The following is a 142,373-nucleotide window of genomic DNA, read 5'->3' as shown; positions in this document are numbered from 1 at the left end:
CCAGGAATCTGCCAACTGCACTAGCTGAAGATATACATGCAGTATATGCATATAGCTAACAAGCATGTAGGAGTCCCTTGTTTGCTTTAACATACTCTATTTTCTGCAGATGGTGCCTTGTAAACCGTGCTACCTTTATCATAATTGTATTCATTCTCCTAGATCTTTGCTGTCTAGCAGGTTTTGACATTATGCAGTAAATTATGTACTCTTGCTTATACTTTTTTTCCAATTACTTCATTGCCTTTTCTAGACATCGAAGAGAATTTACAATAATAATTACAATTACTATTATTACAGCAATAATTATTGCAATTATTTCAGTAATAAAACTCCAAGAATGGTTTTTTTCTCATTTGTTTAAGAGAGGAGAAGGTACTGTATGAAAAAATGTTTGTGGCATAGAAAAATTACTACTACATGCTATGATAAAAAAGCATTTTGTAATGGAATAGGAAAGACTTGGGTTGTATTGATTCCCTTTGAACATTCCAACAAATAATTGTGTTGGATGGGATACATACTGTCTCAGAGTTTCCTGAGGTTCTTGAAGCTTGGTTATCTGTTCTCAGTGAATGTCAGTGATCCCTGTTACACTTTTCTGAGTTTGAAGCCATGTGGGGTTTGTTCAATAGGTTTTGTTGTTATTGTTCCTTCTACATATTTCAGTCCTGAAACCCCAGCAGCAATGTCATAGTAAGGGTAAATTATTTCCATACTACCACCTTTAGGGGAAAACTCTATACCCTAGCTTTACTCATGGCTGTAGTGGTGTCACTTCTTGTACTGAGTAAGGTTGTACAAGTGTATCAAAAACCTGTCCGGTGTATCAAACCTTGGGGTTGCCCTAGGATATATTAAAAGATATTTTAATTTGGGGGAAAAAGTAGAAAAGACCAGTCCTATATCTTAGTCATAACAGTCTGACCTTTAAAGGCTAATCTCTGTGAATTCTTCCCCTGGAATGGCACTAATGTAGCATGCATGGGAAGCTATGAGGATTGAATAAAGCCACATTTAAACAAATAGCAGCCAAACCAGACTAGGAATTACTTAGAAAAGCTAAACTGAATCCAGGTGTAATGTATAAGCTTCCTGTGTGTGTAGTACACAATGGTGTACACATGATCACATGTACCTCCAGAGGAGGAGAATGGAGGGAAAGGCAAAAGCCACAGTCTCCACTCCTCCCTAACAGTGAGAAAGCACTGAAGCCATGTCGCAGCTTCCTGCTAGTGCCTCTAAACCAAACATCTCCTTCAAACTGATACCTTGAGACTAAACCCTCCCCTGCCTGACTACCATCTGATCTCTCCTTTGAAAGGTTGAACCAGCACACAGTGGTTCCTTCAAAGAGCACAGAAATTGCTTTGTAGGGGCAGAGTGGTTATAAGAAGGTGCCCCTCAAGAGTAGCACAGTTTTTAGAATTCATCCTTGAGACTTCAGCTTTCTGGAAGAATGTCTAAGCCTCAGGGTAGAAACCAAGGGCAGGGAGATGGAGGTACGGGCTGTTGAATTACAATGAAGGCACTTTCTGCCATGATCCTGGCCTTAAGGGTTCCTTAGAGTTGGACTGGGCCCAACTCTAAATACCTGCACCCTTTATGGGACTGAAGGCATAATTTTGGTATTGGAATTCACAAGAGATGGAGATGAGCTCAGAGCTCAGGCACTGCCTGGTTTCCACAAAGCTAATAGGAAGACCAAGATTCTCTAAACAAGTACTACAGGGTGAGCTGGTGTAAATATTTCTACATGCTCTGGGTTAAGCCCTCAGCAGGGGTAAAAATAACTTCATAATGTTCACCAAAAGCATAAGAACTGAGTCACAGACCCTGTAATGAATTCCCTGTTGCCTTGAAGGACTCCCTTTTTTGAAGGGCCTCATTTTTTAATTACCCATTCATTACATAGACTAGAACTGCACTTCTAGGTGCAGAGGTGTTGTATTCTTACAGTAATTAAGAATTAAATTGCCTTTAACTTTTCAGACCATACATACTAAAGTTTAGATTTCCTGTTAGCAAAAGTGGGTTTTTTCAACCTAATTAATTGTATTACTTCTGATGAAGCATAATGCACATTAACATTTAGTTGCTGTAGCTTGAGGATGAATGTTAAATAATCTCTTTCCTGAATTGAATATTTTTTTGTTTGATAAATTTCCTAATTTAATATTCTGAGTTTGAATCTTACAAACTGCTCCTCTTTCTTCCCATGTGATGTTTCATCTGATAGTCTTCAATGTTGCTTTTTCTCATCTTTTAAAATGAGTTTTGTTTGTTTTAATATGCCACTCTATATACAGTATGTTATGTGGGTAGGTATCTGAGTTTTAACCTTACATACATATTAAAATTACTTTTCTTGCACTTCTTTCTACAATTGCTTTTCTCTTCAAGAGAATTCAGTGTTCTTTTCCTAAAACAACCTTCATGCACTATGCAGGAAAGTTTGCTAGAAATAGACATGATGATGTGAGACTCACCCAAGGCAGGAGGCAAATCTGTGAGTTCAGATGCTACATCTCAGCAAATATGAAACTGGTGGCTGGAGGGTTTCCTTCCAAAAGTCTGCCTTTGCAAAAGGGTTGCTGGACAAGCCTGCAGTTGCTTCAACAGCCTGTGTCTAATACACAGACTATTCCACAGGCAAACAGAAGGTTTCGTCCTCCTAATAATTGACTCAATTTATAATGGAAAAACAATCCCTCTGGATTTCTAGGCACTATTTAATTATCTCCAAGAATGTGGCAGAAGGGCAAGAAGCTGATCTGGCTGGGGTGGTCATTGTACCCTGTCCCCTAAGACCCTCTACTCTCCTAAGCACTTCTGGCATGATCCTGGTCAAATCATGCAGGCTACCTTTGAGCCTGAGGAACAGCAGCAGCATTCCACAGAGCAGTGGGACCACTGGACTTATAAACTGGCAGGATCTTCACCGTGGGAAAGGGATCATATCCATACCACTAGGAAGCCAATTATTGTGTGCCTCTCTACTGGAACAGATCTGTAATTAAAAGCCTTTGTTGGTGCAGTTCCTTCTCTTTCCATCAGTTGCTTCTTTTAAACCCATGGCTCAGTCCCTGTAGGTGTGCTGATGCAGCTCTTTGTGGTCTAGTGCTGCAAGCAGGGTCACAGACCCAAAGTACAATAAAAATACTCTTTTCTAGTTAGCTACTGACCTGATTGATGAGATGTCCTGAGAATGACTGTGTTGTCCTGAATTTGGGGACTTTGTTCGGTGGCATTGGCTCTTGTTTCCAAGGCTGGAAACTCCACAGTGTGGCACTATCAGCAAAGTCCCTAGGTCTTTGAGTAATGCATTCAGACTGGTGTAAAACCATGGGAAGAAAGAAGAGTTCTGATCTGTGTTATATATGCTCAAAGTCCATGTTTCACTTATTTAAATAGTAAAAGTGAGACAGTAGAATTTCCTCCAGGCTTTGCCTGTTACCTATTGAAAACATAAAGCTTTAAGATGGAGAGGTTTTGCACAGGCTGCTTATGTCCCTTTGATCTAATTGGTGATGTTTTATTTATTTATTTTTGCATAATAATGCAAATTAATCCTTGGGATAAATTAGGGAGTTGGAGATGTTTTCAGTAATGCAATATTCCAAAGATCAACATAAACTCTTCTACTGTATGAGTAAATAGCAAGAGAGAATCAGTATCAGATACAGAACTGTAAACTCACATTTTGCTGTCCTTTGATCCCAACATGATTATTTGCTCTCAACATAAAGAAATTACTGAGGTGTGACCATGCTGTACAGCTATTTTCTGGGGCAAGAAGAATTGCAGTACGTGTAGGACATGGAATGTGTGAGGAAAAGAGAGGAATTTCGATAGCAGGGAGAAGAGGTGGAAAAGCGCGTGTTAAGGCATGGGAAAGGAAGGCAAGGCAAACTGTGGCAGAAGAGATGTGAAAGTCTAGGAATGAGAAAGAAGCTAGCTGAAGGAAAGGAATAGGACATGATAGAGCAAATCATTCACCAGTAAGATTTTTAGCCAAGCAGGTGCATAACACAGACTCTAGTATTTTGAGAGCTTTGGGAATTAAAGTAGTTTATTTTCAGGAACAATCCCTCTCTATTCATTCCCTGTGTTAGCTGCTCCCAGATGCCAGTAAATGGCACTTCTATGCCAGACAATGAGCATTGCCAGCCCAGACAGGCACCCCACCTGGGACCAGGTACAGCCTTGAACAGGCCAAGCACAGGTGTCATCCAGCTCCCACCTGCTCCCAGCAAGGTTGGAAGATGATGTTCATGGCAGAGCTAAAATAAATCCAAGAGAAAAAAGGCTAAAAGTCTCTGTCCTATAGGCACAGAAATGTAAAATAAAATCAAGACAAATGAGCTGAACCTCTGTCAAAAGACAGGGGATGCCTGTCCCAAGGAGCTCTGTACCCCACTGCCTATGCCTACCTGTGTGCACAGAGCATGGCGCGCAGGTGTGGATCTGAGCTGGGAAGGCAGCTCAGCTCCCATGCCTGGTACAGCTGACTTTAGCAAATTCCAAATTAATTTTGGGGCCAAAAGCAGGAGGGTGAGCTCAGAGCCCTGAAAGAGTGGAGGGAGGGGAAACTTTTATCCTAAAGTCATTGTAAAGCCAAAGAGGGGTTTATCCTCCACAGCTAAATGAAAATGAAAAGGGGGGAAAAAAAAAGAAAGAAAAAATGCAGGATAGCAACATTGGAGAGACAAAGACTGTCATGGACCAGTGCGAGTTTGCAAAATTATATGCAAATGACCCCAGTTTTTACCATGGTGGCCCTCTGCTAATCCCACAGAGAAAATCTACTTAGCAAAGAAAAGTTCTGTTTAATTTGGCTAACAGGGACCAAAATGCTGAATATAAGTATATTTTCAGGAAAATGCCATATCTTTAATGCTTCAGGCACAAAGTGGGGTCACAAGAGCTTAAAGCACACAGAATATAAGTCTCATAGCATTTTGACCATTTTTATCTGCACCCAGTGCCGATAAAAATGAGTGTTGGACATGTGTAATGTTATGAAACATGCATAACATAAAACATGTTATGCATGTTTTCATAACAGGCACCAGCCATTCCTGCTGCTGAATGTGTTTGGCTGAGTCCATATTGTTCTGTGTACACTGACCAAAAGAGAAGTTCCTTCTGGATTTACCATCCTAAAGGTGTCCCGAGGAAATGGGGGTGTTTTTCTCCCCTCCCTAGCTGACTCCTCACCATCATCCCGCCGTGTGACCTTTTCCCCACTAATCTGGGATAGGAGCTTTTCCTGTATTTACAGGTTAAATGGAAGATACACATTCCACTTTTTACTCATTGTAATGAAGATCTTTTTGTCCGTCTCCGAATAAAGGATCGGGTTGGTTTACAAATTGCGGGTCAGCCCATTCCGCGACCTGGGCAAACAGCCCAGGTCAAATCTCCTCAAAGCCTCCCCACCCAACTGGAATAAGTTAATTTACCCCTCGACGGCTCCGGCCTCGCCGGGCATGGTCGGGTTGCCCTGCTTCCAGGGGCTGTGGAGACACCCGGGACGCTTGGTTCAGGCGGAGCTGGAGTCGCTCCGTTGGGAGGGAGCCGTGCGCGGTTCCGCGCCAGCGGCGAGGCTGCAAGGACTCGCTCCCGGAGCTTCCATTGGTTTTATTCTCAGCGCCCGGCACCTCCGCAGCGGCCGCCTGCCTTCCCCGCCCCGTCCTGTGCCTTCACCATTATTCATCCTCCTCTGAACAAGTTGCGCCGCAGAGAAATTCTGTGACAAAGCACACGGGAGATGACGTTCGGACATGTGCCCCTGGAGCACCCCTCCACGGGCGCGTGGGAGGGCAGCACCCGCAGGGTTTGCGGGCGAGTTTGGCATCCGCCACCTCCGGAGTACCCTGGGACTCCCTCCCAGCCTCCGGTGACAGCCTGGGAGCAGAAGCCGGGCGGCACCGACACCCGGCCCGTCACGTCCTGCCCCGCCTGCCCGAAGCGCCAGCCATGGCCGGTGCGTGCAGCAAGCTCCCACGCCCTCGCTGACCACGTCTCGCTCGTGGGTTTTTTCGCCCTGGGTGGCTGCGTGGGGAGACTCCCACCACCACCCGAGGAAGCTCCCTCATGGAAACAAAATGCAGCGGCCAGTATAAACTTTTATTCCAAGGCATCACTTGTACAGGCACTGAACCCGGAGGTGGGAAGACGAGCGGGTGGGGGCAGCTTCACGCCCTCGGAGAGGGTGGGCGGGGGCAGATCTGGGCCCCCGGGGGCTCCTCGCCATGCGGGACCCCTGCGCATCTCCCTGCCCCCGGCAGCCTCTCCGTGCGCCCGGGTGGAACCCGCAGTGTCCGCGGTCATAAATAGGTGTTTTTTCAGGCGGGACGAGTCTCTATAGCATGGAGGGGTGCTGGCCCGGGGGGAGCCCGAACGCGTTGGGGTGGGAGTGGCCGAGGAGGTTGAGGTAGTGGCGGTCCAGCCCCTGCACGGATGAGAGGAAACTGCTGCGCTGCTGGCCGGGGCTGGCGAGGGGTACGGCGGCGCTGGGCAAGTGGTAGGGCAGGGAGGGGTTGCGGGCGGCGCCGTGCCAGGGGAATGGTCCCCCCGAGGGCGGCTGGAGCACGCCCTCGGCGGGACTGTGGACGTGCCCGGGGCACTCGGGCCCAGGATGCAGCGGGTAGGAAAAGTCCGGCTCCGAGAGGGAGCCCAGGGACGTGAAGAGAGGCTCAGTAACGAAGCGTGCTTTGGACTGGAGAAAGGCCAGGATGCGAGCGTACTTGGTGTCTTTGGTCTCCATCCTCTCCACCGTTGTCAGGTAGTGGACCAGGTTCTTCATACACTCGTGGTAGCCGTAGTGGAAGTAATTGGCGAACTCGGAGAGCAGCTCTGCTGGAAAGGAAAGGGAAGGGAATCGAGCTTCTCAGGGTCTGGCCGGGAGAGGAGCGGGGAAAGCCGCCTCCACGCCGCGAGTGACCCGGCGGGGGCCGCGGGAGGTCGCTCCCGCCCACCTACCCTTCTCCCGGCCTCGGGGAAAGTCCGCCGAGTGCAGGGCCCGCAGGTACTGCACCGTCATCTCCAGGATCTCCGCTTTCTCCAGCTTCCCCGAGCTCTGCAACGGGCAGGGCAGGTGGGCATCACCTCTCCCCTGAGATTGCTCTGCGTTCCACTGGGCCGCCCCCTAGCCCCGCCTTATCGGGGGGGATATCGCGGCGCACCGGGGAGAGAAGGGCGTAGGGGCTGCTCCCCCCCGCCTACCTGCTTGGCCAGAGCCATGGGCACCGTCTTCCCCAGCTCGGTGAGGCAGCGGTTGATGCGGTCCCTCCTCCGCTTCTCAATCACTTTGTGGGAAACTGGCGTTCTCTGCAAAACATGGGGCGCGTTAGTGGGGGAAGAGAAAAGAGATGAATCCAGTTTCATTGTGACAGCCTCCCCCGGCCCCAGTCTCTACCCCTTCAGGGAAGCCAGTTCCCAACCCCGCTCCGAGCAGCAGTGCCGGGCGCGACGCGGCCTCGGGAAGGATAATGCTCCGGTGGCCGGTCCTCTCCGCGCGGCCCCGGTGGCTCCCCGACTGCGCGGACGGCCCTGGCAGGGCAGCCTTGTTTTAGTGAGGGAGGTGTGGTTGTTTTTTGTGGGGGGGGCTTTTCAAAGGGAAAGGCGGCGAAGGGTTAGGGGCTAGACCGGCTTGGCGGCCCCGCAGACCCGTGCGCGCAAGGCGGGCGACGACTCACCCTCCGCTCCTTGAGCTTGGAGGCCATGGTGGGCTCTGCATCCCCTCTCTCTCCGGCCCCCTTATAAAGCCATCACTTCTTGGGGGGGACCCCGGGGGGCCTCCACGGGCCCGCTGATCCCATAGGATTACGGGAGAGCGGCGCCGAGGGAGTGTATGCATTAAAGATCAGGGTGGAAGGGGGCGAGGGGATGAGGGGCTTTTTTTTCTTCTCTTCTTCCTTTCTCCCCCTCCTCGCCCCCATCCACGCAGCCGGGGGCGGCCCAGCTGTGTCGCCCCACGTGGACCTCGGGGACACACGTGACTGTCCCACAATAGCGGCGGGGACGGGGCCGGGGATGCGGCGAGCGGGGCGCAGGGCGCGGTATCGCGCCCTGCGCCCCGCTCGCCGCATCCCCGGCCCCGTCCCCGCCGCCAGCCTTCAAATCCCCGGCACCCCCTACCCCTCCCCTTAGCCCCGGAGCTGACTGCATTTTAAAGCCTGTCCAGAGTCATTAAAGTAATTAAGTAAGCCCTTAATAGGCTGTTCCGCCCAGTTCAAGGGAGAACCCTTGGAGACGGAGTGGCCCCGTTTGTTCTCAGGCTTTTCTCACACGACTTGGTGACACGTCCATCTTTATAAGAGATGGCAGCGAGGATTTTTTTGTTTACACCGCTTTATGCGCCGAGGACACCCCGGCAGGTGTGGGACCGGGGGGCTGGCACACGATATCCCCCCCCATCACCCCCCCTTTTTTTTTTCCGTCGGCCCGGGGAGGCTCTCGCCAGCCTTTGGCACACGACGCTCCTTTTTTGTGTGGTGTGCGCGTCTGTGCGTTGTTGTTTTACCCCCCCTGCTCTCCCCCTCTCCTTTGGAGAGGCTCAATTTGTAGCCTATTATCCTATAGGAAAATGTCCCATTGAAAAGTATGAATAGTTTCATTGGGCCTAAATTTTAATAATGCGGGTCAAAGAAAAGAGGGGCAAATAAAGAGGGGATCGCAGCTGGTCCGAGAGTGCATTATTCGGTGTCACCTGCGAGCGGGATCGCCGACAGACCCCCTATTCATTTGCCTAATTTTGGTCAATTTAACAAACTTCAGGAGAAATTATTGTGGCATTGTTAAGGAGGGTAAAGCTTTCTGATCGAATTAACAGCATGTTTTGATCCGGTAAATGTCATTAAAAAGAAAGAAACAATCGCGTTTAAAGGGGGGCTCCGAGTTAAACGCGCCAAGTGGAGACGCCGGAGCGCAAAGCTCACAAAGGAAGCAAGTAACTGCCACAGGGGAACTTTTGTACGCTCACATTGCTGAGGTTTTTTACACAAAAAGGCATTATTTCATACTTGAATACGTTTAATCCAACAATTGTCTATTTTCTGCAAACATATTTTCACAGCATTGTTAGCTTTCCTCTCCGCGGCCCTCCGCCCGGGCAGCCGCGCTCCTCGCCTGGCGAGCGCACCGAGCCCCCGACCCGCCCCGCACAGCCCCGCACCGCTCCGCACCGCCCCCGCCGGGGCCGCCCCGCCGCGCCGGGGGGGCCGCCCGCCCCAGCCGCCCGCCGCCCCCCCGACAGCGCGGCGGCGGGCACGGGCCCCCCCGGGCCTCTCCACGGCCGGCGGTGCGCCTCCGAACCCGGCACGGACCCCGGGGCCGCCCTCCCGTCTTCCCCCCCCCCCGGCACCGCCACCGCCCCCAGCCCCGGCTCTGCCGCGGGGCTCCACCACCCCTGAGGGGGAGGGAAAAGCCGAGAGCGACCGGGCCAGCAGCGGGGCCGCCCGGCGCCTGGCTCTGCCCTCCCGGGCGACGCCACCGAGCCCCGGGCAGGGCTGCGGTAAACGGCGATATCCCCGCCATGTGAGCTCGGGCAGTTGTTCTCTCGGAAACTCCCTCGTCCTCTCCCGTATTCCGCGTTTTTCCACCCTTTTCCCTTTGCGGTTTAAAATGGGAAAACCATCCCCGGCACGTGTCCCCGGGTGAGCACGGCGGGTGGCACCGCCTCTCTCGCCCGTTCGTTTCCCCAGAAGCGGCCGGAGGATAGGCGAGGTGCCGGCCCTCGCCCCACTTCCCTGGGCTGGTTCCCACCTCTCCGGGCCGGTCGGCAGCGCCGAACGACTCCGCGGGAGGAGGCGGTGGTGGCCCCGGGGCGCGTCTACCCCTGTCGGCTGGACGGAGTGGGCAAGGGCGGCTGCCACCCTGGGCACCCCTGCGTGCCGTGCCGCCAGTCGTATTATTCTTCCAGGAGCCTTGTAGGTTTCGGTATATTCATTCTCGTACAATGGGATTAAACACTAACCGTTATCATCCAAATTAACTAAATTCTGAATAGTAAATGAGGGGGCTTTTATTTTTTTCCTCCTCTTTTTGCTGCACTGGCGGAGATGGAGTTGATCCTCTTACTGTCTGTGTTAACCGCCAGCTGCAGGCACCTGCGAGGCAACTTCTTACACGAGAGAAGTTGTTTATTTGCTCGCTGGCTGTTCCCTCGTTGGTTCCCCCGCGGGCCGGGCTGCCCGGGTCAGCGGCGGGGGGCGCGGGGTGGCCGTAGCATCCCCGCGTGTACCGCAGCCTCGTCCCGGGAGGGCTTCGGCGGGGCTGAAGCCTGAGGGAGATCACCCGACACTGCGGCGGTCGGACTGTTACCCTTGTAGGGAAGCCAGGAGAAGGCAGGTTTGAGTATTTTTTATTTTTTAGTTTCCCTCGAGCGATTGTTGGCTTTCCTTGCGGGACACGCGTGCACGGCGCTTTGGCAACCCACGGCGGACACCCGCGTCCCCATCACCCTCCACCGGTTGTCGCCTCTCGCCCAGGAGCCCTGCGGGCCGCTGCCTTCTCCCCAAGCAAGGGGCTGGCCGGCGGCCGGGGCGCAAAGCCGTGTCCGGTACGCGCGGAGCGGGATGAGCCCGCCTTCGCCCAGGAGGCTGCAGGACGAGGGGCGGCCGGGGCAGTACCGCCTGCCCTCGCCCTACAGCCCTCTCCCTCTCCCCGCGGCCGGCCCAGGGATCCCCGCCTGGTGGGGCTGCGCCCCGAGGGAACGGCCCGGCTCGGCCCCCCGGTTCGCTGCTGGGGTGCGCAAGGGTGCCGCGTCTCAGCGGCGTGTGGCCCCTGTCCCGTGGTCACTGACGCTGCCGACATCTACCAGACATGGGCTCTGACAGGGAGGTGGAGATCCTCTGGGAGTCAATCTGCTTTGAATTGGCATCTTGGTTTGCCTTTTTGTGAAAACAGATCGTCTTCTCTCTGTTTCTTCATCCCCTCTTTTCTGTTTTGATTCCTATGTAAAGATGAGATTACATGCAATTACTTCATCAAGTAATCAAAACTGTGGGTATTGGGCATGAAAATAATTGTCACTGTGCAAGCAAGAAATCAGATAACCAGTCTCTGTGGAAAGAGTTGTTCATGCAACTGGTGAATCAAGTGCAGAGTGAAGCGTCCTTGTGTGGCTAGGGCTGGGGTTGGCCCTGCCGGCATGGTTCAGCCCCATACTGGATATCCTGCTGTGTAATGTGGAGAGGCGTTCACATGGAGAGGATGATCACGTGTCTGCTAGGGAATGGGAGAACCCACAAGGTGCAAAAGGTCCTACTTATAGAAGTGATAGCTTCATTACTTGGCAATCCTTCATCTGGAAAGAAGCAGTGAAATCCACTCAAGAGAAAGCATTTAGTTTAGGAGCTTAACCCTCAGCTGTATATGGTTCATCATATGGTGCCAGCTTTTGCTGTGAGTTGCTTTACTGTTGCACTCTCAGTAAGGCTAGGCAAGGTTAGCAAGTTTCCAGTCTTTTCATAGCTCCTAATATACTCTGCCTCTGTGCATGCTCAGTCCATGTCTTGCTCCTCAGGTGCAGAGGTATTCCTTACCTCAATGATCCTGTTTGTTCCAGCTATAGTCCACTTCCATGTCTTCCTTCCTAATGGAAGGACCATGCTCCTCTGTTTGGTCACCTGCCACGAATAGTGGCATCAGCAGGGGGGAGGGGATAACATGATGGGTCTTGGGACTCCATGCCAATATGGTCCTTCACAGAAGAAGCCATGCTTATAACTGTGAGTCTTTTGTATTGTTGGGTAAATTCAGAGGGCTCTCCTCAAAATCCTAGAGTGCTCAAAGAGGTGCTGTTTGTGCTTTAGAAGATGATGTTCTTCTTATTCTGTGAGATATGGTAATAAGTCCATAAGCCAAACTTTGGTCCTAAAATCTCTAAAACATTGATCTTTATCATAGGAAGCTGTCAAGTTGTATCTCTGTGGTGGAAGACAGGACTTAGAGGTCATTAGTGCTGCTGAGTGCTGCTATGTGCTTGTCAAATTCCATGTCTGAGGAGGCACAGTTCACTGTAAGTATATTTTGTGGTGTAATTTCAATATAACATACTCTGTTCTTCATGATTAAAAGCTTTTCAGGAATGTAAACTCCTGTATGGATTACTTTTAGATTACTCTTTGTATTAACTTTTTTGAGTTCATTTTTTTGAGTACGGATTGCTTGAAAGTCATTCTCATACGTCCCTGTAATTTGTAATATCTCCTTTGTTGGCTTTTTTCCCAGATACTAGATTTTAAGCTTATGTTTAGATTTTTATGTCATATGGCTAATGTATTCAGAATTACATTGGGTAAAATGTTTCACTGATTAAAATCAGGCATAGTTATATATATTATAGCCATTTACAGGGGCTGATTCACATTGGCAGAAGACCTGATACAGCTTTTGTCCATCAGATGCATATACATGGCAAAACTTAAGACTGTTCACTGCGTGTTTGTACAAGGTGAGTCCCCCCAAGACAGTGGATAGATGTTTGCAGTTTTCCCAATGACAGCTATCTTTTCAGCCACATCACTATTGAGACAGAATATGTTGCTCTTTAAATGACAGCCTGTCAGACTGAGAACAGAGTGCTAAAATTTATTTCAATGGGATTTAGGTAATCATGAATCAGTGGGGAGGTGTATATTAAATTGCTTGTGATTGAGGTGTTCTAAATAGCTAAATAGCTAGATTAGTGACTGGCACGAATAAAGGCAGAAAATACAAGGACGTTTTCTGCAATGACATGTCTAATGCTGAAAAATGTCTAGCCCCTCCTCTCCAGTCTTAGTAAAAACTAAAAACAAACAAAAGTAAAAACTTTTGCTCAGCATGGCTTCACAGAGGTGAAGTTATACTTAATCCATCCAATAATCTTCTATGATGAAGTGGCTGGCTTGGTGGATAAGGAAAGAGCAGTGGATGCTCTGAAGAAGACTTCAGGGTGACCTTATTATAGCTTTTCTGTACCTGAAAAGAGCCTACCTGGAAAATGGAGAAGGACTTTTTACAAGGGCATGTCGTGACAGTACGAGGGGTAGTGGCTTTAAACTGAAATAAAGTAGGTTTAGATGAGTTATTTGAAAGAAATTCTTTACTGTGACGGCGGAAGTGTGGAAGGCTGGATTGGATGAGGCTCTGAGCAACCTGGTCTAGTGGAAGGTGTCCCTGCCCACAGCAGGAGGGTTGGAATGAGATGATCTTTAAGATCCCCCTCCAACCCAAGCTATTCTATGATTCTGTGATCTGCTTGGCTTTTGATATTGTCTCCTGTAACATCCTTGTAGAGAAGCCAATGGCGTGCAGGCTGGATGAGCAGAACTTAAAACTGGCTGAATTGCCCAGTTCAGGGAGGGATGATCTGTGGCACAAAGTCTAGTGTCTAGTAATTCCTGGTGTACCCTGGGGTTCAGAATTTGATATAGTCATGTTTAAGATCCTCATTAATGAGCTGGAACATACCCTCAGCAAGTTCACAGATGACACAAAACTGTGAGGAGCAGCTGATACACCGCAAATCATTCTGTCATCCAGAAGGGTCTCCAGAGGCTAATGAAACAGGCTGTCAGGAATGACATGAAATTCAGCAAAGGGAAACCAAAGACCTGTACCTGGGAAGAACCAACCTCCTGCACCAGTACATGCTGGAGGGCTGACTGACTGGAGAGCTGCTCTGTGGAGAGAGGCCTGGGGGTCCTTGTGGACATCAAGTTGAACATAAGCCAGCAGTGTGCCCCGAGAAGGCCAATGGTATCCTGGGGTGCATTAGGAGGATTATTCCCAGCAAGCTGTGGGAGGTGACTCTGCCCCTCTACTCAGCACTGGGGGAGTCCACTTCTGGAGTTCTAGATCCAGTTCTGGACTCTTTAGTACAAAAGAGAGATGGCCACACTGAAGGGGCTCCAGCAAAGGGCCAAGAGGATGTTAGGGGATTGGAGCACCTCGTGTAGGAGGGGAGGCTGAAGGAGCTGACTCTGCTCAGAATAAAGAAGAAAAGGCTCAGGAAAAGCTTACCACTGTGTTCAGATACCTGAAGGAAGGGTGTAAAGAAGTTGGAGCCAGACTGTTTTCAGTGGTTCTCAGTCATGAGAACAGAGCAATGTACACAAACAGAAACACAGGAGTTTCTGTCTGTAATAGAAAACAGCTCTTCTGCTGTGAGGATGGTTAATCACTGACACAAGTTGCCCACAGAGGTTGTGGGATCTGGACGTGGTCCTGGGCAGCTTGAGCAGGAAGGTTGGACCAGATGACCTCCAGAGATGTCTGCCAACCTCAACCAAGTTCTGTGCACTTCCTGTGTGAACATTTAGTTTTGGTGTAATTCAGCCCCACTTTGGTTTGGCATAGAAGAAATGTATTTTTTCTTGCTCTACACAGCAGATTGAGCTCTTTTAATCTGTTCTCAACAGGACAATTAATTTAGATTCAGGCTTTCTACACCTGTGTCAAGCAGAATAAATGGGAGGGAAGCACAGTCTTTCTGTTAATTGTACTTCACCACGTGTTGTATTGCAACTTGGCCCATTAAAGACTCATTAACATCCATTATACTTATGACTGCTTTGTAAACAATTCTAATTCAGAGCTTAATTCCCTCTAGAGTCCTTTGTAACTCCTAGCCATGACTTTCTTTCTAGCTGAAGTGGAAAAGGGGACCCCTGTGAGAGGTTTATGGACTCTGCAAAGCCTATTAATTTAGTAATGCCATAGTTCAAGCATCTTATTATTATGAACGCTCAGTACTGAGCTTATTGAGTGGACTGCGGACTTATAGGACTTTTCAACAAAGCAATATTCTTTGGTTCAGCCCAGCTTTGCTCTGATTTCCCAGAGATTGAATGGACCAAACACTAGTCCCTGCTACATTGGCTTCTAGAGAATTATTTCTGAAATGTGCCCTTGTTGCTAAATCAGAGAATTAGGATGCTGCATTATGCACAGGCTGTGCCAAGCTTTTTAGTTTTAAGGATCCCCTATGTAACAGGGAGGTGATATCAATGGTCCTGCATGCTGCACTGGTGGCTGGCTTTTGTGAGGTTAATCCAGTGTTAGCTTATGGCAAGCAGCATAAGTCTAAAATCTCAGAGACTTTGTGACGGCAGATAATATAAAGTTTATACTGTGAAATAAAAAAGAGAGAGGGACTGATGCCTCAGGGTTCCTGCAGACTCTGCCTGTCTTCTCGACAAGGACTGCAGCCACAACCAGTTGCCTTTTGCAGCTTCATTATTGCTGTGCAGGTGGGGTGGCCAGCCCTCCTGCTGGCTCTCTATCATGGATACTGAGTGGTCTCCGTGGCTGAAGGCTGAGTCAGCACTTGTTTCTCTGTATCCCATAGCAGCTTTGAGTTATCTGGAGGTTTGCTTGTCTCCTTTATTCAAAGAGAGGAGAGATGGATACAGCCAGGAAGGGAGGAACATGCTGCTTGGAGGCACTGTTCTGTCTGCTACTGGGAAAAGGTATGTTTCAAGAGTTAAAGACTTTCCATTGTGATCTGACTTCTTGTTCTGTGAAAGTCTTACCCTTCTGACTGAACACTGAAAAGTGTTCTGCTCCTGGAAAGTTTATGTTGCTTTTCTTCAAGTCTAGTTCTTGGTCTTGCACACTGCCGATAACCCTCACCTATTTCTGAACTCATAGCCCAAAGGCAATCCAAAAGGTTATGATAACATGTGAAGATCCCACAAATTCCTCAAAAATAAGTATGAAATTCGCTTGCATGTCCTGGCTTTAAAATGATCACTTTTTGCATAAGTATACCTTTGGTGATAGCAGAGTGAGAGCTCTTCTGCTAGACAAACAAAACATGACTGTTAAATGCAAACACTTTGTTTAAAAGCTGTCAAAGTATTCTGGGTAAGCATCATCCCCTGCTCGCCCTGTTCTTTGACTCTTTCTTAATGCACGTCTATCTGATGTCAGAGAGAGAATAACAGAGCCCTGATCGTATCTTGTAGGGACATTTCTTCTGCCAAAACTGTTCATCTGACACAGGGATAGCAGATATCCCTGTGACCAAATATTCCTGCAACAACTCTCCCTTTCTGTAAAATTAGAAGCATATTGAAATCCCAGCATTCATAAGTCATGATCCCCTAAACTCTTAAGATAAATGAAAAGTCAGGAACTTAAAATTGTCAGCAATAACAACAAGCCGGTTAGTCAGAATATTGGTTATTTCTGCATTCTGCATAACCATTAGAATAGAAAAGTAATTATTATGAAATCCTTAGATCCTGAAGCAGAAGTGTAAAGCATAAATATAATTAGGTTTTCTTATTGAAAACATAACGGCTTTAGGAATACTACTAGAAAGTGTATTCAGTGCCAGATATGGTGCCACCCATTTTTCATTTAATCTGGCTCATTTTTAAATTATTTATAGCAGGCAGGGAAGAAGTACCCATGTCCCCTCTGGCTTTAAGGCCGTGTCCATTTTGATGGAAAGCTACTTTACATGTCATGAGTGTGTATAACCATCTTGTGCATGGTCTGAGGTCCCATTCTTCCTTCACATTCATATCCCACCCTCTTCATGGCATAGAAAGGAGTGTGTCTGGGCACCCAGCCTGTTGTGGTGCTTTGGACATTAGTTACTGCTTTTTCTAATAAATTTTGTTTGGTTATGGGGTAGGGAAAAATAGAACATGAAAGTTTCACTGCTAGAAAGGAGAACTGGGAAGAGTTTCTCAGTGACAAGCATTGGAATCACTTACTCCATTCTACTGATCTGGCATTGTTTTGTCCAATATATGTATGTACATGAAAATAATATATAAATGGCAGTGGTATAAAAAGCACTAACTTCTGCACTGTTATATGAATATGTGAACATCCATATAAAATGCTGATTGGAATGTCACTGTGCCCCATGGCACATGTGACTGACAAGCTAGGAGGGAGTGGAGAATAAGTCCCACAGTTTGGTCCCAGCATTTGCAAGGTGGGAACATCCAAATTCTTCTTCCATAGCCCATCTGTAGTGCTGAAGACGGCCACCATTAGATAAAGAAACGACATTGCCTGTATGACTTGTCACCACGAAATTTTTAAAAATAGCTTAATGTCGAACAGTGTTAACACTCGTGGCAAACAGGCAGGCTTTTCTTCCATCACATGAGCATCGTCACCGGGGAGGCTGCTCAGCTCTCTCCCTTGTGGAAGCCTGCAAAGCTTTGTGGAAAACTGTGGGAACATTCGGGGTTGGCTACTGCCCTCTAGTGATCGTCACCAGCGCCTGAGGTTTCTAACTCGCCTTTTCTTTTCTAATCAAATTGCTAAAAATACGCTTTGTGTGTGATCAGATGCATGAAATTCAGTATTACGAAACAGTGCCTGATTCATCAGATCTCAGAATTTACACCAGATGATGAAATGCTCCTAGCATGGACACCAGCTGATACAGCTCTAAAAATACACTTGATGCAATCCAAGCATGCTATTAGGCATTTATATTGTCACCAAAGTTAATATTTCCCAACTCTTAAGAAACTGATATACCTTGGCTTGATTAAGCTTATTAATAGAATTTTTGTCTAAATAAAAACATTGCTGCGCTTTAAATACAGCCTTTCAATAATAAGCTAGTCACCCTTCTTTCAAAAAAATCCTCAACATAACAAAACAATGACTATGGGAAGCTTTATAGAATATAAATTATTGAGAAACAGAGCATATGGTTCAAGTCACGGTTTAGCTGAATTTGTGAGTAGCACTAGACACCTCTCTCCCTTTTTTTTTTTTCTCCTCTGTGCTAAAATGATCAAATACCTGCTAGTTAAGAAGCAGGAGGTGTGGTTTTTTGCTCTGCTTATTGATGCAAAGTGCTCAGCTCCCCGGTTAAGTTCTCATCAAATGTTACCTGATGGAAGGGCTGCTCGAGCAGAATTCTGATGCTGGCATTAGAGGGCAGCCTTGAGGGTTTATTTGATTTTTTTTTTTTTTTTTTTAAATTTATCAGTCTGGCTAGGATCTAATTTAAAGCAGCTTGAGGCTATTTTTGCTCTAAAGGCAGTACAGTCATTTAAAATCCCCTGTGTCATTAAGTCCAGCACCCAGCTGTGCCGCTCACTGCTGAACATCAACATCGAGGTAGGAGCAGCCCGAGTGCTCTGCAGGTGCAACAGCTGCAATTATGAGATCCCCCGAGTGACAGGTGTGCTGATCTAATTGGCCTGTGTATGAAACACACCAGGCAAGGGAGTCGCCTTTACTTTTATCCTGCAAGAGTAATTGAGTGGTTCACAGCTCTGGCTTGGTTTCATCAACACAACTTACTTGGTGAAAGGAATGTGCTGAAGTTCTCTTCAGCATCACACAGACTGCTCCAGACATACATACAGTGCAGCTTGTTTGTTCTGCCATGCCTTTTGGCCTCTTGCTTCTAGGCCCATGAACACTGCTTACCATCATCTGTAGGTACCATGTCTTCTCGTTTCATTGCTTAAACTTCAGACTTATGTAGGCCAAAGGCTACAGAAGTTCTTGGCATCTGCCGTATCATGTAGGAGGAAAGCTGCATCAGCAGAGAGCGTCTTGTGTAACCCACTGATATTTTTGGAGATATGTTTGGGTAATAAAATGTTTGCTTTGTCTGCTGATCAGACTGCCTCCTATACAGTAAAAATTGTGTGTTGTAGGAAAATGTCCTTAAGGAAGCTTTATAAAATGAATCCTTACAAAGGCATGAGAATAATTCACAAATCTCACATTTATATTACTTATAAGGAAAGGTTCTGGAGCAAATAGAAAGCAAATAATCTTTAATTAACATTGAACTGTCAGAGGATAATGATTCATCCATCAGCTGAGGGCAGGGGAAGGTTAAAAAAAAGTGTGGAAAAAATTATGAGCTGGAGGAGAACATATTTCAGATCCTGAATCACCTCTGCATAAACCGTGTTGACAGCTACTGTGTTTCTTGATGATTGTTCCAAATTCAGCAGTCACTTGTCTTGAAATGATCTTCAATTGTCCTAAAAATAGCTTGATACTGGAGATGCCAATTTTTCCAGTAATTTCCCTAAAATGTCAGCAGAATTATTGGCTATGCAAAACAATGCTCTATCTTCATCTCTATGGGAAGATGATGTTTGTCTGCAGCAATACAGTACTTTCCAAAACAGCATCCTCTCAATTGCTATGGTTTTCAATGTGTCCTAGGTACCTTTGAAGATAACCCTCTTCATGGCTGACAACTGCAGAGGTAGGAAAGTCTCATGTCCCCTGAGCTGATAGTTGGGCCATTCAAAAAGGTGAACAGGGATCTCGCCAGGTGCTTTGCTAACAGAGCAGATTTTTCCAGGTAGTGAGGTGAACCAGAAAATGTTTAGGGTAGCTTCAGGTTCTCTAAAAACTGGCTAAACCTGAGTCAGGCTAGTTTTTGCCCCTGGGTCTCCTGAAAACCTCCTTCCCCTGCTGCTGCATACATCTGTGCAGAAGAAACCCGCTAGGAGTTTTTCCCACTCTTATCAGAGTCATACTGATTCCAGTAAAAGCCAGGAATCTGGAAAGACTGGATTTCCACTAAAATCAGCCCAGAGCAATGCTTTTGATACTAGATAGAGAGGAATCTCTTAAGTATCATTAGGAGTTCAGCATTTGAAATGTGAAAATCCTGACCATCTCCTATGGTTCATTGCTCCAGGTGCATCAATCAGCCCGCAGAAAGCGTGCTCTGAAAACAGCCAGAAAGTCCATAGGAGGATGGTTCCAAATCTTTGAAAACTTTATAAACAGCAGCTCAATGAAGCAATAGACTCTGCTGCTGCCTGAGGACATCCCACACTGCTGTTTCTGTGAAGGCACTTGCAGATGTTTGGCATACAAGTCAAACTTACATGACTAACATATTACAGCATAGAAGTGCAGAATATCCTGAGTTGGAAGGGACCCACAAGGATCATCAAGTCCAGCTTCTGATATTGCACAGGACACTGCAAGAGTCACATCAGGTGCCTCTTGAGAGGCACTGAGAGTGCTGGTCCAAACACTTCTTGGACTCTGTCAGGTTGGTGCTGTGACCACGTCCCTGGGAAGCTTGTTCCAGTGCCCAGCTACCCTTTGGGTGAAGACAGTTTTCCTCATATCCAACCTAAACCTTCCCTGACAGGGCTTCAGGCCATTCTCTCAGGTCCTGTCACTGGTCACCACAGAGAAGACATCAGTACCTGCCCCTCCTCTTCCCCTCATGAGGAAGCTGAGACCACAATGAGGTCTCCCCTCAGCCTCCTCTTCTCCAGGATGAACAGACCAAATGACCTCAGCCGTTTCTCATGCAGCTTCCCCTCAGGGCCCTTCTCTATCCTCGTGGCCCTCCCTTGGACACTCTCTAACAGCTTTATGTCATTCTTACATTGTGGCACCCAAAGCTGCCCCCAGCACTCGAGGTGAGGCCGCCCCAGTGCAGAGCAGAGCAGAGCAGGACAATGCCCTCCCTTGCCTGGCTGGCCATGCTGGGCCTGATGCACCCCAGGACATGGTTGGCCCTCCTGGCTGCCAGGGCACTGCTGGCTCATGTTCAACTTGCCATCAGCCAGCACCCCCAGGTCCCTTTCCATGGCACTGCTTTCCAGCATTCTCATTCCCCAGTCTGTGTTTTCAGGGTTTCCCTGTCCCAGGTGCAGAATCCAGCACTTTTCCTTGTTGAACTTCATGTACTTGGTGATTTCCCAGCTCTCTAACTGGTTGACGTCTCTCTGCAGGGCCTTTGAGGGAGTCAACAGCTCCCCAGTTTAGTATTATCAGCAAATTTAGACTACCTTTCAATCTTGTATTCAAATTGTTTATGAAGATAGTGAAGAGAACTGGCCCTAAAATGGAGCCCTGTGGAACCCCACTAGTGACTGGTCACCAGCCAAAATATGTGCTGTCACCTAAAACCACACAGTGGAAGAAGAAAAATAATTCATCCCAGGGAACAGCAGTTCAGTAGCTTTTTCCAGTGTTATAACTGGCCTCCTCCCTTTGGAGATGGTGGTCTGCAGAGCCCTATCTTTCTTCAGGCTGTCCTCAGATGGTCTTCCCTCTGACCCGCTCCTGGATGCCAACATGCAGCTCCTGGGAAGAGAGAAGCCTATACGTATTGGCAAGTGATAATAATTGACTTTAATCCCTGCACCTGAATTGTCACAAGTTATTCTATCTGTCTAGTTTGATAACTGGCAATCCCATGTGAAAGAACCCGTGTGGGGACAGAGTCCTGTCCCAGCAGATCTGACTTAGGGGCTGGGCTGGGTTGCACAAGGGAGGCCCAGGGAAGCTGCCAGCAGCCTACCCCACTGCTCTGCTCAGCTAACTGAATAACAAGGGAGGAGGATGATGAAAGATAAAAATTAAAGCTGGGGGAGTAACTGGTGTTTAAACATTGGAAGTTTTTCTCTGGTGTCTGTTGCACAGGCCTGCATAAAGCTGTTTGTATGCAAATGGTGTACTTGCCCATGCTAACTGCTGCTCAGGTTCTCTTAGCAGGAAGCCCCAATCTGAGGAAACTACCAAAACTCAGCAGGAAGGAAATACAGCCTTTGATTAATGAGGCATCCAGGAGAATTTTGACAACCATTTTATATTGATGGAATAAATAATGTTTAGCACCATTGACATATACACAGGATACTCAATGGCAGTTGGAAAAGGGTCGGAGTTGGACTGGGAGGAAAGATCATCAAGTTTCTCATAAAGATTATTTTCCCAAAACTTCTCCATCATCTTTCATTACTTTTTTTTTCTCTCTCTCTTTTGTGCTTTGGAATCCCTTCCTCCACTATCCATCTTCTTCTGCGTGGCCAGGACATACACAATCAGTCTTCTGCATATTGCTGTTTCCTCTTACCAGTGTTTTTGTGGAGGTGAAACCCACAACCTCCCCCATTTGTGTTGGACCTGTGATCAAAAACCTGCAGGAAACATGTAGTTCCTTGACAATTTGAGATGAAGATTGTCCAAAGATAATCACAGATTTAATTCAGCACCTGTGCAGGTTGTTTTTAGGTAGAGTATGTTATGCTGTATCTATCTGAAAGAATTTGGTTTGAAATAATTACAGGGGAAAAAAGTGGCTGTCTTGCTATGTGGTACTCAAGAGCAAATGTGGAGTGAAGAGCACTGGCAAGCAGCACAGACAGCACTGCAAGAGATGCATTTCAGTGCATTTGTTGTATTAAACACAAGCACCACTTGTGTTTTTAATCCTGTTCTTCATACTGCTAAACTAAACAGATTTACCTAAAGTCAGAAGGGGCATGTGAAGTGATGTTGCTATGGTCTACCTTTTTGAGATATATCTGTGGCATGCATCAGCAGATTGTTCTCATAAACCTTCAAACTGGCTTGAAAGCTGAAAACACAACTGAATCTGGAAGTGAAATTAGGAGAGTACAGGTTTTTTTGTGGGTTTTTTTTTTTTTTTTTGGGTACCTCCATATTTTAAAAAAGTATCTTTATTTAAAATGTCATATTAGCCAGATGAGATTGCTCTGCAGGATGGGAAAGAGACTGTCAAGAAATATGTTGATGAACTAATAGACTTATGAACTGAGGAGCTGTTTGAACTCTAAGGGGCTGTTTTAATATTAATTTTATATTTCCACCAAGGTCAGAAGTCTGAGCTGTCCTCTTGACCATCATGACAGGAATAGCCAGGAGAAGTTGGTCAAGAATGTGTGTGAGATGCTGGATGGACACAACTGTGCCTGATGGCACCTGGAACAGGATTGTTTAATTCTGAAGTACAGGGATGCTATTTTTATTAAGCAATTATTTTTATCCACAGTTTTGTAAGTGCAAGTTCTGTTACTTGGGTTCTCACCTAATCTTGGCTTATAGATATTTTCCTTTTTATATGGTAAACACAAATGACACCATATGTGTAGACTACTTACACTAACCAAGTCATTCTGCTACTGATGTCAGTACTGGAGCTTTTAGGCACAGTTTCTGGTCTTTATTTACTTATTTCTTCCTCTTTCCATGTGAGCTGGCCTTGCTACTGCTTGCATCTCAAACCATTCCCATTCTGTTGTGAAGGAGGTCTTGGAAATCACTCAAGTCATGGCAATGTAAGTGTTTGGGGTATTGTTATATTATTATTTTAGACCTTCTCCACTTGGCAGTGTTGCCTGGGTGCCTCTCAGCTCTCTGCAGAGGAGTGCTGAGGCTCAGCAGCTGGTACTGCAAGCACTGACTGCACAGTGCAGGGCAATGAGCAGAAGAAGGAAAGGGGCTATGGCTACTGCCACGCTTGGTCTTGGGTGCTCTCTTTTAGACTAAAAGTAATTTTATTTCACTGCTATTGGGCCTTTTAACTCCCAAACAGTCCATGTGAAACTATTGGAGTAATTCCGTTAACACCAGAGGGCATTAAATTATGTCTCTGATGGCATTGGGAACTTCTGTTTTCACTTGTTAACAGTTTCAGCCTACTTATTATTTTTCTTTAAACTTGTATGTTCATCATGGTCATTTTCTAAGCATGGAGTTAAAACACTGAAGTGTCAGTACATACTTTCTGTGGTAATGATACTACTGATTTTTGCACTGAATATTTATTTCCATGAAAAATACGACTTTATTTTTTAAGACAGGTAATATCTGAAGAAGTCTGTGGTTTTTCAGATACGTGTGGAATCAAAATATTTAATTCACCTCTGCTGTATTACTTCTGAGCACAGTGAAATTACATTAGTGTTAAATTTGAGCAAACCTTTCCAGGCAGCTGTCAATCTGCTCTAGTCTTAAACCTCACTGTTAAAAAACCCCCTCTTAAATAGGTTTTGGAAATGTGTTTGGTTAAGAGAGAGAGATATTTCTTCTTTATTCCCAAATACGGAATACATAAAAGAGCACTTGAGCTGCAAAAATGTCTTGTAATGCTGATGTTCAAATACAAGCAATTACCAGATGGGTGCTAGGAGAAGCAAGATCTGTAAGGAAATGAAAAGCCCCAGAATGTATCCCATGCAGCAGAACATGGTGCAGGGAGCCCACAACTAGCACAAGCAAAACTTATGGGAGTCCAGAAAAAGAAAAAGAAAAAAGAAAAAAGCAGCTCTCATTCATAGTTTTTATACAGACTCTTCTTACTGGAAGTTGGGGCACACCATTTTAATTCAAAGCACTTTTTAATGTGCCACTGTTGTGTTATCAAAGTGATAAATTGTGGTGTCAGGCAAAACAGTTAAAGAGAGAAGGAGGACGACATTAAAAGAAAATTTAGGAAGAAAACCAGACTAATTTTCTTGATTTGATCTATTATACTAAGGCATAAGCTTTCAAAGTTGCATTAGCAGTAATCTTTAAATGTCCTGGGCAGAAAGCTCAGGGGAGCACTGGGGGGAATTTTCCAACCCTTGTAAAAGGGAGAAATAAATTGCTTAATAAGCTATTCTCAATTTGTAATCCTTATTACATTTCACCCTAATCACTGAGCATTACCAGCAGCAGCTGTGATAGAAGTAGTACATTTCAGATCAGACAGTTTTCCCTCTTTTTCTGAGAACTTCATTTTCCAGTACTATTTTGGGATTTTGGGGGTTTTATTTAGCAGTGTAAATTTAGGTTTCCAGAAGCACAGAAGCAGATTTTGAAATAAACTTTCTGAAGGCAAATTGCTGGTATTCAGTATCAATGAGATGCATTGTCAAGAAGTTTAGGATTTTTAGAAATTTAAAGGGCCAGATAAGCTCAGGTACTTCACGTGTTTTGCTAAATAAGATTGTATTTAAGACCTCTTCTTTTCCAGTGGAATTTGTACTCTTCAATCAGTGTGAAAGGTTTGTCACTGGAGGGCTTAACCCACTAAGCAAACAGTCAATTACCCAAATCAGCTCTTGCTAAGGGGGTGTTGTTTTCCTGTGTTCTCGGAAAACAACATACATGAAAGGGGATACAATTTGACCTCTAAACATGCTGTGAAGATTGGTAAACAATCCAGAGCATCTCCTACAGACTGAGGAAAGCTCTTCCAACAGATAAAGATTTGTTGCAGCAATACTAGGTTTAGATTAAACAGCGGATTTGGTATTTTCTACTATTTGACCTAATTTTTGTCGTTTTGGTAGAAAGTAGTGTTTTCTCTATCTGACCTTTTTGGCATTTGTGAGCTGCATTTGGAAATGAGCCTTGAGCCTCACCCCAGGTATCCCATTGGAGAAATGGAGACCTGACCCTTCAGTTAATCACAGGGATGTCCTGTGCAATGCTTGAGATACCATACATCCCTCAAACCAGCACCCAGAGCTGAGGTGCTTCTGCACCATAGCCTGGTGGTTACTCTTGCCAGGTACATGGGAGACAGTGGTTACCCTCCTTCTGCCACCAATACACCCATGCCTGCTTTCCCTTGGGAGCTTTTTCCCACATTTTTCTTTTGTTTTCTCTGTTGGGTATGTTTGCTTCTGCAGCACCATTAATGTCATTTTCCAGATAAGACATTTAGTTGAGGTTTTGTAAGTTCTTCACAGTTGTCATTAATCTTTTTCTAATGCAAGGAATTATTTTCCTGATTCCTTCAACTGGAACCTGAGTTAAATCTGAGGGTTCTTCTTTAGATCTGTAATAAGGTCACAAAAATACTGGTCTGGCTATCCCATGCTAGGACATTTCACAGTTTTCTTCAGGATTTGGTCCATGACACAGCTGCAGTTCACAGTCCATGAGAGACCAAACAGTGTGTATTTGACTTGGACTGACGTGTCAGCTCAGCTCGGGATTTTGCCCTTCACCAGTCTTTCATTCTGCATATTTTACAGTTTTGCAGTCTAAATCACAAATCATCCATTTGGGGATTTAAAAAGTCAACGTTTTTCAAAGGAGCAGGGGAAGAGGGAGGCCCTTTCAGCAGCAGCTTGGCCTGATAAGAGCAGAGCAATGCTGACATATATCTCCTCCAGACACATTCAAAGTCTGCATGGAAGTGATCCTGTGCAGCCTACTCTGAGTGAACCTGCATTGACAAAGGGGTTAAGAGAGCCAGAGATCCCTCCTAACTGCAACCATTGTGTGATTCTGTGATGAAGTATAGAAAAAACTTCAGCACCGAATGTCTTTCCAGAGTATTCTTTGATTTCATGTGGACTTTGGCACTGCTGTGCTTCATGGCTCTGATTTGCATGTGCTTTCATCTGCTGCTTCAGATTCTCATCTGTGCTCACAGTATCAGAGCACTGCCATAGGTCAGTGTGATGGCTGTGCCTTTCTTTGGCCAGCAAATTCTCTTTGCTTTGTTCCAAGTTAATTCTGAATTTCCCTGTACTAGTTTGCTAAACATTTCTTGCCCCAAGTATGAATCATGTCTCTTGTTAGAAGTTCACCGAACTTCTTAGTCACAGATCTGCTTGCTATTTCCCCTTTCTTTTTGTACTTTAAATTATACTGCTTTCATGTCTCAACTTTATAGGGCACCTTACTCTTCATTCTTTTTACAGTGTTTAACAGTTGACTCAATTGTTTTTGGTCAGCTGGAAGCTCCTATAAAGTAGCTTTGAGCTGCCTGTTCCTAGAAATTAGACTTATTTCTGATTGTTTTCCTTTCTGCTGAGACTCAGGGCTTGTGGGTGAAACATAGGTTGTCTTCTCCAAGGTGATTCTCCTGGTTTCTTTTTCTGGGATCAGTATACACTAAGAGTTGTGACTCTGATGGAGATCTGTCTTTTGGTGTCTGAGCTCTACCTGTGCAACACTAGGACTAATTTCACAGCAGTTTTGTAAAGGTCTGTTTCCCTGCAAGCATGACTTGCTCTTACCCTTCCACTCTGCACATGGATATGATGGACAGCTCAGTGAGGACTGGAGAAAAGACAAGAGGTGTGATGGCTTAAGAGGAATTGAGCTATGGAGGAAGTGTGGCTGGACCGGTGTATTTTGTTTGGTAAAAAGGTGAGCTGACCAGCCCCTGGAAGAAGATGAAACCAGTTTTTAGTGGGACAGCATATTTTATTCAGGAGGACCCCAAGGAGCAAAGCTGGATTGTTTTGACAAGTCAGCATTGAAAAATAATATTGATCCGCCTAGTAATCATACCTCCTTATTCTGTTTCTCGTACGCTTCGGGTAGTTTTTTTCCTTTTGTGAGTGTTACAGGAAAGAGTACTAACCTTAAATGTAGTGTAAGTGTAACATCTCAGGAACTGCTTGAGGTGGGATGCCTAGAAGCATTACCACTGAATTTTCTGACAGGTGTTTCTTTTGCAGTATGCCTTTCAGCTGGAGACTCCTTGATAAGAAAGGTGTGGTGAACCTCAGACCAGTCTGTTTACTTGATTTGAAAGTAGCTGTTAAGCTAGATACTTAATCCTCTTCTGTTACTCAAGAAACTGTCACTGAGACCAGGAGTTTCAGCTGAATCATTGCCATGACTGAGTCTGTCTGCACTTTGTATTTTAGATAAAATAGAAACATCTTAAGATGAAATTTTTAATAAGTCTTTAAATGTAATAAATTATTTTAAGAACAAATGGGTATTTGTAAACCTTAAATGTGTATGTAAGGAAAAAGTTATTTTAAAATGCCATTGTGGTATGGTGCTAAAACAGCTTCGGGACACCTCTGCCTGCATACTGTCCTGCAAAAATGTGAATCTCTGTTTTATATGACATGGCAGCATTGTTTACAGAGTTTTTACTAATAATAAGTTTTTACAAATAAGACAAATAATCTTTACAAGCAGTAGACATGTATGATGTATTTCAAAAGGATAATTGATTTAAAATTCTCTGAAGTGATGCAACGTGCAGAGCATCCATCAGTAATACATTGAGAACTTTTTGTGACTTGGGAAAAAGGCTCTTAGAAGTATTTGAGTGGGACCAAAGAGTCCCTTTGGCTGCCCAACAGCTGTGCAGGGGCTCCTTCAGTCTTTGGCCAGGTTGTGCAAATCCAGTCTAATCTGGTTAGTCCTAAAATATACAGGTCCACCTATAAAATACAGCATATATAATCATGTTTATGTGGGCTCTAGGCTAACACTGAGAAGCATGGGTGAATTATTATGTTGAAATGCACAGATGTGAGTATTAATTTGCAAGATCATTAATGTTTTTGTTTGGGTTTATCTCATTAAAAACTGCTTACTGTATTTTGGGAGACTGAAGGGGTTTTGTTTGTTCTTTGGTTTTTTTAATGTAGAATGACTTGATGGGCATACTGCGCAGGTTGTACAATCATTGTGAAAATGAGAGTCGGCCTTTTGTAACCTCCTCCCTTCTTTATTAGGTTATCTCTTGCCTCAGTGATCCTCTCCCTAATGAATTCTAATTCTCTGTACCAGTGGGAGCAGTTTGATCCCATTTTGCCCCCTCAGGGCACCTCAGCATATGTGAATGGTTAACTCTGATCTCAGATAACCGGTTGCATTCTTTCAGGAAGCCCAAGCCAGTGACATTATTTTAACCTTTTACCTACTTAACTTTTCCCTAATAACTGTAGTTCCCTCTGCTCTGCCTACTTTGCACACCCAGCAAAAGGCTCAGGTATTCACAGAAAATACATAGCACATAATAGATAATGCATGCAAACACATATGCTCGTAACTTGCAAAATACTAACATTCTCCTCCATGTTATTGTCCATCTTTGCTGCTGAAGGAACTGCAGGGATGACCATTTTAAATAGTTTTGCAGTTGGAATTGTGCATGTTACTCCAACATGCAGTGTCACAACAGGGTTGGCAAAGCCAGCCTGAAAGCGAGCATGGGCCCAAATTGCTACAACGGGCTGATGAAATGCTGTGGAAAAAGCAGTGTTGCAAGTCAGGCAGAGGTAAGCAACAGGGATGGGGGCTGGCAGTGTGGAAAGTCCAGACTCCAGGAAACCCAGTCTGCTGAAGCCTCAGAAGGTGCAGAGGTCATGCAGTCAGCCTCCAGGGTGGAAGCTGCCTCTTGCCCAAGGGTCACCATGGTGCCGACGACCCTGGGGAAGGAGCCCAGCTCAGCCTAGCTGTGCAGATGTAATGGGATCTACAAGTCAGGATGCACCTGAGATTTCTTTTGCTCGTTGGTGTGTTTAAAATACAGCTTGCATCCATGCCAAGGTTCATGGACCTGACCTTGTTGGCTTGCAGAAACTCTACAGACGATGATGGATGGTCATGGGAAGGGCACCTGGAATATCTTGGCTGCAGCACACACAGATCATAGGGATGTGGTCATAGGGGATGTTCCCCAAGAAATCTTCCTGCACAGCTCTGTGCAGAAACAGTTCTTGGGCAAAAAGCCCAAGGCTGTGCTTTGATGGAGTACTCTGATACCAAGGTGTGCTGAAGAGGTAGAGGACCATTCAGTTATCTGCAGGGGCATTCTTGTGGCAATGGCATCAGGAATGTTTGTGGAAAATAACATTAAAATCTGACCTTTTTTTTCAACACTGGAAACTAGGAGAAGATAATGTACTATCCAGACTAAGGCAGTTGCTTGCAAATTATAGTTTTACTAATAACAATATTTGGGTTGGTAAAAACGGGGAAAAAAGTGGAGACACAGAAGTAATTTTCTTTTCCCCCTCTTTTTTTTTTTTCTTTTGTTTTTTTTGGGTTTTTTTCCCCCGAAACATCCTACAAATCTCCACTGGTTCAGAAGAAAACCCCAAACAAATGTTCCTTTTTGTTTTCTGTTTATTTTAAAATTAAATTTGGGTTGAAAGAGCAATTTGAAATGACAGGCTGAACTTTTGCACTGAAAATGTCAAAAAGAAAAAAATAAAACATAGTGGTGAGTAAATGGTGAGGTGGAAGCCTGAAACTGTTGATATTGATATAAATTTATGACTAGTTTTGAGCTGCAGGGAAAAACACAGTGACCTACAGATCATGGCTTTGAAATCTCTGTGTACTGGGGCAGGGATTAAAACAATAATTGTTGAGACACATTTATTTTCAGCATGAAGGCAGTTGTCTTCAAGCAACAGTGCCATTCTGCTTATTCATCTTGAGATTTCTGTGCAGCGTCCTCCTTTCCCCCACAATGCCTGAGGAGCAGTAAGACAGTTGAGTAAAACAGATACTTGAAAACAAAATAGAAGGGAAATATCTCCTTAAATAAAGTTGTCAAGCATGGAAATGTTCTGCCAGAGGTGTCTGAATTGTTATTAATTGCCAGAGCATAGAAGATTGCTTTTGGACTGAGTGCTAATAGATTCTGAGCAAACAAATATTCCTACCCCGAGGAGCTCGGTCTGTGTCAAAGGCCACCCTGAGGAGATTAGTCTGGGTCAAAGGCTAAAGGTGTTTTGTCAGGAGAGGAGGAAACTGAGAAGCTGCAGTACAGCCTGATAGACAATGATGCCAGCAGATCTCTTCTGATGGTCTTCCTGAAGGCCTTCTGAGTGAAGCAGGGCTTTAAAAAAGCATTAAGATGGAAGGAAAGCATGGAAGCACCTCGGGAAGGCAGTGACTGAGGGTGGATGTCAATAGCTAGGAGAAGCTTTCAGCTTTGCACTGGAGGGAAGAATGGCAGGTTAGGTCCAGGGAGAGGGGAGGGGGAGGGGATGGGCACAGGTGTGAGCTACATCCATCTGGATGGGATCACCAGTGCACTGAGAAGTTAAAGAGCAGTGTAATAGGGAGAAAATGCTTCTAAGGATGTAGGGGAGCAGCTGGCACTGTGCCAAACAGATGTTGGAAATAAGCCCAGGAATATGATCCTCAGTTGATATATTGGGCCCCAGTACAAGAGGAACAGGTAGGGTTTGAGGCTCTTCTTAGAACTGCTTGCTTGCCCAAGGAAGATCTCTGGAAAAGAATTGCATTTGTAGCTAATGGTTCACCTCACCACTGATGCTTGCTTGGAAAAGATGCTAAGGAATTTTGTTCAGGAACTGAATGCTCTTTATACTCTCTTGCTTATGAAATAAGCTCTGGCTGATAGATTTTGTCTGCTTGGTTTCTTTGGTTTTGCCTTTTTTTTTTTTTTTTTTTTTTTTTTTTTTTTTTTTTTTGGCAGGGGTGGGGGGGGTTGTGGTGGAAATGTGGGAGCTGGTTTGTTTGTTTTGTTCTGTTGTTGTCCCAGGCTGGAAGCAAGATCAGCCCCTGTGAACGTGAAAAATTCTAATCTGGTTCTAATCTGGTGATATGGAATGATAAAAGGAGTTGCTGGAAAACAAATATGGTCCATTTTTCAATAGATTAAATCAGCAACAACTTGTGCAAAGAGAACTGGTGGGAGGGCATTATGTTAGAGGCAGGAGCCAAACTGTAATGAGGGGATGGTGTTTCTGGAAGAGGACAGAACACTGTTGTGATAAGGAAGACCATCCTTCCTACAGGATTTCTCTCAGAGATGAGCTATAGTATCAATCCAGGTGACAGGTGTTGATAAACTAGTAGGAGAAGTTGTAATGGATGAAAATGGGAATAAAACATAAAAGAGGATGTGGAATGGTGAGAAATAATACTGTGCTAAGAGATAAGGGGAAACCAAGAAGGAAGGGCCAAAATATAACAATTCCTTGCAAACCACATCTCAGAGGATAGGGTGTCTTGGGGAAAAGCTTAGGGAGCTGGTGACCAGAGAACAGCTATACATTAAATGAGGAAATGGAGGTGAACTGTTGGCAAAAAACATCTTAATTCAAGACCCTTTTAAATGGAAGTAAAAAGGGCTGTGAATTGCATGAAGTTGTGATGATGATAAAACGTACAACTGAGGGATGGAATGGTTCCTTGAGAAGAAAATGGAATTACTGTGGGTGAATGTGACATATTGAGGAAACAGAGGAAGAAAAGTCTTGAATCAGAAGGAAAATGATGGAAATGATGGAAAATGGCTAGATGAAGTTCAGGTAATAACGTGACAGAGAAGAGGCTGTACAGGGTTGCATGAGAATAATAGATAGTGGAAATTGCAAGCAGCCCCAATACAGCAGGGACTACCCACCTGTTTAAGTCTGTTCTCCTCCCTTTCTTGGGTTTGATCAAAGATGAGAAGGATGAGATAAAGTAGATACTGTACTGGATTGTCAGGTCAGGGTATATTTACCTTTGTAAGTCTATCTGCAGGGCTTGAAGGCAGAAGCCTTGAGTTTGATTAAGCATCCCTTTCTTGACTTATTTTCAAATACAGTGATTGTCTTTCAGCCAAAGTGGGTGGGGTTCTGTCATAATTTGGGATCACTTTGAACTTTAACAGCAAACAAAACAATGGTTGGCTTCCATTGACCTCATAATTCATATGAAATTTTACTTACTCTTAAGTTTTTCCTGTGCACTTTTGAATCATAAACAGAACAGATATTTTCTCTTTGTCTCTCTGAAACCATTCTCTTGTGATTGTTTGGGAAATAAAATAAGAATCTAGATGCTAGCTGTGAGATAAAGCATATCTATGGTGACATGTAAGAGAGCCCTAGTGTTGAGAACACATACACTGGTATGTTACACTCACCTTTCTTTGGAACCAAACTAAACAAATAAGATCATGCAGTGAATTAGAATTAGTTTTGCAAGAATACCCATATAACCACTCAATAAACCAACTTAACAATGCAAGAAAGATGCAAAGAATGATAAAAACCAGCACTCCCTTGCCCTTCTCTTACTCAATTTCTCTTGAGATGAAATCTGATTTAATAAAATAGTATCTGCAAGTACATAAGACCTCACCAACAGCTCTTCCTCTGAGCAAATACTCTGCTGTTAGTGTATGTGATGCCAGCCTAAGTGTTCTTATACTTTTAGTAATATCCTCACAGGAGGGTTGTACAGATTTGTAAAATGAAACCAATTTGAAAACTGTTGTGGTCTAATTAATTTGAATTCTTAGTGCAGACAAACTCTCAATTTTCATGCAGTGACATGTCTGCACCATACTCTGTCAAAATGCTCTGAGAGTGGTGAGTACAAATACATGTATGCATAACATTAATGTCACACCCAATCAACTACAAAGCCAATCAATGTATCAGGGAACATGACCCCTTTTGAAGGTCAGACAAAATACAGGGTACTTCTGTGGACTGTGACACCAGTTTAAGGGACTACCTCATCACTGTTAGGTAGTATGAGCACATGGTAGTATGTTAGGTAGCCTGCAAAGGAGAACTTGCTTGTTACTTGAATTTAGAGTCGGGGATACCTGGCTGTCTCAGTCAGGAGTTCTGAGATAACCCTGGGTGTCAAGGCCATACCTGGATTTCTCTGTCTTCATATGTTAAACTACTTGGTATCATCTAAATCTGGCATTAGATGTAAGCAAAGTCGACAGTTGCCCAAGAGTAGACAGACAAGAGTGGAAAAATTATGTCCTGAGAAAGGAGTTGGGGTGAAAATAACACACCAAGCAGTTTTCCACTTCCTTCTTCTCCCCAGGTCAGCTGTACCATATATATGTCTTTTGAATGTGATAGGGTGCAGAACAAAAACTAAAGCTGAATACTGCAGGCATTTATGTGTGCAAAGAGCTGAACTAGACTGTGGCCTCCTGTTCTGTGATCAGGGAGCTCACTTAGCCCTAGTACCATGAACTTCTCTGAGGCAGTCCTGTCAGAGCCCTTTTGCCACCACTGGTCAGTTGAATTTTGACTTCTCCAGAAGCAAGAGCAAATTGTGCCATTCTGCTTCATCCTCAGAGCAAGCACGGTTCAACTTTGCCTAGACTGCTGAGAAGTGCTGAGTGTGCAGATCTGACCCCCTGAGATTGGTACAACGGGGCTGCCAGAGCAAAGTCAAATCTCTGGCTACATAGAAAAAGGAAATAGAAACCTTTGGACTTGTAACAGTGGACTTCAGCACTGTTACTTTGGTGTAATAGACTACAGACCTAAGCTGGCAGAAAATCCATTACAAGCTTAGTTAGCAGAGGAAATAAACCATGATTTGAGAGGCATTGTATTTAAGAATGTTTGCAATGCCTTATTCTGCATGTTTCAAAAGATAGTCAAAACATTTAAATGAAGTATTTGTTTTCTGAAGATATTCAGGATAAAAAAGAAGTCACAAAGCACTAAAGTATCTTCATAAACAAAATATTCCAAGGAGGTATGCAACGTAATATAAAAACATATCACCCTGTAACATACAGGTTTTCAATAACTGACCATCTTCAGAAATTTAGCATTCTTTTTGCAACAAAAAGAATCCCTCTCAACACAATCAGATTTCAGGACAGTGTAAACAAATTTCATGACAGCAATAGATCAGGAATAGAGGCAATTTCATCTATTCCTCTGAGAATGTTACAACAGTGTGCCCAGGATGAGAAAGTTAATGTCTTTAGAAGTGGTCCATGCTTCATTTTATCTACCATTAGTTGATCCCTGCCATCCATTGATAAACCTGTGCCACCCTAATGCAGAGAGGATCAGGAGAGTCTGGCATCCCAGACTCTGGTCATATGGCAACCCTACCCATTTCACTCCTCACCTGGAGCTGAAGGCAGAAGAATTTGAAAAATCTACACAATGGATTTCATGACCTGGATGGAGTATAAGATGTATATGCATAAGATCCATGGATTCTGATGATTCTGTAACAAGAGAAGACTTATAGATAAAATAAATGGCCAAATAAGAAGTGTGCTGGAGGGGTTCCATCAAGAAGTCTCTTCAAAGGCTGTAAGATTGTTCTCTGAGATCATAGCTAGCTGTAGGTAAGAGTACCCTGCTTGGGTAGCAGGAGAAGGATCACTGAGGGGCTTCAGGTCTTAGAGGCAGAACTTGTTCCTCATCCAGCTCTTTTAGAGCTGTCTTGTCCTTCCTGCAGACTCTCCTCTTCCTGATGGCTGAGGGGACAAGGTGAGATCCAAGAGATGACAGCTGTAAACAGCTTGTGAGAGCCAAGGTTGTCAGATTTTGACTGCCACGGCTTGACAAGCAGATGCTCAGTTGCTGTGAAATAACTACATTTGTGGTTGTAATGGACTCTTCAGTACCCAAAAGCCATGAGGGCCTGAGTGATCACTTCAGTATTTCTGTAGTAGTGATCCAAGAGACAGCTGGATAAAACTGTAATTTTGAAATTGCCCATGACTTGCTAAGTACAGACTGGCACAGACAAAAGGCTTCAACACAATGCGTAAATATCTCTCAGTCCTGTTTAAGCTTTGGTGAGTAAAACTGCCATGATCCCTACCAATTTTCAGAGCCTCCGAGCTTGGAACAAGAGAACTTAAAGGCAAATGGTCTCTCCATGTTAATTTGAAATTATTTGCTTTACATCTGTTGGTTTAAAAGCTGTATTTTGGTCATGTAAGCTACATAAGAAATCTTTCAAGTAAGTACATCTTCTAGAACAAATAGGTATTAGAACACTTGTGAGGAGTTTAAGAAAGAGTGGCTTACTTGAAATTCAGATTTCAGATTCAGTTCACATTGTTGGTGGTTCTGTGGGAGGGAGAAAGGGAAAGGGTGTGTGTGAGACAGGCTTGATGGGATTTGTATTCAAATCAGATAACAGCCCTGGTGGCAGCGCCCTGTGTCAGTGACCATGGCTTTCCACAGGCTCTGGGGAAGGCATGCACACCAGTTCAGCGTGGTTCAGGCAGACTAAAGCTGCCGTGCCAGGAACAGCAGCACACAGATCAGCTGAGGACAGACAGCTGCATTTTCATCCAGTGCACTGGAACAGTTGACATGGAGTCCATGGCATCCATACTCTGATGCCAGTGTGACAGAGGTGATCTGAGCTAGCCCAAAGCCTGCCAGCACAGTCTTAACTTCTCACAGTTTCTCAGAGAAATTTGAGTTAGCACACTTGAGGCTTCTGCCATCTGATAGGAGATAGTTTCTAATTGAATAGCAGGAGTTGTGAAACTCAGTTTATTGTTGTGAAACCACTACAATATCTATACAGTCTAATATCCAGGGTGGTGACAAGCTGGTCTTACGAAAAGCTTTTGAATACTCTGTATGGAAACAAATATGGGATCAGTGCAGAGCAAGTGTTCTTGTAACTGCTGGGGCTGCTTCTCCAGTCTTGCTGGGTACAAAAGGGCAGATGCCCAGCTACATGCAGGCCTGGGTAGGAATGGAGGGGTCTCCTTGTGTGTCCCAGGAACCAAGATGGCTAAATATTTTTCAGGGAGTGTTTTACAGCTGTGCAGACTCTGCTTTTTAATTGCCTGTGATTTCCAGGATTAGACCCTGGACTGTGTTCTTGCTGACTTCAGTGAGAGCATGACCACAATAATTCACCAAAGCAGCAGCCCTGGAGAGCTCCCTGTGCTGCAGCCACAAGAGCAGTAGAGGTTTGCATGTCACCCAGATTTTAAATAAGTATCTGTTCTGCACTGACTGTATAGAAACCTATGTGTCAGATAAGATTATGTGATGATTGAAAGGCTGCAGTGCAGGCAGGCAGAGGAAAAAGCAGGTAGAGCCTCTTTGTCACATCTGAACTTACTCTGTCTTTAGGAGCCAGGAGGTTTAAATTACATCTAATACTGGCAAATTACTTATTTTAAATGGCAGTCATCTTTGTGACCTGCAGTATCTGAAAGAAGCATAGCTCACTCAAATGGCAAAGTATAACTTTGAATTCAATATTGAGCAATTTTATAAAAAATTAGGCCCAAGAGTATGTAAGAGGTGTGGAGTGTATGTGGTGTGTGGAGTGCACTTGTATGCATGGACATTCCTGTGCTGGGGATGGAGAGGACAGCAAGGAGCAGGGAGGGGTAGGCTTGATTGGATGTGAATAATGGGCTTGATTTCCAGGCTTTTCACCATGAAGCCCCTTCCAGACTGAAAACTTTCCTGTTCTTCCTGTCTTAAAGCAGATTTCATGGCAAAACAATTCCAAGACTTTGGCGGTCATCCAAACATACTTGGAGCTGTAGTATTTTAACTGATCAGCAGGCTCCTTTAATTTTTTCTGTCAGGCTGCCAAGATCTTGCTGTATAAAGATAATCCCCAGTTCAGCTTTACCATCTGAAATTACTACTTAGGAAGCAGTGTTGTAGGAAAAGTAGTGTTTGGCCTTAGTGAATCTGGGACATTACAGAAACACAATTCGGATTTTTTATATATTTCAACTATATTTATGTATGACTCTTAATAGGAGTTTAACAAATTGATAGTAAGTTCTGCCTAAAAATAGTGGGTGACTGATATTTACATAAATTTCTGTAGGCAGTGGGTAGGGAGACTCTTCCTTATATTTTAAAAAGTCTTGTTTATTAAATCATAGATTATTATACACCTTCATTGTAGGCAAAGCCAATGTGGATTTGTGGAAAGAAAAGTCATCTGATAACAAATTATGGGAAATGAAGTTGCAAATTGTTCTGTCACTAGTTTTTAATTCATACTGCTTGAGTCCTGAACTCTTTCTGCTTAAGGGCAAGATTCTGAAGTCTTTATTCATAAAAATAACCTGGTTGCAGGCAACAGGAGGAGCACCTCATAAGCTATATTACCTGCAAGGGCATGATGCACATACCCTGGAATTACAGCAGATTTGTTGGATGGTAATGCATTGGAGAGTAAATTTTGAAGTTATGCACGTCTTCTTAATTTGTTTTTTGACCCATTAAGCTCAGTTCCCTTGTTCTTCATCATTAAAAACCAGGGAAGAGACAGCATGGTGAGCACAGCCTGGCAGGGCAGGGTGCTGGAGGCTGTGCCCATGGACTGTATGAGCTTGGACCACCCTGACAGTGCTGGACAAATGTTAGATGCTTGCAGAGAAAAGAGAATCTTTTTTTTTTTTTTTTTTTTTTTTTTTTTGATGGGTGATGGCAGGAGGGGAGCTCATGTCACTAAAACAAACAATAGTATAAAAGGATTTGAAATCACTTGATGGATGCCTTATTCTGGGTGTGGATTTTTACCCCTACTCTAACCACACTGCTCAGAATCTCAGTGAGCTTTTGTGTCTGCTTTGCTCACTGGTTATTTTGCAAGGCCTTGGGCTTTGGTTGTCAATGCATGTTGCAGAAAGCAGCAATAATTGAGCAGTTGCAGTGATCTTTATTACAGGCATCTACATTTTGACAGCTACTATATTATAGAAGTCCCTACATAGTTTCTGTCCTTTTCAAAGACTGGCTATAGGGAGAACTACATTGCCTTCAATAGGGAGGCTACAATTTTTTGCAAAGCAGTAAAATTGAATTATGTTAATGTCCAAAATTCCTTTGGGCTATCTTTTTTACAGTCCTAGGATAATTGTGTGCTTGCACTAATGTTTCCTGATGGATTGTACCAAAATGGCCTTATAAATGGTTATTTGGACATTTGGAAGGTACAGCTTTTTTTTTTCCTTTTTATTTTTTTCCTCATCTGGCATAACTGTGTCACATTCAAAAAAGGGCATTCCAGGAAGAGCAAGGTTCCCACTGTGCACACTTAACAGGGTGAAATTCAGGGTGAAATGCTTACTTTTTAGCAGTGTTGTTACTTTGCAGATTTTTGTAAACAGTGAATATCAAGTATCCGAGGAAATGCTGCAGTGGCCTTGTAGTAACTTAGAGGAATTTTTACCACTTCTGAAGAATAGAGGCTTTCCATTCATGATCTTTTTATTCATTAGAAAGTTTCTATGTTTTTAGAAAATTAATACTTCTGTTCAAAGTGAACATGACTCCTATTCTGCTAGCGAGAAAACTGGCTCAGGAATCCTCACTGTGTGTATAAACTAAGTTTACTTTTACTTACTTTTACTTCACATCCTTTGGGCTGTGTTTGGCTTCCTTCCCAGTTTCTTGCCTATCCTCCCCCTGTGTTTTTCAGGTAAATCTCAAATCTGACACATTTTTCCCAGGATCTTGTTCTACTGATCATCTCTGCTGTTCCTACAGTGTGCAGCCCAGTAAAGTCTCAGGCCTGATCCTGCTGTTAAGGAATCCTCAACAAAATAGTTGAACAAATGTTCAGGGAATGCCATGTAAGATCTGGAGAACATCTTATCATTCCAGTGGTATCTGAGGTTTGACCCAAATCTTGCATCTGTGAGTCGTTTTACTACTGTTTCCATCTTGGCTTTATATGGTATCCACTACATTTTCTTGCAGCACTCTGTTGCCATTAGTGGATCACTAAAGGAAAATCATGCTCTAATTTAACTCTGACTCCTTCTATAATTTATTCTCCCCCAAACTGCAGAAAGGAGTTTGTCCATAGTGGATCAATGTAGCATGGAGGCTTTACCCTGAAAAGCCACTAATTTGAACAAGCTTCCAATATATCTCAAGGCATTCAAATGATCTTAAATTCCTTAAAAAACAAATCAGCACAAGTGACATCTCTGCATTTACCATAAAAGTAGTTTATGGAAGGACAAAAGTACATGCCAATTCTGAAAGTCCAGATTGCTGCTCATCGGTTTGAAGAAATAGTGTTTTGTGGAATTTAGTGCTATTATACAGGAGGTTTATAGTCACAAGGGGTAATCTGAGAATGAACTTCAAAATGTACATCTCATCACTCAATTTTTTTTACTTCTGGAGAGTTTTTCTTTATTTATGCCATTGCAGCTGACAGATCCTAACACTAGCTCTTATTGTTACCACTTCCCCAGCAGTGTGCATTCAGAAAGCAGAAAAGAGAGTTTCCCCCCTCCTCAGATAAACTCTCACCTAATTTGGGCTAATCTTGGGAAGGGCAAGTGCTGCTAAAAGCTGCTGGGGAGCTTCAAGAGGAAGAGAACACAGAGGAGCTTTGCATGACAGTCCAATATAAGTCAAAGCTTAGTCACTTATTAGCTCAGCATTGATGACATTAGCCACTCTACATTCAGCCTCAGCTGCATTTCTTCAGATGTTTTATTGTTATGGAAGGTTTTTAATGGAGAAAGATATGATAAAACATCAGCTTCAGCATATAATTATCCTTAAAATAATGAAAAATACCCAGAGCATAAATTTCTGTCCTACCATAGCTTTTGTCTGAGCAGGGATATTGTAGAACTTTTTCTTAAAAGTTCAAAGAATTAATCTCTTTTTGTTTCCTTTTGTTATGATCATCATACAGAGGTGAATGACCATGATTTGTTTTCTGACTCCAGTATCCTGTGGGAATCCTGGAAGGTTGTAGAGGGCACAAAGCACCAAAAATAGTTTTAGAAACGAGGGAAATTATTTGGTCTCAATGCTGATTTATTACCCTACTTACTAAAGTAGGGAAAACCCAAGGGTTAAGTTTATGGCGTTGCTGTGCACTTGAATGTGAGATCTGCTAGCTTTGATGCTGTCAACAGTGTGATTCAAGTTGTGGTGTTCCTGCATAATTTCTGAGGATGTCTGCAAGAGGAGAAATTCAGGAATTTGCCAAGCTGTGAGCAAGAAGAGCCTAAAAAAAGTGAGTGCTATGGTTGGAACAGGAAGAACTAGTTTTTATTGACTCCTGTTGCAATCATCTTAGGTACCGAATACATTCTATACAATTTTAAAGCTCAAAACTGACAAAGTAAACTAGAATACTGACATTCTGCTTTGAAAAATGTTTTACCACTTTTTATGTTCTTTAAGAAAGAAAAATACTTGATATTGAGAAATCTGTAAAAGAGAACATACACAGAATGGGTGGGGTTTTCTCTGGTTTTTTTCAGCTACCTCTCAAGAAATGACTTTAGCACTAAAGGGAGTTACGAAAACTTCAGCTGCAGCAGTTCCATCCTGAGTGGAGCAGCACGGCCAAATCTGGTGAAGGAGTGTGTTGTCAGGGCACTTAATAACCAGAGCACACATGGTAAGACTCCCTATTTTTCTGGATGAAATTAACCATGCCAGTTCTTTCGAGTCATTGTGTTGGCACCAGGGGCCCTTATCAAACTCGGTTGATATGGGACTTTATCTTTTGCCACCTTTCCCTGAATTACATCAGAGAAGTTTTGCAACTTATATCTGATCAGTTTAATGCAAAATAGAAGTAAAGATCTTTGTTTTTTCAGGTTTATTCTCTAATGAATACTCAACTAGTAGCAGTTAAGAAACACATACTTTTATCTTGCCACTTTTCATTGAAGTCTTAGTAGGTGTAGAGGGAGAAACATTTGGAGGTTAAGAATATCTTATTCTTGATATTCATTTTGCTGTGTGGGCAAATCAGTGCATTTCTCTTTGCCCTTCTTTCTCAATCTGTGAAACAGAGAGACTTCTGCTCTGAGAGTTGAGATGGCTGGGCAGTGCCATTGTGGTCTAAATCCCAGAGCAGTTTCAGAAAAATGAAGGAATGAGCATCACTGTGACTTAGTTGGGAACAGTCCTGGTTTGGTCTAGGTATGTGTCAGCAGAAAAATTGACCTCAGGAGGGTAAGACCTCAGGAGGGTAAGACTTTTCTACTAGTGGTGATAATGCTGTGAAATGCAAGGAAAGATTCACACTGTTGAAGCAGGTGTGCTTTTGGGACATTCAAAGATGTAAGTGTCTTGTGGTTGCTTTTGTGGTAGCTGTAGGTCTGGAAGGAAATTAGGAAATGTGGTTGTGAAAGAAAAAAATATGTTGACCGGAGCACTAGGAGACAATTACCCTCTCTCCTATAGGATTACAGGAATTGACTGTTTTCTTTTATGATTGGAAATAACATATATTCTATTCCAAAGAGACTTCTTGAAAGGCTGGCTCCATTAGTTATAGCAACCTCTCCTCAGTCACACTCCAGCTTGCCCTCTGGGCAGCCCTGTAAAGTGTCCATGGTTTGTTTATAGTCTCACCACCCCTGTTTAAGGCTTGGAGGATATGCTCAGAGGAAAAATGTCAGGCTGTACCTGCGCTGCAGGAAATTGTCTTTCTGCCACACTGGAGGCTCTTAAGCCCTTGTACTATTGCTCTTGTTCTCTCTGTTTTGAAGGGAAGAAAATTACTCCACTTCAGGTTATAATGCCAATTGTATTTTGTTGTTTGGTTGAGTTTTTTTCAAACCTACCCTAGCAGCAAAAAGAGATCACCCAAAATCTCTGCAGAGAAGGTTTAATGTACTGTAGGGCTCTTGTCTAATTTGACATGTTACATGAAATGTAGAATCCCAGAGAACACTAATTGGAATGACAGGAGACTGGTGTCTTCACAAGTCCTTGTTTCCGGCTCTCCATTCCCCATGCAGGCCCTGCAATGACTCTGTGCCAGAGCTTTTGCTGCATTGCTGCTAGCTGATGTAGCTGGCACACTCTTATTTCTCTCTGAGAGGTGCTTTGGGTAGGTAGGAGTCATCAGAGAACTGATGCATACAAAGAGTAAAATCATAATGGAAAATGGTCACCTTCAAATTTTACGCCATTAGGATTTTCAGGATCCCATTAATCACAGTTGTCTGGCTGCTCAGCCCCCAGAAAGTTTCTTCACATACCAGAAACTTGTGCTGACACAAAACGGGTCAGGACTTCCTCTTCTCTCTGAGTGCATCACATGCGTATGAGCCTGATGATGCGTTGCAGCATGCAGTGGAAGCAGGTGGCTTTCCCGTGGCTGTTGCAGACGTGTCTCTGGAAGTTAGTCCCAGAGATACTCCTATGTTGCACCTCTGTGCTGATCTGGAGTGGGAAGGGAACTGGGGGTCTTTTTTTTAGGGTGTTACTACTCGCCTCTCTATGTTTGGACTTCTGCTTAGAGCAGCAGAAAAATTGTGATGCCAAGTTTGTGGGTTGTCTTCTTGAAGCTGGGGAGTGTTGACCATGCCAATGCTGTGCCTATAAGAAGAGTTGGGTGTGAGAAGGAAGGCTGGAGTATGTGCTGGTGTGATCTGACTGCCATTTCTGAGGGAGAGCAAGCAAAAAACTACTACCAGGAGAGAGGAAGTGTATGCCTTGGGAGAAATGACAAAGAAGAGGAACTACTTACCAAGAGAGGAGACTGGAGCAGCGAGCCCTTGGTGTAGAAACAATATTTGTGATTGCTGATCGATCACAGCACCTTGGAGTAAGGGAGCAAAAGGCTCTCTGTTGACAAAGAGCCAGATTGGAAAAATGTGTGCAGGCTCCACAGTCAGGTGGTTTGTGCTCACAGGCATGGAGGGCTCAGGGGAATGCCAGACTATTTCTCTGCTGCTGTCTGACCATTGGCCAAACTACATATTTAGAACAAATGATATTTAAGTGAGCACCAAGTTTTATAACCTAGATTTATGCAAGGGTCCTGATTTCTGCATCAGGGGTTATTTCTGTTCCTGTTTCAAAACTATTATCTCTCTTTAAGAGAGTCTCTGCAATTGTTTTTCAGATGTGTCTGAACTTTTCTGACCTTACTGTAGCACATAGGTGCCTTTTGCTTCTTACTCTGTTTGTCCTTCTCTGATGATATTGGAAGCTTTCTCCCCTCCTCCCCCACTCATGGAAATTAGCTGTGCTTATCAGAGTGCTTGAAGCATAGGCAGGGTGGTTTGGGTCAGGATTGCAGTAGCACTGCTTAATCCAGTCATACCTCTGATTCTCCCCACCTGGCACCACAAGAGCTCTCTGAAGCAAAAGGAGTTCCTCCTTAAAGGCAGCTGCAATATTACGATATCTTTGTGTCACAGAGGACACCTCAGGACTTCTTGTTTCTTTAATACATCCTTGAACAAATATGCCAGTGCATGTATAAACCTGAATAAATACTATTTTTCTTGGACTTTCATAGGGAGCATGGATGAATGTGTGGCTCAAGCACTCCCTATATCAGACTGTTCTGGCACAAAGTGCTTCCCAGCACCATGGCCGTAAAGCAGCAAAGCTATAAAACATCACTGCAGAGAGAGGTGGTGAGTTCATAACTCAGCTGCTCCATCCTTTCTGAAGAGGTGTCAGCTCTATAAGTGGACCTTTCAGTGATAAATTCCTCTCTCCAGACAGGAGAAGCAGGGAATAGCCCACCTGGAAACAAGTAAACCCTAAGAATATTTCCCTTCCCAACTTATTAACACATAAAATCCTTGGACTGACCCTAGGGTAGATTTTAACCCAGAAGTGAGGGCAGGTACCAAGGGATTAGTGGACTTTTACCACTATTGTTGGATTAATGTAGGAAATGATCTGGTTTTGATGGCAGTGATCTGTAGTGCAGAAACAGGAGAGAGCTGCTTTTGCATATAATGGAGTCGTGAGCTGGTGGAGTTCCAACCACCATGTGGACCTGTGTTAAGGAGAAAGGAAGCAAGAAGTATGTACTTATCAGAGAGTTTGCAGTTAGGAAGTAATTTCCTGCCCATCCATCATCTTTAAATTACTTTGCAAGTTCCCAACTCTGCTGTCTGTAGACACCACACCTGTGCAGTGTGGATGTGAGTGGGTAACCATACTAATGAAGAATTAGCAATCCACACTAAATAAGAGGATGAAGTTAATCCAGGGGAGCAGCAGCTATTTGAATATCTCCTTTCAAAGTATTACTGTAGCTAACCTTTTGTTTGGGTAGTCAGGGAGTTTTTGCTCCTAGCTGAGCTAGTCAGAAGGAAAGAGACAGATGACTGTGTGCTATGTGAGAAGGTAAGTCAGAATGGTGCTTACTACCTATGGAGACCAGTGGCTTGCTTAGAGATGTAGAGATGTAGTTGTGCTCCTCTCCTGTTGTGGCCTGACCAATTGTGTGTATGTAGTGGGCTATGTCACAGATCTTAAAACAGTTCTTTCCATCTCTTTGTGGGTATTCTCTCTATTTTTTTGTGTTGGCAGTGCTGTGTGCCTCAAGGGATAATGATCAAGCACTCTGCCACTGTTGTGCCACAACTGGCTGAAAAATCAGTCTTGCTTTTTATTTTATCCATCTCAGCCAAGCCTCAAGTGCCCTTCTTCCTGTGCACTGGAGATTTTTGGCTTGTTTTATTTAAAGTGATAAAGCCTTCATAACAAAATCCAGGCTTGCATTTTTACCTACTATGGAAACGAGGTCCTAAATAACTGTTAAGATTGTTAATGGTTTGCTTAAATGTAACCCTTCCAGATCAGCCCTTCTTATCAGTCAGAAGTTTCTGGGACCTTCTGTGTTCAGGTCCAGCCTAGCACTGTATTACCCACTCCTGTCTCATTGAGGGCTTATTACTGCTGCTTGTAAATAATTCTGGTGGTAAAAGACTGCAGGTGTTTGAGATGTGGATACCAATATTGTACTCAGAATTTATCAATCAACCTGTCTGTAGATGTTTTGTACTATTTATCTCCTAATGAAAATGGAAGTGCAACTCCTGGAAAATGGCAGGGGACTTGAAATAAGAAAGCTTGCCAGCAATCCTTGTGAGCCCAGGGTTGCTGAGCCTTACACTGTGTAATAGAAATTGATGCTGGTTTTGGATGTGCAAGTGAACATGACATTTCACTGGAGATGGGAGGAACACAAGGTGGCAAAATAAAAATATTCAGGTAAGCTACTATTACAGCACTTCCACCTAAATAACCCTCAGATGCTTGGTCTTTCAACAGGTGATGGCTGCAAGCAGCACAGTGCACAAGCAGCACAGTGTGCGTCTGAGGTTTCAAAATAAGGTTGCTGTGTAAGTGAAGCTGGGTAGGGGGCTGGAGAAGAGTAGCCTGTTACAAGAAAGGCTCAGTGTGATTTCATATGTCTTTGGAAGCCTGGAGGTGATTAAGCTTTGCTTTGGGCTCAGCTCATTACACAGAAGAGAGGATTGCTAGAAAGAACAATTATTGATCTTAATTTCTTCTAGAACTTAAAGGTTAAAGGAGAAGTTTAGTCTGTCTTCACACAAATGAAGCTTGCAAGCTTTTTAAGGAGAAATTTGTGTGCATTCTTGAAGGAATTGTAGAGGAGTCAAATGCATTGACACACAGTATTTGGCATTTGACTACTCCTGAGGTCACTGCAAGGTGTGGGATGCTGCAGAGGGCAGACAGAGTTGGAAGAATTCCCTGGAATTAGAAACACTTCTGCTTTTCCCTTCCTGCAGGACAGTAGGGTACTTCTCATCTTCTAATGGCCACGAAAGATAATGAACAGCCCTCTATGGCTGTGCAGTGGCACTGGCTTGGAGCTCAAAGTGTTCCCTTTGTTGTTGCTGCTGTTCCCTTGAAAATGATCCACGCTGAGTTTTGTGAAGCCTGCTATGAGGAGTCTTGGATCTTCTGTAATGGAGGGGAATAAAGTTAAAGCACAGACTGGGGAATAAAGTTAAAGCACTGCACTGTGATGTTTTCTGCTGTAACAATGAGATGAATGTCCACTGATGGCTGAGCCTCTCTAACTCCTAGTGACTGCAGAGAGGGAGCTGCATTTGTTGCACTTCTCAGGTTCTGCTTGCTCTATGCAACCATGATGGATAATGAGCTATTCAAAGCCATTTGGACACATTTGTCTAAGTAGAGTGTCAGCTCCAGGCTAATCTTGTGAATTATTTAATCATCTTCCACCCCTGAGAGCACAAGTGTGGAGATATCTCTGGAGCACTTAATCATTTGCATGGTGTTTACTCAGTTTATACCTACACTTCCATTTTTTTGCTGTACTGTGTGAAGATGCATATGAGTGCCTGCAGGGCCTGGGTGAACTGAAGGGAAAGTTTCCTTCACTGCACTGGGCTTTTGCACCCAAAGTGTGGGGTGGAGGCTTCATCATGAGAATAATGATTTACCCCTAGCTTGAGAAAAGCTTCTTGATTTTCTTTCCTTGTAACCATGCTTAACCCATCAGCTGCTTGTGAATGTTTTAATTCCTGATTTATCTGTCTCACAGCCATGCTCCTGAAAGCCAGGCTGGGACTGATTCCCAACCTAGATGTGACAGTAGCTTTCTGCAGAGAGCAGCTGAGCATATAGGTGCTTCTAAGTAACCCAGTGATGCTGGTTTCAGAAGTCCTTGTTGGCTTGTTCTGTTTATGCAGCCTGGGATTTGGATTACCTAATAGTGTATGTGTCAGCTCAACCCTGTGACTGGTTACATACCAGGGTCCCCAACAGGAACTCCAGACAAGTGTTGTTTTAAACACTGCATTTTTCATCTTGGTCCACAATCTGCCAATGTGATACACAGCCTGTGTAAAACTGTTCATTTCTAATCCTTTAAAATAATTTTTGATGCCTAGAGTGACCTGTTGTCCTGGTGTAGGACTTGTGGAATAACCGTGCTGGGGTAGCAGTGTAGTGGAGGAAAGGAAAAATGAGATCATGGCGTGACAACAGCATGCAGACTGTCAATCCAGAGATTCACAACTGAACAAAAAAATTTGGAAGTAATGATTAAGGTATGAAAACAAATTTTCATCAAGTAACATGCTTACCCTGATGATTTCTTCTTCCTAACCATGATCCAAAGATTTTCCTGTTGCTACTGATTTTATCTGTCAGTATTATCAGGACAATTAGCCTGCTGAAATTTAAGATGAATATACCATTCTATGCCTGGTGCTTTAGTTAGTGAATACTTACTACATCCTGTACTTATTTGCAAGCCCATTCACTCAAGGCAAGATGCCAATTGCATGCTTCTTCATTGGGCAGAGATCTTTTGATTAGTTATCTCTCCAAAATCTTTTTGAATTTCACTTGCACTAGGTATTTTCAGATGCTGTACATATAAATGAGAACATTTTCCACTTTGTTGGTCCCTTGACAAACGTAGATATTGGCTGAACAATCCTGTTGCTTTCCACTTAACCGAAGTATTCTTGTGAAATTTCTAGCAAGTCTAATATCACCATATTTATGTAGTTTTTGGAGTAAGTCTACTTCAACTGTATGCACACAAAATGTGTATGAATAAAACAGATAAGGAAACTGAAATTCTACAAGATTACTTCATGTTGAAAATGAATGTTTCATAGCCATCCTGAAACAAAATGTATGAGTCTGGACATTGCAAACAGGAAAGAGAAGGACTAATCCTGACTAACTGACTAATGTCCCCAGGCAAGTGTTTTTCTATGACCTAAAGGACTGAAATAATTTTTTTTTTTTTGCTTGCTTTGGAAAGGATTTAATTTTTCTGCATGGAAGGAAGAAGGACAGAAATGTGGCTCCAGGGGAAAAAAGGGGAATTTATCAGAGGTGAAATCCCTTTGGTTCTTCCCACTGATCACATATTCTCACTCTTGATCCTCTTCCTGCTTAACAAGCAAAAAAGCCCCAGGTCCTAATACAAGTTTTTTAAAGGAACCCTCACACTTTTCCTAACTGAGAAGCTGAAACACTTTTATGCCAGAAGGTTACTGAATAAGCAAGTGTACACTGAACTGAGCAAGAATGTCTGAGGAAGAACAAACTCTTTTTATGTTTCTTTTACTAGGGATTTAGGTCTGAATTTGGAGTTGCTGATTTAAAGAGGAAATATTAGGCAAATTGGTGATGACCTTCTTTTACCAGACCATACCATGTGAAAAGCCAGGGGAATCTTATACTAGATTTCAGTGGAAGTAGGGCTGAGAGAGCCCCTCAGCATCAATATAACTTGTTTTTGTTGGACTGGGAGTTATTTGCAAGAATTTTGATGCACAAAAATGATCACATAAACCTGTAAACTGGAGTATTATCTGAAAGACACTAGTAGCTTCTTATTAATGAAAACAGTATTTTTGACCTTCCACTTTGAATTTGTTTAATGTTTTTATTTCTAAAGGGTAATGAATTAATTACTTTTACAGTTGTTGTCTCAAAAGACTAAAAAGAAAGACATTGCCTCCCAAAAAAGATACCTTGAGTATGGCTGCTTCTGCAAATTTAAACTGCTCTTTTTCAAACCAGGATCTGTGGTTGTGCATCTGCACAACTGCAGTTTGGTGAGGAGGCCCATCCATATTTTCATGTCCTGCAGAAAAGACCCTGCTTGGTGGGAGGGTGCTGCTGCTCTGTCAACATGCCACATGCCCTATCAGTGGAAAAGCTCAGTAAAGGTTCTTTCTTCAGAAATACTTTTGATACCATGAAGAGTTTAGATATTTAAAGTTTTAAAATTTTCAGAGACACTTTGGTCAAAACCATTTGCATTGGGATTGCAATACTCTTTGGGAATCCTTTGTGGATGATCAAGTGAATTTTCTTCTTGCTGGAGAACTTGCACTTTTAAGATATGCAAATTCTCTAAATTGTATGTGCATTGAAAATCTGACTGTAGCAAGGGTAAATAAAACTGTGGAAAACCAGTGCCATTTTACTATAGATAAAAGCTCACTAAGCAGCAATAGATCTTCTAGGCAGTACTCTGTGTATAATTAATATCCTAATCTAGATTCTGCTGAAGCTAGGGGAAAGATTTTCATCAAGTCCAGAAGAAGTTAAATAAGGTTATTAGCTGACCACAGTGTTCATGTGCCCATGTAATCATGTTAAAGGACTTCAAAAAATTCAGTGCTGCCTTATTAGTTACCATAGTGATAAGGATGAGACCATTACTGAATATGGCCTATTTGGACTAGTTGAAAAAAGGTTGAAGATGATCTCTGCATTCCTCCCGCTCCCTTTGTATTTCTATTTCACCATTCTTATTGAACTAAGCTTTCAGAAATGTCCCTGGGGTTCACCCCCCCATGCTGCATAAGGTGATAACATATGTCAGGAACCATCTGTTGATGTGCTTCAGTTGGGTGGCTTTTCCTGAAGTTTAGAATTATACAGCTTTCACTCTGTGTTCTGAAGGATTGCAACACTCAGCTGGACACCGATGTACCATGATGGCATTCCAGGCAATCTCAACCCACCTTCTCATGGGAGGGGTAACTCCTTCTGCATGGGGCAAAGCCATGCCCTCCACTGCTTTCTGGGAATATGATGAAGGTCCTTTCATCCCTGTGGAAGGAAGATCTCTGATAACTCAGCATAGTTTGGGACTGTGGCTGCTCTAGGGTGTATAGTATGAACTTTGAAAGTTATTTTTCTGTGCTTAGTGGAGTACATAACAGTAGAGTGGAAGTTGCATTCAACAAGCGTTTGAAGGTAAAAAGAGAATATTGAGTGTATTGAAGGAATCTGAATGAACCTGTGTTTTTACAAAGCTAAAAGCTATTTTCAGCTTCATCACTTGCCATCAACAATCCAAGATTAGTCTGTGCTTACTAAGAAGGACATGCTACTGGACACGCCTGATGTTGTTTTCTTTGCTTTCTTTCTGAAGGGGGTACAGAATATGGGGATCATACACCCTGCAGCCTTGTCCAAGGAGGGCACAGGACAGCTGCAGGCAGACTAGTGCCATTACGGACAATTAAGCACTTGCCACGGAGGTGAAAATATTATCCCACTTTCTGGAAAGGTTATTAGCTTTTGGAAATATTTTTGTTTTGTTTTTGTTAACAGTTAATTTTAAATTTCTAATTTTTCTGAATTGTTACCAGCTAATCTCTAAATTGTTACTGAAAAGTTACCTCTGCTTTATGTTGCGAGTTCAGGTGTGTTAGCCAAAGAGAGAAGAGGGAAGTTTGCATTTGCTCTCTAGGAATGGGAAAAAGCCTATGCAAGCTGCACATCTGCAATTCTTTTAATGTCAAAACCCGAAGGGGAATAATGGGGTAAGGAATTTTGGAGTTTGTGGTTTCACTCTAGGACACCCTGGGCTGTATTTAACCTTGTAGGCATCCAGTTAACAACCTAAGAACAAAAACAAGAAGCAAAGGCTTCCTTCTATGGGCTTATGAAATAATTTTCAGCTTGTCATTAGCTCTGTCAAGCCAAACTGCTATCTGTTGTAGTCTTCAATAATTTGTGCCAAATCATATGATTCAACCCTTAGTAATTTCATCTAGGAGTGTGTTTCAATCTTACTTTGGGTTTTGTTCATTTTTTTTTAATGTACTCAGTGCTCAAAGCTAATATCCCTGGGTCATCATTCTCCATAGTCACATCAGGAAATTAAAATTTAAAAAAAAAAAAGAACTGCCCTAAATCTGTGGGGTTTTTAAAGTTCTCTCAATAAATGCTTATGTAATGGAAACACCACGTGTAACTACAGCAGTGCCTGCTGCCATGCAGGTGAACTGGGAAAGTAAAGTCAGTTCTCCTTCCTGGGCAGCTGGAAGGCACAGGCTTCTCCATGACCTTGGGGTGAGCCTTGCCACCTGTTGCCCTTTTTATACAAAAGTTGCCTGTGCCAGCCAGCAAGGGCAAGCACTGACCTCCCTGGGGAGAAGCAAGAAGAGCTCAGGAGGCCAGTGAAGCAGCTTGGCAGAACAGTCTGGTTTGGAGCACGTGAAATGCTTGTGAGTGGGACGAGAGCCCCAGGCCTCACACGCTGCCAGCACTGCTTCTGCCTGCTAGCACTGCCAGCACCTGCACCTGGTACTGCCACTACCATGGCCAGATACACCAGGCACTGCTGGCTGCTGCTGCAGGGAGCCTGGGTTAAAATTACTCTTTCAAAATGATTGAGCATATGATCTCTCTTTAAGCATCTTTGTAATATTAATAATTTCAAAAAACAAATAATGAATGGAGGATCAAATATGAAAAGAAACCATAAAATGTTTATATAACTTGACATAAAATAATTGACTTTAGTTTAGTTAATCTAAAGTTTGGCTAGATCAACTTAAATAGTTTTTATTTAAAATTAAACTTTAAGTCTGAACTTGAAATCTTTGCTCTCTTCATCCATCATATTCACCTATCAATTTCTTAGCTTCTAACTGTTTACAGCTCTCCTGCATATATATATGCTGCCTTTGCCTTGTGGAGAAAAAGGCAGCATTATTTAAATAGTGACCCAACTGCTGGGTTTTCTGCCTATATATCACCATTTAGGCTGGCAGTGATTCAAGGCTCAGAAATACACATGAGACTGGTCAGATAAAATTTGCGTTATCACACACAGGTTAAACAATCTTGCCGTAGGGTCTGTCACTGCTTGATAGAAGAAAATATAAGGAAGAAATTTGATTTATTAATTTTAGAGACAGATAAAGTTTGGGGATTTTCTGTCTAGTAAATTTTTGTTGCTGCTAGATATTTCTAGACAGAGAGTTTGAAAAATTAGTTTTCTAAAATACCAATATGTAGGTGTCCATGAATGTTACGCAAAAGTAAAGCAAAGCACTTCAAATAATAATTTTTAGTACCATTAGGTGGCTTGTTACAAGTAGTAGTCGAATATGCCTACAGACCCATCTCTATATAAAGAAATGGGAACTTCATTACCAGGATGCATAATAAAAGATATATTTCCAAAGATAAATTAATGCCTTCTCATCACTCTTAGAGTTCTGCATCTTAAAATATAAGAAAACAAAATGGGGAACGAACTCTGCTCCAGCTGGGCTGTGGTGTTACATGAGGCAATGGAGGGTTGCATGGATGGCAGGCCATGGCTGGAACAAGGAATGATCAGGCATATGACAAAGTGAACTCTCTCCAATAGGTAATTGGAGTGTTGGTGTTGTAAGTGGGATGTGCTAGGGAAGCAGAAGCGATGGCCTGAACAGTTCATGCTGTTCAGGAATTGGATAGGGAAGCTTCATTCCCAAGAACTACATGAATGCCAGCTCTGAAAGTTTCTTGGGGCCATGCACGATGGCCGAGTTCATGCTAGCCAGCACTCACCTGCAGGGAAACAGTGCCAATACCTGGTACCTGTTTTGTGTAGACAACTGGATACATGTGCTACAGATAACTTGATTTATGGAGGTCCCTTATACCATAGACATGGCCAAAAAATGCTTGTTTTCCTCTTATAATCAATGTTTAACCAAAGAGAGGCATATTTAACCTGTTTTTCATGTCTATTTCCCATAAACACAAGTTTGTGTAGGCAAGTTTGCCATTCACAAGCCAGACCTATTTTTTTTCCCCTGCAGTAACTCTGTGAATCACCCCACTGCAGTGGAGGAAGGAGGGTGGAATTGTTTCCACACATGTTCAGAGACAATGCAGGTGATTGATGATGAAGGGCCTTGACAGGTTGTTCAGTTAATCCCTGAACTGGCTTTTGTCCCAAATGAAGATGTATTTTACTGACATACCTTGCTGTGGAATACTTTCATGGGCTGTATGATGATCTTATCCTTATCCTTCAAGTCTTTTCTTGAAAGTATTCCCAGGACTTTTCTTCACCACAACATTAAGTTGGCTCTATCTCTCTCCATGTCTAAACACTGCTTTGCACTGAAGCAGGAAGGAGCGTCCAGCCTCAGCTTTGTAGGTATGAAGGAGCATTAACTAATACCTGAGCTACTCCAGCTGCCAACTTGAGCTCCCTGCACTTAGTCCCTTGTTCCCATAGAAGCTAAGCACTGGAATGGGGCTTGCCACACATGGGAACTGTAAGTTTTTTCCAGAAGCCTGTGCTTTGGCATCTGTTTGTGCTTACAGGGGTGGCTCCTGTTCATCCTCTCCATTCATTTAAGGCAGGCAGCTGATAACTTCAGTGCCTGCTTGTCCATTGTTTTGGTCTGGCATCTGCAAGCTTGATTTGTTTGGCATTTGATGGCCTGGAGCAGGTGAGATGTGGGTCCAACCTTTCAAAAGCAGAGCTCTGTTTACACACAATTCAAGTATTGTGACATAAGTGTTACATGAAAATGCAAGTGACAGGATTCATGTACATGTTCCAGTCTGCAGATGAGTTTTGTAAGAAATAAGAGGCTTTTTTCAATGCTAGGCACTAATTTAAAACCAGAGCCTCAAAATCACTATGTACAAGCTCTTTGGCTTGGGGAGAAAGCTTGGGGCTCATCAATCCTGTTTTCCCTTTCTGTTTCCTGTAGGCACTAGCATTGAGTTGGAGGAGCCCAAATGAATCCTTGCAAAGATGGAGCATGCTTTTTAGCTGACAGCCTTGGGGAGGTGAGCACACTCAGACTGAGACATCTCCTTGTAAAGGAGATGTTCCTTACCATGACATCTGGCCTGCTCCTGGGGCTGAACTTGGCTTGTGCATCAATTCTCATTAGAGATAGCTGCAAGGAGGTGTGGGTATGTGAAGACTGTGAGAACATGTTGTGCATTTAGAGGTCATTGCTGGTGAGGGATATTCAATATACTGTAGTCTGGCACTATGTGGGGTTCTCCTGTTTGGTTTTGTGTTAAACGTGTGCCAGTGTACTGTAAATTCTACTGAATAGAACAACTTACTCCTTTTGTCAGCCAGAAAAGACTGTGATCAGGATATGTTTCAGCAGAATAGATGGTATTTTATTTTTTCATACCTTTGCTTCTTAGTTGGAGTCTTAACATAATAAATATTTAACTTCTGAGCTTTCTTGCTCTGATTATTTCTGTGTAATATTTTACTTGATATTCAGTTAAGCAGATGAAACATTATTGTTGGTTCATCTATTTTAGCAATATAGCTTTGTACATTTCAATGTCTCAAGTAGTTATTAGAAGTAAAGAACAAAAACTTTATCTGTTTTGTGTGATGCCTTTAACCCTCAGAAAGATTGATATAGAGTGGAATAGTGATTGGGGAAAATTTTTACAAGAGAAAAAAGTGAACAAGTTGGCTCGTTCATATTGCATTGGCAGAAACAACCAACAGAACATTCTTGTTACGTTTGTCATTTCACTTAAATAACTTTCAAATCTGAAAAGCTTTCTGTTGATCATTTTGATGAAGTAAGTAGTAAACTTGCTAGTAAACTTGCACCCATGTACAGCTTAGAGGAGAAAAGGGGTGTAAACAGCCTGTGAACCAAAGTTCAGAGAAAGAAGAAGCACTGGTGGTAAATGAACTGGCACAATTTAGTCTGTTGCTGGTTTAGGCTGACTTTTCCAGTCCTGTGTCATTACATAGACACCTTGTCATTTGAGGAAATAACATTTTTGTTAGCCTGACATAAGCAAGCTGAATCAGCTATGACCAGATTGTCTTGTTTTTACTGGACAGAATACTGTTTCCATAGGACTCTTCTGTCTCCTTCATATCTTCTGGGATTCTTACTGACACCTTAATGCTGTGCGAAGGGCAGTTCCTGTGTGCTGAGTGTGAGCTAAACAGAGATGTTTTCCAGCTCATTCAGAAGTTCCTCAAATCCCAAACCATAAGATACATATTTATCTTATAGAGGGTAGGGAGCAAGAGATAGAGAAAAAAACAGAGACAGTAAAAGAAAGTGGAAGGAGTAGTAAACATAGCTGAAGAATCCTTCCTGTTTTTGAAAAAAACCTGCAAACTCCTCAAAACCCAACAAAGTCATTACATGCTTAAAAACAAGGAATTGCTATTTAAATTTGCTTTCTAATTTCTTTCCTTTTTTTTTTTCCCCTGAAAGATCTCTCTAGATATCTTTTTGTATGCATGTATCTGTGTGCATAAATATATCAGATCTCCTTTCTGGTGTGCCATAGAAATGTCACAATTTTTTTATCTGTGCCTTTATACAGAGGATTTTTAAACATTTTATTTTCCTGGTTAGGTATCTCATTGTTCAGAAGACTTAATAGTCAACACAATCATGACTTCCTTACTTCTGTCTTTCTAAGTTGAAGAACTATTGAAGGCTACATACTGTGGGTAACTGAAGCAAGCTTTAGGCTGGCTCTGCACAGACCTTCATCTAGGGCCCTGCCAGTACAGCTCATTCATCAACTCAGTTTGTCTGAGTTTGTTTTCATCCATGTGAAAGGGAGGCAGATGACTGTTGTCTGTGGGAATTCCCTTACATATATTTTTCATCTCTGATCTAGGACAGAGTTTCTTACTTCTGGGCCTCTCTTACCTTTGGGACGTTTGCTGCAGTGCCCAATATGATATGTTGTTTCTTAGATGAAAATGCACTTGTATGATGATGACATAGATCAGGGGGAAAAATGGGCATAGAGATAACCAAATTCAGTCGTCCTCAACAAACCAGTTCATCTGCTGCAAGCCTCCAGTATCTTATTCTAGTATCTTCTTCACACATGACCTTTTTATCCCAGCTCTAGTTGTCATAGAATCATGGAATCACTTAGTTTGGAAAAGACCTCTAAGGTTAAATCCAACCATTATGTAACTGTCATATAACCTCAAACTTAGGTCCCCATGTCACCATTGTCTTTTGATATGTGGCAGGAATATGTGCACTTGCAGCCCAGAAAGCTGACCACATCCCGGGCTGCATCAAAAGAAAAGTGGCCAGCAGGGAGGTGACATATGTCCTAGCCTTGTCCTCCGTCCTAGTGCTGGCTCCTGCTGTTCCTCACTGGGCCTCCACATAGACCCCAGACCTGACTTGTCACCTCAAATCGCCAAGGCTGTTGGTTAAACTGCTTGGTATCACCTGTCTGGGTGCCCTGGGGGACAGCAGAGCTCCCAGGGAAAAGCATCGCCTCTGCTGGAGCTGTTCTCAGGTCCTGCTGGTTCCTATCTCTGGAGGGACCCCACCCCCCCTTTGCTGCTCCCCGGGAGTACTGTCAGTACTGACATTCCATTTCTCAAGTGTATGAAATTTACAAATGCAAAATGAGCATTATTCCATTTCTCACTAGGAAGAGGGTTGTCAAGACACAAGTAACTATTCCTGCTCCATGGACTCAGTAGCTCATGGGTTTTAATTGCTATATATGTTAGACATTTTGAAGTGCTTATTTATATAACATTTCTTTGGTTTTCTTCTCTTGAGACTGCACACAAGTGTTAGCAGATGCAGATACAGTATGGTAGAAGGCTAAACAGTCTGTTTTGTGTAAAACTGATATGCTTGGGATGGTTCTAAGATGATACACTTAGGATTACCCAATTCAGTAGAGCAATGGGCATACCCTGTAAAGAAAAATAAAAAGAGCACAATTAAATAAAAAGAAAACAGCAATGACAACCAGTACATGTATATATATAACAATACTCTGATATCATCAGGGAAAAGAAAATACCAAGCTGAAAATTCTATAATGTTCATATGCTGAAATGGAAGTCCTTTGTTTTGGGTAATCTCTTTATGGGATAATTATTAACATCTGTTAACACTGTGTTAATATCATGCCCCTTAGAAGGGATCTAAGAAAATGGATTGATTTTCCAAGGATCACCTTCACCAAGCTCAAGAGTGGTCCATCCTCATATGCAGTGAAGGAGAGATGATCATCCCCCTCTACTCAGCACTGGGGAGGCCACAGCTGGAGCACTGTCCACTCTGGTTTCCTCCATACAAAAGAAACATGGACATACTGGAAAGAGTTGAGTGAAGGGACTGGAGATTTTGTTGTATGAGGTGAGGTTAAACCTCAAGAAGGAAAAACTTAGGGCTAGGGAGGATCTTGCTGGTGTGTAAATATCTGTTTTGCAGGGAAAGATGGAGGCAGACCCTTCTTGATGAAAGGACAAGGGGCTGTGGACACAGACTGGAATACAGGGAACTCCCTTTAAACAAGAAAGCCAGAATCTCCTTTTGGATGTCTTTATTTACTTGTTTGGTATATCTGATGTACTTAAAGAGCTGATTTCCTTAATGGAATGGGTTCAGAGCCTGTATGCCCTGTACAACAATAAAAAGAGTTGGTGAAACCTCAAATATAGTTAAAATGTGTATGTAATTAGTAAAGGGTCCTAGACCCATCCTGATCCAGAGGAACACCAGGTTCCTTTGTTCCCCTGTGTAAGACAGTCCAATATTTTCACTGTAGATTTTGTTTATGCTCCTACTTCCATGTTACCTGTGTATTTTTCACTACACAGTTTGGTTGATACTGGGTCCCTATCTTTTCTGATCAGCTGGCAAAAAGCTGATTTCAGAGAGTAATGTAGTCCCTGGATGTATAATGTGGTGAGCATCAAGGGGCATCAAAGGAGTGATACCTGGCATGACTGAGGTACCTATTTAAATATTGTGTTGCTGAGACTTTTGCAATTTCATGTTGCTGACAGAATTCATTAAAAGGTACAAGACATAGAGAGAGAGAGAGATTTTTTAGAGACTCTTTTTCCAGTGAAAGACAAGAGAAAACCAGTTCACTAAAGTTTCTTGGAGAAAGCACTAAAATGTGGTTTATGGCCTTTAGAAACCCAGATGTGGAGAAATGTGCTAATAAAGGATTAACTAGCATAGTAGATAAAATAATAGTAAGCTTTGATGTTTGGCAGATGGAACATCAACACATTCAGGACAAAGCATGAAATTACCAGTGCCTGAGATGGTGTATGCAATTCTACCTTACTTGTTTCTTTCATCCAAAATCCTGGACAAAATGCAAATATCATTTAGCAGAGCCTGGCTGTGCCTACATGAGCACGAAGTGTGGTGCAATAGGAGGGGAGCAGGACAGCCTACCCATGGCAGAGCAGCTGATGTCCATGCTGCTTGTGCTCTGGGGCTTTACTCAAGTAGCTTTAGTGTGGTGCTAGAGACTCTGAGCCCATTAGCAGCAGCAGTCAGTGAGATGCACTCCTGGATTAAATGCTTTCACTTCCTTTCCTGAGAAAGGAATTTATTTTGAATTTCTGAATCACTCCATAGCGTGAACCACGTGCAGTTATGTGGGGACTATCAGCAGCTTCACAATTGCCCTCCTCCTTTGTGCTAAAAAGTGAATATGGGCGCCTTCCTTTCTTAAAACACTGTTCTGTGGGAAGTCCTTTGCCTGGTATACTCCACTGTAAACTGAAGCATTAGGAGACAGTAGTCGCTTTTATGTAAAATAAAAGTACCTCCAGTAATTTATAGAATACTATATATATGTGTGTGTGTGTGTGTGTGTGTGTGTGTGTGTGTATCTCTCTATATGAAAGTGTACAGCCTTAACACCCCTACACACACTTAAAATAAACAATACCCAGGAAACATAGAGAAATTATGGCAATGAAGAAAGTGCATAGTGGGACTTTGACATGTGAGTTGATGATTTACTCATCTAATGGACTGGTGCAGCACATAGCCAAACCAAAACCAGTTGAGGTAACTTAACTGCCATCCAGAGGGGCCTGGACAGACTTGAGAGGCGGAGCCATGAACCTCATAGAGCTCAACAAGGCCAAGGCCAAGGTCCTATATCTGGGTTGGGGTGATCCCAAGCATGAATACAGGCTGGGCAGAGAAGAGAATGAGGTATAGCCCTGGGGAGAAGGACTTGGGGGTGTTGGTGGATGAGAGGCTGGATGTGAGCCAGCAAATGTGCACTTGCAGCCTAGAAAGCCAAATGTGTCCTGGGCTGCATCAAAAGGAGTGTGGCCAGCAGGGCGTGGAACAGGATTCTGCTCCTGCAGTGCTCTCATGAGACACCATCTGAATAATACATCCAGCTCTGGGGTCCCAAGCACACCATGGACATGGACATCTTCAAGCAGGTCCAGAGGAGGGCCATGAAGATGATCAGGAGCACCTCTCCTGTGAAGACAGGCTGAAGGAGCTGGGATTGTTTAGCCTAAAGAAGGCTCTGAAGGAAAAGAACTGCAGCCTTCCAGTGTCTGAAGAGAGGTTGCGGGGCCTGCAGGACATGTGGAGAGAGTCTTTTTACACGGGCATTTAGTGATAGAAAAATAGGTTATGGCTTTTAAAATGGAAGAGGGTGGGTTTAGATTAGATCTGAACAAGAAATTCTTTGCTATGAGAGTTCTGAGACACCAGAACAGGTTGCCTGGTGAAGCTGATTCCATGTCCCTGGAAATGTTCAAGGCCAGGTTGGATGAGGCTTTGAGCAGCCTGGTGTAGTGAAAGGTGTCCCTGCCCATGGCAGAACCATTGGATCTAGACGACCGTTGAGGTTCCTTCCAACCCAAACCATTCTATGATTCCTTCCAACCCAAACCATTCTATGACTCTGTGATAACTATAGGGGTCTGGATAAAGCCCCAGCTGCCTCAATACGCCCCTCTAATTCACAGCACCTCACACAAAAAAGTTTGGCAGCGGTAAGCAACAAATTGCAACAAAGTCGTTGTCCTCTTCCAACACCTTCATACTTAAACATATGTCCTTTTAGCATTTTTATACGGGATGAAGATGTCCTTTCGGAAGCCGTAAGAAAGTCCTTGCTTTGCAAGCTGTCACCTCAGATCTGTAAGGTGTAAAGTGGCAGTAGTGCCACTGCTCCCCTCAGCTCCCTGTGCATCTCTGTCATTTGTGCCCGCACGGTACAACATTTCCACCACCCTCCCCGCGGGTTTGTGTGAGTTACTGTGGGCAGGGGCAAGGCAAGGGGGACGGACGGGAGACAGCCACGGAGAAGGCCGAGTCGCAGCCCCCGCCGGGCGGCGCGGACGGGCAGAGGCGGAGGAGGCGGAGGCGGAGGCGGGCTCGGCACACGCACACGCCGCTCCCGCCGTGCAAGGCTTATATAGGGCGGCGCCGAGGCGGCGCGTACAGCCGTGGTTGCTGCCGCTGCCGGGAGGTGAGCGGGGTCCGGGGGCTCTGCTGCCGTCGGGGCCGGGGGTCGTCAGGGACGCGCCGCCGAGGGAGGCGGCCGGGCCTGCCGGAGCGGCCGCCGCGGGGCTGGGGTGGTCTGCGTGGCCGCTGTCACCGCCGGGCCGGGCAGTCCCGTCCTATCCCGCCGCCGGTCCCTGCAGGCTGTCTTTGCGGGGCCGCGGGGCTTTCCTTCCCGGCCCCCTGTGGGATCGGCGTCCCCCGGAGCCGGCTCGGATTCCCCTCGCGCAGAAGCCTTCAGGAGAGCGTAGCTGTTTGTCTCCGGCCTCCCCCCGGCGCTGCGGCAGCTCGGGCTGGCCGGGCATTGTTCGGCGCCGACGCTGCCCTCCAGCCCGGCTCGGCTCGGCCTGGCGCGGGGTGAGCGGCTCGGCTGGGCCAAGCAGCAGGTAGCGGGCTGGGCAGTGCCTGCTGACCCCGGGGCTTCACGTTCGTTTAGCTGCCGGACTGTGCCTTCAAGTAGGTTGTTCTTTCGGGCATGAATGCAGCATGTATTTGATACAGCTTTTTTTTCTTCTTCCTTTAAAGCAGTTTAGAGTGCGTATGGAAACGCAGCGTGAGCTAAACTGGCCTAAAATGGAAGGTTGAGTGGCTTTGACTTTGCAGGCCTCTTCTGCTGCTAGGTAGGACTTGCAGTGCTACAGCACAGAGATTTAGCCTGGTTACCCGACGCTTTTGTTCTAGGATGCATACATTTCTTGTTCCTGTTGAACAGGAATTGCAACACTTAAAGCCTTCTAAATTTCTAAACGGCATGTCTGTGAACCGTCTGGAGTATTACGGACACCCTCTTGGACTATGTAATCTAAACATATGCCTCACTTGGGTTAGCGTCCGAGATATGATGGTCAGGTTCTGTGATAGGAAAGAGCAGACCTCATCCATGTGGTGTTAATAGACTTCCTTTTTCATCTGCATTGCTTTACAGGGAATCATGCACTCTCCTAAGCCCGGTCTGGAAAATTTATTATTGCCTCTTTGCTTTGGAACATGCTCTTGAACTCACAAGCTGAGACTTCTCAGCCCCAGGATTTGGATCAGATTTCTTGCATCAAGAAATTGAATATAAGAGGGCATTGAGTTTACTGAAAAATACCTTTCTCTTCCTCTTGCAACAATAGCAATATTAATAATGCAAAAACTGATAGATAGAGTTCTTCATGGACTCTTGGTGTTACTGCCTTTTTAAAGTTTAAGAATATGTAGCTTGTTTGTATTGGGATGGGGAAATGTTTGAAAGATGGCTGATGGAAAAAAATCTAAAGCTTGTCATTATAAGTAGCTGTTGTGTGTAGTGTTATCAATTCAAGGTCTTAAGCAAACAGCCTTAGCCTAGTCTGAGGAATGCATGATTACAATGAATTTACAAAAGTAGCTTCTAAATTTGGTAGGTGTTGTTTTACAACTACAACTTGGGCAACATGAGGTTGGAAGTAAACCTTCAGTTTTTGAGAAGGAAGCCTCCAAGTAGCCTTTTGCTTCAAGGACAAGTACAAGGTTAATATTAGTAGAAAAAACAAATCCAGCAATTTACAGTGGATGGTAAGACAACTTTGAAATATTTTTGTGGGCAAGTGACTAGCCTATTTTTTGAGCAAAGTCTGTGTAGCTGGTTCTCCTATATCCTTGCTTCACTAGAAAGGAATACTTCATGGGATTTTTGGGAGGAGGCAGAGGTGGGTTGTACAGTCCCTGTTTTGTGTGTGTTGCTCTCCAGTGGGGCAGAATAAAAGGTTTCTTTTCTCTTTCTTATCCTTCCAAGAAAACAACACTTTTACTAGAGTGAACAACAGAAGGTAATAATAGATTTTTGTGGCTTGTTTTTCTTGATAATATGGTTGATGGAATTGGCTAGACTGAGGAAAACTAATGGCATGAAATTTTTCTAATGTGCAGCAGAGACAAGAGAGGTGTTCTGGCCCAAGGGATACATTACTTGGTAAATTGGGCTTCTGGCGGTCTTATGAACAGATTGCCTGCCATATCCTGCTTCCCTGCTATGCTAAATTAAAAGTTCAGATATGTTAAATATTTCACTATGGTAAATATAACCAGTGGTAACTCCCTAGAAATCCTCACAAGTAAGAGGGATGATGGTTTATTCATTGGTGAATGATTTTGTGCGGGAGTTTACAATGCTGTGTGGCTCAGGAAAGCTCTGCTGTACAGCGTTGACCTTTACAGGCTGTAGGCTGAACCGTGTCAGCGGATGTGGGGCTTGCATTTCCGCAGATCCCACCTGACTCCTGAAACAAGGACACTTGATAGCACAAGGCTTCTGCTCTCTTGCTGCCTTTCATGTTGAGAGTTACTCATCTACACAGGGTAAAATATGATTTCCTACCCCTGGCAGGGAGTTTGGAGCTAGATAATCTTTAAGATATTTTTCAAACCAAACCATTCTGTGATAGTAAATTTTATTTTTTTTTTGGTTAGGATTTGAATCTCAGTAATACTGGTAGTTCACTCAAAACTGATTGAAAACAGCTTGCATGATTTTATAGAGATGTAGAGCAAAAATGGATTTTGCTTTTGTAGTTGAACCATTTAAGTGCTATACCAGAAGTGCATGATGTTCTATTTCCAGAAGAGGATTTCTCCCTTTTTTTTATGAATTACTGTTCTTGAACCCAGAACTCTTAAGCTTATTAGTTTCATAATGCATGTGCCATGTTTTGGAAATTTGGCTTCTGCAGTCAGACTGCAGTAATAGCCTAGTAAGGTTGAATTAGTTTCTTAGGAAAGCAAGAAGTTGATGCTTACTATCACTGACTCAGAATAGATGCAGGCATACTTTAATACCTGTGGTCAAAAGATTGTTCTGTTTGTCATACTACTGTTTGGGCTGCTGGTGTTGGGAGGTCACTCAGTGAGCCAATTGCTTCTCATAAGTACTTACTGATCTTCCAGTCTGAGTGTTAAGGGTTATTTTTTTTGTAACAACCTGCTGGATGTAAACCCTGTCTAGTGCAGTGCAGGGGGGGCTTAGTGTGCCTGCCCCAGGTTGCCTTCAGTGAGAGTTCAGGTATCAGAAGTGTGAGTGAGAAGCTCCTTCTCACAGAGTCTCAAATGAGCACTTAAACCTTGTGTTAGCTTGATATTGCATACTGGGCTTTGTGAATAGTAGCCTTTTCCTGGGAGGAGTAGAATGAGTAAGTTGGTATGATCTACTCAGCTTGAGTAGATCGTACCAGAAAAAAGCTGTTTGGTTCTCTGTGGTGGTTTTCATCTAAATGGTGTTTGGAATGACACTAGATTGACAGAGTAGTGCCGTGATGTATTTGCAAATGAGAGTTGCAGGGATGCAGTTCTAATGGATAGCAGTGTAGGCTGAAAAATAATATTTGCAGGCATCTTACCTTGTTTTTGGATATGAGAAACCAGTAAGACTGCTTTGTGCCATGTTGTGTATGTATAGGCATGGATTAAAGGTAACTTAAAGCGAGCATTCTCTGAAAGGTTTTAGTGGTAGGTGTTGGTTTTCCTTTATACACAGGGTTACCAAATGTTGTTGGAGGACTGTAATTGCACAAAAGGCATTGAGCAGATTCTTGTCACGTGTTTCAACTCCTGAACGGGAATAAACTCCAGTGACCTCACCAGTGTGCACTCAAATTACTTACTGGACATCACTGAGAGGCAAGAATCCAGGTGGAGTTCCACTTGATTGCAGGGGGGCTGAGGCCAAATGTCTGAGGACAGGCCTGTGACTTTCCTTGTTGATGTGAACATAACCTTGACACACTAGTTTCAGATTTAGTGCTCCTTAAAGGTTGCAGCAGAAGCCTTAACTTTGATTGCACTTTATGAAGTAAGTCACTGTGTCCTAACTTAAGGGTCTGAATCTAGCTTGTAAATTGTTTCCCTCCAGTTCTGCCTAGTCCCAAATGCAGGAACAGAAGCTGAGCCAGTAGAGGCAACCTACACCCCAGTATGTGATGCCCTATGGTTGCTGAGAGCCTGACTTAGGAAGCTGAAGAGGAGTTGGATGTGAGGTGTGAATATTAAGGACCTGGTGGTTCCTCCTGTCTGGGATATGTTCCTTATTAACAGTTCTCTAGTTCTTTCCTCTTCACTTTTGCAGGAAGGTAAATAGGTCAGTTACTGCTTTTAAAAAAAGGTTTTATAGCTCTCATGCTTGGCTGGATAAACTAGGTGATTTCTGAGTAAGTTTTTTTTTTTTTTTTTTTTTTAAAGAAGTTGGGGAGGGGCCAGGCGGTGAGACAGAGGTGGTGGAGGAGGAGGTCATAGTAGTGGCTTAGACAGTTCAATATATTTGGTTTATTCAGACAAATTTTCTCTGACTGAGGAGTCATATATGACTCCTCATATATGACACAACAGGCCGCACCACGGTAGGCATATTGCTGTCCTGTTTGTTATACAGAGCTTAAACTAGGATTTCTTCTTCAGGTCTCAAATACCAAAGCTCCTTTCCGGTATCTTGAAGGTGGTTGTGGTTTGCTTTCTGGTTAGTTTGGCTATGTTACAGGTGTTTACAAGACCTCTGTCATATTCCCCTCTGACTGCAGGACAGGCAGAAAATCATGGGAGGATTTTTAAGCAGTGTTTAAGTTTTGTGCTTAATGTGTATCACAGTAGTCCACCCTCATCCCCAGCTGTGGTGTTGTGTTTCCTTCTGGGAGCTAATGGGTATCTGGTCATTGAAATGAGAGTTGATCTAGTTGAGAACTAGCATCACGAATAATATAGAAAGATTGTGTTTGCCAGATCACCTCCCTTGTGACTGCCTGGCTAGTGTGGAAAAGGCAGCATGTTACCTAGGACAGGGTGGACTGACTCAAATTTAAGGTGATTGTAAATGCATTCTGAGATTAGGATTATGTATTCTATTCAAACAAAAGGATTTCTCAGTTAATAGCCAAAGCTATTTGTTCTACCTGGTTTTAATACATAATAAAGGGGCTAGAACATGATTCTGCACCTGTTCTTTCAAAGGCTGGGTGAAGAAAGGCTTAAGGAAAAAGAGATCCATGGGAGCTGTGCAGTGTAACCTGTAAGAGTAAGTAAAAAAAAACAGACTGCAGTGGCAGGTAGCTGTCAGGGCAACTCAGAGATATGTGGGTGGCTGGTTCCCTGTTTCAGCAGATCATAATGAAAACATCTTAGTGGTATATTGCTCATAATAAGAGATAGGCGACTTACCTTGTAGATTTCTCCTCCCTGCAAGAGGCTGTAGAAATAACACAGCCTGTTCTTTTACACCATGTGATGGACGTGCCTTTATGGCAGTGCTAGTGTGTTGTTTATCTAAATATTAGAATAGAGAGAAAGAAAGGCCATTGGTTCTTGGGGTTGTTTTCTCTGCGATACAGAAGCTGATGGCTGCTCTCCTGTTCTCTTCCGTTGCACTCGAACGATGTCTGGCTATGGATAGACAATAGGCAGGCTGCTGCCCACTGTAAATAGACCATTGTACGCCGAGAGTAGGAGCAGCAAAGAATGGCAGAGCCCTGCCAACTCGGGCCGTTGCCTTGAGATACTGGCTGTGCTGTAAAGAATGAGTCTTGGGTGCTGCAGGGTGGGTGGGTGTGTGTGTGAGCAGAGAGAGCCATCTTTGTATGAAACTTACAGAACTCCTTAGCCAAATTTGAAATGGTGAGTTTGGAGGGGTGCCTTTTTGGGCTGCACTGGGGGAACTGTTTCTCTGGAGGTGGTCAAGACAGATAGTTGTCTCTGAAGCAGTTTTACCTCAGTACCCAAACTGCTTTCCCTCTGGTCTTAAAAAAAAAATAGCAAGGTCTATTGATTGCATTGAGAAAAAAGTGCTTTTGACCTCAAATGTCAATTCTGCTCTTTCCCCCCCTACATGTAGCAATCTGAGTATTACAGACTAGTACTTTTCATTTGGCATCTCCTTCCTTTTGGTCTCCAGCTGTTTCTCACACTGTGGCTTAGTTTGAGTCTGTCCCTTGTGTTCCAGATCCTGCTTGGTAAGAAAGAATTGCGGGACTAGAATTTGTGAAGGGAGCATGGCTTTTTTTACTTGTCTTGAGTGAGCAAACTTAGCTGGGCCCTTCCTTGAGGAAAACAACTGAAAGTTAGATGCAAGCTCCACTGTGAGGATCTTTGGTTTAGAGCCCTCACACTGAGATACATTCTCGTTGGTCATGATAAAAAGCCAGGATGTCTGGTGATGTTGGAGTGTGAGCCAACTAGATACTGAGATGACTTGAAGGCTGGAAGGCATTGAAGCATCTTTTCTTGGTGGGGTATATTTGTATGTATATGTTAAGAATGCAAATTTATTGTCTTGGTTACACCTGGCTTTGCCCTAAATGCCGAAGATGAGCTCGTATGACTTAACAGATAGTGTTAAAGCTTGAAATGGCTTAGTCTTGCAGAAAACTGTGTCCTCACCTTGTCTTTTGAGTGGATGAGGCAGAAGGTATAATAAGATATTATCTCAATATAAACATAAGCAGCAAAATGTATCATTGTATACCTGATAACTTGTGGTATAACTGCTCAAGAAAAGTTTTATATTGCAGTCTTCCCTAGAAGGAGCTGGTCAAGGAAATGAAAAGCAGAGGTGTGTATCTCTTCTCTTCACCCAGGCTGAAATCGTACCTGATCTTTGACTATAATGGGACTGTTGTGTGAATTAAATGATGTTTGCTTCAGTTCTTGTTACCTGTAAAAACATCACAGCCTTTTGAGTAATTCAATTACGTTGCATTCCTAAATCATAGTATGTGTGCAGGACACTTCATGACTAATGCAGACAGGAAAGCAGTTTTAAAAGTCAAAGGTGCTCATTGTGGAGCTTAAGGAAAGAGCTAAGCTTGCTCTTAGCCATTACCCACATCATAGACCCCTTTGTTTGGATTCATAACATGGTGTCTATGATAAATGTGAAATTAATTTTTAAGTGCAGACTTCCTTGTGGGTGTATGAGGGTTTTTTTATTTTTACTGTTCAACTGTGTATAGTAAAACTTAAGAAGTAGTTTTCACACCTGCAATGCTAATGAACATGATTAGGTGCATGAAAAGCGACTGCATGGTGATCATAACTGTTAAGTCAATAACTGATTCCTTTTTTAAAAAAGGAAGATGAAGAGCTTGTTTATATATTCATTTCATCTCTACCTTCTATTGCTATAGCCTGATGTGTTGTGGATTTTGATTATAGTCTGCTGAATATCACTGTGCAAATAACAAAATGGCATTTCTATAGTAGCCCTGCACTGCCTGTCAAGGTGATGCAGCCCTGTGCCCTAAGGCTATGCCAGAAGAGAAAAGTGTGGGGGAGAGAGAGCAGTGCCTGTTGGTAGGGGATTACTCTGTAGGTCTAGGACTGTTCCAGAGATGGAACTTGACCATTCTGACTGCCCCCATCCATGACCTTGTTTCAGCCTGTCCTCTTAACATTGTGAAAGCATGGGCACTTTGAACTAATTTTATTACTATTTTGCTGTCCCTAGCAAATCTTGTCCAAATACTGGTTAGACTTTTTGTGAACTAGACCATGCTTCTGTTGTCTGGCTGAACAACTGATCGCAGCCGTAAGGATTTCAAGGTCAGACTGTAAAATAGAGATTTTCCTGTAGAAATATGAAGTGTTAACTGGGGATAGTTGGTCTTAAAATTTATAAACATAATTCTGCACGTTTGGTTTTCAGAGTCTCTTATGTCGCCACCCTGCAGCGGTGTCTCCTTACACAGTATGACTGTAGCTGTTAGCTACCTCTTTTGACGTTCTCTAGGGCCTTTGTTTGATTCTGTTGTCCGTAGGAAATGGCTAGGACCTAAATTACCTACGTAAATACATCTCTTTGTTCTTCGAGCAAGCGGGGCAGCGTTGCCAGCCGTGGCGGGGTGTCGGGCGGCCGTGCCGGTGCCGGGGCCCGCGGGCGCCCTTGAGCGCGGTGGGGTGAGCGCTGCCGGCTGCCATTGGCCGCGCGCGGGCCGGCGGCTCCCGCTCACCTCTCCCCTAGTGGGCATCGGCCGGGCCTGTGGCATGTGACAGACGTCCCGGGAGACCTTGGCTGTAGAGGAGAGCACCAAGTGAGCGGACTGCAATCCCCCTTTTTTTTTTTTTTTTTTTCCTGCAGCTGGTTCTTGCTGTGGAATATCCGTGTCAGTGAGTGCTGGCAGGGAGCAGCCTCTTCCAGCTCTTCTGTGCGAACGTGACAAATCAAATGTGCTTCCTGTGCTTGATGATATTGCTGCGTGCTGCTGCCGTGGGCCTCATTTGCCACTGCCTTAGTCTGCCTCATGACCAGAGATAAATTACTGGCATGGTGCTGGAAGAAATAGGAAACTTGCTAAGTACCATGGAGGAGCTATGGGAGGATACCGGCTTTGAAAACGGCTTGCTGTACTGACCTTTCTGTGCATGTCTGAGGGGAGAGTAGAAAAGAGTTTATTTTACTGGACTTAGGAAAGAAAAAATTGTGCTCCTGCCATGCTCTGTAGGATTGGGATACTCTGTTACATATAGGCAAGATAACATATGTCCCTGCCCTTCATTTCCCAGACTTCCCTGCTTGATGACTAACTGTTTAAAGGATCTTACAGTACATCTACTCTACAAATAACTATTTTACCTTTGTGAAATTCTCTCCTTTAACAAAAGGTCTTCTTTTTAAAATTTGAGTGCAGTCTCTGCTGAAAGAAATACTAAAACCTTGAAGAAATTCCCTCTTCTCAGCCCCACCTGATTTTCTGAAGTATAAACTAATAATTGCTTGCTTACTTAGTTGCAGCACAGATTTCTAAAGATATTGCCTGCCTAGTGGCAGATCAAGTTATTTTGACAGTGGGAAGCCAGTAGGACAAAGCATACATCGCTGCCTTACAGCAACAGCGAATCAAAAGCGGATTTCAGATTTTTTTTTGTGCAACTTTCTTTCATACCAACAGATTCCAGCATTGTAACTACTGCACTGAACTGCAATGCAAGCACATGAGTTGTTCAGATACCTACGGATGCCAGAACTTGGGGATGTCAGACAGTATGTGCGCACCCTTCCGACAAACACGCTGATGGGCTTCGGTGCCTTTGCAGCTCTCACAACCTACTGGTATGCAACAAGACCAAAAGCAATAAAACCACCATGTGATTTAGCAATGCAGTCTGTGGAAGTAGAGGTAAGTGCCACTTGATGGATGCTGTAGTTCACTGAAATTTGAACCCTAAATGCAGCATTTAGAGAGACCAAACACTTGATTTACATTAGGGTGTTTCTAAACCTGTAGTGTGGGGAGAATACATTTCTGAAATGTGGCTTGAACTCATGGTTTTGGCTTTCTGAGTATGAAAAGTTATTTCCTCAGGCCTCAAGCTGGTTATCACAGGAGAAGCAGATTCTGCTGAGACAACTGAGCTTCTGATCTCACTAGTGACAAAACTTGTTCATATTAGAATTGGTGCAGTGTAGTTTTCAATTCCTGGCCACATGATGACCTATTAAATTAGGTCTTTGGGTCAGAGTATGTATACTGGTTAATACTGATTAGGCTAATAACTGTTATTTTTAGTGTATAATAGCTGACACATGAGACTTTATATTGTGTTACAAGCATCAGGAGGGTACTAATTGTCCTCAGATGATCTGTGAAAAGAAATACTAGTCTGCCAAGAGATCCCAGCCACAGAGTAAGCTGAAATTAAACCAGCCACCTGCTAAATTCTGGATGTTAGCTTAGCTTTTGTCTGACACTTTAGAAGCAGAGTTACTTTTAGGTGGTGGCTTTTAAAATGTGAAGTCAAATAGATGAAGAGTCTGAGTGGGAGAAACTGTTGCTTTGTGAACAAATATAGGCAGCAGATTGTAAGGCTGGTGTTTTTTGGGTGTTGTAGTTTTATTGATTGTCTTGCTCACTTCAAGTCAAATACTAATTCTTTCAAGAGTGTTCTCTTTCTTCAGGATAGACAAGGTGTTTTCTCCTTTGAAGGAAGGGGAGTTTTGGAAGGTTGTGATCTTTAAGGGCGATAATTAGAAAATGTAGAATTTTAAAGCTGACAGCTCTTGCCTTACTGATGATAGTCAGAGACTACTACTGTAAATTTTTATACATATATATACTTGGAACTGAAGTCTCCATTTACACTACATTCTTCTGCACGGATAGACTGCATCTAGTTGTCGTGTATCAGATGAAATTAACATGACTCTTGTGCTTAAGACCAGATGTGACTACAAACTGATGTAAACAAATGTGGCAGAGTTTGAAACTTACAGTAGGTCAACTTCATGAACTCAAGCAAACTCCTGTCATTACTTCAAATTTGGCACTTGTTTCAAAGTTTTGTACTGTTGAGATTGAAGAATGAAACATTAGTTGGCCTCCATTCACAGTTTATTTCCTGATCTCAGTGGAGCATGCATAAAGTGTAGGGACACATCATGTTACTGTAGCAAATAGTGGTCTGCTATGAGAAGTACACAAAAGGGAAACAAAAAATTCCAGTCACGATGTGATAATTGTCAAAAAACCTGTGTTCAAGCAACATGTAGAGTAAGGATCTAGAAGTTAGATCTCACTTCTTGGTGAGCTTTTCCAAGTCTGTCAGCAGATGTGTAGACAGTGGATAGAATAGTCTTGTAAACCAGCTTATCTTTGTTGCTGGAACAAGCTAGCAGCGCAAGTTTTTCAGCTGTTGAGTGCCTCATTAGGCATGTAGGCTTCAGCAGGTTTTTGGGGGGCATTGCATTTTAAGATAAGACAGTAGCTTTTAGCTGTCCATAAATCCCATGACAAATGCTTATTTGCTTGGGACTCTTGACAGCAGTCTCAGTTCACTGCCTTTACTTCTTCAAGTTAAATTACTTGTCACTGTTGGATTCCGAGATTGAAATCATTATTTGGCAGTATGAGACTTCACTAAGCTACTTAATGCATCATTGATCCAATTACACTAATTGGCTCTCTGATCAGAGCAAGATAGGTATAACAGTATTATTTTTCACTGCCTCTTTAGAAAATGTGTTTTAATGGGCTAAATACTAGTAAGACTTAAATGAAAAACACCTGAATGTGTTAGCATGTTGCAGGGCTAAGAGCTCAAACTTAGAGAATATCTTGAAATGAGTAAGATCTGTCCAATTTTGTTTTCATTAAGGGTTGTATCTGAACTATTAATAATGTTTAAAGTGTTAATCGAATGAGAATGTATGTTTTGAATCAAGTTTCAGATATATATTGAAATTGCTGCCCTATAACAGTGACAAGACTTTGTTACAGTGCTCAGGATTCAGGTTCTCACTACATTTTGCTTAAAATTTAACTTCATATACTCCATTTTCTTATGTCTATGTTAAGGTGGGTTGTCACTTTTACAGGGAAAAAAAATCAAATACTTCTCTGAAATTGTCTAAGCATTTTTTTCTGCCTGAACAATACGATTTTAAAAGGCCTGAGCAGTTGCTCCAAAAAAGACATGTCAGAAGGCAATGCCTCTTTGCTACTGTTTTACTGTCTAGTCTACCTGTTCATTTACAGAAATAAATTTGAACTAGAAAAGAGCTTCTACGTAATTCTTATTTGTGACTTAACTTTGTTAGATGCCAAGGAAAGAAGTGAGGTCATTGACTACAGTAGGGTTTCTACATGTTCTGATATTGTATCTTCAAAATTTCAAATGGGAGAAAGGAAGTGCCCTGAAATAGGATCTTCTTTCTCCCCAAAGTTTTGATTTGGTAGGCCAGTACCCCGTGAGCCATTTTAACAATCCCTGGATGAGCAAAAAGATTGCACATGTAGTTGAAAATGAGTGCAAAGAGTTACTGAAGTGGCAGGGATACATTGCACTAGACCAGGTTACCCAGAGCCCCTATGAGCCTGACCTTGAGCACTTCCAGGGATGTCATCCACATCTGGATCTGTCTGCCCTTAGATAGCTTTCTTTCTACTGGTGACTAACAGCTGAATAACTTTGGCTGTTGATTTTGTGTGCAGGTGTAGGGCTGTCAAATATATTAAATCCTGCTTTAAAAACTTTTATTTGTTCCAGCTTATGCTATGTAGAAGAATTGAATAGAAATAAATACTAGGATGTCAGTATTTTCTAGAAGTAAGACTGGATTTGACTGGCTTTTTTGTTCCCTTAAGAAAAGATATTCAAATATAGAAGGAGGTATTCAACCCATGAAAACTTAAGTCTTCTTATGTTTTGATACACTACCAGAACTCTAGCATGCCTTGTCTTTCAAGAATCACGTGATTACACATGTGCTTATCTCCCTATGAATGATCAGTTTTAGGTGCTATATGCTTTCTTAGGGAGTAGCATGCTTAAAATTACATGGCTGGTTTGAAAACTCTGGTTTATACTACTTGCTGCTAAGAATAAGTGTGTTGGTGACCTAAGCATTCCTTGCTAGTGTACTTTCCCTCCCAGGTGAAGGGAAATTTCTCTCCTCTCTGAGGCATGATGGAGTCTACAGCATGCTTTGACATTACTGCTAATCCTAGGAAGCCTGTGTCAACAAGAAGCAAACCCATGGCTTGAACAAAAGCAGTTAATTTATATGACCTGAATAGGCCTTGATAGAGTAATATACACTCTGTTTCCTTCCGATACTGATATTTTTAACCAATGCCAAGGTTTTACTTAATGACTAGCACTTGATGTGCAGTAGGTTAATTTCCTGCAAGTCCCTGATCTGCTGCAAGGGCTGCTTTACACACGTAACTAGAATTTGTTCTCAAATTAATCAGATTTTGTTGCCTGACTATTTTAAGAACAGTTATTAAAACTGACAACCCTTTTGACTGCTTATCTTTTTACTGGACAGATCTATTAGATGCCATTCAAACTAACCTGTGTGAAGTCAGCCAAACATCCCAGTCCTGGGACTCAGATACCTGGTGGTAATGACCAGTGATTTTTAAAAAAGTTTGCTGCTAACCGAACTTTTCCTCGTATTGCACAAACATTCTGGATAAAGGACCATTTGAATTAGGTATTAAAACAGTACTTCTTGCTGCTTTCAAGCAAAATGTAGATGAGTTCTGTTGCTTAGTAGATGAGTCAGTTCAGACCCTTGCATTGAAGGTCTTGGTTTGACCTTCAACATATCTGGGAGTATTTCACTGCATCAATAATGTTGAACTCCTTATGGCCTTCACACAAGGAGCTGGGTGTTTTTCTGAAAAACTTTTATTCTAAGACTGTTGAGAATCAGTTAATTCTACTTTATTATAGGAAAAAGAACAAAGTAAGCAAAACTGAAAGTTTTTTGCCCTTACTGAAAACTTATAAGAACCAATGCAAACTTTTCAACAGCAGTCTGTTAGAGAGTTCCTCTTTTTTCAGAAGGACAGTGCCATCAGTCTTGTATCTAAGCAGTGTACTGTGTGATAACTCATCTTCAAATTTGGTTAGTGCCTCAGGCCCTGAAAAAATTGTTTTGTAGTGCTATGTAATCGGGCATGTAAACAAAACAGTAGTAGCCCATGAGAGGAGAAATAAATACTTCTTGACTTTTGCTGAGGAATGGCTAGGCTATTGTATTTCACCTGATGTGGGAATTATAGCATGTCAGTGGTGGTACATGTGATACATTGCACTTGTTGATGTTACCTGTGGCCATGGTAACAAACTACCTCGTGTGATCTTAGATTAGCTCCAGAGTGGCAACACTGGGAAAATCTATAAGATGACCTTGATTATCCAAGATCTGAGAACCCAGTGAAATAAAGCAAGCGGTCTTGCTTTTGTTTCCAGGCAGAGACATGTACTGGTGATCTGTTAATTTCCTGTAGAGTAGATGTTGGTCTGAGAGCAAGTATACTCTTGAATTCCTAATGTTACGAATTTTTAGAGGTAAGCCACTCATTAACTTGTTCTGGGTCATGTTCACAGTGTACGTTTCTGCTTACTGTCAAAGGAGTGGCAAGCACTGTATTACTCATACTGTTTTGCTAAAACAAGTTAGGCTTGTTTTAGTGTAAAAATATTTTTCCTCTCTGTGCCTTTTATGTGCTAGCTGATTTCTATAGACACGGGTAATATGACATCTTCTGTACACAAACCTGTATTTATGTAGCTTATACATGAACAGGGGGTGTCTGCTCTCCCAGGATACTTTGAAAATAGGAGAAGCACCTATGACTACATATGAACAGATTTTAGTTGTGGAGGATAGACTAACTAAATCTGTGCCTGAATTGTCTAGGGCTTGACTTTCTGAAAGAGCCAGAAATTGAGCAAACACTGTGTAAGATTTTCTCTATCAGGATAATCAAGACCCTCTGTTTAACCAGCTGGGCTGTTCCTGATAAAAACTTGCTTGTAGGTGCCTGTCATCATGACAGGACTAATTAACAACTGTGGCCTAATAATAATTGCATAATTGTAGTTTGTGAAACTTGATTGCTCTCTATAAAATGAGATTTAATCAGTCTAAATAGAGGCAATATTATATCTGAATTATTAGATTCTTGTATTGACTTCCAATTTTAGCTTATCTAAGTGCTCAACAGCTAAAAAATAGTGATTTCAATTTTCGATACAGTATTGTCTTGACTGCGTTTAAATAAGGAGGAAACCCTTTTTTGTAAGATGCAACTTTTAATTGGATTAAAGGACTCTATCTGGAACAGAATATTTTGCTTATGAGAACACTTGTTTAGGGTATTGGTGACCATGCTTAAAATAATTTAGGGTTTGAAGCCACATATTGAAGTGGAATTATGCTCTGTCGTCCTAATTAGAAAAATATATTGGGATTGCACGATTAGTATTCTGCCTAGACTGCTCTGAGGCTAGATTTAGGAAGCTGGATGAAATTAATTATGGTCTATATTGCACTAATAGAGTAAAATACTTCTTAAGAAAGTTTTTTGGACAAAATGCCCCTTGTTAGGCTTTACCATTCTCATTTGTTCTGTTCTATCATAGGTAGCTGAGGAATAAGATTTTGCCTTGCAGGTTTTTGGTAATGTAGGGAGCAGTTTGACTCTTGAAACAATGTCCTGAAAGCCTTGCACAGTTTTCAGGTTCTCTCAAGAAGGATATTCCTTCAAGCCAACAAGGGTGTCTAACCTTTCTAATTGCTTTTCTTAGGGCGGTGAGCATGCTCGAAGGTCCTCTCTTCTCAGCAGTGATGAACCGTTGGCGTACTACTACGATGATGTGAGAACAGTTTATGATATTTTCCAAAGGGGTTTACAAGTATCAAGTAAGTCTAAAATTAAAGGTAATATTTTAAATATGTCAGGAACTACATATTTGAACTGTTTTGAAATGCATCTGGGCATAGGGGGTCTCTGTCTAGCAATATGATGAATGTATTGGATGTGAATTTTCTTGAGGACAAATTAAACTGCTGTTTTGTGAAACAGAGTTCTGTGAATAAAGTCAGTGCTGTATTCCTTGGCCTAAACTTTGTAGCCTCTGTCCTTTCTCAGCTTCCTTCCCTGCACCCCCAGAAAAAACCCATTTGTCATCTGAAAGTGTCTGCTAAGAATCTAGGGGCTTAACACCAAGAGTGGTGTCAGGGCAGAGGAGCTGGGTTTGAATTTTGAGTAACTATTTTTTTTGGTTTTAGATAATGGTCCGTGTCTTGGTTTTAGAAAACCAAACCAGCCATATGAATGGATCTCCTATAAAGAGGTAACTAGTCTCTTAGTGCTAGACTTGCTTTTGCTTGCTGAGACCATTGGTACAACATCCAGTAATGTGATATAACTAATTTGAATTATTTATATGTTTTAAAGTAGTAGCAGAATATTGCAGAAAGGTTTTAGTTCCTATTACAGTGTCTTAAAGGAACAGCCTTAAATATATGCAAGGGAGAGAAAGAAGAGCACCTCCTGCACTTGTTTTGTGAACCCCAAAAATTCTGAAATAAAACTGTTATCTTGGTATCTCAGTGATGAATTCTTTAGATCTTGGGCGAAGCAGCAAGTTTGAAGTAATGTTCAGGGGCTCAGACTTTGCTTGCATCCAAGAGGCTCACTTTGCACTAGGAGAAGTTCTGTCTACAAGTGATGTTTGGGCTTGCTGTCGCCTTTTTTCCATAGTCTGAATGACAGTTGTAAAGGGTGCAAGCAGATGTGCTTCTAACTAGCAGCATGATGCTTCTTGATCCCTGAAAATATCTGTATGCAAATCTCCATTAACAGCTGTGCACACTTAGGTTGTTCCTGATTTAATCAGTTGGTCTTCAAATTTGCATAAACCTTGCCTGTTGCATACTGTTAAGGTCATTAAACACCTTCTGTGTGCAACAGATCTCACTTTTTTCCCAAGGTGACTTTGCTGTGAATTTGTTAGGCATACCTCTTTTATTAAAGCTTTGCTTTTGGGGTCATGTGACTAACATGGTTTCAAGTCATGTGCTATACAAAAAGAATTTAGGAAAGTGCCTTCCTGAGCTTTGTAAATAGAACCAAGTGGGTTTGGCCTCCTTATTCTATTGTTTTTTGAAGGGAGAAATGCTATTCCCATAGGCACTGAATGAAGTAAAAAGAGGGTTTATGTAATGCCTGTGATTAAACAGAAATATTATGTTTAATTGTTCCAGGGTCACTTCTTGGGTTTAACACAGATACAGCTAAACAGCCTTTTCTGTGTTTGTGTGCTGAACTTCTAAACTTATGCTTAACACTTTCAAGTCTGACTGGATCAAGTGTTTCTTCTTCTGCATATTGAGTGCGAGTGTAATAATTACAATCAATGCCATGTAATGACACTGCACTGTTTAGGTTATCAGAGCACAGAGGGCATCCAAAATAGCCTAAAAAACCTTCTCTCTCATTCATGCCAATTAATAATTGTTGAGGAGAGTTAGCAATTATGAGCTTGCTCTTATTTTTTTTTTGTTCTCCCTCTTTTCTGGCCTCTCCAGGTTTCAGAACGAGCTGAGTATGTGGGTTCTGCATTACTCCACCGAGGCTTCAAACCGTCTCATGTTCAGTATATAGGAATCTTTTCACAAAACAGACCTGAGGTAATTAAACTAACCTTTTGTGTATTTGTGGTCGGGCCATTACTAAAATGGCCTACACCTTTATCTCTTGACAGTGTACCTCTCTACTGAGAGCCCATTTGGTATTAAGAAAAGCCTAAAGACTGGCATTGTAGACCCGTGAGCTATAGACATGGCACCTTTTACCTAAGAACCAAAACTAGTAGTTGCCACAATGGTTAATGTCATATATTGTTGTGTTTTGGCTGAGGTTTTTTGAGGTTTTTTTTGGGGTTTTTTTTGTTGTTGTTGTTGTTGTTGTTTTTTGCCCCTGGAGCTAAATGTGGAAGGCTGGAAAGCAGGAAAAAAAACCAGGGAATTCAGAAGAACTTGACTAATTATCTTGTTTCCATGTTATGGAGTGGCTTGTTTAATAGGAAGTGAATGTAGTTCTTAGTGAGTGTAAACACTACTTGGTTTCTCTTTAAAAGTAACATTGGAGAGCCTAGATAGTTGAAAGTGACAGGAAGTCACAAGAAGGTGTTTAAACTTTTAGAACGCCAAGGAACACTTAGTGATTAAATATTTGGACAAAAATGTGTTAAGGTGATAATTCTTGTTTCTGCCAGAGGCCCTGGGCACAAAGATTCTGGGAGGGGAGAACTGCTGCTGAAAGCAAAAATTGGAAATTAATTTCATAAAAATTGGTAGAAAGTCTGAAAGGGGCACAATTAAAAATCACCTGAGACAACCATGGGGATATTCAGGTTGATAGCGCCTATCCATTTTAACCCATAAAGTGGTTCTAGATTGCCCTTTCTAAAAAAATTATGAAATATTCAGTTCTCTAGACTTGTTCATTAAATCTGTTTCATAGGACTGAATTTCTCAAACCTAGGTTTGTGTTTAGGAGTTTGAGCTAGTACTTGCTGCACTGAGCTAGTTCAGGGTAAACCTATATTAAGACAGGGGACTGCTTCTTACCCTTTATCAAAAGGATGCTGCCCCTCTTGATTAAACACTCCTGTTTGTTTGCTATTATCAAAGGGCATCCACAGTTCTGACAGGGTTAGAAGTTCTATCAGTGTATTGGTCTCTTTTTCTCACTAAAATTCAAGCTGTTTGACAAGTGACTGCGGCTTCCTTCTTTTCCTCTCAGGCTACACACTAAGAAACTCCCGAGCTCTTGGGTTTTCCTGATGGAATTCTATTTCTAACACCTGTAGATTTATTTCTGTAATAAAGAAGGCTGGAATATATTCAGTTAGGAAGCTGTTAAATGACATGGAGGTACAGTCTCTACAGTTCAGCTTCCTGTGCATATGACATGATGAACCAGAAGTAAAAAAGGGAGACAAATGTTTTTGTTGTGCCAATTTGAATTGTTTCCCTATAGATCCAAGTGTGCCAAGTCTCTGCTGGGTTAGTGAATTTCTGGAGGAGAGCCTGGAGTTTTGCTCTTGGATCACAGAAATAAAATGCTTAAGTTTGAATTGGGTCAGGAATGAGGTTAAAAGGTTTTTTTAAACCAGCAATTTCAAATTTGGGATTTTCCCCACTCAAAACTACTGGATGGGTGTTGTGACTTTCCAGTCATAATCACTAATCCAGACAGGAGAATATGTGAAGATTTTTTTGTGTGAGAGATTATTCACATTTGTTATTTCAGGGAGCAGCTGCTGGGGAAATCCCCTAATGGGGAAAATCCTAGCAAAATCAAAACTTTGGAAATAAAAGTATTACTTTCTTTGAGTTCCTGGAAAACAGTCATCTCTATTGGAAGTGGGGAGGTTTTGTTTTGATTGAGAGAAAACACAACAATGAAGTATGGTTTTCCCTAACAAAAGATCAGAACCATGTCGGAAAAGAAAATAAAAGTCTTGACTGTCTGTATTTAGTACTAGTTGCTCGCTTGGGCTTTGAGAGAACTTGAGTGTCATGGTTCAATATTTACATTTATTCATAATTTTAGATGCAAAATAGAAAAAAGTGTCTTGGTAGCCCAGAAAATAAAGATGCTGGTTGTACTGCTGAGAATGATGTGCAAGAGTTGTTGGAGGCTGCAACAGGAAGCTTTAAGGGCTGTGTGCAGCTTCTGAAGTCTTTTTGTAGCAGACCCCCACCCTATTAAAATAACTTCTAAACTTTGGCTGCTGAACAGCAGCCCAGTTGCTCCCTTTTTACATATCCTGGAGCATGCCATTTAGCAAGAACTATTCAGTGGACCCTTTCATGGCTATTATAAATGTGCCTGCTTAGACTTACCAGTATGTGTAATGTCTTCATGAAAATCTAGTTACTTGTTAGCTGGCCTTGCACTAGTTTTATAAGTCTTTTTGGACAAGGTGTATAATTTGCCCATTGCATGAATGCTGTCAGAAAAATTTCCTGTGTTTAAGGCTGTCTGAATCAATAGAGTATTTTGGGAAACTGGTCCCTAATAAACAGTTTGTAAAACTAAGATTTGGCAACTTTAACATAGTCTCTATTAGATAGTTTATGGAATAATCAGCTGAATCATGTTTAAACTTGTCATCATGTGGGGGTGAGGTAGCTGCTAGTCCTGAAAAGCCCTGGAAAGTGTAACAGTTTGAGGGAGGGTAAAGGAAACACCCTTGTTAGTGCAAGTCTTATTGAATTGTAAGTTCTGGTAAGATTTAAAGATGCTTGCTGCTTAGTTTCTGTCATTGGGACTGACTAAAGGTACTGAGAGTTTTTGTCAGTCTTTGATGGGAAAATCAGAAATGTTCTAGTTCTGCTCACCTCTTCATGTGTCTGGAGGTTCCTGTTTGAGAAGTTGCATGCTATTCTGTATTTTGGTGTAGCTAGTTGTTTACAAACAAGAGTTACTATCAGAAAAAAAGAATTGCATTACTGTCTTACCTTGATGATGAAAATAGTCTTACTTCAGATGAAGATAGGTTGGCTATAAAGCATAACTCAAATAATACATCAGAAGGCTGCAATATTCATTATGTTTATTGAGTACTATACTCATTAGCAGGTAAATCCTCCTTCCTGCAGCTTGCAGGGATGTCATTGCATTTTTTAATAGAAGTCCTCCTATAAATAAGAATGGTTAGTCTTGAGTAATGCTGAGAAACTTTCTGGGGCTGACTCTCCAAAGGACTTTAATTGCATGTGTTCCATGTCTGACCATCAAATGAGATGTGCATAATGTAAGGGTAAGAATACTGTGTGTATATAAATTTAACGTGTGGTCAAGACATAAATGAGTCCTTCACTGATTCATGGTAATAAGGAAAATTGAAAGCTTTGCCTACCTCCATAACCAAAACCAAATAAAAAGTACTGTACTCTTGCTAAAGTCTTTCTGTTAGTAGGTAAACTAAGGAGACAGTTAATGTTAACTGCTTTTTTCAAAAGTACTTAATATTACTTTTAGGGATAGGGTTGAATTTTATTGGATTCTTTCCTATAGCTCTTTATTATTTGAGGATTTTTCCTTTCTTCCACAGATAAAAATGGAGTAGGTCTTCAAAGTGAGAAAAAACAATACAAACTGCCACTTTCTAAAAAGTCTAGTCCATATGAGCTTTGTCCTATTAGCTTCCTTGTTAGATTTTAAAAGTGAATCTTTCTCGGAGGTCTGTTACAATAAGCATAACATAGTGACCTCTCTCTCTTCTCTTTGTGCAGTGGGTCATCATTGAACAGGCATGCTATGCATTCTCCATGGTGGTAGTGCCACTCTATGATACACTGGGAGCTGAAGCTATTACGTACATTGTGAACAAAGGTAAGACACTTTCAGTAGCTCAACAACTGAATAGATGATGGCAGAGCTGAGTGAGGGCAGAACTGTAGCCTTCTTCGGCAAAGCCTTCCATTGCAACAAAGTGAAGTATGTATGGATCTAGTCTAAACTGAACTTGTCATATTGATAATATAGTTCTTTTTCATCAGCTGACTTGTCATTGGTTTTCTGTGACAAACCTGACAAGGCCAGACTTCTGCTAGCCAGTGTGGAAAAGGGAGAAACTCCAATACTCAACACGATTGTTATCATGGATTCTTTTGGTGTGGATCTTGTGGAACGTGGTAAAAAGTGTGGTGTGGAAGTCTTCAGCATGAAAGAAATAGAGGTAAGAATGCTTAACCTGCTTAACTGCTTTAATCCCCTTTGCTTGCCATGGATTAGTTTCAAAATCCTTAACTATCTCTTGGATTGAAGTTTACACAAAAATATAAAAAGCAATAGGAGGAAAACTTGCCAATGGTATTTCACAATGCTCAAAGTATAAAAGTGGATATACCAAGATGACAGCATGAAAGCTTCCAAGACTGAAGACTAGATCTGAGTGTTAAGGCTTGCCCGTGTGAAACATAATGTGATAATTATATACTGTGACTAATATTTCAGAAATTCTTATTTCAAGAAAAGCATGTGTAGGTTTTGGTCTTGTGAAAAATGGCACTTTTCCCTGTACGCTGAATCTACAAGATGTTTTCTGGGGGAGAAGGAACATGTCAATCAACCTTTTACAGAATAAGGTTATGGTGATATAGGGGAATGAACTTTCAGGCTTTGGAAGTAGCAATCATTTTAATTAACCACCTGATGTCAAGTCTTGGTTTTGCATGTAGTTTTTTGTCTGCGTAGATCTCTTATGCAAGTTTATTTCATAACTTCACTCATTTGGAGAACCCTCATACAGGATCAAATTGCATGGAGTATATCTTTGCTCTGAGATTATGAAATTGGGTTTAGCCTGGTTTCAGCTGTAGTTCTGATGAAGGCTTGGCTCACTAGACTTTGACTATCTCCAAATAAATGTACTTGTCTTGTGCAGGTGTCAGTAACTGGTGTGAAATGCCTCATTTCACTGAACTCGTTTTCATAGCAGTTAAGACAGCTATGTTAATAGGGCCACCTTCTGGTAAAGATACAAAAATGTCAGCACACCTTCTTTCAAAAGACTGACTGGCAAACTGGCCTCATAAGAGTGCCAGGTTACAAAGAAGCTAAAAACATGAAGTAGGGCTAGAGTTAAATGGCTTATAGTTCACCAGCCAAAGGGTTGGGTTAAGCTTAGAAAAAGAGTGGCCGAACTGTAAGCTGTTAGACTAAAATGAGATTCTTTCCTTGAGCTGAACTGCAGTTTTGACAGAGGAAGATGCTTTCCAATGGATCTTCTAGCTGTGGAAAAACAAAACTGAGGGTAAATGTTGTCTTTACAAAAGATGTTTGTATGCTAAAATAGTGATGTTCAGTAATACTTTATAGCTCTTATTTCATTAATGCAAACATCAAGTGTTAAGTAATAGGTGTTCCAAGAGCCTTTTGTTTAAATCTCTGACAAGAAGTTAGAGGCAAATTTAAATACTTGCAATAGTCCTTCAGTGAACAGGAAAGTTTTGTCACTTGTTTTCTTTAAGGCGCTAGAGACTTAGAGTGTCTCCTGAAAGGTAACTATGAGCTGTTTAGGAGCTTAGACTAGAATGACTATTTCTAGCTTTGAGTAGTTGTTTTCTGGATTTCTGGGTTGAGCTTCTTGCTCAGCTGTGCCTGGATTATGTGAACCGTCCTCTGTATATGCCCCAGAAGCCATCAGCTTCGTTTCTGATGCCCATTATGTATATGCATTGTGTGGTTACTTGTAGCTGAGTAAATAAATGGCTCTTTAGTGGGAAGAGATGGTAGAGTTTTGTTCTAAGAGATCAAAACAAGTGTCTGGAGACTTTAACTGTATATTCAGTAAATCCCAGATTTTACTCAAGGCAGGTTGTAGGGAGGTACTGAGCTTGTCAGTGGTACATGAAGTGGAGGTGCTGTTTTGAGCAGACAGCTATGCTGCCATAGTGGTAAATCTTTGCATAATGCACCCTTTCAAAAAGGCAAGCCTACAGGTATGGGAATGTTAACTGTATTTCCAGACATTGCCTTTGTCTTAAGCCTCCTTGGGTAAATCTAAGAGGTACATGATACTAAAGAAGTCTAGGGTTCAAAGGAAATGCCTATGCTATTATTGTGTACTTGGAACATAAAGGCAGTGGTGAAATTGATGTCTGTCCTCAAAGGTACACTTCTTCCAAAGATACATTTAACAGAAGGTCCTCTTTAACTTGCATAAGCCCTTAAGCTAGCTAGTATTGTTTCTAGTTTTAAATAGGCATGACAGTAGAGTAGGTCTTGGTTTGAAACTTTAAAGCTCATAGGTACTGAACATTGGCTTGCAAATATTTCCTCTTATTTGCTATACCCTTGGTGGTAAAAGGATTGTTTTGGTATCCTCTCCCTTCTGCCTAAAGAACCCTAACATTAGTGGTCAGGTCTGAATAACTAAGGAGGAAGAAGGGTTCTGGATGAGAGTTTCTCCTGAATAGGAGGAGTTCAAACCAGCCATGAAACTCAGTCTTCCTTGGAGGTGCTTGACTGAGATGAATCTTCCGTCATTTAACCAATAATTGTTGGTGGCACATCTTCTGCATGAGGTATAGGATTGATTGTCTATTGTCTTACCATAACCTTGAGCTTCCCTAGGGAATGATTTCTAGTTTATTAGCTGGAGAAAAGCTTTGAGTTTTAGATAAATTATCATTTTTTTTAATTTGTAGAGCATGGTAGTTATTCTGTGTATTTCTGAAATGTGCTTTAAAGCTTTTGTTACTCTTACGTTAACCAGAGAATCACAGAATGGTGTGGTTGGAAGGAACCTTAAAGATCTGGTTCCCATCCACCCTCCAGCCATGGGCACTGGGTTGCTAAACAAGTTAAAATGCCTTAACAGAGAGTCTAAAAGTATTATGGTATTTAGTAATGTTTGGTAAATTTAAAACAAGAAAGCTACATTTTTATGTCTACAATTTCTCTCTTCTCCTTTCTGTAGGAGCTAGGAAGAGCACACAGGCAAAAACCTATGGTAAGTGTGAAATTGGTTCAAGTGACAATGTGAAGCTGGTTAGTGTTCTTTAGATCCAGCTAGCAAATCTCCCTGTCTCCCATAGCTCAGAAATAACACTATTACCCTGATGTATTGTCCTGAAAATTATTTTCCCTTGCTGTCTTAATTATACTAATGCTTTCTTAACTCTCATAGCCTCCAAAGCCAGAAGATTTAGCAGTCATCTGTTTCACCAGTGGAACTACAGGTACACCTTGTTACATTATGTAGAATTTATTATTCTGTATGTGCAAAATTAATACAGAAGCCCTCCAATTTCCCCCCCCCAAGATTTCCCCCTGGTGCTGCACCTTTTTGGCAAGTAGTAGCTGGGGTAGTGTTATGGTAAAGTTCCCTTGGATTTTTAAATTTTTTTTCCTGTTTATTAACACAGAGTTGCAGTTTTGGGAGGTGGAGGTGTTATGTTTTTGGGCTTGGAAACAAATAATGAATTTGAATTTACATAATAATAAGGGCTCTGCATCAGACTTCCAACTATCAATTCTTTCATAGTCTTGTTTAGTACTTTATCAGCAAAATTGTTCCATAGGTCTAAGAACCTTGCTGTAAGACCAAAACAGACTGTCTAGATGTCACTCACTTGACATTTGTGAAGTTCATACTCACTGGCATGGCGCATTAAGGAAAGAATACAGTAGCAAGCTATATTTTTAAAACAGATGTGAGAACAGAAATTAATCTGGATTTGGTATCTGCATTTTCACAGAAGAGTTGAATTTTGAATGAGAAACATATCCAAAAATATGGTGATTTCTTAAAGCTTTGGGCTCCTTAAAAAGTTGTAAGACTTCATCATAAACTGGTTACTTAACTGTTGCCAGCTGTTCTTGACAGTGTTTTGTTTAATTGATACACAAGATACACAAAGAAATTTGTTAATATCAAAGAATGCTATCACCTTAGTTTTGCCACTGCTTTCTTAAATTCAAGGATCTGAATTTCACTGTTGAATCCTGATGTCCTTCTTCCTTAGGAAACCCTAAAGGAGCTATGATCACTCATCAAAACATAGTCAGCAATGCTTCAGCTTTTATGAAATCTACAGAGGTAAACTGAAAAGATAAACATTGTGGACTTGATGAAGGGAAATAATCTTATGAGTAAAACAAACATTCAAATCTCTAACTTTGGTCTTAAGCTTTAGTAAGATCTAAGCAAAAATGTAACTTGACAGCACTCTGTGCCCACTAGTCAGAAGTCAGTGTTTACTGATTATTCCATCAGGGTCAGGAACCCAACAGATTTCCAATCTGTTCTGATGTAACCAGAGTGATATAATGATCCTGATGTGAATGTAGATTACATTCTGCCATGGGCTTACAGTGTTTCTCCTAAGTGCAAGGAGTACGGTTTCTAAATTAAGCAACTGGTCTCACAATTAGCTGATGTAAGGTACTTTTGATATTATAACCTTAGGGAAAATCGGGTAAACTTCCTAATCTTAGATGAAAGTATATTTTTTCAAACCAATGCTATTTTAACATCTCTTGTCCCTCTACCCTCCCAATATATGTAATGGAACTCTCTGTGGTTTATATCAGAATTTATTTTCAGAATTCTATGAATGATGAGTTGTAATAATCTGGTCACTCAATTCTAAAAGATTGTTTCTGCTATGTCTTTACTCATGCTAGAAAGTCATTGCTGTAGTCTTTAATGAATGACAATGCAGCTTCATTACAAGCAAAACTAAAGCAGGGGCTGTGCTCTAGAGTTTAGGTGCTAGATTTTATTGTTGTGTTTAACTTAGGCAAAATAGACTCAATGAGAATTAAACTTTTGCTAACACTTCCAGAAATCATTTGTGCCTTCTTCTGATGATGTTCTGATATCATTCCTGCCCCTGGCTCATATGTTTGAGAGAATTGTTGAGGTAAGCATCTGTTTGTTGTACTAAATTTTTGAGAAGCTTACTTTTCTTACAGAATGCATCCAGGTGAAATATGCTCTTCCTTCTTGACTCTTGTAAAGGTGTGTGAAAGCTTGAAATAAGGTTCAGGAAAGCAGTGTCCTATAAACAGTACATAGTAAGCTCTAGACAATTGGTTTTCATGCCAAAATATAAACATTAACCTTAGAGCTAGGGTTAATTAGAAACTGGTTTACTAGAACATGAGGCAATCCCTTAGCACATGTACACTGCTTAGAAATTGCCTCCAGTATAATTAGTGCATTATTAAAAATCCATGCCATTCTTTAGTCTGCAAAATTATTTTATAAGGAGGCATCCTGTTTGCTTACACAAAACTAATTTGAAGCTAAGCTCACCATTGCTTCCAAGAAATTTCAGTAAAGAGGAAGGGATTTTGTTTCAGGGGAATTTTCTTCTAGGAAATGAAAGTGGCTTTTAAAGCAATTTCAATGACCAACTGTGAAGTTCTCTTGGATTGCTTGTTACACCATATAGCAAAATCTGAGGCTTAATTTTTGAGAATGAAAGGGCTGCAGTTGTCTTAATGCTGGCAGTCTTGAAGACCTCTGGGCCCATTTTGAGTGCTCTTCTTTAATGAATGGATACAATTCCATTGTGCCTCTACAGTATGTAAGAAGTTTATGTACTAATTACTGCACTTATTGAAGTTGAATTAACACCTCCTCCTCAGGTGAGATTGCAAATACATATGTTGAAGTTTTATAGAGGGAGCATCCATGCAAGCATGAAAAAGGCATATGAAGCCAGAAATTGTTGTATGACTTCCATTAGGAATCTTAAGTTTTCTACAGAAAGTCTGTGTGTGTGTATATATGCAAAAATGTCTATATTCATGTGTGTGTTTTTGTGTGTATATATATGTGTCTGTATGTATATACATGTTACAAAGATTTGGAATAGTACACAGCTAAGGTCTACAAGTGCCTTTGGGCATTCAGCACTTTTTCTTCCTGGTCACCTTGATAGCAGTTATACCTCAGTGTCTGTTTAACTCCCCTGTCTTTCACCAGAACATACAAACAGCTCTGCTCTTGATTATGCAGTAGAAACAGGATAGGAACTTTCCTTTTAAAAGAAAAAATGAAAAGAGTGTTTGGATTGCAGTATTCCTCTGCTGGTTGAAGCCTGTACAAAATAGGTGGCATGGCTACATAAGGAAGTTAATCAAGACATTATTGGTAGAAAGTAGAAAAGATTTCTTGCTGTTTGGGGTAGATATGCACACAGGCTCTGTGAGAGCCAGTCTTTGTAGTCCTGTTTTAAAGTTGATGTTTCCTTGGTTTTGGCATCATGTGGAAGTTAGATGATCAGTGAATGTGGCTTGACAAATATCTTCCTACTTAAAGGCAGTTGATGCTCAGTCCATATGGACTGATATGTTTGCTGCTTTTAGCAGATGGTGGCACAGTGTAGGTAGAGAGGGAAAGTGACACTTCAGCATGTCTCATGCAGTAAATAAGAGGATGGATAGTAAGTAAGGAGTGAAGGAGAAGGTGTTACAGAGGAAACAGAGGTATAAACACAAGGAGAGGAGAGATGTTAAACACTAAAAAACTAGGAAAATAAAGTGAGGTGTGTAAGGTATTCGGTGAAGCTTTTAGTCTTCTAGCTTCTAGACAGAAAGTATCAAACACAACAGGATTAAGTCTGCCTACCTTTATGTAGGTCTGAAGTGATACAGAAATAAGCTCTGGCTCTGCTAGAATCTTCTGAAGAGCATCTTGATCACCTAAGCACAAGTCCTCTGCTCACATCAGTCCTGTGAAATGAGAAGGAAAACCAGAGTGCAAGGATTGGAAATGAAATAGCAAGTAGGCAGAAATCCTCACTGGCCTAGTAAATAGCATGTGTGGACTATAAATGCAGAATTTCTAGGTATAAAGCAGGGGACAAACAAGTCTGATATTTTTAAATAAGCTTGTTAAGTATTTCAAATGAAGTTCTTTTCCGTCTTTTGCTAGCTCTTGAGCCACTGGCATTACCTTATTTGACCCTTTTTTGATAGAGGCTTGTGCTAAGCTTGAAAGTGTGGTTTGTGTATACCAGATGTGTCTTGCTACTTGATCTTTCTAGTTCCATCTTAGTGTGAGAATGCTACAAAACCAGTCCAAAAGTGGAGAGGGTTTACTTAGAACTGTCGTACATACAGAGCTGGAACACTTTGTACCTCCTGCAGCAGTTTTCAGAGTGTTTACTTTCTTCTAACAGTGTGTGGTTCTGTGCCATGGAGCCCGGATAGGATTCTTTCAAGGGGATATCAGACTACTCATGGATGACCTAAAAACACTGCAGCCAACTGTATTTCCTGTAGTACCAAGACTGTTGAACAGAATGTTTGACAAGGTAAGTCTATAGGCATGAGTGCAGGCTTTTAAGAGACTCCATAAAGTCTGTGCTGCCAGAGTAGGAGTAACTGCTGTGTCTGGGATATTAAATTGCCATGCTAACAAATGTGTGCATCTCTTTCTAAAAGAGAGCTGAAAGTGCAGGGAATAGTACTAGTTGCATTAAAACACTTTCAGGCAGCAAATACTAGTGTTGAAAAGTCTGACTAGGGGACTTGATTCTCTCTATCTTGATTCATGACTTAGTGTTTTGCTCTGAGCAAGTTATTTAAGTCTTGTCTACAACACGAAAATGAGGCTTGGCATCTGCATGCCACACTTTTTTAGCATCTGACTCATGGAGTGGAATTTGCAAAGCAAGGTCAGGTGTTTGCCTATGTTTGCATGGACACATACAAATTTCCTACATGGCAGCCAGAATGTGTTCTAGCTGGGAGAACTCCCAGTTGGGAGTGCTGGGGAGGTGTCTGTAGCTTCATTCTCCTGTGTGTGCTGCATGCCTGCTCACAGTTAACTGAGATGGGAATTTGAAAGTAGATTCTTTCCTGAGCTTCAGATTTTGATTGGCCTTTTGTATATGGGTGACTGACTCCTTTTAGGGTACAGCCAGGGGAGGTAAAGGATATAATAAATCCTGTGACGGCTAAAGAAATGGCAGAGCTGTCCATGCTGTCTTAGCCAGGAAATTTCTCTGATCACAAGGCTAGAGAAACACCAAGTAACACAAGGTTCTGTTTGGCTCGGGAACAAATGGTGCAACTGGAATCCATTTGGAGGGGAGGAAAACCTGAGGCTAGCTTTTAGTACTTAAAATGTAGCTCCTTATTCTGCTCACACATTTTCTACTGGAATTTGAGAAGCACAGTCCAAGCTTGGGACTTTGTTCTCATGATTTCTTCCTCTTTCTTTAATCTGCTGCCCTGAGGCTTCCACCATTTCAGCCTCACCCATCCTTGCAGTAACCTAGCATATGAAGCCAGCAAGTTGGGGAGTTGGCATAGCAGGGGGGCATAATGCTGCAGTCTGCATGCTTTCAGTCATAATGCTGAGTCTTCCTCTTTCCAAATGAATGTACTAATGTTTGGCTTGCTGTTGAGCTTGCTCTCTGCCTTCCTAAGAACAGCTAGAAGGAGCTTTTGAGAAGTGACCTAAAGTACAAATTTGTATATGCAAGACAGATTCCATTTGGTGTTTCTGAAGTGACCTGCATCTCCTCACAACACCATGTTTTACATTATGTATTATGATAGGGTTCTTTTCAGAAAATGCTGAGGATTAGGCTCAATTTGAATTTTGGTGATACTAGAATAGAGAAGTAAACCATTCATTTTCATTCATACATTTTAATGAAGAAATTATGCATTGAAACAACATCACACAATTTGATGGATATCAAGAATTAGTTAAGTGCTGATTTCAACTCTTGAACTGAGGTCAAAATAAAAATTCACAAGTATTTCTTACTAGAGTTAAGATGCCTATCAATAAAGGTTGTTTTAATTTATTTGATTTTCACTGTTAAGAGTCTCTCTGCATGCATATGTAAGAAAAAGGGAATGGTAGTCTATGAGAATTCTAACCATAGTTCATCTTTCTTAATAGATTTTTGGGCAGGCAGATTCTTCAATAAAGAGGTGGCTGCTGGACTTTGCTTCCAAGAGGAAAGAAGCAGAACTCAGAAGTGGTATAGTTAGAAATAACAGTTTCTGGGATAAAGTCATCTTCCGTAAAATACAGGTATGCTTGAGAGCCTCTAAGTTAAGCTTTGCAATTGTTGAATTTCATACCAATACTTACAGACTACTATGGCTTTTTCACTGAGTTAAGACAACATGGCTCCTCAGAGTAAAAATCAGAGCTGGCTTTTTATTTTCAACCTCATTTTTTCAATTCCCTTAGTTGTCATAGTATCAGCTAACTGTATCAAGGAAGTCACTCTGAAACGGTCTGGTGCTTCTCTCTTACCATTTTGAAAGCACACATTGTCCTTCTGAAGGAAGGATGCTAAGAATGACACAGTGCCACCTGTAGCCCCCACTGTCTTCTCCCTGTCACTAGTGAGCCATGCCTGCTGTTGTATCTGACACTCACTTGCTATGGCCTTAACCTTGGCTGTACAACATGCCTGTGTTTCTGCTTTTGGTAGCATATTCTATGCTATGTATAGAATAGCATATTCTATGCTATTCTAGCATTCAGGATGTATGAGAAACTGATACAAGGCAATTAAATATAAAGCCATCACTGTAAGGCCATGGCTTAACCTCCTTTTTGTAGAGTCTGCATTGCAGTGACACCAGGTACAGATACTTAGTTTGAGAATCTGGATCTTCCAGCCATTAATGAGACTAGAAACAGGGCAAGAAAAGCAGCTTGCAATAGCAGACTAAACTTTTACTCTCTAACTTTTGTGGGTGGCACTGTAGGTGACCAGTGGCTAAGGGTGACATAGAAGATGACTCTGGAAATATTTCTAAAATGCTTTTGGTGTCCACAGTATCTTGTGTCTGTTGTAGGCAAGTTTGGGAGGAAGAGTAAAGCTGATGATCACAGGAGCAGCACCTGTGTCTGCAAGTGTACTGACCTTCCTGAGAGCAGCTCTTGGCTGTCAGGTGAGTTGCCTGGCCTTAGTCCCAAACCCTAAATATTTTAACACCTGGCTCCAGCTTTGTTAGAGCTTTTCTAGCAGTCTGATTATATGGATAACTCCTTTCTAGTATTCTTGGAGATGATACAAGTGCATGCTCTTTTCCTGAGTTTCTCTCAGTCCCCTGAAATTTCTGTGTTCATCCCAAAGTCTTTTAACTGAAGTAACCAGCTGACCTTCTTAGAGGAAAGATTTTTTCATGGGCTGCAGTAAGCAATAAATTACCCACTTTATTTAATTTTCTGGAGTTTGCCTTACTTACAGAAGTATTTTTGACTACTGTAGAAAATCTAATAATCAGTGTGGTAATATTGTAGGGTTGCTGTTTTGAACATGAGGCAGGTGAATCAAATTGCACACATGGCATTTATCTTCAGAGCCTCTTCGAAGTATATGCTTTTGGAGGTAAAATTTGAATAGCAATGGCATAAAATAGAACAAATGTGTTGACATTAGATAAATTTCAGGGATAGAAAGCAAAAATAATCTTAAATATCAGGCTTCCATAATTTCCTGAGGTTTTTCAGTGGTGTGCTGGTGTAATAATGCACTTAGCATAGAAAAGGGAAGCCTGTCTTGTATAGCAATCACAGAGCTGTCATGGGGCGTGGGGATTCCATTTCTGGCTGTCTCAGACAAACCTATTTTTATATTATGTGAATGGAGGTCACTGCTAGTGCTATGGTTCTTCACTTCTTTCTGGCTTCTTCTGCTATTTTCTGTTTTAATCTAAACAGGTGTCACATGCTGTGTGAAACTTTTGAGTACATATTGGAGCTGAAGATGGAATATTAGCACTTAAAACTGTGTATTGTGATAAAACTAATATTTCAGGGTTTTTTTAAAAGATGCCTGAGGTACACTCAAATTTAAACAATTGAAGAAAATAAACATATTAATTACATTTTAATGAAGAAACTTTGTGTTGAAAAGTAATGGTCCTTAGGTTATATTTTGATTTCACCTTCTAGTTCTATGAAGGTTATGGACAGACTGAATGCACAGCTGGATGCTCCCTGTCATTGCCTGGTGACTGGACTGCAGGTATGATGTTCAGCTGTCTACCTGCCCCTTAAATTTTAAGATTACTGAAATTTTTAAAGGTCCCTGATCACTTTATTTAATCTTCAGTAAGACCTATAATGAAGGATAAGATTGATTTTCTTCAAGTGAAATAAAAGAATTTTGAAGAGATCCCTTCACATTTCTGCCCCTAAATAGCTATGAATGTTCAGGAATTCAGACCTTTCATAGGATTTGTTCTTGTAAGTTGAAGTAGCTTGAGGAGGAGGGAACTCATAGTATTAACACTTGTAGTTTCTATCAAGCACAAATCTTCTGTGTATAAAGGCAGTACTGGAAATAGATGTGGCATTTTTTGGTGTGTGGAATCCAGAGTTTGCACTTCCTTCAGCTGTTACATCTCTAGCTCCCTAACTGAAATAATATTGCTAATGGAAACTACATGGGACTTCTGCTACTTAAATATGTTTGTAGAGTGAGGATCCTGATTATAAGAAAGAGCAAGCTTGAGTACATGGTTCAGGTTGTAACATTCTTAGGGATATCTGAGAATTTAATGTTTCAGTCCTAGCAAATTAAGCTACCAGAAATCAGTTTTCCATCTTTCTTTAGTGTGTAAGCAGCTTATTTTTTTCAGAATCTGACTAAAAAGCATCAGGGTATTGAAGTGTTACTCTATTTAATAGGTCATGTTGGAGCACCAATGCCATGCAATATCATCAAGCTTGTTGATGTACAAGAAATGAATTACTTGGCTGCAAAAGGAGAGGGTGAGGTAAGTAATTTCAGAAAGTCAATATGAGCCTCTTGGGAAATTTTGGAAACTGTGTTGGATTTGGTGGTGGTTTTTTTTTGGTTGGTTTGGTTTTTTTTTGGTTTTTTTTGTTTTTTTTTTTGTTTTTTTTTTTCTCCTGAAATAACTGAGTTTACTAAAAAGTGTTAAATGTGGCCTGCTACCTAAAATCTAAGATGCCTGCATGCCATACCACTTAATGATTCACAGAAGTAAATCAGGAAGTAGTATATGGGAGGGTAGAAGAAAGAGCTTACATAGCAGTGTTAGCCCACAGGTGAACAGATGGTTTTATGACCATACATAAGGCTGTTTGACAAGGCAAAATCTTCCAGCTGTGGAATAGCTGGGAAGTGTGGCTGCCTCATACTGCAGCTACCCTTCAGCAGAATGCTGGCAGAGGGCTTTTCTCCCACCCTGCTGCCAAGGGCCAGAGAACAGCTGATGCATACAGCCAGTTACCCAGCTTGTGATGTGTGAGATGAGGTAATTTAAAGTGGCTGGGAACTTCTGAGAAATGGAGATCAAGTGCCATGAAGGTTGCTGATGATTTGTGATGCCTGCCTGCACATTTTTCTGAACTTTTTTATGCAATGTGCACGAATTGAACACATATGTTTCAATTTGCATTTTGAGGACTCAGCTTTATATGTGATGCTAAAGGCTGTCTTTTAAAATATTTTTTCCAAGTTAAGTGTATACAGATTTAATTTTGAATGTACTTTAAACAGATGTTCATGCAGTAATTTATTTTCCCCAAGCCTCAAAAGCCGATTAACTGTGGTGTCTTTCATATGCTTTCAAGAAGCTGTGGGGGCAACTGGGGGAGTGAGAAATTAAAAGTGGCTTAAGCAAGTAACTAATCTGGGGCTATAAAGGATTTATAATGTTTATTTGTTTTGGTTGTGATTCATATGAGACTAGAAAAAAATCATTGAGCTTTAGCTCCCAGAAATACTCAAGTACTTAGTTGGCCTTCGCGGTGGGTAACTGCTTGCGAGTGAAGAATGATGTCAAAATTGTTCTATCTTGCATATGACTCCATATTTAGTCTTCAACAGCAAGTTTTGCTTCACTTTCAGTATGTTCTTAGAGCTTGGTTTGCTAGAGGAACTGAATATAAATTCTTATAATGAGAAATAGTTAAATAGCTTTAAAAAAATCTCCTAAAAGTGTTTTGCTTTCACTTAATGTGAAAATGTGCTGCATTAGGAATTAGTTTGGACTTGAATAAAAAAGGTAGCCCCTTAATGTAAAGGTGCCATCTTAGTCTTTCAAGCCTAACTTCCTCAGTATAAACCATTCTAAATATAACAAAAAAGCATTGTAATTTGCTTCACAGAACTCATAGCCCATGGCTTTTGAATTGGCTCTTCTTATGTATTTGCCTAAAAAAAAAATTCTTCCTTATTTTCTGCTTTTCATCTGGGTTAAATATTTCTAGTCCCCTTCTCTGAGAGTAAGCTTGCAATATTCTCTGCTCTGTCAGCCTTGATTTCCACTTTTGGCACTCAAGAAGAATAAATATGTGAATAGAATTACATATGGGCATATGCAGAGGAGGTCTTAGTGTCAGCTAGCAGGATACAGATAAATGGTTGGCTGTCTCTCCTGGGAAAAGCTGTCACCTACTGCCTTCCTATGATCTTAGGGGCTATGAAAAATTAAAATTTGATTGGTCAGTCTTTGACTTGACTGAGACATGTAGAGTTCTCTTTTATTTGAATCCTTACAGATAAAGTCTATTTTAGAACAGAAATGACTTGCTTTTGCAAAATATTACTTTAGTTTGGTCCCAAGTTTAGTACTATCTCTATAAGGTCATGAGAGCCCTCAGTAATACTCTGATGTCCCTCCTATTGACAACATCTTATTTATGTTCATTATATTGTAGTTCACCAGCATACTGGGTAGGCACTGAAAATTTTTCAAAAATTGATTGCTGAGCTACATTAGTAAATCCTTCTTTCCTAAGTTTTGGACAATGTATGTGTCATTTGCTTGATACACAACTGTTTTTTTCTCCACTAGTTTTAGCACAATGCCCCTGCTGTTTACCAAAGCTGAGAAGAACACGTTTCCAGGCTGAGAGATAGTATTTCTGGATCTAACAGAATTTTTTTACATAAATAAAACCAAATTTCTTCTGATAGGTTCCAATTATTCAAATAGTGGATAGGAAGACTACTGCTAGACTGGAAGAGATTAGATCCTTCTAATTGCTTCTTATTCTATTTCACACCAATGGAAAACATTAGGTCTCCAAAAACCATGAGCAGAAGTTCCTGTACAAACACAAACTACTTCTTTCCTTTTTAATGGACATTAAGAACCATTGGAGGAAGCATTGATAGTAATGATTGCTAACTGTCCTTCCTTGTGGTATATATTAATAAGTGGCTCTTTTCAGGTGTGTGTTAAAGGGGTAAATGTGTTTCGTGGCTACTTGAAAGATCCAGAAAAAACAGCAGAAGCTCTGGACAAAGATGGCTGGCTTCACACAGGAGATATTGGGAAATGGCTACCAGTAAGTTAACTTGCACAGTTGGAATGATACTTTCATAGTTACTGGCAGAAATTTAATAACCAGATTAGAAAGCATTTGGTATTGAACAGAATTAGTTAGGTTAAAGACAAGAATTTGTGGATAATCTCTGTTGTTGCTGAATCTGTGTGCCTGGGCCGAAAAAAAAGTATTGACAGTGCCAGTGCTGAGGCTTTCCCCAGTTTAGATTAGATGGATATGTAACCCATTTTCAAACACTAGTTTGACAGTTGTCTGGCTCTAGCACAGTTTTACTGTGCCAGTGTGGTGTGCCTAAGGTGTGTAGATTGGTTTTTCACTTGAAGTGCCTCTTCTGAGTAAAAGTAACTTCTCCCAACAGAATGGTACATTGAAGATCATTGACCGGAAAAAACACATATTTAAACTAGCCCAGGGAGAATACATAGCACCAGAGAAAATAGAGAATGTGTACCTGAGATGTGAAGCTGTTGCACAGGTGTTTGTCCATGGAGAGAGCTTGCAGGTAAGCATTTTTCAGGTAATTTTAAAAATTAATGCAAAAAGACTGCAGAAAAGTCTTCCTTTCTTCTTTCCTCTCAGCCCAAACTTTGGGACTGAAATTTAAATTTTTATTGTAAACTATTATCATTATGCATTTTGATTCTGATTGGATTCCAGCAGTTACATAGCATGTTTCTGGATTGTTTCACAGCAGGTGGTGAAGCTGAAGTAATTTGTATATTAGTGACTGTATATAAATTGCTAACAGTATGCAGTGGGAAAAACCCAAAAACCAAAACAGAAAAACCCATGCACACCAAGAAAGAACATGGATATATTGGGGGTTTTCAAGTGTAAGTAAAAATGCAGGTCTTAATTCTTTCAATTCAGCTGAACTGAACTGCACTTGCTGTGTTCAGGTAGGCATCAGAGAAGGCTGCTGACTTAGCATCAGGTCAGGAATGCTCCCCAAAGAAATGTGTAGGAACTAAAGTGTTGACTTAGGAATTTTTCAAGCTTCTCCCTTTTTTTTAGGCCTTCTTAGTAGGTGTTGTGGTACCTGATCCTGATACTCTGCACAACTGGGCCAAGAAAAAGGGATTTGAAGGCTCCTATCAAGAGCTATGCAGAAACAAGGTAAGGCATGTCTAACTGAACAGTTAGCTGTTCTGCAACAGCTTTTTCAAGTTTCTGCTTATGAAAGCATGAAGCTATACAATGTATTTCTGTATCCACAGGATGTAAAAAAAAATATTCTGGAGGACATGGTGAGAGTTGGGAAAGAATCTGGTTTGAAGTCATTTGAACAGGTATGATGCTTATGATAACCAAATACCTAATTCTTCAAACTTGGCAACACCAATATGATCTGATTCCCCAAAAATTGCTTTTAATTTGTGTCTGGAAAACTCTTCAAGTAATGGGCTTTGTTAGATGTCTGGGCAAGTTTTTAATAGTCTTGTCTATTTCAAGAAATTCAGCTTACCTAGTAACTTTTTATTTTCCAGGTGAAAGACATTGTCCTGCATACTGAAATGTTTTCTATTGAAAACGGCCTGTTGACACCAACACTGAAGGCGAAGAGACCAGAACTGCGAAAATACTTCCAGTCACAGATAGACGAACTCTATGCTAATGCCAAAATGTAACTGCGAGTGGAATGAGCAAAGTGGCACACGTCTGTCTACTGTTGGCCTTCGTATCTGTATTTTGACTACAGCAAAAATAGGGAAGGAAACTGTGCAATCATTAACTTGTACAAAAATGGGTACTTGCCATAGGAACATTGAAGAAATGGAACACTGCCTTACTGTCAAGTCGTGTTGCATATTGTTTTTATGGTGACCTACAATTTCCAAAAAGAGCCTTAACTATAAATGGTAACTATATGTAAGTTATTTAATATTTCCTTGGTCAAAAATGGGACTCACTGTCACCAAGGAGCTAAGGTTTTATTGCCAGCATGTTTGCTGTCTGCAGTGTGTTTTGCAGTTGTCAATTCCACAAAGGATTTGGCAGTTTTGAAGATGCCTCAAAGTATCTTGCATCCTCAGAAAAATTACTTAAGCTGTTCAAAAAAAAAAAAAAAACCTACCCAACCACCAAAAACCCCAAACCCTTACAGTTTGCATGGCTGGTATCACATCTTTTGTTAGTCCCAATATTAACTGGGGCAAGGCATCTGAGCTGTAATTCCCCTCTACATCTGCAGCCAGTTATGGGATGTACTTCTATAAGGTAGAAGTCAGCACTCCACACAAAGAAGACTGATGAATAGAAGTTCCTCAGAGTCTGCATATTGTGGTTCTGCACTGTGTGGATGCAGTTCATTCAGCAAGTGTAGCCTCTGCTACATTTGCATGATTCTGGGGTGGTGCCAGCCCTGCAAATGAGCAGATCCCAACTCAGCAAGAACACTAGAGACCTAAAAACCAAATCAGAAGGCTGGGCTATGCTAACAGTCAGGGTAAACATTACACCTGTACCAGAGACTTGTTTCCCTGTAATGAACTTGTATTTAAAATGTGTTTTATAAAAATGTGCCAGGCCCTCTCTAAGTGGAAGAGCTTCTGACATAACCTGTTTTCTGTGCTTTCTGTATGAGCCACTGAGTACTCTTCACTGAATAGCAAAATAGGTCAGGTAGAATGTTTTTGCCTGATGCTTTGCAGAAATTGGAATGATTTGTACATGCCAGCAGAACTGTGTTGGCCCAGGATAGGTATTTGTTCAGGGATAAAAACAATAAAAACCTAATTCCCAGATAAATTGCAAAATAATAACTAGTTATTATCTTTTGTTTGAAAAATCAGCAGAAATAAGCCTTATTACAGCATTAAGTCTTTTGCTATCCTTAACAGAGTTGGTTTTGCATTAACATTCATTGCTGTTTTTTGAAAACATGGATATATGTAAAATACAAGCACAACAAGGTTTGCACTAAGATTTGTGTGTGATTGTAATGCACTACTCTGTAGCATAATTTCGTATGTGTATACAATTCAGGTACACAAATCCAAGTCAACTGTTAGAGCAGTAGTTTTACATTGAAATTCAAATGTTTGCTTAGTGTTGGCTATTTCTATGTTTTATAAAACCAAAACAATTTTCAAAACCAATGAAGGAAACCAAAATAAATATTTCTGCATTTCAGTGCTGTGATGTGTTTGTTTATCAAGGAAAAATGCTGCTGACTAACAAGCCCAGGTGTAATATTCTATTGACAAGCTGTAAAACTCCACTGCTACAGACATACTAAATAGAGTATAAAGGCTGGTTGTTTACACTTTTGCTTTTGGAAAGTGACTTTTTATGTTTAAGATGTTGGCCAATATTTGTAAGAAAAGGATGCTCTTGTATGTAACTTACTCTTTCAGTACATTACTAAACAAGCAAATCTTTTATTTTTGTCTTTTTCCTGGCAGTTGTGTTCTTATCACCTCAGATGACTTAAGTGAAAGGTGGAGTTTTCTGAAACTCTGCCTGGGTGGTAGTGGGTTTCCTTATTCCTGCCCTCACACCATGCATTTTGCTTAAATCAGGGGTGTGGTTTGAGAGATTTCAGGGATGGAGTTACCAGACCAGGATAGAGGAAGCACCACCACCTGCATACTATTTAAAGCTCCATGCGAATGTAGATGTCAGGGCAAGATGCTAAGCTAATTTCTGTTCCTACTCACTGTAGAGTTTCTCCTTTTAAGTAATTTGGTATGTTCCTTTATACATTTCTTCCATACTGAAGGAAACCTAAACCAAGTTTGTCACTTACTCAGTAAATTACTCAAATCTGTATGCTGCTTGGAAAGGCAGGGAAGTGTCACCACACGTCTCCTAGTGGAGATAGCTGAGAAATGGATGAGAGCTGGATCCAAGGTTTATGTTCTTAACATTCTGTTGAAGAAACCTTTCTGGAAAAGCATCTATCACTACAGAAACAAATTTGTACTGTTTGTGGCTCATGGAGGTAGGTGCTATAGCCAGCAAAACAGAAGTGTAAAGAGAGCTTATCACCTCTTAAGCCTAAAGTGTCTATTTTACTGTTTTAGTTTGTCTGGCTTAAGTCAAAGGGGTGTGTGTGGGTGTCAGTGTCACCACTGCCATGGATAAAGAGGTGTGGCAGACCCTCCCAACTGACGGGACTTGACAAATTGCTAAATCTCCTCTGAACAATTTAATTGCCTGAGATGGAATTTTAAGTTTTCAAGCTAAAGCCTATGCCTCCCTTTTTTTCCTCCTTTTTTTTTTTTCATTTTTCCTCCCTTTTTCTTTTTTCTTCTTCTTTTTTCTATTTTTTTTTTTTTCTGTTTCTTTTTTCTTTTTTTTTTTTCTTTTTTTTTTCTTTTTTTCTTCTTTTTGTTTTGGTGCTGTTTAAATTATTTTTTAACTGTTTGTGACCATAGCTTTCACTTTATCGTTGCAGAAGCGATCTCTTTCGCTTGCTTTTCCAGATGCACAACGTCAGTTTAGGGAAAGGGAGGGGAGAAAAAACCGGGAAGTTGTTGCGGTTTATTTTGTTGTATTTAACAGAGTCATTAACAGAAAACTACGGCGGGGAGTCGTGGCGAGGAGAACTCCTCGGAGCGTTGAGCGGGCTCCAGCGGCGCGCTGTTGTAGTGGCGCTGTGCCGCTTCCCCTTCCGGCCTGGCAGCGCCTCCCCTTCCTCCCCGCCCGCTGCGCGCGCTTTCCAAAGGCGGCGGGAGGCTGCCCTGAGGGGCCGGGCGGGCGGGGACGGGCTTTTACCGCTCCTGAAGTGAGCTGAGCATGATAGCTTGAAGGAACAAAGAATAGTTTGAACTAACAAAGATTTCCCGTTCTCTCCCAAGTACCGACACTGAGAAAGCTGATTTGTATCGGGGACAATTTTTCACTAACTTCATCCTCGGTTTTGTATTCAGCGCCGTATAGTGAACAGCGAGATGTCCTCAAAGAAGAAAATAAAGAAGAATCATACCAGCTATAAGCTAGAGGTAAGTTTCCTTAGGGTGGGCAGCCAGTGTTTCGGTTTTGTAGAGTGTTCAAAGGCGGGCAAGGTGAAGGACCCTGAGGGGAAGCCGTGTGAGGGCTGGCTGAGGTCTCTCGGTCTGCTCAGCTGGAGACTGAGGGGAGACCTCATCGTGGGCTCAGCTTCCTCACACAGGGAATTGCGGGGGCAGACACTGACCTCTTCTCTCTGATGACCAGCGAGGGGACCAAGGGCAGCGGCCTCAAAGGTTGAGGTTCGATGTTGGAAGTTTTTCACGCAGAGGGCGGTTGGACACTGGCCCAGGCTCCCCAGAGAAGTGGTCACAGAACCAAGCCTGACAGAATTCAAGGGCTGTTTGGACAGTACTCTTGGGCACATGGTGTTGCTCTCGGGATATCCTGTGCAAGGCCTTGTGGGCCCTTCCAGTGCAGGATATTCTGTGATTCTGCGTTGTGTTACTGTGCAGTTATGGCATTGTCTCCGGAGGTGGATGCACAGGGGGCCTGTGCATCCACCTATGCAGGGCCTGCTTTGCACTGGGAACTGCTGGGGTGGGCTTGGGGTGCTGATGTGGAGTTTTCTTTTTTCCTTTTAGGAGTAGCACAAAATGGACCATTGATTTTCAAAGAGGCAAAAGTTTAAAAACAATCTCATCGAAGAAGATTTATAGAGAAAGTAGTTGATGTGTATATTTGGTGCTATAATAGAAATGCTGGGGCTCTCTTAAGCATTGGTAAAATTAAAAAGCTCCAGAGGTCAGTCTTTTCTCGTTATAATTCACCCTACAGGTACACACAGAAATTAGTGAGGAAAGTCATTTGTGCATTTTGTGAATGACACACAACTGTTTCATAAACTAGTGTCTTTCTCCCTTATTTATAAATTCCACCTTTTCTTTCATAAGGAGTTACTCTATAGCTTTTCAGTTTCTTAAGATGAAAGTAATTAAATTGGACAAGGGTGGAAATTTATGCGATATAGAAATGAAAGAAGAAATATTTTAATGCCTGAAAAGAAAAAAACTACAGATCATAGAAACCAGGTGTTAGAGTGCTATAAGATTTCTAAGCTTGTACACTTTTATGAAATAAGATAAAGCTTGCAGTAAAATACAGTATCAAATAGCAGAACATAAACATTTTATACCATCACTTCTTTTAGGGGAAAAACCCCATAGCCTGAGATGAAAATATGCTTCAAATCCTTATGTCATAGCTTAGGAGTCAATATGTTGTGGTTAAGCATATCTCTGGGCAAATGTTCTTGAAATTTATTGTCACATTTAATCTGTTGTACACTCAAAGAGCTGGGTAAAGTGGCTGTTAATTTCATACCCATCCAGAAGCACAAAGCTGACTCCAATCTTCGCTGGAAATCACTTCCACTTGAGGAACCTGATGTCTCAAGGATATTGAAGGTAGCAGAAACAAATCAACTTGAGGAGCTTGATGAGTCATTTGGTTAGTATTATCTTGAATGTCATTTAATGTAGGATTTTCACAACCAACCACATGGACAGAATACTTCAGGTGCTTACCTAGGAAAAGGTTTTGGTTCTTTGCAAGAGAAAGTAATGGAGAGGAGAGACAGATGGGATTTTTTGTTATTTTCTGTAATTAGGAAGTAACAGGAATAATGATGTAGTATGTGCAGATAAAAGTCAGTGGGAAAATACTGGCTATTCTACCTTTATAGTCTGAATGGTAGCATTTCACACATCATAATATTGCAGTTGTGTAAGAACTTACAGTTAAAAACCAAAGTACAATATCTTAACTTATTCTTTATTAAATTACACAAACTATGAAGTGACATTTTTACCATTGCAAGAGTATTCATGTTAGCAGACTTGGTCATTTGCTGGGGTGTTTTTCTGTCACTTTCAGATGTTACTTAAAAAAATAACATAAAGCCATACAATTTTTGGTGAAGGATTAAAACCACTTCCATGCTTTATACTGGAATTCTGTAATGAGGCCTCAATATACAGGAAGAGAATCAATTTAGATGGCGTAGATGCTCTTCTGTGTGGAGTCCTCTGTTATATCTGGCTATGGTTTTTTTTTTTTTTTGGAAAAAAAAAAAAAAACATAGCCAGATATAACAGAGGTATAATTAGAAGCTGTAGAGAAAATGTTAAGAGCTATTTCTCAGCTGTAGTAGTTATTACTCTGAGCAAACTAAAAAATATAAATGTGACTTAGGAACAGCATTGACAATGAGCTATAAAAAACAATTTAGCAAAAGGGTTGTTTGTAAGGCAAGGCTGCAAAATGAAAAGCTTTTTTCCTTATTTCTGTGGTATGTATTTAGACTGCAAAAAGGATGCCCATTGACACTAATGTAAACTAACACAAAAGTTTTGTGACAGTGTGCTTGAAAAAGAAATTTATACTGTGGAAGACATGCTAAAACCTTAATTTTTCAGAGTTCTAATTTATTTTGGTATCTACCTTCAAGAATTCTACATTTACAAATATTCTGTAGCAACAGTGATTGCCTTCTCATAACATCCACTAAAGCAGCTTAAAATCGATATTAAAGAAAAAGAAAGAAAGTAGTTTTTTGAATGTGTAGAAGATTTCCATATGCCATAACAAAGAGGGACTTGAAATAATCGGTACCAGGTACTTTGCTTGCTCTGTGCCATGTGTACATGCTGAGCTACCTTTGGTTTGGGTTCATAAAGAAATAGCATGTGGATGGGTACAGAAACTATGAAACCTTTCACTGTTTATTTTTTCATAATCCTCAAATAATACTTGTAATGAGAACTTCCTTTCTATTAGTTAGCAAACCACAAATATTCTAACTGAATGCCTAATGGCTGGCAATGCTCTTTGCCTTAAGAGATGGGAGCAGTGCTCATTCAGTTTATTTTTTGTTCTTTATAGATCACCCTTTGCACAGTACTGCTGTGGATGCTTATGGAGAGGAACATTCACAAAATGAGGCACCTGGTCGTGTTTCAGCACCTCAAAGGCAAAATACAGACAGACGGTCTGTTGGAAAAAAATGCAATTGTCAGCATTTAATTTAATCTTTAGATTATTAGATTTAAAGGGGAAAGTGTTCTATTTAAATGATATGTAACAAATAAAATTATTTTACAAATATTTTAATTAACATTTTAGTATATTTCTCATATGTTTAATCCAATTTGGTTTAAATCTGAAATTGTCTTGCTATTTAATTCAAGTAAGAATTTTAATAGTACTCATATGAGATACAGCTGTACAAAATGTTCCCCAAAACACAAGGTTTTGTGTATATGGATTGTCATTCCTCAGAGGGTAGTAGTGTATGTTTTTCTTTTCCCAGTAAAAAGCCACGTCACTCAAAGCCCTCCAATGATGAAGTTCAGGAATTCAACACAGCTGATGCTGGAGAGGAACCCCTTAAGGAGACTGTGGTACCAAAAAAGTTTCATGATTATTATCAGTGAATTTAATTTTAGTTTATTTCATGCCATGCCTGCATTAGAGGGTGGGAGGAGAAAAAGACCTTCCATTTGTTTCTTAGTACTTAATTGTATCCCAAATAATCAGTCCTCAGAGGATTCCAGTGAGGTGGCCAAGTAAAATGCTTAAAGCTACAAGTCATCACGTCAGCAAGGAATATAATAGCCAGGTGTTCCTGGATCCTGTAGCCTATTCTCTTGCTGGTTTGGGAGTATATTCTTTCCTTTTTTCAATTATCTTCTTTGTATCTGGAATATATGTTCTTGAGGAATGGCATACTATATGGAACATGAATCCTTTGTACTTGTTTGGTATTGAAGCAAAACAGGTTTATGGGAAAAAGAATATTGATAAAATTAATTTTGAATATATGTTAGAATTAAAAGCCGTTCAGTTTTGAATGAGTGTTTTTGAACACTTACTCCACAATTAGTGTAAAATGCTTGTGGCCCACTTAACTGCCAGGCATACAGCAGGAATCAACTGTCTGCAGGCTCAGGAAAGTACCTTTGATGAAAGAAGCTGTGCAGTAGTTGGAACAAGAGTTTTTTATGTATTGAAATTTATTGGAATTGTACACTCAGTACAGAGTGTTAGTCTTTCATCAGTAGGCTGGATGCAAGCAGGGCTCTTGTACAAGTGCTGTCGTGGGGTCACAAAGGAGTCGAAATAGAGCAAGGATTGGGACAGAATGTGGGTGAAAAGGAAGGTGAGCAGGCACTGTTGATCAGAGAAATGTTAATCCTGGGCACTGAGTGTGCTGAACCAAGGGTCCTTAGGCTCCTTAGGATATCTCCAGCCCTGCTGCCTGGCCAGTGGTTGATGGATCGGTGGCCAGTGCAGTCAGGCAGCCTCTGTCCTGCAGCAGGGTGACCACTGGGCTGGGACTGGTGGAACAGGCCAAAGGAAATGTTACTGATGCTTCAGTCAGGAAATGCTTTCTGCATGCTGCCTGATTGTCATCTCTCAGGAGTTCAGATGAGTAAACCTAGGGTTTCTTCTCGAAGTTAATCTGCTTTTCATGTCACAGAAAACTCTGAAAACTACTCAATTCCAGGCAGAAAAGGAGCAGTCTCCAGAGGAGAACACATCAGATCCTTCTGGTAAAGTATACTTTTCAGAACTCCCATATATCTTTTCTTCATTCAAGATGGAAGTTTTTCAATGGTTCTCATTTCTGGAATGTAGCAAGACAGTGCTTCTAGAAATGGGAAGTTTCAGTTTCAGTTTTGGTATAGACCCCCGTGTGATCCCCATGTTTTTTTGCATCCCTGGACTTGCCTGTTCCTCTCCTGAAGGGGTAAAGCATAGGTGTGCATTATACCTCTAAGTCAGCCTGGTTTCCTTGGGAGGGAAGCCTGGAGCTATGGCTATGAAGCTGTAGGAGGTGTCAGTACATTTCTTGGTCTGGAAGCTGGAGCAGCAGCTATGGGGCAGAACTTGGAGTGCCCCTGGCTGCAGTGCAGGAGCAGCTGTCAGTGTAAAGACCCTTGAGACAGGGACCTCCAAGACAGTGGCATTTTCAGTAGGAAGAAACTGTCTCTTGGGTTATCTTGCTTCCTTTGAACAGAACCCCATCACATTTTAGTACTGGATTTACACTGGGGAGTGTGTGAAGAAACATGGTTTAACTTTTTGTGGAATTGGTTTATAATGCTATTTCAAAGTTTAACGAAATGTATTGTGTGTAGTGGGTTTTTGAAGCATATATGGTATTACTAAAAGAATGTATACAAATATAAAAGCTTGTGATTCTTTGAGTAATGCAAGTTGCAAATTCATGCTAATAGTTTTTTAACACAAAAAATCACATCTACAGTACACTATGTAGTTTATTACTTAGTTTGCTGATGTGTTCCTGGGCTTTCTTGAATCAATAAAGAAAAAGAATTAAGTTACATGTCATTGATCATCCCAGTTCTAAGGTGTTCCCAGTTAAATCTATCACAGTTGCACAGGCAAAGACAGATGAAATAATTAGAATATTCCTCTTCTCAAATTTCATGTTAAAACACTCATAACTTTAGATGGTTATTTTGATGGTGGTCGTAAGAGTTTTTCTATTGTTTTACAACGCGTACCAGAATTGTACAATGCTTATGTTCATTCTGTTCTTCCAGTGGATAGCCCACATTCTGTGCAGGTTTGGTGTCCCAAAGAGCTGAAGAGATCTCCTAGAGATATTACAGAACTGGATGTTGTTCTGGCTGAAGTTGAGAAGATAGCAGCAAATTACAGGTAAATATTCTGCTTTTCCATGGCTGGATATTCAAAGTTTTAAAAGGAAATATCCATGGTTTTGGTGATGGGTTCTCCTTTAGGGAATCAGTATTGCATGGTTACATTCTGATGTTAAGGATTATTAAGTATCTATGATACAAATGTTTCTTCACGTTTAATCTTGACATGGTGTCCAGGGATCTGATATTTTTCCGAACAGGAACAGCACATCTCAGCTGCTATTTTTCAAGTTAGAAATGAAGCTATTGCTAGCATACGAAAAATCTGCAGTTGCCTAGCTGCTTGAGTTTTATTTGTTACTCAGATTAAGGGTTTTGGATGAGATTTCCCCTTTACTAATCCAAATATCTTTTGTCCCTCTGACTTCTGCAGACAAAGCATAGAATCAAACATTTGCAGAAAGGCTATCAGTGACTTTTCTTCTGCTTTCAAGGATCAAATCACTGATCTTGTAAGTACACCAGAGATAAAATCAGTTTTGTGGTCAAAATACCTATGTTTTTATATTGCCCTTTACACATTCATTTTACAAGCTGTAGAAGTTTCCAATCTCTTGTCAGTATAAGTAATATGAAAACACAATTTGTTGTGTGCAGGTTAGAATTGGCTGCCTCTGTGCAGGTTTTCACAAGAATTGCCTCTAGACACAACACTGGGGTCATGCAAGTACTTTGCCAAATTGTCACCTTTTGAGAATAGGGAAGCATCCAGTAATCCTGAAATGTTGGTCATATTTAAATCATTATGTAGTAAAACTGGTGAGCTGCATAATTTAGGTGAGCATACAGCTATGTCAAACACTGTTTTCAAAGCTCATTGACTAGAGTTTTAAAAGGTGGGTTTAATTTTTGTGCTGTCTCAGTGACTTCTTAACAAGGTCTCTAACATATTTCAGGGAAAATCATCCTTTTTAACATTTTGAACATAACTGTAAGTGTAAGATATTCAAGAACCATCTGGACACAATGCTGTGCCATGTGCTCTAGGATGACCCTGCTTGAGCAGGGGGGTTGGACCAGAAGACCCACTGTGGTCCCTTCCAACCTGAGCCATCGTGTGATTTATTGGCTGGAAAGATTAAGGTGATTACGATGAGTAAAATCAACTCAGAACTTTGCAGGAGTTGTGCCAAGTACAATGGCTAACTACTAAAGCTATAGTTCTGAGTGGTTCATTAGCAGCAACAAGTGTTGGAATTACCAGATTTATACATCTATATAAAGATGTAGAAAAATTAAGGTAGGTATTATTATAGGAATTGGTACAAGGAGTATTATTTGCACCAACTCCTTTTATCCAACAGTTTTCCTCTGGCATGAGGAGAGAGGAAAGAATCAATACACAAGTGGTGATGTCCCTTTGAACCAGGTTTTTTTTTAAATAAAAACCCAACTTTTTGTGTTATTCCAAAGTAATTCTTGCAACCATATTTTTAGGAGGGTAGTGATGACCTGTCAACCTGTAATCCTTCTTCTCTGTAGATAGCAGGAGTCCAGGAATTAAAGAATATGAAGAAAAAAAATGCTAAGGTAAATAAATACATATCGCTAGATTATAGAGCATACAGTTGTGGGCATTGAAATGTTGAGAACTTGACTGGAAGAGACAAAATAATTTACAGAAATGTGTACTGTACTCAGAATCAACTGCACAGAGGTTAGGAAACCACAGGAGGTTTTTTGGAAAAGATCTGAGTAAATGTGGTGGATTGCAAACTCCAGATGTTTACTGCTCTATGGTGTAAAAAGAATGAGTGCACATTAGGATGGGTAAGATCTGTGCGTATCAGTTACTCTTTTGGCTTTTTGGTTTGGTTTTTTTTAATGAGTGAGGCCTTTGGAGAGCCAGTTAAATAATGAGAGCTAACCTCAAAGAAACATAAATAAATGTAAAATCTAGGAGAGCAGCAAAGATAGCAACCTGTGAGGATAGAATGGGATTGCTTAATTTAAAGAAGGGAAGACTCAGGCAGCTGCATTCCCTAAACAGATGCAGAATTTTTGTTCAGAGGAAGACAGGCCCTCTCTTCATTTATAGCAAGTAGGAATTTGCTGAAAATGCAATAGGAATGTTGACAGAAGGAGGCATTAGTGTAAGGGCAGAAAAACATTGCAGTGGTTTTATCAGGGAGAGGTGAATGCCTTACAGAAGAGAGATTTAAGAGCAGCTTAGGCACTGTCTGGATGTCTGCCCAAATTAACATCCTCTGAAAAATTTTCAATGGCAAAATAGCTTTAACAACATAAAGCCAACATAAAGCTTATCCTGGGAAGTAGCAATTAATATGCTAAAGACTTGTTGACTTGGGGTGATATGGTAAACTGCCCTGCATGTAAAATGAAAATCTTAATACACACCTAGCATTCACAGCCACTCAGATTTATCCTTAGTTTGCTTCTTAGACATTTGTTTAAAATTAAACTTTTAATTGCTAAATTTAAATTTATTATGAGTTTTGGGTGTTACTTTTTTTTTAATTGCATGTTATATTAGAGAAAGCTTATTTAGTTATGGCAATCATCCTGAATGTACATTCGCATTAATTTTCATCTTTAAACCTAAAACCTCCTAGATTTCGTAATGTTTGCAATCAAATAATCACAAACTCCTTTTGTAGGCTTGTAAATCCAATGTTTCTTTAAAAAAATTTTGGATGGAGATTAGAGTTTGACACTTTGAACAGCTTTAAATTGTTTCAAATAGAGTTGTAACAGATCGCAGTTTTTCAGATCTGATATCTTAGAATATTCCACAATGACAATCAGCCTAAAACTTCAGAGAAAAAAAAGGCAGCAAAATTCGAGTCGTTTGCCTTTGAAGTTTTAGAAACTGTTTCACAGACTTTGCTCACTGTTTGTTTCAGGCAATAACCAACATCAAAAAGAAAAGGCAGCAACTGGTGCAAGTCAGAGAAGAGCTAATTGGGTGCGTTTCTAATGATGGACAATAATAGCCTGAAGAACTTAAAGAGTCTGGTATTTTGTAACTCGGAAGGGAAAGCAACTTTTTTTGTTTTCTCATTTTATTTTGATGAAATTACCACTTTGCTTTTTGTTCTTACAAAAGCTCATGGTAGCCTCTCCTTTACATATTTCAGTTGCCTAGCAGTCATTCTTGCAAGTTCTCTTAGCTATCTAGTTACTTGAACGGTGTTTCACACCATATGTTGATAGGAAGAACACCAGTGTTAGGATTTGAATTGCAAAGGTGCTGGATCATAAATTACAAAGGTAATACAGAGGACTTTGGTTTTGAGGTGGGAGAATGTATTTCAGCTCTACAGGTGGGCAGGGGTTGCTCTTAGTAAATGGTTTATTTCCTTCTCATGTGGCCACACAATTCCCCCTCTTTAACTTGGCATTAATCTTAAGTGTCATTTAGATACACAGCACAGGAATTATGTGGTTGGAAGAACGATTAGACTTCTCCAAATCCCTCAGGTTGCTAGTGACAAGCTTTATACTGAAGCTGCATTTAACATACACCCTGTAAGGTAACTCTGTAGGGAACCGTGGGCTTGGATCCACAAAAACAGAGTAAAAACCTTTTCCCTATAGCCATGAGAGGTGTTTTTCTTTGTAGTACTATGGACAAACTTTTCTCAGAGCACTATTTGAAGCCCCTGAAATCAGTCTTCGCGTTTTTACATGTTGTGTTTTAATCCTTTGATCATTTTAAGAAAGCTTTTTTCATGCAACCCTCTTGTATGAAAATCACTGTTGGTGCTTGGTTTTTGGCGTGCTTCTTTAATGGATTGGGCACTCCAGTTTATTTAGCAGAGGTGTAGGTAGTTTGTAGATCCTGAATATGCTTCAGCATAAGCACTGAACTGAGCTTTGCAGGCAGGGTGAACTACACTTCAAAAACATAAATGCTTAAGAAAGAGCGGCAGAGTCAAAAGAGTTTTGAGTCTTTTTGGTGTATCTGGACTCATGCCCCTGTTTTAGTTCTATGCTTGTTTTGCCTAAGCACTGTTCCATAGTAACCTGTGTTTTGTATTTCTGACCAACCTTTTAAGAATTCCTTTAGAGGAAATAGGGTCATGGTTATTCATGCAATAAATATGCAGATGTAAGCATCAAAGTCTTGATCTTCTTTCAGAGCTGAACCGCAACTGACACAACTACAAAGAGAATATGCTGAGTTACAGGAAAGGAAATCTTCCTTGAGGCAGACAATTGAATTAATTACTGATTTAAAGGAGCTACAGCAAGACTGTTTGGATTATAGAGAAGAAAACCCAAAAGAAAAAGTGGTAGTAAGTACATATTCTGCATGTGTTTCAGTTTTTTAAGTGTTTTAATTTATGAAATTTATTTATTAACATCTTTTAAGTAGCAGTATTATGTTAATTGTCTTTGTGGAAGCAGATTGAGAATCACTGCTGAACTTTACTGTAATATCTCACTTGTTTTTTTTGATCTCATATTAGAAGCTGGAGTATTTCAGAGAAGATTCTGCTGCCTTGCTCTCAGTATCCAGGAATTCAAAGGACATAGAAATAAAAGTTGTCCTTAGTTTTAACTTTTTTTAATAGAAATTGAAGATTAACAGTGGGACGGAAGTAATTAAGTTTTTGTGTTGTTGTTATTCAGAAATAGGGAAAGCTCTGGCACTTCCATGTAAGCTATTTAATGCTGAGAACAGTGCTGGTATGTCATGACCAGAGTGACTTCTCATGTAGCCTTAGAACCCGTTCCCTTTGTACCCAGGACCTGGCGTGGTACTTTCTGTGGACAAGGCTTACACACCTGCCTTGGGCAAGGGAAATCCTCACATTTCAGTAGACACTCTAATTGTGGCTGTTGTTCACTTTTAAAGGTCATGTTGTGCCACTTGAGAGGAAAAATAAATATTGATATGTAAGCTATCTTTTCAAGAGTTAAAAATGTTGCCTTGTAATTTTATTTCTTTATCAACAGTATGGAACGTCCAGCCTCCCTGCTCTTCTGGTGGAGTCTCGGAGGATTCTAGGAGCAGAAAGGCACTTTGAGAGTATCAATATGAAACTTGAAGAGGCTCTGGCTGTAAAAAAGGAGCAGAAATCAAAGAAAAATTAAGTGTCCTTTTAAGACTTTCAGACATTCAGTAGGAACAGTTATTAGAATTGTCAGTGCTTAAAGCTTGTTTAATATCATTGTTATTCTATTTTGTTTCAGTGTTTAAAAGAAGTCAGCAGCTTAGAGAGTGTATCTTTTTATTGTCAAATAGTCAGTCTCAGAATATCAATGAAAGGAAATAGTGATCACAGTTAATAAAACTTTTCTGTTCTCTGAACAATGTTGGGTGTTAATCTTGTCCTATTAAAGTAACCTTGAGAGGAATATATTAATAAAGAGAACATAGACTCTGGTTCAACAAAGATGAATAAACAAATATTTTTATTAAATTTGCATTTGAAATAAATTATTTAATCTTGTTTCTAGAAATAAGTCTGTTTTGTTGGCTTCTCAATAAAACTTGGACATACAACTAACAAAACAGAAACTGTACAGCAAAGAGCATTAAAAGTGCTAAGCTTGGAGCAGCATTCATAATGAATATTTTAGTCCAGTAATCTTCAGCCCCCACATAACCTTCCATATCTCCTCCTGCCCGCTGAAGTTCACCCAGGCACTCCATTCTTTGTCCTGCAGCTCTGGAGTGGTGCTTGTGAACCACCCCGCAGGACCTTTCACACAGCATGCGCTGTGTCATGCATGACCTTTTTCACATAAGTGTCATTCACTGCTGGCCAGGCCTGTGCTTAGCTCCCTTCTTTAGTGTAGAGGTCTTCTTTCCTTAAAGCTTCCAAAAGAACTTCATCTGGGATTTCTTCCATGGCATAATTCAGACTGTCATCTGCAGCTTCAGCTAGTTCCACATCTTCAGCAGCTTCTAGGAAACAGGCATCGTCATTTGTGTTTTCCCACTCACTGTCTGACAACAGGAAGTCTTGAGACCAGCTGTTCTCTGGAGATTCTGAGCATTTTGACAAGTCTGACACATTAGAATGTGGATGTACTTTTCCTTCTGTGTGCCCCCTGTCATCCATTAGCGTGGACTCTTCTTCCTTTGAGAAACAAGAACACTACTTATTTCATATGCAAATACTCTTGATACCTTCAACTGCTCTGCAAGTTTGGAGTTTGTGCTGTCACACAGAACGGACACTGCAGAAAGTTGGCCAACCCTACAGATTTTCCAGCATTTTCATATACAGCCACATTAACCTGGGGAAGCCTATTTTAAGAGGAGTAGAAATCCACTGTTTTTCTAGCACCTTACAAGTAGCCTGTTGAATACAGCTTCATAAAATAATACAAGGTTAAGGCTAACTTAAGTGTCTGTTCAAAGATACTGTCAGGACCTGAAAATACAGTTAAATAACATTTTCTGAAAATGAAAAGCTATTCATGAGCTGCTTGAGTAGAGCTTAACGTGCCATTCTGCTGTATGATATTTAGAGCTGTATAGTTAAATTTAAAAGTTGAAAAAATACCAATTCTTATTGCCTAAGGACTGGAAAAACTTGTCTGTTCGGGGAGTTCACCTGAAGTCTAGGTGCAGGATCAGGTCAGTTTAAATAGTCTGCCTGTTTGGGGAAATGTGCTGCTTTAGTACACTACAGTGGAGATAAATGAATTTCAGAAATGAAGGTTGCTGGCTTACATTTGACTCTGACTGACTCAAGTGTTCCAGAACCAGTTCTGTTTTACCTTGCATGAAGTCAGACATGCACAGCAGAGCTAAACTTGGGGCAGTTTCTCTGTTCTGCACCTGGAGTGACCATGTAGCTTAGATATTGGGAACTGCTGTTCACATCAGAACAGAAAGTCTTTAGTTCCACGTGAAGTTAGACAATTCCAGAAACTTAGAATTGCTGGGGAACCTAAAAATGAGTATATGGAGCTACCACACCAGCACAGCTGCTCTGGGAACCTCTTCTATACCATTGGAACAGTGTGTGGAGCTCTCCCAGCAGACTGGGATGTTAGTGGGAATATCCAAGGACTTCTAGAGCCTCAGAAGAACTTGAGCATCTCAAAAGAACAAAAACATACCTCTTTGAAAAGAGATGGGAGGCATATCCCAGGCGGCAATGGGAAACCTAAATCAAATACAAGTCATTAATTAAAGTTACCATTCCAAAATGTATTAAGTATAATTGAGATCACAGGCTACTTACTTTGTGATTTGAAGTTTTGTTCTCTGCAGACAGGATCGTGGCACTTTTGATACCAGACTTCATTCTTTAGATCTACCAGAATCCTAAGAATGAAATTGTTTTTTAGTAACAGTACATAAATGAGTGAATTCATATGGTAGGAAACTCTAACAGTAAATGAACAAGTTTTGTTTGTCCTCAGCTATGGACACTGCTTTCATACTCTTGGCATACTTACTACACACTTGTTTTGTAGAATTTTTAGTAAACTTCAGGTTTTTTAAGTTTAAAGAAATAAATTTTTAAGATTAACATCTGAAAGTTAAATTTAGTCAATTTCATTACATTAAGCTTGGAAGAGAAAGTCATCAAATTAAGATTAGCATATGGGACTTAATGGTAAGGTAATATTTTGTTGCTGCTGCTGTTACAGATAATTTCATTATAAAAGCCTCATAAAATCACTATTTTCTGTCAACTGATTAGGCCACCCAGCTTTTTCAGCTGTGCTTTAGAAACACCAAACTTCAAGCAACTCACTTGAGAAACAGCAAGTTCATCCAGCTGTGGGGTTTTTGGAATATCCTTGTTTCTCAGAAACACATTCCTTATGTTTCAGTGATTTTAAATGTTACATAAAATTATTTTTAAGTTAAAATATTTATAATAATTATATACCATAATTCTAATATAATCTAAAAAACGGACTTTCCGTCATTTATTTTGCTAAAACTGTAGGAAGTCTGAGTCCTTGTAGAGTCACTAGCAAAACTCATCTTGATTCATGTGGCAGGAATTACCATTCTAAAATGGCAATTCTCAATTATTAAAATGACAGAGTCAATGTACAGAGTCATTTTAATAGTATAAGAATGAAATTTAAAAAGCACTGTAAATTAATTTAAAAGCAGTCTGCTTGCTTTCTTATTTTTCAGTTTCTTAGCTAGGAAGTATCAAAACATAGTACTGTTTAATAACTTTAACATACTCTATGTTAGCATCTTTGGGCCCATATTTAAAATATCATGAAGATTACTTCATAGAATTATTAGAAATAAAAGTCCAGTTATCACAAAGTAAACTTGGGGAGGGGATAAATAGTTTCCTTGGTTTTGTAGGGTTTTTTTTTGTAATTAAAACATTGTATCCCCACAGAGCAAGGCAGCAAAAATTGTAACAGTTGCTGATTCTATCTATTTTTCAGCATTTCTAGAGAATAACAGTTGAACAGGAAAATAAATAAAGCTGTTTAAAATTGAATAGTTAAATAACATACATTATATTGTTACTTTTGTGAGCTCTTCCAATATTTTCACACCAACGGTAACCAGAAATATCATAAATAAGTAGTTCTTTGAGAGAGAAGTAACTCCATTGTCTTATCCCTGAGGAAAAAAACCAAAAATTTAAAATTCTTTAGAAATAGTGCTGCAGAAGACTCATTTGTACATAGTAAGATGGTTTCTTTACCTCCTTGTACCCCATCTTTATTAACCAAGGAACGAACAAAATTATCAATTTCTGGGTATGGCGAACCCTGGTAACCTTCCATGGGATCTGTTAAAGCAAAGGCCACAAACACACACTGTTAGAGGGTTTGCCACTGTAATGTGCCATTGTAACACACTTTATATAGACCATAGGCAGAAAATGTACATGAATCACACTCTTAAATAAAACCAGGGAGGAAGCCACTGTTACTTTCTTGTGGTCTTTAAAGTGCCACCCCCACCCCCAAGGCACAGAGGGAGCTGGGACAAAGCAAGACAGCTGCGGTACAGGAGGGAGGGTCAGTGCATTCAGGTGCTGCAGAGCATCCTTCAGTGCCGATGCACTCTGCCTCCTGCAGAAAGGCAGCTGAAGAAGGGCCCTCCCAGAAATTACCAGGCATACAAGTCACACAACATCCACATTAAGAGTATTTTTGTCTATGCAGTAGGAAGGGCTTGAGGTACCTCTGCTGCTTCTGGTAGATTTACTGTTTAAAAAAGCAGACATTTTTCTCTCCTCCTCTGAAAAGCCAGATGACAGAACTTTTATGTCATCACTCGCTCTAAGGAAAGGGGAGAATACAAAGAGAAGAGTATGATTCCTACAGCATAACATAGTACAATATAACTCCCTGTAACATCCCACAGGGTGGCACAACATGACACAGCCCTGGGCCCAGGGGTGGGCCAGGAGACCTCCAGAGGTCCCTGCCAACTTTGACCAGCCTGTGATTCACAATTTAGGCACAATTCAGAGGTTGTAATAGATCTGAAGGCAGGTTTAACAAAAGAGCAAGACTCCCAAGAAATTTTTTTTCTTCAAAACCAAGAAATTCTACTAGGAACTCCTAAATTACACTGTAACAATGTTAATTGAATAATTGCTTATTCACAATAGTTATTTGTAACTGCTACAGGAGAATTATCATTAAAATAGATATTTAAAAATACCATACATTTGACTGGAATTAAGTAATTACCCAGTGTTGCAGATTAAAGAGGAAAGAAAATATGCTTCTTCCAAGGAAACATCCTTTTCACAGTTGGGGATAAACTTATTATCCTCTGCTATCTTCAGAATCACATTTTTTCCTGCTTTTGATGACTTATACATCCGGAAATTTCTATTCTTTGTATAAACTCCTACAGGAAAACAGATATTTCTTAACACGGCAGTGCTGGCTAGGAATTAAGACACTGAGCACTTGTAAATTAAACAATTTTCCTTAGGCCCAGCTAAGACTCTAATGAATGGACAAAAACTGCTACTGACTGGCTCACGTCCCATAGAAGAAATGCAACACAGCAAGAACACGCACACATGTACACTTTTATGTTACAGAGTAATTAAGACAAATGCTCAACACCTCTACGTAGGCATCTTAATCATTCTGACATTAGAATTTTTAAAAGTTTTCCTTCAGGATAAGAAATTGTTTCTTTCACAATAACTTTGTGAAACACAACTGAGCCCAAAAAGCTGCACAATTATTTTAACCAGAAAGAACTTAATCAAACTTTCTGTTTTCTGTGGACTGCTTCTCAGCTTTTCTGGGGCATGTTATCAGGAAAGCTTAATTCCAATCTCAAACAACAAAACAACAACCAGGTATCTTAACATTGCATAATCTAACAATTGATTGAGAAAATTAGTTTTATTTGCAGGTTGCATTTGATTTTCATTAAGAGAAAGCACAGAGCTCATTCAAGAACATCACAAAGCTTTCTGTCACTGCAGCCTCATGCTATAATTCAGTAGCTCAGCAATTCTGACTTTAGCTTTCCAATTTTGAGGTAATGAGTATGACATAAATAATGAGGATGGTTAATTATGGGAAACTAACATCAAATTCTTAAAAAGTGAGACAGGAAACAAATTTTTTTGACTTAAATTCCATTTACAAATATGCTTGAAGGAATTTTGAATAGTAGGTGAAAGTAACCTTTCTGACTCAGTAACAGAGAAGCCTACTGTAGCCAACTTTGGGATTACATTTCAATAGATCAGACATACTGAGGAGGCCCACAATAAAAGTGATCCTGAATTCCATGAGAAGAATTTGAAGGAATGGAGGTTCTTCAGAAGAGTCTGAAGAAAAAACCCAAGGTAAAGTCCAAGGTAAAGTCCTTTTTGCTGTGCAAAAGCATGCTAAGCTATTTTCATTTCCCTGAGATAAGGCAAAAAGCAAAAAAAAAAACAGATAAGGAGTTAAAGAAGGGTGGAACTTTCAAACTCTAGTTTGACTATTAGTGTTGTGCTGCTGGAGATTTGTAATATTTTAATACCATGAACAGCCTGTGCCCAGCTGGGCCATGAAGTGCCCAATCCAAAATTTCTATTATTTCATGACTGAAAGCTCACAGCTGCCATTCCAAACAGGGAAAGAAGGCTCAATTCATACATGTAGAAGAATACAGAAAGCCATGCCTGTAAGACTTGTTCCTTTATTAAGCCGCTTCTAATTCAACTGAAATAACAGAAATGCAATATATGCTATCCTCTTTCAATCCAAATGGGAGCACTAAGCCCTTAAGGGAAAAAAAATTGTCTTGTGTGGAAAGAACTACTCTAAACTTCATAACAAAATAATTAAATGTAGTAATATAAGAAGTTCCACAGACCATGAATCTAAGGCTCCTTTAAAGAACAGCATTAAGGATGACAGTTTCAGCAGGTATTTAAAGTCTGACCATAGGGACAACACGAATTAAACATTAAGGAACATTTCATTCTTAAACTTTGTTGCATGCCAAAGAGTTTTAAAAACACTTATACTTACCTAGATCCACAAAAAGCTGCTTGTTGCCTTCTTTATTGTTGACTATTAGGAAGGAAAAATCCAAATTTTCTCCCTGGTGTGGCATTCCCATATCCTTTGTTTTATGAGCAATGGCTGGCATGTCTTTAGAATCATCTTCAACAGCTGTGAGGTTTGTAAGAGAACCATCTAATCCAGCTCCTGCAGAACACTGGAAAACATTCCCTGCTTCTTCTGTTGGAATCACAGCAGCCCTACTCTGCATTAATCTTATGGCAGGCTGCAAAATGGTTCTCACAAAGTTACCTTAAAAACAACCAAAAAAAGCCAGAAGCAGGAGATGTCATTTATGAGCCAAGAAAGAACTTAAGAGAGTTTCTGTGCAAACATTTTTCAAAAAAGCCAAGACAGAAGTGGTTGAAGTTCAGGGTCTTTTTAACCCTTCTGGATTTTTAAAAAGAAATCTTTTGACCAGCCCACTGTATAAAATGGTTCTGGCCAGTGACTGAGAAACCAGTGCCTCGCAAGAATTTGTATTAAGCTTCTTTAAAAAAAACCCAAACCCCTAAATACTAACAAGCTCATATTTAGGATTCTAAAAAGGCTGTGATTGTCCCCCTCACTACTGATTTCCCTAATTTCACTTTCAGAATGATTCAAATGTTTACTTGCAGCTTCATCGTGTATTTACTGATGTAAGAGCAAACAAAAAATTACTTTTACAAAAGTATTTTGTAATGACTTTTCAAACTCCCAGTATTGTAATTCAACTCCCATTGTAACTCCAGGCTCTGCTAGATGGTAACCAAAGGCAGACAAATAAAAACCATGGCCAAATTAATTCTAGGGAGAAAGCAAGATGTGGGAAAAAACTATGAAGTGGAAGGAATACCAGCAAGGATGATTCTGCACTGTTGGATGAAGCTTCCCTGGGGAACATGAATAAGTATAAAATACTGTTCCTCCCATGCGACATATCAGCAGCATGACTCAGGATATCAAGCATCAAAATCATCATCCTCATAATTCATTACAGGACTACTGGGGCACATAAATGAGTCAAGAAAACCCTAAACTGGCAATTCTCTGTGTTGGAGTTGCCATATCTGAGAAATCCCGACTCGTGTAAACAATTAAAATTGCTTTCACCTTTCTCTTAAGCATGTTTATGCACAGGTGGCTTGAAATCATCTTTGTCCTGCCTTTTTGACAACGTGCTGAGCAGAAATTAACTGTATTTAGAGCAAAAACCAGCAGCTTTAATTGTTGAGACTGACATTAATCTGAAAATTAAGGAGCCATAGACTTGCCAGTTTCACAGAAATCAGTATTTTTGTAAATAAAACATACAGGCACAAAAAAAGTTACAGTTTTGTAAACACATGCTAATTATAGGAAAATAAAGTAGAAGTTGAGGAAAAATGAGGCTTAATGAAATAGAGAGTAATTATGTGCATGCTGGGAATACATATTTGTTTCCACATATAGTTCCATTAAAATAAATACTCATATGGGAGATGGCACAGTATAAAGTCACCTTTTAATTCTAGGTGTAAGAGAAAAGAACACACTTACCAATATGAGTGTTATCCTTAAATACAGTCTTTTGGGGTAGAAAAATTAAATGACGACTAAATTTTTCATCAGTACTGGAATCCAAGTTCAAGACATCTTTTGATGAACAATTTACATCATAAAATTCTTTTAATTTTTGGCTGACAAGCTGAAATTATAAACATTAATTATGTTATTTTACTCTAGTAGTTGTATCTACAAAACCTAACACAAGTTCAGATTCTACATTTCTCTCAAGTTCTTTTTTTTCCCCTCATTTTGAGCATACAAATAATTTAATTCAAACTAACCCATATCAAGTTTTAACCAAGTTTGATACAGACTTTTTTCCTTAAATATGCAAGTCACTTAACACTTAACTAACAGTGATAAGCTAAGAAGAGGTCCAGTTTCTCAGGTCAAAGTCTGGTTAGGAGGCTTTACAGGTTGTTTTCCACCACAAAGCAGTTCACACCCACAGTGACAATGTTTGCAATGCAGACTCACCAGGAGTGGAAGATGTAGGCTGTCATGATACACAGGACTAATGAGCTAATTCACTGTGATGATTTAGCTGACTCATTGGTATCACCCAATGAACAACTAAGCAGAAAACAGATTTCACTCTAAATTAGCTCTAAAAAACCCTTTCATGAATGAAGCTAGGGATCACTCATGTTTAGGACTGGGACTTGGAACTTAACGATCTGGAAGCTTTGGGTTTTAGCAGCTCAGATCCTCCACCCAGCAAATCCAAAATCTTAACCTGAGGGATCTCTGCATTTCAGAGTAGAAATACACAATGGATAAACCCCTCTAGATCCTGCATCAATGAAGGGTTCTTTATGAAGGAATTACCTCAATAATCTTTTACTTTTGTTCACTTCTAGCTAGAGACATGTAGGTGACAGAAGTGTCACAGACAGACATCTACTCACAATGAGATCTTATTAAAACCAAACAAATTGGTAAATGCAGTCACATGATACTTTCTAGATCATCATTTAACTAAATTATAATGACTTGTCATCTAAAGAAACTTTCAGGAGAGATTCATCTAAGCCTTGATATATGACTTTACACAATTAGGCAAAGGGAATTTACTGAGGAATATATGAATGGAACTTTTATTGATGAGTACCTAAAGGGTACCTAAAGATTCCTTCAGTTTTACAGCTCTGAAGTGGCAGAGCACATAAAACAATCTTCAAAAGTAAACCTACCATGTCAGTAAACTACCATGAATACAAACAGTCCAACAGCCATCATTCTTTATTTTTTTCTTTCAATTAAATTTTTGTCTCACTTAGGTTAAACCTTTGCTTTATTTAAAATAGTATTTTTACTTAATTAAAAACAATCACTGGGTCTGCAATTCTTTTAATTTTACTGCAGCATAATCAATATAAAGTAAATACTTTGGTTTCCTATTAAATTAACAATGAATTCATATTCATCCACAGCATGACACTGCTCCAGTTTACCTCAATTAACTTCATGACCATACTCTTGCCATCTGCATCAGGATTTGCTGGTTTGTAAAATTCCAAATCAAAATAAAGTTTGCAAGCATCTTTTTCAGGAATTACTTCATAGCAATGCATAAGACTTGTTTTGCAACCTTGACTAAGGAGAAACAAAAACAAATCACAACCTCTCATGATAAACATTATGAGCATGATAAACATGCTTATCAGTTGCAAACAAGGATCCCAGATATTTTGTTTTGGAATCAACCATCTATATTTTAAAAATGCAGCAGCCCTATAATGTTTTGAAAAATTTGTAACTAACATGAGCATCAAGTATCAGCAAAGATTCTGTGGCCTAGAATTTAATTTTGTAGAGTACTCTCCTCCCCATGCCCCCCAGTCTTACCATACATACAGAAATATTGAGAATTCAAGGAATTATGAAAACTAAAGTAAGAAACATCAGTTATTACTCATATGTCTTTAGCACAAACAGATTATATGGAGTTTTTTCTAACTAAATTTTAAAAAAATCCCATGGTCAGTTTCAGAAAAAAAAATCAGGCTTAACGTATAAAAATTGTCTCAGATTTCTTTCACTTCATAGCTAAATGTTTTATTGTAAAAGAAACAAATGGGGAGGAAAGTTCAGTACATGACTGAATTGTCAATACTTGGAACTACATCATGCAAATGCAAACCCATAAATCAGTTTCCAGACATCTGCATTAACGCCCATTGAAACTGGTGCATGATTAGTCAGAGAAGTATGTTTTAGTCATGTGTTGGTATGATCCCCTGAGGAAAGCTGATAGTAAAAGCAAATCTACAGGTAATAAATTTCAGTTCAACAGACAGAGTACTTAATTCACAGGAAATAACGGCAACCTGCTACTCAAAAGAAAGTTGAAACCCACTATAGAATATATTGTTTTGTCCTCGTGAAGATTTTTCCCATTGCCAAGATGAAACCTCAGGTAACCCATTACAGCTCTGTGCTACTCAGAGCAGCAGATGGCTCCTGGGAATACCTGTCCCCTGATAGCTCTCACTAGGCAGCATATCCAGTATAGCACTAACTTTTAGGAACATACAGGGCACCTGCTCAAATACTCACGTGTAATAAAACCAAAGCTCTTGATATGTTGTCACAAGGTAAAACCTCTGTCCACTCTGTGTGTTCTTTTCCAAAGCAAACACATGAACATCCTTTTTAAGTAAAAACATTGACATTTGTTCTTAGTTTTATTCAAAAAAACAGTTTAAATCTTTCTAAGTTCCTACTTGGCATCGTTAAAGTTTAGTAAATAGTAGAGAGCTATAAACAGATCACTTTTCCTTTTCCACACTCAGTAGCATCTCGTTTTAATTTGGAACATCATTCTGATTTCAGTTACATGGGTAAACCTTTGAAGCTTTTCTTTGCTGTGCACTAATTTAAACTGTTTTCTCTTTAAACTCTTGGTTTACTTTAATACCTGAAACAGGTATGGAAAAAAAAACATTACTTTCCTTAAAAATAGCAATCAATTTAAAAAGCGTTAAACTGAAAACAGAGGATACCTTTCATACAATATTTATTTGGCTAATCACTTCTAATCATCTGAACTTGCTACTCAGATGCCACTGGAGAGTTCTATCGTTTTTATTTAGTCTCTGCCTCTCCTTTATCTCTTTTTCTTCCTCATTTTTTTCCTCCTCTTTCTTCCTACTCAATTCTCACTACCTTCCCATTCTCCTGCCCACCCTGACAGCTTGTTCATCTTGAGAAGGAGCAAATTTATCATTACAATGTTCCCAAAAAGCACTTTTACTGTTCAAAGTTAACACCACATATCAACTTGTATGTTAGAACAGAACCAGTACTTCAACTTAAGAGATACCTTCAGTGCAATGTGATTTACAAGGATAAAAAAAAAAAAAATACTTGCAGTTTCAGGATTGGGAAGAAAAAGATCTTGTAAATTGATAAAGACTTCACTTGCCAGCAGCAATTTTTAATAATGTTCAATCTTGAAAGTATATAAAGACTAGAGACATTTCCCTAACACATAACATACCTCTTTGCAGGTTTTTACATAATTAAAAGCTTCAGCCTGTCGAGAAAATATTTTCCAAACGGAGGACGGCATAGAGGGTTTGGACAGTCTTGGTCTATAAACTGTAGGAAGGGGATGTCTTTCATAGTGAGATGCTAGTTCTTCCACTTTCTTCAGTCTTTCTTGCCATTTTCTCTTCATTTCTCCTAAAGCAATTACAGATAGTCAGATCAGTATTAGTCCATTTGCAAGGCAATTCTAATTTGAATATATCCTGTACTCCTCACTGGTTTTCATTCTGGTTTTGTTGAATGTAATTTATTAATTACCTGGGAGTAGACAATATTCCAAATCAATGCCCAACCTTGCTACGATACTCATTTTAATATTAAATGTCTCTACACTGTTTTGGAAGTACAAGAGCTTCATATTAACACTATCAAAGATAAACACAACAGAATAAAGACAATGAAAGAAGGCTTAGGAATTTTTATTTTTGTCTACAGAATGGTATTACACTCCTCAGAAAGTATACAAACTGTTGACTAGGCACATAACATCAGTAAGGAGTAAAAAAATACTAAGAGTAAAAAAATATTTTTCCTTTATGGTTGGGGAGCCAAATGAGATAATTAATTTGTATGGATAGCACAATATTTGAGTTCATTGGAGGAGTTAAGACTTAAGTGACTTTAGCTCTGAGCTCTGTATCTCAAAGTAAAAGAACTGAAACCAAAAATAAGGGCTCCATTCTCCACTGCTGACCTTTGCTATTGATCACTCATACTTTCACCTGCTTTAAAAGCTCATGTATTTTTCACAACTTTAAAACAGCAATCTTATCTCTTTTCAAGAAACAGAAGCATGCAGTGACTCTTGCTATCTGCAACCTTTAGGCTTCTAGTCCCATAAAGCAATCCAAATGCTGCAGAGTAATGTAGTAAAGCATAAACACACACATGTACAATTATCTGTAAGTGGAACACCTGCAAATCAATAAAAAGCATGGCCAGGAAACTGTGAAACAGAGGAAGAGAGGCAAGAAGTAACAAACATGAAGGGGAATCTTCTTGTTCTGCCCAGCACAACCACTTGGTTCTCCTAACAGCTCCTGGGTTGCAGTGAAAGATAAAAATGAAAATAAGCATACTCAAAAGTACTCAAACCTTTAACAAGCTGGATCCACAAGGCAAATTTAAGTATTTAAATATTCTTGTGGAGCCCCAAAGCCCAGATTTTAGATCCTCTCCTTTCCCCCTCCAAGTTTTTCACAGCAGAAGTTCCTGGACACTTACATTTCTGCCCACTATTCTAGGCCTGCCAATGTCTTGATAGTCAGTGCCTGCATCAAGTCTAAAACCAGAATGTTTTTTCTCCAACAGGGGTCAAACATATTACCTCTATCCCCCTTGTCCATCTTCTGACCTGTGCATTTTCTTCACTCCTTTTTTGTGCTCTTAGTTTCTTCTCTGGGAATGAAAAGTTAGATTATAGGCAACAGCATTTCTCAGAAGTGCTAACAAAACTTTCAGTTTCATTTTGATGTTGCTGGCTGTAAATTAACTAGGTGAAAAGACATCCCTACATCAGCATTTTCCCACAAGGTGATCATTAAAAAAGGAAAGCGAAGGAGAAGCCCCATAATTCTTTATTAATTTTAAATTTTCTAGTTATATCAGGCCATATTTTTGCAGGAACACAGCTGGGAGATATCTGAGCCTGGGAGAAGGGTGATGACCCTTACTTTAAACTGAAACCTATCAAGGTTCTTGCAGTCCAAACACTCAGTCTCTCAAGAGTCCAACATGTCAAGTCTCTTCAAGGCAATTTCAATTCCTGTGTGAACTGTAACACAACACACCTATTTAGAGCACATACAATCAACACTTACAGACCAGCCTTCTGAGTTCACTGGGAAATTCTCACTTCATCTTCCTCTCTTATGTCCCACCAGAAATAAGGGTAGTACTTATTTTTGTTTGACTTGACTGAAAGAAATTTTGTCACCAACATGTTTGGACTTCAGTGTTAGTGACTCAGCAGGATGACTGCATGGAGAGCCTGGAAAAATGTCTCCTGAGCAATGACTTAAAGAACTTGCTATTTCATTTTCTCTATTTTATGGAAGACTACTTCTCCCTTTACTCCTCATGATAACAACAAAACATACTACCCACACCTGCTGACAACTGAAGCTGAGCCATGCAAATCAACTGCTACTCAAAATAACATTACACTTGTTTCCTGTGTGTATCATGCAACACAGTTCTATGGCAGAATTCATGGTCCTTGACACAAATAAATCCATGAGATTTTCTCCCAGCTACTGATTCAGCCTTAGAAGAACACATTAAATTCCTTAACGTTAGAGAAAATTAGCCTAGCTATCCTTACATTGAGCTGACAAGTGGCATATTAACAAACACTACTCATCTTCCCAAAAACAAATGCTCATCTTGCCCTCTTGCTAGGGGAAGTGGCCTCTACAACTACAGAATCATGGAATGGCTCAGGCTGGAAGGGGCCACAATGAGTCATCTGGTCCAACCTCTCTGCTCAAGCAGGGTCATCCTAGAGCACGTGGTACAGGATTGTGTCCAGTCAGTTCCTGAGTATCTCCAGTGGAGGAGACTCTACAACTCCTCTGGACAACCTGTTCCTCAAATTAAGATTGCAAGTGCAAAACTCAGTACATCAGACCCCTGAAAAAGTAAGTTAGTACCTGTTATACGAAGCTGGAATACACAGCTTCCAACATTATCTGACTTCTGCTACTGAAGGTTGATGTACAAATATGAAACCAAATGACATGAAAGTTGATGATGAAGCCAAGATCAGCCCTCAGTGTCAGAGCACTGTTGCGCAAAGCAGGTCTGTGGGCAGCCAGGGACTGTCACCATGCAGGTGGGCGAAAACCCTGTCCAAGAGAAGGTCCTGCTGTGGTACAGGACAGCTCACCCACAGGGATCTCGCTCACTGAGGTCAAGAGGGGGGCTGCTCATTTAGTAATTGTCCCCACTGATTACTCTAAATGCCCATTTCCTTTACAAGGCACCATTCCTTCAAAATCACATAATATTCTGAGTTGGAAGGATCATCTCTAATCCAACTCCCAGCCCTGCACATGACCACCTCCAAGAGCCACCATGTACCTAGCAATGTTGCCCAAATGCTTCTCGAGCTCTTTGTGGGTTGGTGCTGTGACCACTTCCCTGGGGAGCCTGTTCCAGGGCCCAACCACCCTGTGGGTGAAGCTTTTCCTAATATTCAACCTCGACCTCCCCTGACACAGCTTCAGGCCGTTCCCTTGGGTCCTGTCACTGGTCACCACAGAGATCAATGCCTGCCCCTCTTCTTCCCCTCACAAGGATGTTGAAGACCACAATGAGGTCTCCCCTTAACCTCTTTTCATCTTGGTTTGTTCATCTTCTCCAGGACGAACAGACCAAGTGACCTCAGCTGCTCCTCACATGGCTTCCCCCCAAAGCCCTTCACCATCCTCATGGTGCCCAAAACTGCACACAGCATTTGAGGCCGAACCGACATAGATAAATGTACCAGAAGGGCACGTTTGTTTCAGCAGGCAGAGGAACTCAAGCAACAGCGCAAACCTGACAAGGTTTGGGTTACACCATTCACACCCAAGAGCAGCAAGGACAGCCGTACCCGGCTCACCGCAGGCGCGGTGGCTCAGTGCTCCGCCATAGGGCCCGGCCCGGCAAGCTCCGCCGGGAGAGCAGGGGAGAGGAAAGCAGAACAGAGCAGAGCAGAACAGAGCAAAGCAGAACAGAGCAGCCACCCCTCCTCAGCCTGGCCTCGCACACCGCTCTCCGCGCCGGGAGGGCCCGCGCCGCTCCGGCCGGCACGAACTCACGGCCCGCGCCCGCTCCCCGCCGCCATTGGCGCGGGCTGCCCGGCCTGCACGGGGCGGGGCCAGCGGGGCGCCGGGCGGGCCGGGCAGCGGTGGCGGGGCTTTTCCGCACCGAGCAGCGCTCCGCTAAGCCAGATTCGGGAAAACGCTGGTCGGAGAGCAGCGAGCAGGCGGTGCAGCCGGTGGGTGTCAGCGGTGCCGGGATGCGGCGGTGCCGGGATGCGGGTGTGGCGGCGCAGCCGAACAAAGCGGAGGGGGGTAGGGAGGGTGGACCAGGCTGTGTCTCTCCAGGTCCGCGTGGCCGCCGGTACCTCTCCCGGAGGAAGTCGGCTGAGGGGAGCAGGGGGGCAGCAGCTTCTCGCCTGGGGCGGGCCCGGTTGAGAGCGCCGCTCCCCCGGGGCTCCCGGCCCCGCAGGCCCGGTGGTCGGTCGGTCGGTCGGTGGTGGTGGGGGCGGATGAGCCCCGGCCTTGCCCCGGGGCCAGGCGGGAGAGAGCGGCCGCGGTGCCAGCCCAGCGCCCGCCGCTTCCCCTGCCCGGGGGCAGAGCGCTGGCCTCAGGTGTTAGCTTTCCAAAAGCTTAAGGTAGCTAGTTTGTTCCCTTTCAGCCTGTCTCTGTGGAGAAGCTGTCGGAACAGAGGGCTTAAAGAAGGAAAAGAAAGGAAAGGCGCTGTAATTCTGAGCTGCTCTCTGGTAACCCCTCCTAGCCCATGAACCGGAAACACGGGGTCAGAAGCTGTGTTTGGATCTTCCAGAACAAAGCGTGCTAAACCTCGTCTGTACTGACGAAAAGCATGCTTGGGGTCCTGGCAGGCACTGTGGCTAACTTTTGATAGCGTGTAAAAGGCCCTGGCCGAGGTGTGTTGTGTTCTGTCTGTTCCCTGCGGGGCTGAAGGATAGGGCTGGCCCTCTGTGGTCTTTTACCCTGTAACTCACAGCTCTTCCTTCAGGTATCCCTTGCCAGGTGGTAGGTTTCGAACTACCACACCGTGCCCTTCATGTTAAGGAACCTGATACGGCTGATAACTTGCTTATAGCGGTGATGATGTGATTAATAGCTACAGGTGAATTAGTAACTCCGGGGTCCCAGCTACACGCGGAGTAATTTCAGCTGACATCTTCAGCTTACATCTTCATGCTGAGTACCTAAAAGTCTGTTTGTTTTGGAAGATCAGAATGCTGGTCCAGTGTCAGGGTTTTCCAGCAACTGCATCCAGACCAGAAGCAATGGGAAGAGCGGTCTCAGCCTGCTTCCATCTGTGGTAGCAGTATTTAGTAGGGGGTAATGTCACACAGAAAATGTAGTGGTATATTTCAAATGTTTTTCATTTTTTTCGTATAGTCTGCATCTATATTTTCCTTCTGTTATTAGTCAAATAATTGTTATACATTGTAGAGGGGGGAATGTTTAATTTGCATGTCTGCATTAGTATCATGACATGTATATGTTCATGTACAAAAAATACGTTCTTTGAAGGCTTGACATTTTCTCTCATGTGATGTAGAAAACTGCCCTTTTCCTATGTTTAGGGAGATGTTTTACATTGCTGATGTCTATTTTGAGCACGTGTTTTAATAGTGCTGTACTCATTGCTTTGTAAGGGCAGAGATATACTAAATATGTGTTGTCTCCTGTGGTTTGCATATTTCAGGATCCAGTTGGTAACTAAAGACAGTTTAGTTATTTGCTTTCTTCCGTCTCAGAAGCTTTGGTATTATTTTTATCACTATACCATTCATTTCTGTTGTCGATTGTAATTTCAAATAAATATTGCTTTTAAAAGAAACCTGGTGGTTCTTATGGCAGTGGTGACACATGATGATGTGAATTTATTTTCATTAGGCCCAGGTAGAGTAAGTAAATCCAGGCTGGAATGAAGTAAAAAGTTGTTTTATTTATTGTTTTCTCTTATCAAAATAAAAGCATTAGAACAACTGCATTTATGTAGGGGTAAAATGTTTTTGCTCTTATTGCTGCACAGAGAGACATTGTTCATTTTTTGGTAGCTTGCAGAGCATAGCTTTGGACCTATTTGAGCCACTTTATTTCTTACTACTTAGTATGTGTAAAAATCATAGTAGCATCACCTTTATATTTGCTGTCTCTTTTTTTTTAATTGTATTTTTTTCAGATACAGTATTATAAAATAAGCTTCCCAAAATCTACTGTATATATTTTGCTAGATTATAAAAATGCTGTTGTTCTTTTCAAAAACTTGTTTTTTATATTTCCTTACAGTTTTCTTACAGAAACCTCATTTTATCTAAGCTTTCAGAGAAAATAATATCAAAGAGCAGAATAAAAATCTGTAATAAATTTTTAAAGCACTGCCGTAGTTTCTTCCCCCCACATCTCCCCCCACCAGGATGAGCTCATCCTCCACAGGGAAATGCATGGCATCACTGCATTACCTAAAGCAAGATGAGGCAATTCTTAGTGGCCTGTCAGAATCAGCACCATCCTCCGGAGAGCATTGCTGTTACCCTGACTGGTGCTTTAGAGCACAGAATACCCTGCTGGCTCAAACACGGCATTTGAGTGCCTAGCAACAAGAGATGCCTCTTTGTGGGTGTTTTCTGTTCTTTAAAGAGTGCAGGTGACCTGGTGCCCGAGGGTGCTCAGGAATTGATGGATATTAAAAGTGAGTTACAGATTCCATTCTGAAGATAAACCATGTGCATTTCAAATACTCAACATGTTACGACCAGTTTTTCTAGACAATCCCCATAGCTTCTGTTAAGTCTCTCAGACAAGCTCCAGTTGAGATGAAGTAGAGTGCAGGAAGCTCTAACACTTCATTGAACAATTGAAACTGTAGGCTGTGAACTAGGCTCCCAGAGGCCTTAGTAAGAAATATTTTTTGATGCAGTATTGCAAGTTGTGTTTTAAATTTTTCAGAAAGAAACTAATATAGTTTGTTGTAATTGTAGGTTTTGCTAGCTACTTCTTCCAATTTCATTGTTTTTGATTTGTTGATCAAGGACAGCAGTTTGAGAGCTTTAAAATTTAAGGTCGCTAAAGGGTCAAAGACATAAGTCTTATTTTAAGGTCACTTAAATGTTGAAGATCTCTCTTAGTGTTTGCATTCTGCTTCAACATTTATATTGTGTGAGCATTCAGGGCTCTCAGGGTCTGCAGATTGCTTCGTTGAGGCTGCTGCTGTTCAGCAGTTTGGTTGATGTGAATGCAAGAGAACCTAATAAGCCTCTTAACCTCCCTCGAGATTCCAAAGGCTCATCTGTTGGCCAGAGAGTGTTAGCTTTCCCTGTACTTTGGCTGAGTCTTTCTTCAAGTAGCTCTTGGTATGTGGCTCATCTGATAAACAGGGGCTAGCCACATCTTACGGAGGCACATATTTTCGAGTTTGCACTCTCTCCTTCATGGACTTGCAGCACTGGCACTGCAGAACTTCCCAGTGCCAAACAGCTGGGATCAGCACCTGGGGTTTAGCAGAAGTTGGTTTCTGTGCTGACATGGCTGCACTGCTGTCAGTGCACCTGGCACTGGTTTTGATAATAGAGTTGACACATGATGCTGTGCTTTTTTATATGGTGTGGCTGTTTATGACTGTTGTTAGACAAATAACAGATGAAGGAAGTTAATAATTTCCCTATCTCTCTTATTAATCCCAGCCACACTAAAGGGTTTGGGTTGTGCTTGTGCACCTAGTTCTTCTCTAGGAGACGGTAGAGGATGAGTGGCATCAGAATGGTGGGTCAGTCTGCTTGGATGTTTTCCTACAAATTCTGCTCAGGCTGAGAGCTCAGGAGAGCTGCGACCCAAAGCCAAGGATATTGTAGTAAGGATAGTTGAAAAAGCCATAGAAAATCCTGAAGCTGGGCTGTGCTGGAGCAGGAGAACTTACAGCATCCTTGTCAATGAAAGGCTTTTTCCAATTGCTGGGGATCAGGAGCTCTGCCCTTCAGTTAGAGCTGGGTGCACACACCAGTTGTCACAGTAGACTAGACTTTGCTGGCGGTCCTAATGTTCCCTGCTCTCTAGGGCATAGGGTTGGATCATTATCATGCCACAGGTCATAGGTATTTGAAATGCCCTTTGGAGTTTCTTGCCTTTTTCTTCCCACAGGGTACTTTTAATGAATTAGACTTTGAAGTTAGGATGGATGAATCCAGATCAAGAGGCTAGGCAGTCTAATTCAGCATTGTAGATTTAGTTACTACCCTATGATACTGTCTTTAAAGTAAATTTCTAAAATATAATGATAATATGTATTTTAGACATTTTATTTCTAAAATACTAAGCTCATTCTGTATTTTGGTAATTTGATTTTCAGGAAATTTCCTGTTTGCTGCATTACATAATACAGTTGTCAAGTCTTGAATAATTTGGTGAAGAAGAAGATTGAATTACATCAGTGCTCTGAAATAATATTCAGAGCAACACGGAACATCTTTTGAAGCCACTAAAAATGTAAGTAAATGTCTTCCTAGAAACAAGTTAAGAAAGCTGGTTATACATAACCAAATTAGTGCTTCTGATGCATCAGTAATTGTTGCCACAAAAAGGGGTGTTTGTGTTGCACTAACAAGAGTACAGATACAAAGTTGAGACTTAATATGATAATGATGATGATAATAATAATAATATCATGATATAAGATGGCAAATATAGTTTGCCCCAAAGAACAAGCCTTAATTAAGAATCTTCATCACATCTGACCAGCAAATCTTGCTACTTGGTCTGGTTACATATACCTTCTTATATACCATAAATATATCTGCTGAAGTAAGTTTTCTTAAAATTTTTGCCTTGTAATGCCTTGTTTGACCTTCTTGAGGTCTTGGCACTACTAAGCAATTATTACTTTGTCCTATCTGGTGGTTTAAATTTATGATGCATAGTTGTTTTCTGACACATGAGTTTAAGGTAACTTAGGTAGTATGTTCCATGAGTATACACAAAGTAACCGTGGAGGAGGTTTAATGCTTTTAAATTGATTTCTGATTTCGTATCCTTTGTAATTTATTGGCCTGTGTAAAAGTAAATAGCCCACAGCATAGGGGTCATTCCATCAAATGATTTAAGTTATATTGTTGTGGTTTTATTTTACTACTATTGCAATTGCCTTCGCACACACCAGTTAGAATGGGATGCAGTAATGTTTCATTTGAAATTGAATGCAGAGAAATTACTCGTTTCCCAAACTACTATGACCTAATTTCTAATCTATGTTAGTCTTTGCACATATCTAATAACTTGTATTACTTGATTTTTGGTTCTTAATTTCTAATGCATCTGGGGACATTACAGTATTTTCAAGATTGTTTTTGATTTGTTTCTCTCTTACCTTGCTTTTTGTAAGTCTTTTCAAAGATTTGTTCATAGGGATCTGCAGACTTTTTCCCAGAACTCTTTTAGAAGGCAATAATTAATGTTCTTCTTTCAAATATAAAATGTGTAGAGATTACTCAGAAAGCTTTTTTTTTTTTTTGCCTACTAATATCCTAGGCTAAAGTTATTCTGTAAACTGTCATAATACTTCCATTTTCTTGCATTTTCAAGCTGATAATTGAAAGCAATAATGACAGACATGGGAGATGGAGCACATCTGGGGAAAGATCTGGCAGATGCAAAATCTATTCCAGGTTTTAAAGGGTAAGTGAGGTACTTTTGGTTTAAGTCTTCAATTTAAGACTGGTCATCAGTTTATGTCTCAGGGATTATATGTGCACAGTCAATCCTTAATGTCACTGAGCTAAGATTTTAAAGTTTAGCATACTATCAATTACTTACCAAGAAGCTGTTGTGGCAAGGGATGTCTCAGCCTCGAGGAGTAACTGAGAGAGACATCTCTGCTCGAGGGGAGATCCTGGTGTGCAGCCTGCTGTATGTGGAGTAGGACAAGTGACTTACAGTCACACTTGCATATGAGCCATGTTTTGGGATAGTGCATGCTCAGCTAGCCCTTAGATGCTGAGGAAGACTTAAAGCTCTTAGCTATTGTGTTAGCTGTCTCCCCAAAGTCCAGCTTCATCCAGGTGTAGCCATCACACTGGTGGCTATTGCTTAAGCAGAAAAGGAGCGCGCATCTGCCGCCTCTTTTTAGATTTTGAATGTTTTATTGTGGAAATTCAATCATAATAACTTCTGTTTAGAATTCAGAACAGATTTGCTTTCTCAGAGGTAACCTTTCCTCCGGGTACATAGATTTCAAAAGATGATAGTCAAAAAGCCCAACTGATTTCTTATTGATACAATAACTGGCATCCTTAAATTAAGTTTTCATAGTTTTCATATTCTCCTGTGCAGAGGCATTACAATTTTAAACACAGTTCTTCCGTGATTCTTTTAATTTCAAGCTTGTTGCAAGTTCCACAGAAGGTTACTGCAAATGCAGTCTCACCAGTTTCATTGGGCTTGCTGAAATAGCCTGTTGTTGTCATTATTTGGAGAAGAGAGATCAGAAATTAACACCTAAATTTTGTCTGGTTTCTATACAGAAAGAGCCTACCTGCTAGCAAGTCTATGGACTCTGGAATTCTGCCAGACCACAGTTACAGAATGGATTATCCAGAGATGGGGGAATGTATAATAATAAACAATAAGAACTTCCAGCGACATACCAGTACTGTTCACAAGTTTTTTACTTTTTTCCTTAATTTAGATAAATTCGTGCTGTGTGTTACTCTTCAAAATTAAATATGCAGACCAGTTTTGATTGCACTCTAAAATTAAGTCATGGGTGTTATTAATTTCAGTCCATTCTTCCAAATATGCATAGAGGGAACACATTAGGGTGTAGCAGTAATGAGGAGGAAAACTGATCTGTAGTCTAAGTCTGTCTTACCTTTTAGTTACGATTTCTGTTTTGCAAATGAAATTCTTCTTATGTCCTTCAGTAGGTATAAAAATAAGATGCAGATAAATCTACAATAGGCACAGAGGGTGGGAGATGGTATGCCCATGTAACAGTGCAATGTTGTCTCTGCTAGAGTGGATCTGGAATAATGGAATATTTCAGACTGATACAGCTATAAACAAGAAAAATAATTTGGCTCAATCAGACCCTGCCATCTATATAATATGAAAAAATAACACATTTCTCTTGTGTATAGGGATGTCACCCCGTTCAGGTACAGATGCAGATGCTGCAAGTGTCAGAGAAGTTTTTATGAAGTTGGGATATAAAATAAAGATCAGCAATGATCTTTCATGTGGGGACATTTTTAAACTATTGAAAAATGGTAAGTTAATATATGTTGTGTGTGTGCATTAGGTCAGCTACTATTTCCAAATACATCTCTTGCCCTCATATATCTTCTTTCTGGGTTCTTTTAGATGCTATTTCATACCTTCTGGTGATTTATTGCTAAGGATGACATGTACATCATAGTTTCTATGTTTATTCATCTTAGCTGTCTCTCCATCTTTTGTGCCATGACTGTTGTCTCCGTATCCTTTCTCATCTTCTAAAGAAGGCTGGAAAAAAGGCTGAAACTTAAATGCAGACTGATTTATATTCTGACCCTGGGATCACTGAAGCTCTGTGAGTTGGAAAGAAAGCTGCTAGATTGGGTAGAGGGTTTCTGTGCTTAATGCTTAGTGGTGTGGCCCAAAGAGGGGTTCTGATTGAGGGACCAGAACTGCAGGTGTGTGGACTGAATTTTCTTTGGATAAGCAACTCACATTTTGTTTAACTTGTGAAGCAAAACTCCCTTCTTTCAAGTGAGAGCTTTATACTACTGTTTCAGTCCTGCTTCGTTTGGACTTGGCTACATCTAGACCCATACATTAAATGGTGCCTGGAGGTATCAGTAGCCCTGGAACACAGACCATTCTGGTTAACTCTTGTAAGGTTCTCTGCCATGACTGGGCCTCATGCCCACTAGTGCTCTCCCAGACTGTTCCAGGTCATACTTACACACTGAGAGTGTTCCAGTGGTTATTCCCAACAGCAGTTAGCCTACAGCAATCCTGGTCTTGGTTTTTGTGTTTGGTTTTGTTTGGTTTGTTTGTGTGTTTGTTTTAATGAAAGTGTTTGCTAACATAGATGGTAGGTCTTTAGTGCCAGTTAATATTTATGCCAGAAAATGTTCCCAGACATGGTTAATTCATTAGTATTGTTGTAGCTGGTCTGTTGAAAGTAGCTGAAAATGTGACTCTTCTAACAGAAATTTAGTGTTTTGTTAAGCACAAACCAGTAAGACTTCAGATTTAGGGACTGTTTTTATTTTTCATCTACAAACTCTTGCATGTTTTTGAGTTACCGCTCATAATTTCTTTTGGATCCTTTCTTTTAACCTTGTTTGTATCGTTTCACAAATTTGAAAAAGTCATCTTGGTCCTCAAGTACATTTCCCACGATGTCAGGCAAGAAAAGACATTGGAGAATATAGATTCTATGCTATTTGTATACTACGAGATGAAAAAAAAGTATAAAACTACAAACACTTTATATCAAGCCTAAATAACTGTAAATACAAAATTAAGAGGATTCAGAAATCTTTCTAGACCTCACCCCAGGTAAAAAGTGAGAGAAATGTACTGCTCGTACCTGCAGGAGCAGCAACAGCCATCATGCTACATTTAGTTCCCATGTAATCCAATTGGAAAGAAAGGAAGGACTTCTCTTTTCTTTCCCAAAACCCAGGGTATTCCATCAGTCCAATCCCAGATCACGAGGCTGACCATTATTGCATGAATGAGGTGTATCATTCCAACTTTGAGACACTGTGGCAATACCCTTTTTGTCTCCTGACAGTATTCCTGGCCTAGCTCTGTGGCCGTGTCTTGCAATGGGGAGGGTTGGCCCTTAATTTGGGGTTTCCTGTGCCCAGCCTCCTGAAGTAAAGTGGGCAGGCTTCTGGTGTTCAGAAATGAAAACTCTTTGGAGGTTTCTAAACATGCAGATTAGTTCTTAAAGACTTCTGTGACCTAGGAAGGATCGAATGTTCCAAATTTTTACAGACTACAGGAAGTTAAGTCTCTTTTTTCTTTCAAGTTTCTGAAGAAGATCACAGCAAGCGAAGCAGTTTTATTTGCGTCTTGCTAAGCCACGGCGATGAAGGATTGATCTATGGTACAGATGGGCCTCTTGAACTGAAAGCACTAACAAGCCTTTTCAGAGGTGACAGGTGCAGAAGCTTAGCAGGAAAACCCAAGCTCTTTTTCATTCAGGTGATGTACAGCTGAACAATGATGATCAAATCAGCCAGATAGTTGAAAACAAAAAACATTTCCCACTAATTATTCGTGCAAAAAGTTAATCCTTTCTAAAATAGATTTGAATGTAATTACTTTCAGAGTAAGATTCTCTTCAGGTCTGAAGTGGCACAGTTTTCCCTGTTAGGTAGGCTGTATTTATAACAGCTGGCATTGCATTAATTCTATGTATTAAATAAAATATTAGGTAATATTTTAACGAGTTTCTGAGTGCACTTTTGAATGGATATCTATCTTACCCAAACTGTGTAGTTCATTTAAAATAATGTTACTAGTTTTCTTCTGAGTCTGTCTAATGGAAATGTGACACATAAATTCTTGTTATTTTTGCAGATTTTTAATCATGATATTATAATTTTTAAAACACAAAATATAAATGTTTTTATAATGATCACTGCCTTTACTTTTCTATTTTAACATTATCTTCCATTTTTCTTTCTACCAAATAGGCTTGTAGAGGGACAGAATTAGATTCGGGTATTGAGACAGACAGTGGATCAGAAGAAACAATGTGTCAGAAAATACCTGTAGAGGCAGACTTCCTGTATGCCTATTCTACAGCTCCAGGTGAGGCACTGTATCCATGTCAGCCTGTACTCTTGCTAGAAATTTCAGCTTGGAGTTGGACCCAGCCAGTGGGTGAATTCACTTGTGTGGAATGTCCTTTGGTCACTTTGGGTCAGCTGTCCTAGTTGTGTCCCCTCACAGGCTCTTGTCCAGTCCCACCCCCTTGCTGGGGAGGCAGCCAAAGCACTGGGGTGTTATCAACACATTTCCAGCTACTAGTGCAGAGCACAGCACTGTGAGAGCTACTGTAGGAAAATGAACTCCTGCTTAGCCAGACCCAATACACCCCTTCATGGAAATAAATATTTACTTCCCTCAATCACTTTTTAAAATTTGACTTGATTTCTTGTTGAAGTAGTTGCTATTCTTGATTCCTACAAAACCCTTACCAAACCCTGAATATATCCTTCTCACCAGCAAACCCTCAAATGTTCATCTGCTGGAAATTCAGTTAATTGGAGTTGTGCAAATAATTTCCAGCAAGAGGAAAAGATATTATTCTCAGAGAACAAAACAATCAGATATGCAGAAATGGATAAGTACCAGAATATTATTTGTCTATTGACTGTATTTGTATTGCATCCTTAAGCAAAATTGGTAGTGGCAGAGCCCTTCATATGTCCTATTTCTATTTCCATTTAGCAGAAGTAGGTTCAGTCTTTAATTCTGCACATATTTGTGAAGCTAATGACCCTGAAACCCATTTTCTACCTGTACTGTCACTTCTTTGTATTTTCACCCCATGGAAAGTAGTAAGTGATTAATGACTAGGATTGCTGCAGCAGAAGATAACCTAAGTAGGAATAAAATCAAAAGTCAGGAAAGTTTTCTTAGATTATAAAAGGTGACAGGATTAGAAAAAAATTTTGAATTGGAATTGTTGGAGATTATAAAATCTAAATGTTGTTGGTTGGTGGTTTTGAGTTATTTTAAAACATTGGTTGCCATTGGAAACAATGCATTGTTCTCCTAATTGCTGACCTGTCCTGTATCAAAGGCTGTTCCATCTCATCACTTTGTCATTTCTCTCTTCCACAGGCTATTACTCCTGGAGGAATTCAGTTCAAGGCTCGTGGTTTATTCAGTCACTGTGCGAAATGCTGCAGAAACATGCAGGGAAACTTGAACTCATGCAGATTTTAACTCGTGTCAATCGCAAAGTGGCAGAGTATGAGTCCTGCTCAACTCTACAGGATTTTAATGCAAAGAAACAGATTCCATGCATTGTCTCTATGCTCACCAAAGAATTTTATTTCCCTTCCTAAAATAATTTTTCAGTTGATGCTATTTATCTGCATTTCATATGCAGTATTAGTACAAAATACCACTTTTAAATCTGAATAACTGTTCACTACTGTGTGTGGCACAATGAAGTGTCTCAAAGTTAGATTATGTCTGTTGTTAGAGATAAAACATAGTATGGCTGTGTAGAAATGCAAAGCTGAGTAGCTGAAGCAGATTTGAAAGTAGTGCTCTGAGTATTGCAGAGAATTAGGAAAGGGAGACTGAAGAAAGATCAGATTGTTTATTGGAGCTATTTGGTGCTACATTTCACTTTGCTGAAGGGGCACAGAAAATAAACAGCTCTTGTAAATAGTTTGGTTTCAAATCTTACAAAGAAGATTCAGGATATCATTGCTGGTAATATGATAGTAGTGTCATCACACATTTCTTCTTAACTCATGTTCTGAAAGTTTAGGTTATAAACTAACCTAAACCATTTTTACACTTGGGCATAAACTGTGGAAAACAGCCATTTCATATTTTTGCATACAGTTACAAAGCATGTTTAGAGTACAGTCAGTTATTCCTGATAATTTGTGATAATTTACTAACTTTGTGTATGGAATATTAGATAAAACAATTATATCAGCATGGTAGCTGTTTGAAAATAAATTTTGTATTCTGACTTTGAAGCTGAGTGCCCAAGGGACCAGTCTTCCAAAATGTCTTTTTCTGCAGCTCCCTAAGGGTGGAGCTGTTGGGGCATATTTGGGGCTATAAGAACCAGTGCAAAAGGAAGTCTGCATTCTGAGCAGTCTGCTTTTCTCTTTTTAGCCTTAAATAAGAATGGGTTGGCTCTGTGTATGCCACATGTAATCTGTGTGAAAACCTAGATTTGTACCACAAATCTAGGTTTTCACACAGATTACATGTGTGAAAATTTCACTTCGTAATGCTAATTCCATGTGTTAACAAATAGTAAATTTATATCTCTTGACTCTGAATTTTGTGATACAGACTTTTACAAAATTGCAAAACATTTTTACTGATATTTCAACTTGTAGCAGTCTTCTTAAGATCAGTGAAAGACAGAATATAAAATTATTATAGGTGCTTGAGAAACAAGACTTGAAATCCTTTTAAAATTGTGTAGCAAAAACAATGTTGGCAAATTGATGTCCATTTCCAGAGGCATTTTGTACTTGTTTTTTTTTTTAATTAAATACTGTTTCCTGGATTGTTTCATGCTTTTCTATGTGTGTTATTTGTTTAGGATCTGATAGCTTTTGCAGATTAATTTTAACTTTAATTCTATCCTTCTTTCCTCAAATTACTATTGTCCTTTTTCTCCTCCATTGGCCTTACCACCTGAAATTAAAAATAATCCACTTTAAAGCATTGTATGCCATTGTATAGCCAGGTAGTAGAGCAGTGACTGAGACATGGGAAATGCAGATTCAAAAGGGATGCAGAGGAGGCAATTTTAAACATTGTAGATGAGCTCCCTGATGACTGCCTGCGGGATAGGAGCAATCCTGTCTCTCTTTTATAGAAATGTTCTGTGAGAGAGGGTAGGTCTGTTTCAACTCCCTGAAATTTCACTTCTGGGCAGATTCTTTCCCATGCTTCTGTTGAAAAATTAAATAGGCCTCTTCTTCTCATAGGTTGTGAATTATAACAAGCATTTGCAAGGTTATATGTTGTAAGTGACTGACAGGACTTCTTATCTGCTTCAGAGTAATGGGGCATAGGGACGTTCCTTGAGTTCTTAGTTATTTTGCTAGGAAGAACTCCTGTCACAGAGTTTGCTCTTCCCTTAGATTTAGTAAGTTCTGGTCTTAATTTGTCTTGGTCCTTTAAAGGAAAATTACTGTACTACTTTTCCAGTCGTCCTTAAAATAGAGCAAAACAAAACCTAAGCTAGGCTACAATGAGTAGCCAGTTGGAGGAATGAGGCCTGCAGCCATGAGATACAGTGTGGCATATGTGGTAAAGGGATTTCCTGAGGTATGCTGTGAGATAGGTGCTGGAGGGATTACAGTGGGCATGATGGCCTGGTGATGGGGGCAGGGGTTCTCATTAATCTTACCTTAGCTCTGCAGCTGGCCAGATGGAAGAGGGAGTGACACTACATGTTCTACCCTGGGCATGACCCACAGTCTCTGTAGTTTCTGTCTGTACTCTCTCCAAATCTCTCTTTTATGTATGAAAGTGACTGGACCACTGTTCATCATGACAGTAACAGGATACTTGACTACAGTCTCACTTCTCCAGGAAGTATTTGAAATCTTCCATGGCAGAGGATGAGAATGTCACTGCCATGCAGGCAAGGTGATGAGCTTGCTCCTGTCTCCTCCCTAAAGCAGGGACATCTCTGGTAAGATTTCTACCTGCACCAGAGCATGCCTGGAAACACTTGTGCATGGTGCTGTGCTCTCAGATTATGTAGGTCTAGTGAATTTATCACTGGCAATTCAACAAGAATCTGTTAGATTGCCTGTTGCTCAAGTGAACTGCACTATTTGTTAATGTGTGGTCATGAATGAGACCAGGCTTAGAGTGTAGCCCACATTGTCCATCTGAGATCTTTCTGAACACAGCCAGACTTGCAGTGCTGAATTGGTTATAATCAGAAATTAAACTTAGCCCCATCCAGCCTCTCTGAGGACTAGTTGGAAAGCAGGGGAGTTTATTTTCTGATGAATCTCTATACTCAAAGCACCAATCACTTAGTGGAGGTAGGGCTTAGGAGATGAGGTATTCCCATCAAGTCCTTTCAGGACAAGAGCCACATTTTACTCCAAGTCAGTAGATTCCTTCACAATGCCAAGGAGGCACCTAGATACTTCTGAGGGATGGTGTTCCAGTCCGTAGGACTTGCTTGTAGAGACAGAGCCTGTTAAAGAAGGCAGAGGGAGAGGTGATAACATCCTTTTTTTCTCATGTCTGACTTGTCTCTCCTATTTTTCTCATGTCTTTCCTAAACAACCTATTTGTAATAATCTTTCATCTCACTGCCTCCTACCCAAATTCAAACTTCTTACTGGATCACATTTTCCTAATTATCCATGAGCTCACTAGCTCACCACTTCCTTGCCAAGCCAAGTCAGGTGAAAGGCTGGGTGAAAACACTTCCATGAAAATGAATATACTGCCCAGGTGGGAACAGTTCATCACTTCCATGAGGGAGCCCTTTCATGCAGTTTCCCAGCTGAGTTGGAAAGCAAACAACTGTTTTCACCTGAAGGTCTGTGACTATCTGGATTATTAAGTCCAGTTAAATCAAGTCCAGAAGGCTTTTAAGAAGTCTGACTTGAAAAGCCAACAGAACCACAAACTTTTCGAAAAGTAGTTAGGAAGTTAAAAAAAATGGCATATGAGATAGCTAAAAACTTTTACTGTTTTCTAGTAAAACAAAACAAACAAAAAACCAAACCAATAAAACCAGCACCAATTTCTTTTTTGAATAAACACTTTTAATGTTAAGCAATGGAAGGAGGAAGAAAGTAAAGACCCAGGCTGAAACTGGGAAGGCAACTCATGCTGTCTGATTTACAGCAGGTCAAATACTCCCCTCTGGCTAAGCAAATCCTTATTTTGAATGTAGTCAGTCTGCCTTCTTCCTATAACAGTCTCTGAGAGTACCCATTTCAAATATGTTAAAAGAAAAGAAGGCAAGTCAGACACTAATTCTGGTAAACCCCTTGGAAACAGTCTTTCCTTGAGAACAAAATCCACACTTTTAGTACTCAGCTTCATAAGAAAACCCATGGAACTTACTTAAAATACAAATTTGGGGTTGCTCAGTCTAGGGAAGAGTTGGCTTCAGGGAGACCTTAGAGCAGCATGACAGTATCTAGAGGGGGCTTGGGACAGTTTTTAGCAGGGCCTGTTGCAATAGGACAAGGGATTAGGGCTTTAAACTAAAAGAGGGTAGATTCAAATTAAATTTGAGGATGAAGTTCTTTTATGATGAGGGTGGTGAAACACAGGAGAAGGTTGCCTAGTAAAGCTCCATCCCTGTAAATGCTGAAGGTTGGGTTGGACAGGATCTGAGCAACCTGCTCTAGTGGAAGGTATCCCTGCTTGCTGCAGGAGGGGTGGACAGGATGGCCTTTAAATGTCCCTTCCAACACAAATCATTCTTTGCTTCATGATGATGTGGTTGTGCATTGCTCTTGGAAGTTTATAAGGTTTCTCCTTAAATTTTAAATTGCATTACTATACATTCATTGGATTACAATACAATCACACGCAATTCATATTTTTAACTATAATATCAGTTCATTTTTGCTAAAGCCAGGCAGTATGCATATGAAATCACATCTAGTGATTAGAAATATTAGCAGTATGAATAGTAACAGCTAAACTAAGACTTGTCACTTCATATTCTTTAAGGAATGGTACTCATTACCAGGAAAAACAACCTTTCAGCTGTGTATTTCCTCCTGCTCTTGATTGCAGACAGCACAACAGTCACAGAACTCTGGCTTTCCGAGGGATCAGAAAGTAAACTACTGCTTCATCACCGCCGGGTGTCACTGCAGATAGCACAATAATCTCCAAAGCCCACATTAATGAGTCATGGAAAATGAAATCCAAAGGCCTGCTGAATGAAGCAATGCTTCCACAGCTGTCACTGGTTGGTTGCTGTCAGCTGATGTGTTTATTACATCCTGGGACTTGCACCCAAAGTATGGAGAACATCGTATTGCTGCTTCCCAAGAAAGCCACACTGTCTTTTTGCATAGCACAGTGAACAAGGATTGGCTGATTTGGGGGCAAAAAGTGTTGTCTTTGCTGCCCTCGACCTACACAGAGAATACTTCCAACTATGGAGCATGTCCCCCTGGAGATACCTGCCATACCACTGATAGTCCTGTTACATTTAATTCAAAAATCCACAGCACCCCCCCAAAACAGGGCAGGGGGGGCAGTTTCTGCTGTATCTGTGGTGATGGTCTTCAAACAAGACTGGTGCAATAGCTTGCTTTGCCTGCATCATCACAATCAATTAGTGGAAACAGAGAGAACAAAACCTTGTAAGCTCTTAATTTTATGTCTTCAAATCAAATTCTGAAGTTCAGATTTTCCTGCATAATCACAAACAAAAAAAAAATTAGGACCTGTCTTCTCCTAACAAATGAAGCAATGTTCTTTTCTTCCTAGAGACCAAGATGTTCTGTCATGAAAATGGTTGCATAATTAAAGTGTCTCAAAAGAAAACAAGATGCACAGCAGTCATTTTCCAAAAGTGATTTTGCTTAGTCTTTGCAGGCAAGATTTGACATCAGGTTAACTTGCTCACCC

General features: G+C 41.0%; 5 protein-coding genes across 17 annotated transcripts; 3 read left to right on the top strand and 2 right to left on the bottom strand.

Annotated features, from left to right (window-relative positions):
• Positions 1-6,118: 6,118 nt before the first annotated feature.
• On the bottom strand, positions 6,119-8,026 carry HELT (helt bHLH transcription factor). 2 transcript variants are annotated; one of them, XM_059845632.1, is made up of 5 exons: positions 7,704-8,026; positions 7,231-7,335; positions 6,988-7,084; positions 6,753-6,861; positions 6,119-6,457 (listed from the first exon to the last, which is right to left on the bottom strand). In XM_059845632.1, the coding sequence occupies exons 1-5, from the start codon at positions 7,728-7,730 to the stop codon at positions 6,133-6,135; spliced, it is 663 nt and encodes a 220-aa protein (XP_059701615.1). In that variant the 5' UTR covers positions 7,731-8,026; the 3' UTR covers positions 6,119-6,132. The 2 variants fall into 2 exon arrangements, with proteins under 2 accessions (XP_059701615.1, XP_059701614.1); XM_059845631.1 differs by having other exon boundaries at positions 6,242-6,861.
• Positions 8,027-59,890: 51,864 nt separating this feature from the next.
• Positions 59,891-98,492, top strand: ACSL1 (acyl-CoA synthetase long chain family member 1). The gene is made up of 21 exons (XM_059844629.1): positions 59,891-60,008; positions 68,926-69,153; positions 75,077-75,191; positions 75,561-75,625; positions 76,863-76,964; positions 80,583-80,682; positions 80,850-81,028; positions 83,774-83,806; positions 83,984-84,035; positions 84,822-84,895; positions 85,644-85,721; positions 87,990-88,124; positions 89,729-89,863; positions 90,643-90,738; positions 91,745-91,817; positions 92,483-92,571; positions 95,000-95,116; positions 95,475-95,618; positions 96,131-96,232; positions 96,334-96,405; positions 96,604-98,492. Exons 2-21 carry the CDS (start codon positions 68,959-68,961, stop codon positions 96,742-96,744), a joined length of 2,097 nt encoding a protein of 698 aa, XP_059700612.1. The 5' UTR covers positions 59,891-60,008; positions 68,926-68,958; the 3' UTR covers positions 96,745-98,492.
• Positions 98,493-99,761: 1,269 nt separating this feature from the next.
• CENPU (centromere protein U) lies at positions 99,762-111,040 on the top strand. 2 transcript variants are annotated; one of them, XM_059844626.1, is made up of 11 exons: positions 99,762-100,062; positions 101,401-101,518; positions 102,953-103,058; positions 103,380-103,470; positions 104,550-104,622; positions 105,640-105,757; positions 106,133-106,211; positions 107,242-107,289; positions 108,624-108,685; positions 109,862-110,018; positions 110,683-111,040. In XM_059844626.1, exons 1-11 carry the CDS (start codon positions 100,012-100,014, stop codon positions 110,818-110,820), a joined length of 1,041 nt encoding a protein of 346 aa, XP_059700609.1. In that variant the 5' UTR covers positions 99,762-100,011; the 3' UTR covers positions 110,821-111,040. The 2 variants fall into 2 exon arrangements, with proteins under 2 accessions (XP_059700609.1, XP_059700610.1); XM_059844627.1 differs by lacking the exon at positions 107,242-107,289.
• Positions 111,041-111,124: 84 nt separating this feature from the next.
• PRIMPOL (primase and DNA directed polymerase) lies at positions 111,125-126,753 on the bottom strand. 11 transcript variants are annotated; one of them, XM_059844619.1, is made up of 15 exons: positions 126,046-126,131; positions 123,966-124,066; positions 123,620-123,690; positions 122,243-122,427; positions 121,300-121,391; positions 120,195-120,336; positions 118,732-118,879; positions 117,178-117,462; positions 115,378-115,540; positions 114,863-114,960; positions 114,378-114,464; positions 114,184-114,292; positions 112,929-113,011; positions 112,804-112,850; positions 111,125-111,812 (listed from the first exon to the last, which is right to left on the bottom strand). In XM_059844619.1, exons 3-15 carry the CDS (start codon positions 123,636-123,638, stop codon positions 111,507-111,509), a joined length of 1,764 nt encoding a protein of 587 aa, XP_059700602.1. In that variant the 5' UTR covers positions 123,639-123,690; positions 123,966-124,066; positions 126,046-126,131; the 3' UTR covers positions 111,125-111,506. The 11 variants fall into 11 exon arrangements, with proteins under 11 accessions (XP_059700602.1, XP_059700599.1, XP_059700601.1 ...); XM_059844616.1 differs by lacking the exon at positions 123,966-124,066 and adding an exon at positions 124,944-125,138 and having other exon boundaries at positions 126,046-126,128; XM_059844618.1 differs by lacking the exon at positions 126,046-126,131 and adding an exon at positions 125,888-126,028.
• Positions 126,137-138,300, top strand: CASP3 (caspase 3). Its single transcript, XM_059844628.1, has 8 exons — positions 126,137-126,274; positions 130,384-130,520; positions 131,613-131,705; positions 132,551-132,675; positions 133,166-133,294; positions 135,052-135,227; positions 135,722-135,839; positions 136,878-138,300. Exons 3-8 carry the CDS (start codon positions 131,632-131,634, stop codon positions 137,102-137,104), a joined length of 849 nt encoding a protein of 282 aa, XP_059700611.1. The 5' UTR covers positions 126,137-126,274; positions 130,384-130,520; positions 131,613-131,631; the 3' UTR covers positions 137,105-138,300.
• Positions 138,301-142,373: the final 4,073 nt, after the last annotated feature.

This window comes from Haemorhous mexicanus, chromosome 4, assembly GCF_027477595.1.
Source record: "Haemorhous mexicanus isolate bHaeMex1 chromosome 4, bHaeMex1.pri, whole genome shotgun sequence".
Classification (NCBI taxonomy): domain Eukaryota; kingdom Metazoa; phylum Chordata; class Aves; order Passeriformes; family Fringillidae; genus Haemorhous; species Haemorhous mexicanus.
The sequence above is the reverse complement of the archived record's forward strand: the minus strand, read 5'-3'. Positions and strand labels throughout refer to the sequence as shown.

Coding starts and splice junctions, on each gene's coding strand:
- HELT (XM_059845631.1), bottom strand. CDS start 7,730: ATGGCCTCCAAGCTCAAGGAGCGGAGG. Junction 7,085..7,230: donor CCATGGCTCTGGCCAAGCAG/GTAGGCGGGGGG, acceptor TGCCCGTTGCAG/AGCTCGGGGAAGCTGGAGAA. Junction 6,862..6,987: donor TCCCCGAGGCCGGGAGAAGG/GTAGGTGGGCGG, acceptor CCTTTCCAGCAG/AGCTGCTCTCCGAGTTCGCC.
- ACSL1 (XM_059844629.1), top strand. CDS start 68,959: ATGCAAGCACATGAGTTGTTCAGATACCTACGGATGCCAGAACTTGGG. Junction 81,029..83,773: donor TCAGCATGAAAGAAATAGAG/GTAAGAATGCTT, acceptor TCCTTTCTGTAG/GAGCTAGGAAGAGCACACAG. Junction 84,036..84,821: donor TTTCACCAGTGGAACTACAG/GTACACCTTGTT, acceptor CTTCTTCCTTAG/GAAACCCTAAAGGAGCTATG.
- CENPU (XM_059844626.1), top strand. CDS start 100,012: ATGTCCTCAAAGAAGAAAATAAAGAAGAATCATACCAGCTATAAGCTA. Junction 101,519..102,952: donor GGAGCTTGATGAGTCATTTG/GTTAGTATTATC, acceptor TGTTCTTTATAG/ATCACCCTTTGCACAGTACT. Junction 103,059..103,379: donor AGGCAAAATACAGACAGACG/GTCTGTTGGAAA, acceptor TTCTTTTCCCAG/TAAAAAGCCACGTCACTCAA.
- PRIMPOL (XM_059844623.1), bottom strand. Junction 117,463..118,731: donor TAAGGATAACACTCATATTG/GTAAGTGTGTTC, acceptor GTTGTTTTTAAG/GTAACTTTGTGAGAACCATT. Junction 115,541..117,177: donor GCAGCTTTTTGTGGATCTAG/GTAAGTATAAGT, acceptor GTTTTCCTGTAG/GAGTTTATACAAAGAATAGA.
- CASP3 (XM_059844628.1), top strand. CDS start 131,632: ATGACAGACATGGGAGATGGAGCACATCTGGGGAAAGATCTGGCAGAT. Junction 135,228..135,721: donor CCAAGCTCTTTTTCATTCAG/GTGATGTACAGC, acceptor TCTACCAAATAG/GCTTGTAGAGGGACAGAATT. Junction 135,840..136,877: donor TGCCTATTCTACAGCTCCAG/GTGAGGCACTGT, acceptor TCTCTTCCACAG/GCTATTACTCCTGGAGGAAT.